Here is a 117,148-nt window from a genome sequence, read left to right as displayed (position 1 = left end):
TGATGCCTTCAGTGAGAATCTACCAATGTAAATGGTCATGAAAATAAAGAAAACACATTGAATGAGAAGGTGTCCAAACCTTTGGCATGTACTGTATAGTATAAATGATGAACCATAACATAATAGGCATCCCAAGCAACTACACACACACACACACACACACACACACACACACACACACACACACACACACACACACACACACACACACTCCCCCAGGTAAAGGCCCTGCTACTCACTGCTGCGCCTTCTTCACCTCTTTCCCACGCGGGTTCTGCAGCGGGTTGAAGGTCCGGATGGAGAAGCTCTTCAACAGACCGTCCTCCGCGGGTTCCTCCAACTTCAGGTGCGGTATAAGGTGCCCGAACGCCATGGATGCGCGGTCGGCTTCAGAGCGGCGTCAGTTCCTTGTCCGCCACGGCTTTGGAGCGGGGATGGCGGGGTGTCAGGTTCCCCGGCTGCTCGGCTCCCTGCTAGCTCGGTTCCCGGCTTGCTCGGTTCCCTGCTTGCTCGGTTCCCCGGCTGCTCGGTTCCCCGGCTGCTCGGTTCCCGGCTTGCTCGGTTCCCCTGCTGCTCGGTTCCCGGCTTGCTCGGTTCCCGGCTGCTCGGTTCCCGGCTGCTCGGTTCCCCGGCTGCTCGGTTCCCGGCTTGCTCGGTTCCCGGCTTGCTCGGTTCCCTGCTTGCTCGGTTCCCCGGCTGCTCGGTTCCCGGCTGCTCGGTTCCCCGGCTGCTCGGTTCCCGGCTTGCTCGGTTCCCGGCTTGCTCGGTTCCCTGCTTGCTCGGTTCCCCGGCTGCTCGGTTCCCCGCCGGTGCGCAGCAGAGCGCGTTGGTGCAGCTGCGGATTTTGGGGGGTGGGTTTTTGCATACGACAGTTTTATCGTGTCGCCTTTGCTGAACACCTTATCACAGCTCATTAAAATGGGCGCATACACTAAAATATTCACATTGATTCATGAATCAAATGGAATGAAAAAAAAAGAAAGATGCGCAAATACATTGGATGAGATCCCTCATGCTACCACATGTACTCTGTACAGTGTGGAAGCCTGCATCAAGGAAAGTGAACAGTATTTTGTATTTTATTCAAAATCCTTTTTTCTAAAGTGAAGTGATTGTTATTGTAATTCACTTGAGCACAGCACACAGGACGAACTAAATGTGTCCTCTGCTTTTAACCATCACCCTTTGGTGAGCAGTGGGCAGCCATGACAGGCGCCCGGGGAGCAGTGTGTGGGGACGGTGCTTTGCTCAGTGGCACATTTACATTTACATTTACGGCATTCGGCAGACGCCCTTATCCAGAGCGACTTCCAACGTGCTTTCAAGTTACCTCAGTGGCACCTTGGCGGATCGGGATTCGAACCTTCTGATTACGGGGCCGCTTCCTTAAACACTAGGCGACCACAGGCCTATATTTCCATTATCTTTCATTTAAAAAAGTCACAAGTTTCTTTTTGGCACCAACTGCTTCTGTGTTTTCAGTCTTATGTCACTATGTGGTTTATTTTTCATTGTTTTGAAAGAACAAACTTTCATCTGATATGAATAATTTATCCCCAAAATGTCATTCATGTCCATATTGTTCTCACCACTTGATATGTACCCCTTTTTGCTGATTTTTTCTTCACTTTGTTAATGATTGCTTATACACCCTCCAGTTAAGAGGCCTCAAATCATCTTCATATTTGCACGAGATATGACAAGCAGGGGCAACTCGCAGCAACCGTCGCAGCGTAATGAAGAGGAATGGCCTTGCGTACGGTTCTCTCAGCCTGAATAAGTCTCGCACCACCGAATCTTCACCAAGAGATATAATGTCGCAGGGACTCTTCTTGTGTACATTTAAAGGGGTTAATTCCAGGCACCTGTTATAAATAGCACCCTATTAACCTCTCGGTTTGACTTTATAGTGGCTTTATAATTAGTGTGATCGGCAGACAGTGAAATGCACTTTTAAATGTGGGTCGCAGCACGGCTCTCCCCCGAGAACACTGGAAATAGCTGGAAAGGTTGGAGACTAGAGCGATTATTCTAGGGGGAGCCTTGTTCATCCGTGTAAGCTATTTAGAGTTCTTCTGGTAATGTTCCGACTCCACCGTGGAGAGAAATGTTGACAGAATTCATAATGAACTGCTACTGCGCAGCTCAACCCGATATTTTCAAAAGGTCTCAGAAGTTTCCTTACCTGCTCCCCCGAACGCCTGGACCGCATACTGACAAACGAGAGGCAGGCGTGAGTCCTGCAGGCCTGCCAAACGCTGTGAAGTGAAACTGTGAAGGTGACGATTTTCCTTTTTTTTTAATTTCTGGAAAACATTTGTGGTGGTGAGACAAAAACCTAAGCCAACCAGGAACCAAATGGATGTTTTGCAGTGTTCTTGCTCTGGGTGATTATTAATGGGGGGCTTTTTTATTGCTGTCAGTTTTTGAGTGTATAATTTTTTTTTTTATTTTCTATATCTTATTCACTCACTTATTCACTCACTTTACAGCTTTACATAATGACCTATTTCTCATTAGGATCATGGGCTGGGAATCACCCACAAACTTGGAGGCCATGTGGGAGCCTAGTTTTTTAATCATCTTTTTAAAATCTACACAGGACATGGATTTAAATGAAGTTAGCGTCATGTGATTAGATTAGTGATCTTATTGAGATGTCGTTTGCAGGAGCTATGGGCAACATAAAAACATATCGTTCCAGGATGAAAAGAGGTTAAATGCGAGATAGCAGACACCTTTCGGATAATTTTCATTTTTTCCCCAGTCCTAGCTTTAAGAAACACTAGGGGGCACAATTTTACCACTGCAGTTCATAGAACAAGAACAGCGACTCAGCTGATAAAATTAGTTTCAGATGAATTGAATATTAAAATGGAAGAAAAAAAACACACAAGCAAGGCCAGTAAAATGCTTTAAAAAGGCTCGTATAATGTTGTCTTTATTCCAAACAATATAGATTTCACTTGGGCAGCCCATAGTGCTGCGCAGTGAAACTAACTGTATATAAGACTGTCTCACTTCAATCCTTGTGCTTCTACACTCGAGCAGATTTAATTTGATTTACCCCCGACCCCCCTCCTGCTCTGTCAGTTTATCGCTCATTTTCCTATGTATTATAATATTGCATTATGATTCATTTATGGACACTTTTTTGATGAGTAGCTTTAATTTTCTCTGATATTGGCTGTGGATGAAATGCTTACACTTTTTTTACACTTCAACAGCATCGCTATGCCTACAGTAATAATCTATAAAGTGCAGCCAGGCTGATAAACTGTATCTCGCATTAAACTCCTACCAGTTAACTGATTATATAGCTTATTTTGAAAAGTGGCTAATAAACATGTTTGATGAGATCAGCATTTGATGAGAAAATAAAACAGGAAATAATTTCATATAACTTGTCATTGTATATTTTATTTGCAAATGACGTAGTAATAACTCAGAATCCGTAAAAATATACATTTTTTTTTTACTGTGAATGATATATTTACATGGATGGATTTTCTTTTCAAACAAACATACTGTGTTACAAAATCAAAACGGGAAGCTTGGTGACAAAAGGTACATTTTTCCCTTGATGCTTTTGTCCTAAGCATTCATCTTTACAGAATACAGGGGAAAAAAAGCATGAACTGAAAACATGGAATCAGATAAAGAATAAAAGGAGAAAAAAATGCTTTAATAGCTTCCCATAATGTATTTACATTTATAGGGTTTTTATCCTAGCAGAATACATTTATAAACACTAAAGCAAAGCATTCCCAATATCTGCTCAGTCACCATATACATGCAGCAACCACTGCGCCGCTGGAACTGCGCTCCGGTTCCCGGAGGCGCTTGCGGAATTTTCCCAGCGGTGCGCATTCTGAGCCGGAGCCTCGTCTTAAAGAGTTTTTCCAGGGTACAAGCTGCCATTTATGCTTCAAATGGATATTGATCCCCAATAGGTCACTAAACTTTATTAGTCTCAGGTGTCCAATGGAAATAAGAGAACCTAATAAGTATAAATCCCTAAATCTGGGATATTCTGATCATTTATCATTTGCCTCTATTTATCATACTCTATTTGCATCTATTTGAGTCCAGAGTGGATTTTCTAACGTGAATCAAATTCTGTCAATGTGAAATAAACTAGCTAGGAGAACTGAAAATTTGGCCTGGATGTAGATTAAAGGTAAAAGAAACCATCTCTTAACAAAGCTAAATGTGCATAAAAGCATTTAGCTGAGTATCTCTTTGGTGGTGCAACAGGACAGAATCCACTTCCCCAAAGCAAAGATGGCATCCCCATCCCCGGCCAAACTCTGTGAGGCTCCGGACCCTGCACTTGTTAATCGTGCCAAACAGGAATGCATATTGAGAGGATTTCCTAAAGACCATGGTGGTAAAGCTACATGATTGCTTTTCGAACCCAATGTAGATTTAGCAGAAGAAATTTCAGCCGCTCAACCCGTACTGAAACAAAGACATCTCTTAAAAAAAAACTAGCGCCCCTCCAACACCCGTATTGCCAGCAGTAAAGAGAAGGTAGACCAAGGTTGAAAAATACCGCTTTAAATCTCGCCCGCGCCCAGTCGGAAACCCCTAAAAATTAATAGTGTGAAAATGGTTGCAGTTAGCCTGCAGCAGACGGGGAGGGGGACACTATTGAGAGCTCATAAAAGGGGGAATGTGCCACATGAGACCACTGTTTAGATCGACAAGCTGCAGGAACGAAAACTCCAAAAGACAATCCGTCTTTTCATCCGTCCAGACCGAGGCGGCTCAGTTGAATCGCTGCTCAGAGTTAAGGGCTGTCATTTGTCCTGTCCCTCTATCCTGTCCTGCCTACGCTCCGGTGCTTGGACCGGCGGCTGTCTCCAGGGTTCTGTTCAGGACAGAGCCTCTTTTGAGTTTTGCCCCACTGGAGGACAGAGGCCATCACTCACCCCTAAAACCCGAGTGACACCCGATCTGTCACATTTACTCAGCAGTAGAAGGGCTGGTGTGGAGGGGGTTCTGAGTACACATTCATGTTCGGAGTGAGTGTTTATGTGTCAGAATGTTACTACATTACTGCAGGATGCTGCACTGTCAGACCCAAATTCTGGACACCACTCCCCTACACACGCCACTTAAAACATGAAACAGTGCTGTTGGGGTGGTCAGCTTAATTGCAAAAAGCCATAAGAACTAAAACAATGAACGTGATGGAATGAGAAACACCCTTAAGTCCTAAGTGTTGGATTAAAATTCGCACCATCTTCTCTTTTTCTCTTTACACGTGTGTTTATATGTGGGTAATAGGTGGGCAGATGTGAAGGTGTCACTACAAAATACGTTGAGGACAAAACTCCCAGGTCAGAGGGCATGTCGACCCCTCGTTTTGCTGCATTGGCAGCCATGTTGAAATGTCAAAGTTTTCCCTCTGCCACAGCCTCCCTTAAATTAAAGGACATCCTGTGCGTATATCTATATGTATGTACACTATGAAACAGCCTTATGGATACAGAATGTACACTAGTCATGTGGCTTAGGTGACGGTGTCATTGCGAGGAGCTCCCCCCAGTCACACCCTGGCTCTTTCAGCTCAGTGTTATGGTGTATAGGCAGAAAGAATGTAATATACTGAAAAAGCAAAGGCACACAAACTTAGAGGACTTTCTTTGTTGAAGTTTGACAGGGACAGTCAGAGGGTGACCAAAAGAAAAGTGAACCAGAAGAAGGGAGTCATCTGTGCAATGAGACCATCACCCATGGCTAACCCCATATTTTCATGGGTCCTAAGAGAGTACCTTGGTGCACACACATATACTGTTCTGTACATAGTTCCCTGTTTCCTCCACACGCATTCGTTATTGTGAGATTAATATTCAATGTCGTTTGTGGCTTAATGCTACCAGGAAATAACCACTACATAAGTTTTTTAAAAGAAAAAAATATATGTCCATCTTAGTTACACACATTCATAGCAGTCCTGTCAGATTTTGGTTGAAGTACCATTGAACATGAAATAAAAAAATAAAGCTAAAGAAAGTACCATCTTATCAATCTGGGCAGTTCCTCTCTCATTGAGTCAACTCAGAACATCCTCTGAGTAAAAACAATGAAAGAAAAAGACGCACACACATGCCATGCTTTTAATCACGTCTACAGTCCAATGTCTTCATTATGTTCTAATCTCTAAAATCTAAATATGCGTCACTGTGGAGTCCCACACAGTGCTGAGTATGGAATGTGTACAATAACGGCGTGGTCCGTGACTTCAGTCTTCATATCCAGCGTCTCTGCGGCCTTAAAGCCACAAAGCATCACCTGCAGACCATAAGATGGTCTTCAGTAAAGTACCATAATGGAGCAAAGCAGTTCCTTCTGTTCCTTATAACTGAAGGAGGAAATCTTCAAAAAGGTCAGAACATCGAGTAACATTGAGCTTCTGTGTGCTGATGGGTGGTTTCTTTAACATTTTTTTCTTTTCCCCTCTGTCCTATGTAATTTCCATTCTGTAATTTCCAGCCATGTCTAGCACGCTACTCCTGCTCTGTACTTCAGCACCCTATGATTCGATAAATAAATAAACTCCATTTGGGAGATTCTTTCTGCTTCACCACGTTCACTGCTTCCCATTTTTTTTAAGTAAAAAAAAAAAAAAAGCCAAAACTCTTGCAAAAAGAAAAGAGCATCAGCAGCTGACATGAGGGCGAGAGATGCAGATGGAAATGATTCATTTTTCAAGTGTTTTTGTTTTCTTTCCATAATTCATAAAGGGGGCAAGCACTTTGTATTTTTCCCTTTAAGTATGCATTCATTTTAACTTTTGTTTTATATTATGTATTTGTTTAACTTACATCCTTTTTTCAGTAATTGCATTTATTCATTATTTTTCCAGAAATGTCTGTGTCTTTCCCCGAATGGGGGGGAGCTACACTGATACCCCGGCTGTGGGGGTTAGGGCTCTCCCCACCCTACACAGTCTGAAAGGCCTTGCTCTGAGCCGGAACCATGACTCCTGCTGGGGTGGCCAATCCCCCGGTCACATTTCTGAACTTGGGGGTGCCCGGTGGTTCGGGGGTCTTGGCCACTACCTGAGTGTAGGCCGGGGGCGACTGTGAAAAGCCGGGGGGCTGTCCGTTCTCCTTGAGGGTGGCGACGGCCGGTGGGCGTGGGCGGTGGACTCGGGGGGCAGTGCTGTGCACCATGGACTGGGTGGAGGATGTGCCGGAGCGAGAGCTGCCTGAGCGGGAGGAGGACAAGGAGTTTGGCTTTACCAGCTTCGCCTTAGGAGCCTCAGCATCTTCCCTGAGTTAAAAAAAGAGAACAAAAAAACATTCAAACATTGAATACAAAATGTGTTTTAAAAGGGTTTTTATTAGTATTACTTCTACTAATAGTCTATAGTGTTGTGGTGCAGAGTTTGCAGAACAAACACAACATTTAAACATTGAAAAGGGTTCTAATAATTGCACACGAATGGGAAATCAGGAACATAGACAATGAACATGAAATTCCAGCCCGGAATGTAGAATGGGAGCATTCAGAAAAAAGTCAGGATTTGACATATTATTGTAATGTGCTGTGTGGCTTTGACAATGAAATCTGCATTTTTACGTTTTAGGTAAAGTGATTGTCATTGTGAAACGCTGCAGCACAGCACACAGTGACACAATGAAATGTGTCCTCTGCATTTAACCATCACCATTATTGAGCAGTGGGCAGCCACACAGGTGCCCTTTATGTGATGGGTGTTTTCTCAGTGGCACCATTCAGGATTTGAACCCACAACTATCCGATTGCGAATACGCTTCCTTGACCACTAGGCCACCACTGCCCGGTTTTACATTACAAAGATGAATAAAACAACCCCTTATACTGGAGAATCCAGGTGTCCCCCACTCTCTGGAACCCCACAAGACACAGAACGTAAACAGAAAACATGGCGTATACAGCCATCCTGATCCCGGCCTGGCCTGCACCTCTGCATAATTCAAACGCAGTCATCCCTACCAAGCTGTATTATTCAGACAGACACTAAACTGTGACAAGAAACAAGGGCGCAGCAGCACTCTGCAGGAAATGGCCTCTAAATTCATTATGGAGCTCTGAACATGTTGGCCTGGAGACCCAAGGCCGCTCCACTCACCCCTGCCAGGGAGGGGGGGTGTTCTCAGGAAGCAATCAGCGCCTCTGACCTTGTGGTGGCCGTTTCACGCGAGAGTGCGTAGACGTATCCCCACACACAGCACAGGTACCGTAAGTGTTAGTTTTAAGTGCTCTTGTAGGTCATTCCAGACGAGAAGGATTGATTCTGCGGAGAATCGCTGGGAAGGAGAGGAGCGGAGCTCTGACCTGATCTCGTTGGGGGTTTCTTCCTCCTCATACTTCTTTTTCTCCTTCTTGCGGAAGACCAGCCATATGATGAGGATGATGAGGACAACTCCGAAGGACACGCCCACCATGGCACCTGCCACCACGCCCATGCCGCGGACATCTGCACATAAGGCAGAAGAAAAAAATCATTCAGAGTCCAAATGAACAGATTTCAACCATTTCACTTCACACTCACGCTGCCTCATGGTGAAATTCTCTTAATAATATTATAATATTTTTTTTCATGTACTGTCTGTATTGCACTTGTTTTTATTACAAAACCATAAAAGCATATTAAAGCACACATAAAGTATGGACTACAATAACCTCTTAATGCCATCAACGTCCCAGGGTAATCCCAGTGCTGACCAAAAGAGGCTGGGTTTCCCTTGCTGACCCTTGGTTCCTCTTCCTTTTATATAAAGTAAGTAAGTATAAAGTAAAGTGAAGTGATTGTGAGCAGTGGGCAGCCATGACAGGCGCCCGGGGAGCAGTGTGTGGGGACGGTGCTTTGCTCAGTGGCACCTCAGTGGCATCTTGCCGCTTCGGGATTCGAACCGGCAACCTTCTAATTACGGGGCTGCTTCCTTAAATGCAAGGCCACCCACTGCCCACTTGCCACTGTCATCTCTGGCTTGCTCACAAGGGGCCTTGAGCATCATTCTAATGTGAAATGCTTTGTGCCAATGTATAAATAAAATATAGATTGATTGATTTATTGATGAGTTCAAAACAACTCTAAATGCAGTTAAAATAAGCCAAGAACATTCGCATCCATTTACCCATCCACCCAAAGTAATGTTGCATGTCTTTTTTTTTAAGCCAGGTGAACAACCACGTATATTGGTCATAATAATAAGCACAGCAATAAAAAAAAAATACTAATACAGCAGTGGTGGCAGTGGTGGCCATCTACCCAAGTGGGTAAGGAAACAGACCCATAATTGGAAGGTTGTGGGTTCAAATCCCAACCCACTGAGGGGCCACTGAGCAAAGCACCGTCCCCACACAATGCTCCCCAGGCGCCAAGGGTGATGGGTTAAATGCAGAGGACACATTTGTATGTGCACCTTTCACTGTTGGATGGAAGAACCCATCCAGTGGTGCTCACCACAGTACTATTAATTAATTGCAGCCTGAGGACTGACTGCTGTCACAAGAACATATTGCTTTAAAAAAATTAGGAGAATTAGGAGAAATCACAATTACAAATATTAAGCTAACATTCTTGCTCTGGTTTTCAGTTTGTTAGTTATCTAGTTGTACTGTGCTCTTGTCAAATGCATTACTAAACCATAATTCAGAAAACTCCAAAAGACTCCATGGTTTCGATAAAAGTGCTGTGCTGCAGTGCGATTTTGTGCCGCACTTCACTGCCACTACAACTACTAATAATAATACCAGTGTAGATGCAGGTAAGTCAGTTGGTGCACTATTCACCTGGAAGCAATCGCAACAGCCGCTGCTGGTGTCGACAAATCACACGTATGACGGTCTGCGGTGTGCGCAATTCTCTGCATTCTTCCCACAGCGAACATTAAGTTCTTCTACCTCTCCCAAAACCCATTACCCTGAGACATTGAGAGATGGCTATTTGAGTGAAACCAATGACCAATGGCCACCCTGTGAACGGACTCAGTCCCTGGAGTTTGGTTACTCAGGTCGTGAGGGAGAGCAGAGAAAATTAGATTTTTTGCTGCTCGGTGGAAACTGCATTCATCCATCACGCTGTCTGAGCAGCTCCAGTTGCCCCTAAGTGCTCTGAAACAATGATCTAAGATCAGGTTCTCTCTTCCCTTCGCAGCAGCATAACCGGCTTCAGGTACAGTGTTGGCCCTCAGCGTCACCGCCCTCCACCCCAGACTCACATTGCATGGTGACCTCGATGATGCAGTTCTCCTCGCCAACGTCATTGCTGGCTGTGCACCGGTACACACCGGAGCTGTCGTGGGTCAGGTTCCTCAAGGTCACGATTTCTGGGTTCTTCAGATCTGTCAAGAGATAAAAGTCTGGTGACCAATGTCTCTTTTCCATGACCACCAGCGAATAGTTATGCTGATGTAGGACGTAAAAAAAGCTACGTCTATTTTGGAACTGTGACACTTCAGTTGCGGCCATGGACAGATTTTGCAACCGGTTTGTTAGAATTATAACAACCCAGTTGTGGCATCAAGCAGGGATTGTAAGATATCTTTTATGCATTAAATCCATTTTCTAAATCCACACATCCAGGTCATGGCCAGAGGAATGGTGGAGTCCCAGGGCCTGCATGTCTGTGGAAGGAAACTGGAGCACATGGAAAACATTCTCCGACAGAACTGTACACAACTATATTTGCCTTCTTGAAGTGGGCTTTTCTAGAGGACCACAGAATTAAATCATTGTACTTCTTAGATAATTTGGCCAGTTTGGTGGTCTAGCTCAGTGGTTCCCAACCTGGGGCAGTAAAGTAAACGAGCGCGGGGTAAATGAACGTGGGTGGTAGTAGCCTAGTGGGTAACACACTCGCCTATGAACCAGAAGACCCAGGTTCAAATCCCACTTACTACCATTGTGTCCCTGAGCAAGACACTTAACCCTAAGTTGCTCCAAAGGGGGACTGTCCCTGTAACTACTGATTGTAAGTCACTCTGGATAAGGGCGTCTGATAAACGCTGTAAATGTAATGTAAATGCTCAACAAATAAGAACTTTGGGTCTATAGTTCCTTTTTGTCTAATTTTCTTCTTGTAAATTTGTTTTGGTGATTAGTTTTATTAAACGTTAGTTTTTTTAATTAAATATTTATTTTATTTGAAACTCTTGGCCACCAACGTCAGGTGATTCTTTTTACTTATCGCAATACATGCTGAGGAGTTGAAAAGGATGCAAGCATCTGGCGATTACATTTTAAACTTGCACATTTCCTTTCCCTCTTAGTCTAGCGCTTGAGGCCAGTACATCGCAAGAGCTCACAGGGTCATGGCTTTATGGAAATGCCGCAGTAAAAACACTGACTGTGTGACCATCATTTATTTAAATGCGCCACAGAACATAACAGTCGAGACGGGTCAGGTCTAACTACTGGTTAACATAGACTTTAAATATATATGCTGTAAATGTAAAATCTATATACCCTTCAGAGTAAAACAGTGTATGCGGCAAGGAAAGGGGAATGTCCTGACTTATCTTGGGCTTGAAGGGAAAAAGGTCGAGAACCACGGGTCTAGCTGTTTGAGTGAAAATGGTTTTATTCAATTGTCAGCTGTTCTAATCAGTGATTTACATTTACATTCATGGCAGTTATCAGACGCCCTTATTTAGAGCCTTACAACCAGTAGTTAAAGGGACAGTCACCCTGAAGACACTCAGGGTTAAGTATCTTGCTCAGGGACACAATGGTAGTCAGTGGGGTTTGAACCTGGGACTTTGAGGTTTTCTGGGTCTATAGAGAAGGGTGTTACCCACTAGGCTACCATCACCCCAGTGATGGAGGCGCATCTGTACAGAGTGAAGCAGCCAGCTCCAGATTCAGGTCCATTAACCTGAGACGATTCGGTGAGTGTGTGTCACCCTGACGCATGGTTCTAGCGGGACCAGGAGCATGAGAGACGAAGTGAAAATGTTTTCCTCGCGTCTATGCGAGACGCCCTGTCTGGCGAACACCATGGTGATTGAGGAGTGGCGAGAGATCTCCGAGTGGCCCGGGACTCGGGGGCGTTTGTCTGGAAGAGTGATGCGGCTCAGCGATCCGCCGGGTCATTTACTCAGCGGACAGAAAGAGCCACGTAACACTGCACTCCGCCGGCCCTCCCCCACACACTCCCACACGTCACAGGGTAATAAATGATGATGGACAGCAGCGTGCTCTAGAACCCAACGGAAACTGATTAAACCAAACAGGTGTTTTTCTGCGGTGGTCAATAATTTCAAGGCTACGGACGAGGCACGTTCCATTACTTATCTCTACAGTAAAGAGCTGCTAAGAACGTGAATGCGGTGGAGATGCGCAGTGGGTCTCAGGCCGACAAGATGATGGGGAATTTCTGCACCTCCAGCGCACAATGAGAGCACTTTATTATAATTACACAAGGACAAAGCTGTTCCTGGTGGCGCTCATGCCCACCGTAGAGAAATAAACCGAAGACACAAGCAGAAAAATCTGAAAATATCCAGAATCCAAACATGTGAAATGGGATGTAGTACTTTCACAGCGGCGGCATGAACAGGACAGAGCAGGAAGGACACATTCGCACGATGTTAACTGGACAGAGGATTTACTTATGGTAATATTTACTTATAATAATACAAGACACAACAGAAACATTCACATACAAATGATCCGAAAGGACTACTCTTATACACATACTAACCAGTGCACACGATTTAGGCTGGAATCTGGAAGACAACACTGACAGCATGAAACACCGCACTGAAATGTGGAACCAGGGCTCTCCTTCCCCCAGAGTCACATCCTGACAATTACAGTTTAATGGCTCCAGAATGGCATAGTCTTACATCAGGAGATATGATTGTATATGAAACCAACATTCTTTCTAATGCATGTCTTACTCAGCCTATTTAAAGTTTTCAGTATAGCTGCAAAATTAGTTTTACCTTAATTACCAAAAATAACAGTTTCGCTTCAAAATTGTACAATACAAAATCATAATGGCCAAATGGCAGCCTCTAGTGGCTGGGACTTGGATGTGGGAAATTAGCATGAATTTTTTTGCAGTTAATTTAGCATTCCTAGTAATCATTAGCAGTATACAGAGTGTTCTTTGCATCGTTTATCAGTCATCAAATTTGCCAAAAGACTATTGCTGACAATAAATTATATTAGAAAGCTGGGTAGAAGGTTGTCCACTGCCAAGAAATATTAGAATTGTATGCTAACCAACAACATTTCTTATAAAATTGCCTTTATTTTTTTCATCATGGAACAATATGGTATTTAGGGTACACTGTATTGGATTGAGAGGTGTGAGAGGGGTCTCACCTACGAGGGCCAGGGGGGGCAATTTCCCTGCACTCTTGCCTTTGTCCAGCATCCTCTCCCACTTGTAGTGCATGGGGTCAGAGCCGTCGGATGACTTGCAGCTGAGCTTCACGTCGCTGCCCTGCAGCAGACGACCCTCCATCCAGCAGCGGGGCTTGGATGGCTTCACTGCGGGAAGGGAACCACGGCAACGTCAAATCTCAACACAAGTTCTCAAATAAGGAAACCGATATGCAAAAAAAGTCTATTGAAAAAAAACATTTGATGCAAGAAATATCGTGCAAGCCCCGAGCATGTGTGTGTGAGAAATCAAACTGTGCTACAAGGACACTTACCAATCAAAGCACAAAAAGTCTGCAATGCCAGAGGTTCTTATTTGTTTTTAAACCCCGCTGGATGCTGGGATGTCAGAGAAATTAGCATGAATTTATTGCAGTTTGAATTTTGCATTCTTAGTGATCATTAGCAGTATACAGACTGTATATCCTGACTTGCATCGCGACCCTGAATCACAAGTCGCCAGGCCAGCAGGACCCAGCTCCCACAACAAAGCTGCAGTTTGTCCAGGAGTTTGTCTTTAAACTTTGTGAGAGTTAAGTTTGAATGTACGAGTATTGCTCAAGCCTGGTCCAGCCCGAGCTGCTGCTCTGTTCCACAGTTTACTTTGCCACGGTAGAAGTAGGGAACCCCTGTGGACTCCGATCTGAGACCGGGGAGCTGGCAGGCGTCAGAAGGACGTCCAGATGTTCGAACCCTGGAGCATTCACGCTCGAATGATTCACTCTGGGATGGGGCTGTGTTCCCAACAAATCATATGAGATGTTTATAATGAGTGCCTGAAAATGCCTGAACGTGTCACACGATCTCTTGCTGGACTCACTTCCTGTGTATGCTGTGTTATGTTGTGACTCTCCTTAATTGTTATACACAGCCTGAAGGCCTAATGTTCTTTTTTATTGCATTAAGGAATGGAATACTTTTCTCCACGCTTTGCACTTGCGTCTGCTAAGCTGAGAGTTGTGTTGAAGGCTGAGATTTCTTGATTGGTTCCGTCCATGGCTAAAGATTCTGAATGTAACTGAAGAGCAACTGAGTCAATTATGTCACATGTCTTCATGTCAACTGTGCATCAACTATGCTGCCCTGCAAGCTGATAGGTGTTTTACAGTAATTTTTGGGTGTTGATTTAAGTAGGTCACATTTAGTGACAAAATATCTAAATTTGTGACTGACTTAAAGAGTGAGTGAGAGGTGACACTACCAATATTGACCCAACAATATTGAGGCAAACTCAGCTAAAAATTGAGAGGATGAGAAGAAAGTGTTAAAATGACCTAGAAGTTCTAGAATGTACTAGAATTTGTGATTCAAATTTGTGTTTCAAAATTTCATTTATCCCATTTACAGACTACATCATATTCTGTAATAAATATGATTTATAAACATCTGTAAATGTAGGTATATTGTAGAAAGTGTTGAAATTCAATAAAATTTCTATATAGTTATATTGTATTTTTCAATGAAACAGCAAACAGAGCAGAGACAAAGAATGTTAAGAACCACATCTTGGTTGGTACATTCATATTTAACATAATAATTTTAATGGATGTAACAATCGTTTGCTGTTAATTGAGCATTTCACAACGTATGCAAATAATGCTAATCAATTCTAAAATTATGCAAGTTGATTATTTTATCTACACACTGTCTATTGGCAAGCCCTACAGCTGGACACACAGACACACCCCCACACACACACAGTTGTAATGCTGGGCTCTAGCAGTCCATCTCACACCTCTGTCAGAGGCAGTAAGGCATCTCAGCAGTAGGCCTAAGCCAGAAACACTCTGCAGTGCAGTACACACACACACACACACACACACACACACACACAGCCAGTAAGTACTGGGCTACTGCCAGCCCATTATCTTAGCAGAGTGAGAGAAAAAATGCAAATGCTTGTCCCTCAGAATCGAGAGTGTCACCATGAAGCTGTGGGCAATTTGTGGAAAATCTCAGCGCTAACCCTCCGAAATGTCTTCATGGGCGGAAGGACGTAGTGAATTGGGGCTTATGGCGTTCCGTAAAGGACCGGTACCCAGCGGGGGGAGCTAATCTCCCATGATGTGCTAATAAATGATTCCCTTTCCTCCTCGAAAAGTGGATTTTGAGGGTCAATCCCACGTCTGCCGACTGACTTCCACACAGCTTTTTCACTCGTCCTTCAAACTCATTTGTCTTTTATTGACAAGTTTTAAAAGTAACAGAAACACAAAGCCAGTTTTAATAAATCCAGCTAAGCCCGGCATGTGGTGGAAAGGAAAAAACTAAAGCCTCAGACAGCTCCTTCTTTCCATCTGCACTGGGAAAACTGGTATTAAATAATTGAACCCTGATTGTCCAAATATTTTAAGTCATTGTAAGAGGCTTGTCTGCCTTTCAGTTAGGAATGACACTAAACCAGAGCCGAGCTTCACTGTCTCCAACAGAATTAACTGTAAATGCTGCTTTATCGGCTTAATAAAAGTTTGGTTAAATCTGTCAATAAAGAGAAAACAAATGACAGGAAGGTCAGGGCAAAAAAAACTAAACGCAGCAGCGGAACAGAATTGAATCAGAGGGGCAGGAATCAAATCATTCAGGCCCCAGAGCCAAAGGAAATGTGTGCAGCTAATGGTGCGGTGATGGGCGCAGCGGGCCGTGGGAGCCGGACTCACCCAGCACGACCAGGTCGACCTGGCTCCAGTGGTACTTGCCCCCAGTCTTCACTTTGCAGTGGTACTCCCCAGAGTCGGTGAGCTGGAGGTCGCTGATGAGCAACGAGGCATCGCCATTCAGGTAGTCGCCGGCGAATGACAGTCGGCTCGCCTCGTTGTCATTGGTGTAAACCTGGTTCCCAAAGAAGGTGATGATCTGTGAGAGACAGGAAAAAATTTTTTTTAACTGGAACTGAGGACTGGGAGTTACGCCTGGGTTGGGCGCAAGAATCAGTGTTGCCAGATTGGGCTGGTCTGAATTCCAATTTTTTTTTGTTGAGAGGCATTTGAGGAACCGATTGCACATTTAATTATGTTAAAGTAAGTTAAGTAATTGTGTTTTGATGCATTTTTAAATGAAAAAATAAATTCAAGGAACTTACAATACTATAGAAAATTTAAAAAATATATATTTGCCTAATATTAACCCTACACTTAATCTTCATGTTAAACCAATCACAGAGATGCATGCACTCGCAAACACACACACACACACACACACACACACACACACACACACACACACACACACACACACACACACACACATATAACACTCCTGTGGGGACCTGGTGGCCTCTCTCAAAGTGTTGTGCATGTGGTATCCACTATTTATATTTACATTTATGGCCTTTTCCAGAGTGATTAACAATCGGCAGTTACAGGGACATTTGTGGTTAAGTGTCTTGTTCAGGGACACAATGTAAGTTTGAGTTTGAGTTTGACTTGTGTCTTCTCGTTCATAGGCGAGTGTGTTACCCAGTAGGTTCTATTCTACCCATTCTGTTCTATTCTATTCTATTCTATTCTATTCTATTCTATTCTATTCTAACTGAGTGGATGATATCAATGGCATTGCTGAGGTCCCAGGCGTGTGCAACCTTTAACCTCACCCGGGTGACCAGGTCTCTCTGCTGCAGCCGTGTCAGAGTTCCTGACACATGTAGTCAACAGTCTCCATTGCGAAGGCGCAATGTTGACAAGCCTCTCCCTTCCACCTCAGCTGTGCCTTGCAGCGCAACAACGGCATGACTTATTCATTCCGCCACGGCATGCACTCGTCCCTAATCTCATTTTCAGACGTTTGATTTTAATTACTGGCGCCTTCGATGTTATCTCGCCCTTAAATATTTAACGCGATGCACCAGCCCCATCAGAAGTATCAAAGCCTTCGACCTCCACCCCTCTCAATTTTTTCCTTTCAGAACAAAATCTGGAAATGGTAATCAACCAATCTTCTGCCTAACAAAGACGACTTCCAAGGAGCTTTCTTCTGGCGTGGGCTGTGGGAGTGTTATTATGATCGCAGATTACATTTCATTTGCAGGCCGTGCGCCGCGGCACAATCCAACCTTCAGATCGCTTGCCACTCTTTGAGTGGCATAACAAGGCAGAAAATCAGGGCTACTGTACAGATTAGGAAGCATCTGAAGATGTGAGCCGTAAATCGGGGGGCCTGATCAAAATTCCTCGCCACCGCGGATGCCGTTTAATCAGCCGCAGAGCGCGTAAAGCCTTCTGCGCTGTTTACATGCTCGGAGCGATACGATTGTGCTGAATGGCGCTGCAGGTGGGCAATTCTCCGGCTCCGCCGGTGACACCGCGTCCCCGGCAGCCAGGAGTGGATCGGGCGGAAACAGATAAACAAGCAGAGACCCATGGATGTGATGGGATTATAAGGAGGAGGCTGTGGAAGCAGCTCACAGCGCAGCGGCGGGGTGAGTTGGGTTGCTCCAGCTCTGCTCTACACGGCAGAATTGGGAAGATCTGCACGGAGCAGCCCTGTTCCTGGAAAAACCCCCTGCAGAAGAGTTTTCATTCCAGCCCCTGCTCAATTAGGATCTGGGGATCGTTCACCAGCTAATGACGCATGTGATTTACTTGGAGAACAGGCTGCAGGAATGAAGGCAGATGGGCCTCCAAGAACCATGTCAAAAAACATAATTTCTACATGGCTAACTAAGTTTAATCAATAGTTATTTTTATTTCAAGTCTATTATCATATAATTAATAACATTCACTGCATTTCTCATTAATTATTGTTTTTTTCCAATATTTCCAATATTATGGAGCTGCAAGAAGTGTTCAAATATAAAAAGTGACAGTAAATTATCCAAAGAGTGTGTGTGTGTGTGTGTGTGGGGGGGTGGGGGTGGGGGGAGTTAAATTACCACACGCTGCTTGAAGTTTGGCTTCTGAAGAATCCACTCAATGTCCAGAGACTGACCGTTGGACTGCCAGAACTGGTGGTGGCAGGGCAAGGTGGCGTTGTCCCCAACAACCTGCTTCATTTGCGTCTGCGCGCTAGCACTGAGCACGCTCACCAACACTGCAGAGACACAGAGAGAGAAATTTACGACAGTGAGATTATGTCCCCACAGAAATTAGCACACAGGACATTTTTCATGCTAATTAATGAGGTAAAAAATTTAATATACAACAAACAAAAACCTATACAAAATGTGCTTACACCTTCACACAGGACTTCCAGTGTACAAAGCGTCAAAAGTAATTATGGTCAAAGCCAAACTATATGTCATTTCACATTAAATTATATTATGCACATTATAATAATGTATAATAATTGCATTAATTTTATTATAATAAAAATAATGCAAATGTAATGATTGAAACTGTCTTGCTCAGGGACACAATGGTAGTAAGTGAGATTTGAACCTGGGTCTTCTGGTTCATAGGCAAGTGTGTTACCCACTAGGCTACTACCACCCTTAATAAACAATGAATAAAACCATAAATAAATAATGAAACAATCATAAATAATGGCCATATTTATGATTGGCCAGACAATCTTGACAACTTGCCATTTTCTCTGTTCTTTTTTCAATACAATGGCTCATCAATATTAATGGTCTTAGCTCCCTGATAACTGGGGGTGGGCAGGAAGTGAGGTGTATTTTACACAATACACATAATATTAAAAAGTAAAACACACTGCGCTAAATATCGGACATTCCAGATAACTCATTTATCTACATATACCTTTATATATGTTGTTTTTGTAACAACAGACACACAAAAACACACAACAATTTCACTCCTATGCACAGTACTGTGACAACTTTTTAATGTAGGTAAGCCATGTAGGACGGTAACATGTAGGAGAAATTATTTCTAAACTAACACATTTGGGGAAAAATATCAGCAATATATTTACTGAAGGACGGGTTTAAAGTGTAGTGCCTGCCAGTACGGACAAGGGTGTCTGATAAATGTCACAAATGTAAAGAAAAGGCATGGCGAGGGGAGTTGTTTGTAATATCGACAGCCTCGATAATCTGCAAAACTTTGGGTTATGTTGAAAACTCGCTCATCTTCATGATATCAGGGGTCACGTCCAGCGTCCTACATAGACATTTTCTCCATTTTTGGCCACGCGTCATCATAACCTCGAGACTGAAACCCAGCTATAGATAGCCTAGTGGGTAAAACACTTTCCTATGAAACAGGTGACCACAAAGTCACAGGTTCAATCCCCCAACCCTCCAGGGGGACTGTCCATGCAACCGGTTGTAAAAGCTGTAAATGTAAATTTGAGTCAGGGACTACGGGACAAACAAGCTAACAAAACAAAAAATCTTATTATCCCCGGACTACCGGATCCTCATGAGATGTTCAATAGATTCCTGATTGGTTTTTTATTTAAAGGTCTGCTTACACGCCGGGTGTTGGGGGAGCAGAGTCAGTTGCTGGGCTCGTTTACAGGAGGATGTCGGGCTATCGGCGTCAGCTGGACGGGAATTAAAGTTGGGCGTCAGGGGGATTTGCAGCCAGTTGGGCTCTCTGGGGAAAGGGCCAGAGAGGTGGCATTCGGCCCACCTGTCAGGCTGAGCGCAGTACCGGCAGTACCGCTGGGGTGTGCCGCTGCTCCGGGCTTACGCGCGTAAATGCAGCAGATATTTCTGGAACTCTGGCTAATCTGCTGCAGCTGCAGAGCGTGGCGCTTCGGAGACGGAGACGCCGACCCAAAATAACATCACATTTACATACATGCCACTGCTGTAAATATTACGACGTCTCCTCCGCAGCGCCGCCCGATGAGACTCTGGATGGGGTTAGGAAGGTTTGGTCTGAAACCTCTGTCAGCGCTTCAAATTAGACAGACAAGATCGATGTTTTAACGGCCCCAAGACACTTGTGGTAAGTGTGTTTTGTCTACACAGAGTGGAATAACAGTCACTGATAAGGAATGAACGCATCGCTTCTGAACTCACGTGTGTGAAGACCCATTGGCATTAAATACCACATGTTTGAGACGTTTGGTTTCACGTTGGGCAGGGCCGGACTGTGGCATAGGCCATATAGGCAAATGCGAAGGGTGCAAATTGCCTAGGGTGCAAATATGTTAGGGCCTCAGCAGATTGATCAGCTAAGACAGATCAGAGCTGCACCCCAGTGTGCAGCTTACGGCATAGGGTAGTTAAATTGACCCTCCTTTTTTATGTAAAAAGAAACCAAAAAAAATTACATCATTTATGTTGTGAGCAGGGGTGGAAGAAGTAAATGGATACAGCAACATACTTCCGCCAGTGAAGCATTTTTGATAATGCTGGTATTAAGTTTAACACAGTATTAACACATCAGTCATACTAAATACATTGATATGGCACATTTTTTTCTCCATTGTTTAAATATGAGATAATGAGATAATTCCAATTTTTTACATTTTGAACTTGTATGGTTGATTTTTATTTATTTTCCACATACTAAGATATCTTTATTGTATTGTAGAGCCAATCTGTCTTCGTAGAGAACTGTCCAGAATCATACAATCAACAGTATTGTGAAGGCATTGTTTTCAACATCTCAATATGTTATTGATTTGTGAGATTGTATGTGAATGAAGAATAAAGTCAAAATTGCAAAAATGGGTCAGATTGACCTGCAAACACTGGGATGGCGTAAACTAAGACTTGCGTGATGCTCAGATTTTGCAGCATTTGGGAAAAAAAGTGGGTGAAAGCATGCTGAGCTTTTTTTCTTTCATCAGAACAAAAGTGGTGAAAGAATGATGAAATTTGGACTAATGAGGAGTGGGGGGTGTTGCATCGCCGTGCCAGCTCCCGTTAGCACCTGGCAAAGCCAGAGGAATGTTGTCGATGGCCCTACCTGCTGATGGGTGGCATTACAAGGAGCCTGCGGCGATGTCAAGCTAAAAGCCTGAGTCAGCAGCAAAAAAATAAAAAATAAATTGAAAAAAATATCCGCCCCGGCGAGCCAAAGATCTCTCCCCACAGCCATCCATGCTCATGACTTTTTAATGCAGCATTTGCACACTCATTTATCTTGTGTGCTTTCCACCAACACTAGTTTGAACAGAGTTGTGGCAGGGTGGGGTCTGGCTTTAGAAACAAACTCTATGCAGAGGCTTTAAACACTTAAGGAATAAGAAAAGGGAAGGAAAAGGAGCAGAGGATGGGGTTGGGACAACGTGGGACGCTTCAGGTCACATGGATCACTCGTGTATGGACCCAACCCCATGTGTAGCCCCTGATGATGCCTAACCACCCTCACACACCAGACCTCTGTGTACCAGAGAGAATTACACTTAAAAAGGTTGCAACTCTGTGTTTAATACACACACTCGTCATCTATTTGCGGACATTTAACATCCAGAATCCTTCAGTGTTTTTTTGACAGAGCGGCTAAATGGCTAAATCTGTTAATACCTTCCATATGCGATCAAACATGCATCACTCGTGAAGCGGAGACGATTTTTGGACGTCAGCAGAGATGGCACGGTGGTCTGAAACCACTTGTCCAATGTTATTCTGGCTTTCATTGGGGGGGGGTTTAGTTTACTTTCAGATTTGAATTGGCCGTGCTCAAAATGTGCACAGCTGGGCCGGATGGAAACCAAACCACACTCGTTTCTCAGAATGTTGAATTATGCACATTTCTGAAAGTCACCTTTGACAGCCTTCAACGTAATAACATCCCATTTGCAAAATGAACCACAAATGCAATTGCAATACAAATATGGATCTTCAAATGTGAAAGGTATCTGGGATTGTAGGATTATGTAAACATATGTATACCTGGAATATGTTCAAACTTGACCTAAGCCTGTCAAGCCATAAAAACGCTAGCCATAAAATACTAATGTAATTACAAATCAGACAAACACATTCAATCCCTTTTTTGTAAAGTCCCAACAAAAACTGAGTCAATTGGTACATTCACATAAAGTTTAAAGCTTAACTGGACATTACACACTGTGCCACGGTGGAGGTAAAAACCGCAACAATGCAGACAGAAAAATAAGACTCCTTATAGCTGTAGAGCAAAGAGCGTTCTATGCAAAGAAAGACAAAAAGAAAACAAAAAGTGTTTGAAAGTAAATGAAACAATGAATTCAGGACGTATATCATTTTACAGGGGAATGGAAGGGTAGCAGTGCAGGACTGCACACTTTCAACCAGACAACGATCCAAATCTCACGAGTAAACAAAAAAAAATGTGGGATTCATGTTTTGGAATGGCCCAGTCCTGACCTTAAACCCACCGAGCTGCAATAATTAAGTTTGCAGCAAATGTATTTTAAAAGCTGCATATTTGCATTACATTGTGGTTTATTATGCTAACACAAGCATAATAATTCATTTTTTTTGTATTATGATTACATTATTACAGTACGAGGGAATTTAATACATTTTGAATTATTTCATGCTCCCTAGATATTTTCACCTTTTGTTGGAACACAGAGCTGTGAACTGAGGGTCTTTGGAGACAAGAAAGACAACAGACTTCAGCTATACTAACAACCACCAGCTCCAGCAGGACCCTCGGAATTCTCCTCTCCAGGCAGAGCCTCAGACCTGCTCTGGCCCAGAACGAGGGAGAAAGGCAGAACGCTTTAATGTTAATAAAAGGATGGTTGCAGACATCAAAAGGAGGGAGAGAAAACAAAGAGACTCAGAGAGGGAGAGAGCTGCAATGAGTGCGGGAACCAATTTCTGTGAAAATGCCCTAGGGGGAGTTGTGCTCCAGTAAATCCGCCTCCCCACAGGATCTTGGAATCTTATTATAGCGGCCCGCTGGGATTCAACAGCAGTGGTGGCGCAAAGGCCGGTCTGCCACCCTTCCCCTGGACCGGCGTATCGACCCCACCAACCCCACCCTGCACCCAACCTTCTTTACACAGTCAAACCCCCACGGCTCCCACCAGCATAACAGCAGGGCTGCTGCTGCCTCAGCGGGTCCCCGCTTTAGCCGCGAGTCGGGTAGGAAAGGCGCGAACCTTCATCCCTTAATGCAGCTTTGCTCGATGCCGGGCTTTTATCCTGCAGCAGTCTAGCTGTGCCCGGCAGATCCGGGGAACAGTGCAAGGCCAGCGGCTGGATAATTGGCTGAGATGAGGGCAGGGCGGAAGGATGCCGACGGCATGCAACCAGTGGCCCGTTGGGCTTAGCAGACGTGCACTAATCACATTCATTTGGGGCTTGGAAAAAAACTCCATGCATGTGCCAGTGAAAAAGGTGGCTCCTCCCCCTGTATTTCTTTAGGAAGCAATCTGGTTATCTGGGGTTATTTTGTATGATGTGCAGAGATCAGGCTTTCCGTGTTTGCTGAGCAAGTGCCTGGAAGAACATGTGTTTGCATGTCAATATGTTAACCTTCGCCTGTATTTGCATAATGAAAAGCCAAGGCCTGTCCTTGACCTGGCAGTAAATCACCGCCATCGTGCTGGGATGTGGGAACTACATCAGGGTGGGACCGTTGCTGCCGGATTCGGAAGCGGTAACTGGAGACAGATGCATATAGAAATACTGGCTTAAGCATGAATATCATGCATGAGTTGAAACCCGAATGAAACCCGAATATATGGAATGAAGTCTGAATAAATGGAATGAAGTCTGAATATATGGAATGAAACCCGAATATAACAGGGAGGAATTACAGGACAAACTAACTTCAGCATTTTAAAATCCGATATACCAGCGCTGCCTGATCCCAGCGCGCCATGCAACGTTTAGATTCAGGCTGCACATACAGAGTTTATTCTATTGTATTTTATACATGAATGTAATCTGAACTTTTTAAAGTTAGCAGAACCTTTGTGTCTTAAATTAAACACGCTAAACCGCGCTGTAATTTGTATAAAACCGTCCCTGTGACTGATTGTGCTCTATAGTGAGTTGAGTTTATGATGAACCCGGTGTAGCTGGTACAGATTTTACACGTTAAAACGGCACAGGCAGCGCTGGTATATCGGATTTAAAATGCTGAAGTTAGTTTGCCCTGTAATTCCTCCCTGTTTACTTACCTCCGTTTCCGTATTAATGGACGAAGGTTTATGTAGGAATGGTGGTGGGAAGCTCGCCTGATGTGGAAATATTGAAAAATCTCTTCACCAGTAGACCTGGTGAATTGGTGTTGGTAGAATTATTAGCGGTGTTACTGCATGACGTCAGATTTCATTCCATATATTCGGGTTTCATTCCATATATTCAAGTTTCATTCCATATATTCAAGTTTCATTCCATATATTCATACTTTCATTCCATATATTCATACTTTCATTCCATATATTCGGGTTTCATTCCATATATTCGGGTTTCATTCCATGTCAATATATATATTGTTTATTTCCTGTTTGGCTTGCCATAAAAAAAAAAAAAAAAAAAAAAAAAAAAAAAAAAATATATATATATATATATATATATATATATATATGTGTGTGTGTGTGTGTGTGTGTGTGTGTGTGTGTGTGTATACACACACCTCCCAAACATTTCCAATTTGTTCTCATAATAAAATTCTATAGTATAATATTATATATGAATAATATAATTTCATTGAATTTCAGCTATGCTAAACTAGGCTGTTTTATTTTGTATTATGTTCTTAAAAAAACAATTCATGTAAAACACTGGACTAAACCTGTGCTTTTCAAGATTGGCAATATCTGGCAATAACTGTAACATTCAGAGAAGGAAACTTAAACGACCCACAGGGGTGTGTCAAATCGACAGGATCTGAAACAACTCAAGCATAAGGTCAGTCCCAGGTATCACGTTAATGCAGCAAGTTGTGTTCTGCTGCCATTTCCTTCCCATTTCCGTCCCCACACACTGCTCCCCGGGCGCCTGTCATGGCTGCCCACTGCTCACCAAGGGTGATGGTTAAAAGCACAGGACACATTTCATTGTGTCACCGTGTGCTGTGCTGCAATGTTTCACAATGACAATCACTTCAATTTCACTCTGGAGGACCCGGACCCCTTCCAGCTGGCCCCACCTGCCGCCATGGGGACTCCATGCCACCTCCAGGGCTGACCCAGGCCCTCCATGTAAGCTACCAGGTGGTCCAGCCCCGTCGCTTTCCCACCAAACCCCACCGCAGAAGAAGCCCCCAACCCATACTGTGCCCTGAAGATGGCTATGGGGCGGAGAGCTGGTACCGGTGGCTGCCTGGGAGAACGGGCACTTGATGCAGCAGGCGTGGGTGCAGGTGCCATGCTGCCACCCTGCTGGGGAACGTCTGGGCACAATCGTTTTGTGGTGCACATCCCCCCCACACACACACACACACACTAACTGGAGGCTGCACTTTGATGGGATAAAAGTCCCATAATCCCTCTGCCGTTCCCCAAGACTCAGACTGCTGACAAAGAGCTTCTCTCTGCCCCATGCTAATGGGAGTAATGCTAATGTATGACAGCCACCTCAGGCATTAAATAATAGGCTGGACAGAACTTTAAAGTAAATGTTTGCGTTTGTGGGCCCGCCGCAGGTGTGAGTGCGCGCATTTCTGTGTGTTTGGTGGAACCGCCGTGTCTGCTTGTGGGAGAGGGAATGGGAGCTCTTCCAAGATAATCCCTTGGCCATGGTGGAGCAGAGCATGGGGGGCCTTGGGGAAATAAAAATGGGAAGGAACCAGCGGTGTTGTGTGAATAATTGAGGACTGTTGCGCCAAACGTGCCTTCGTCGCCGAGTCTTTCAAAGCCCCGTCAGTTCTGGTGACTCCTTCTCCACTCCTCTCCGTTCCCCGACAGCAATCCCAAGTACAAATGCCAAATTGCTCTTCAAAGCTTTTCAGATTCCCCAAATGAATGCATTGCTTGCCTTTTGAAAAGTACAAATGAGGAATATATATGATTATGCCCTAACAGACAAGCCAGAGATGCATCCTCAGCTGAAAAGCTGGAAAGGAAAACAGCAAATATGGTTTCTTGTGTTTTAGACCACAAAATGGCTCCAGTCTTGGGAGACCAAAAAATGGCTGTAAGTTCCAATTGTGTAAAAAAAATTATATTGATATTGTGAGATATTCTTAGAGGTCGTGTTATTTCAGGCATTCTGGAAGGTGACAGCGACCTGCCGATGCCACCCCTCCATCTCGTCACCTTGAAGTAATAACTTTACCACGGTCTGAATGAAAAAGAAACATATGGCTTAATAGTGCTCAAACTCACGCACACCACTGTGCAGACGGTGTCTTTTAAATAAAGACTGATTCGTAATTAGGAATGAACGCTCAACATTTCATTTTTTTATACGAAGCAATGCATCTTACAGAGCCCTGACACAGTTAGAAGATTATCTTCCAAAGAATAGATATGTAGGGTCCCAAAACAAAGGGGTCTGAGCTGCATCCCGACACACAATGCGGCGAAAGCTGTCTCAGGACATTCGGCCCGCTCCTTGAAAATCCACAATCACCAAATGTCAAATGGTCTTGCAAGCCGGAGATAAAGCGCTTTTGTTAAAGACCAGCCTCGCTTATGGTGTCGCAGGACATTCTGTACCTTCCCTTAGTCGCCAGACGGCAAAGAGAAAACGAAATAGCGTGGGTACGCTTTCTCCCTTTCCCTCCCTCTGTAACGCTCCCAAAACCACTCGTGCATGTGCTGCCCTCAGCAAAGCCACTGCAAGCTGGTGCCAGAAAAAGTCCACAGACACATAAAAAAACGAACCTGAGCCCCACCGCTATACACATTTCTACAGAAGCTTTCGGGTCTGAAAGCTACACTAACACAACATCCGTATGGGAACTGCGTGGTTCTAGACATCATTTTCCATGCCAGACACTACAAACACATTGGGATTGTAGTGTGCAGCATGCATTTCAAGAACTCAATTTAACCGGTAGGTCTTTGACTGACACATGGAAACCGACTGGCCTGCAGGAATTCTGCAGTGTTTAATAAAATCACAACCCTTAGCAATAAAGCCTGCGTCGTGGACATACCACGATTATCCCACGTAGGCTGCACTAGACAGATACCAAGGCCATTGCTGCACGTGACATGTACCCAGGCATTCTAGAATAATCACCGGCACGAGATGTACCAGAGCATCACCACAGCCATAACTGCTGAAGCCAGAGGGGTCTTCAAATGGACCAGTGGCATCATCATGGACATAATGTTGGTCTGGTTGAAACCTACTCTGCACTGTCCAGTACCTTCAGACATGGACAGATCCTTTCGCCAAAGCACAGTTAGACAGTTTCATTGTTTTTCTTTACCAAGGTTTCTCTCGTCTGTTTCTCAATGAGATCTTTCTTAGAGGAGGATCAAAGTGTGGGGGGTGTCAGCAGTAGTTATTTGTTTTATTCTGACCATTTCCTATTTGAATGTGTGTATATGAGTACACCCTTTTGTCAAATTCCGGACCTCTTACCTTGTAGTCGTACAGTGTGTATACACAATTAAGAGCTGACCAGTTTCATCTGAACACCTCACGTGTATTCGTGGACATTGTAAAGGTCACACCACCCCTAAAGCATCTTTGTGTGCCCAGCCCACCCTGCCATTTACAGTGGGGTTGATGATGGGGAAAGCCGCTCCAATTTGTGAAGGCTAGTGTGTGAGCTCTGCACGTGAGGGTTTAATGCTGCAAGGGAATGAATGAGCTGGAGCTCATGGCGTCCACATATTAAAAGAAAACAGGCTCAAATATCACCTTCGCTTTCAGGTATCTGCTTCATTTCCCCACTGAAAACAGAGGCTCTCAGCTTTCTCACAATGTCTGCAATTCCTGCATTTACATGGCTGTAAGTGGACGTCTCAGTTATTTACTTTGGCTCATGTGTGCAAAGGCTAAACATGCCTTGTAATAGATTAAGAGCTGCTGATCAGAACTATACATGTCCAACAATAAGTATTTTTGCTCTTACATGAAGTTGGGCAATTTCTGTATAAACTTTCACACACACACACACACACACACACACACACACACACATGCATGCATGGGCACACTTTTAGTTCAGGTTGTGTCTGACCCCACAACCCAAACAGATGGTGCAGCCACAGCAGGGGCCGGAGTACACACTCGCACTGCCTTACCTTGATAAAAAAAAAAACACTGGCCACACCCACCATTCTGGTACAGAGATCCAGTTAGAAGGGCTTGTTCGAGTATTGTTTTGTCGAAATGTCCCAACACACACTGCAAAAGAATAACTTTCACACACTCCTAAAAATCTCATGCCGGCTGTAGCCAATGAAATTAGATTGGTGTGGGGTACAATAAAGGTGTTTGGAACCATGGGAGATGCATGTGTTTACTGAGTTTAGCAACGACAACAGCATGTCCCACACTTTGAGGTGTGATGAGTATAATATCCAAGCATCTGAGAGTAAAAAAAAAAAATTAGCCATGCACTTTCCAATAGTGTTCCAACCAAGAAGCTAAAGGTTTAGAACCACAGAGCCCTGCAAGCACCCTTCATCGCATTTTTCTGATTTGGGCGCCAGCAACTCCGTCTTATTTATGCAGCCTACTCCCCATTTGCAGTCGGCTGCTCATCGTAGCCCCTTGTACGCCGTAGGGCTTGGATTTGAGCGCTGACCTCAGAAGACACTTAATAAGCTATTGTGAGGCTGGGCCCATTCTGCTGAAATCTGCAATATTTTTTTATGTCCGTTAGGTGGAAAATACAGCTGACTTTAGGTGTATGCATTGAGAACGTGGGATATATCTTCGCCTTGCAGTGACGTGTTGATGGATGCCCCAGAGGTGCAGATGGCCAACGTGAAATGTGAAATACTGTCCCGTTTGCCCGGCATTGTGCAGCTGCCTGTTATTAAAAGTAATTTAATACTCTAGTAGATTTGTAAAAAAACACACCTTTTGACTCCTCCATTGTAGCTTCAAGCGATGCAATAAAAAATAAGCGGACTGGACAAAGGTGCATAAAATATGACTAATTGGTAATAAACCGATTTGTTAAATGGAAATATTACTTTAAGGTTTGAAGTATAATTGATGGTAAATTAACTTTAAGGAAATTTTAATGGTCTGATTGGGAGACTGAGATGTTGCCTCATCAATTTACTATTCTGTTACCAAAGCATTAATTACCACAGTGCAACATATGAAAACTCTGCTGAATGCTGCAGGTACTGTGAAGCCGTCCACGATTGTGGTGAGGCGGAGAGGAGACATCTACAGACATTTAAACTGTCGGGTCAAGCAAGGTCCCTCTGCAACTCAGAAGATAAGGAGTTATCATCTGTCCCAAATGCCTCGCAAGGTCACAGTGACATTTCGAAAATTCGTAGATCTAACATTCCCAAACTCCATGCAGCACAAACCTTATGCCCACTACAGTGCCCTACAATGACAAAACCATCCAGTGACCTTTTCAGAACAAAAATGCCACATTTTAATGCCTTCTTCCAAATTAAGAGCACATCTTTGAGTAATGATGTAGGTACTTATAGTCAGAACCTTGATTTAAAAAACTGAGACCCTGGAAACAGACAATGCTCAATAAATAGTAAAAGTATTGCTCTGTTGCCATGTTGTTATTTTGTGCTTTTATGCATGTTAATTATATAATGATATGATTAAAAATACACATGATCATTGTCAGCTGGAAAATCACAGACACAATCAATATGATTGAAAAGAACAGATTTGCTGAAGTGTAAAATGTGCAAGCTCAAGGAAAGTTTCACTACGTTGGGCTCAATAATGAAACAAACTCTGCAGACATCGATTCAGACAGAGGCAGTCATTCATTAGCTCGGTAATTTCTGCTGCATGTCCCTCATGCCGAGCTAACGTGCTCAGGTTTGTTCGCAACAGAAAGGACATTTTTTTCGTCCCGCTCTCGCCAGGACCCGTGGCTGCGGGGACATGGGGCGCACCCTCCTCCCGCCCGCGATGCCGCCATCTCTTACACGGGCACTGAACCGTCCACACATAAACCCTCCAGAGACCCAGGCCTCTTCTGGTATCTGCCCTTTGGGTCGCAGGGCGCGCCCGGCCTCTCTCACTCTCCCTGTTTGTATAAGGAATGCCCGGCCGGCCACGTCCGTGAGGGGAATGAGCCACGGAGACGAGATTGAAACCAGATGAATGAGTCTGTGCAGCGGAGGGCGCGGCCGGACCATATTTCTCTCCCTGAAGCCTGATTAGGAGGCCGTCCCTCCACCTCAAACGGCGTCTTGTGAAAACCCACAACGGGCTCCGACCGCCTTCCCACAGTATCCCTCCTCTAATCAGGCAGCAGTGAGGCACGAGCATGACGCAAAAACCCCGGCGAAGGAGAGGGAGGGTTCAGATCAGTCTGTCACCTTGCGTCATACTTTTTAGGAAAAAATGACAGAGCAGAAGCGGAAAACTAGGCCACGGGGTGGATCTAACGTGTGGCAATGCAGAGGAAAAAACAACCAAAAAAAAAACAATTTTTGGGAGCGAGCTGGAAAAGCAGCAACATCTGACATTGATAACACAAAGTAGAAGGGAAAATAAATCTGAAACGTCAGTGTATTAGATATTTAATACGTTACAGGGGCGCATTAATTTAAGAGAAATCACTTAATGTGCGGTATTTTTGTCGACTTCCTCACTTCCAGGGCAGCTTTTTTGTTTTTCGCAGACTGTAGCTCCAGGATGTGTTTTTTCGCAGCCGTACAGTATGAGGTTCATCACAGTCATCAACTTGGGGCAAGAGGAGCGAGCGAGTTGAGCAACTTGGACACTTTCAGAATGCGCTTGGGGGAGTCTGGAGGAAAGAAAAGAGAGGGAAAGGAGGCTCTTTACCCTCCCCGCGCAGTCGCCACGTGTCCCGTGGAAAAAAAAAAAAAAAAAAGGCCCTGCCCTTTTGGAAGTGGAACCGCTTTTTTGTTTTTCGTGACCGGCGGTCCAGAGACCCTCCTTCGGAGCGCAGTGGCTGCGTTTTCGGAGACGTATTCCCGCGACATTGCAGCAATGTCATCGCGATGCTGCAGCTGCACTCCTTTCTGCCGCCTTGGTCTCCCTCCGACACGCACCTGGACTACTTTCCTGGTGGCGCGGCGGGGCCAGTGTTCCTTTCACCGAAACGCCCACCAATAAAGAACCTCGCCTGCCGAGCCACACAGTCCGGCAGCAATTTAGCGTGTTTAAATGCACACCATAAAAGAGTAAGTAAACGAGAGGGCGAGGGGTAGGTAGAAGGCAACGGCCGCACATGGTTTTCATAATGGTGGTAGTAGCCTAGTGGGTAACACACTCGCCTATGAACCAGAAGACCCGGGTTCGAATCCCACTTACTACCATTGTGTCCCTGAGCAAGACACTTAACCCTAAGTTGCTCCAGGGAGACTGTCCCTGTAATACTGATTGTAAGTCGCTCTGGATAAGGGCGTCTGATAAATGCTGTAAATGTAAATGTAAATGTAATGGCGTGAAATGCGGCAAGACTCCTGGAGTTTACCTGCTGTGACGGGGGGAAGCAGTGAGTTCGGTTCTGCACCACATGCTCCTCAGAATCATGTCTCCGACAGCTAAAGAAGCATCGGACGACATTACAGTCCCCCATTTGGCAGATGCTTTTATCCAAATACCTTTTATCTCCAGCTTCAGGGAGGCGACGGGAGACACGAACGGGCCACTCGGTTCATAGCGCAGCAGATTCATCATCAGCGTAGTGTTTGGTGGCCAGGACTGGGATTATGCAAGGTGACATTTCAAGAAAGACTGCAGTGATCTTTGTGCCTGAGGTCAAAGAATTTGCCAGCAAGCAACGGGAGCAAAATGTGTATAAAATGCAAACAGAAAGGGGTCCTTAGGGTACCCTTGCAAAGAAATGAATTGCCTTTATGAATTAGCATTGATAAAGTCGTCATACGATCGCTTCATTTTCAACACAAACATTTCTCGCAGCACAGCACGAGGGCATGCTTTAGGGGAACACGAGAGCACAACTTTAAAAGCTCACTCTCGCTCGGCCTTTGCCCCGAGTTCTACCTCCATCCCCCGTGGTGCATCATGCAAAATTCCTTCCCCCCCAGCCCTTCATCCGAGTATGGCAGCCGAGCCAGGGCCAAGCACTCCAGGCAGTGTGGGAGCAGAGCACTAATCAGCAACGGGCCCATTTTAACCATGAAAAAGCATGCCCCAGAGGCCAAAATAAATGGGGTTTATTTTTGGCAACAGAATGTAGAATCTTATTCAAGGCTAGACATGCTAAGTGCTTTGTCTCTTATGCATCAACCTTGGGGGCAATACTTTTGCTCTTAATTAAAAAAAGGGAGCAAGGTGTGGTGGCTCACGGCGGGGCTGGTGCCATGCGGGAAAGCGGATGAAGAGGAGCGTTCGGTCACGTTTCCCATATCGGCTTTGCCGGAGACTCTGGTTCTGCTGATGCAAGGGCTTTGTCTCAAGATTAATGACGGGCATTTGGCTCTCTGAGTCCAACACAGAGGTTAAAAAACAACCTCCGCCCAGACAGGCTTTACACTGTGCAGTACATGCTCTGTGCACCAGAAAAGCCCATTTTCCCTCCTCCTCGCTGACAAACAAATAAAAAATCCGGGTCTTGGCTCGGGAGAGAATACCTTCGCTTCCTCCAGCCCAAATCAGATTTGAGACGCATCAAAGACGACCAAGACCGACGGTGAAAGAACACGTTAGACAATGCCAGTGCTTCCATATCATCGTGGATATCAGCAGCGGGTGGTGCTGATCGCGCATTGCGTACGAAAGCGGTGCGACGGGGCGCTGCCATTTGGTGACACTCGAACTGATTTATTTCCTGGCCGGCCGAGAGCACCGTCGCGTATGCATCCACCCCCCACCCAGGGCTCCATGTTCATAAATAACACACTGCGACTGTGATACGTGTCGAGAAAGAGATGCTCCCCCTGACCTCCCCCAAACCGCGCTCTCTGTGGGCCCTTTACCACGGAACATTGACTAAGAGAGCACGCAGGTGACGACTTTTGATCCTGACCCTGTCAAAAGCAGAGCAGCCTCCTACAGACAGAGAGATGGAGAGATGGAGACTCCGCCGCTTGGTTATCGCTCATCTCAGATTAACATCACAAACTGAGCAACGGTGGCCTGTCCCGAGTCAAACAGAATGGTGGTATTCTGAATGGTGTATTCTAAAAAAGTGGCATAAAGATACTCTGATATCCATTATATACGTATATAAAGATATCTACAGCATACCTTGTCACATCCGGAGAAAACGTCTGGAGGTCATGAATAAATTGTTCAGTTATAATCGCTAATTGCATAGCCATGTTAAGTGTATTGCATATTGCAATGCCACAGTGCACCTGTTCCTTCTGAATACTGCCGGGTCAAATGGCATTACTGGACAAATATCGTGGTTTGAACTGATTCAATGCATATTGAATCAGGGTGCTAATGGAGGACGGTGGGCGGAAACTGGATGCCTTTCTCAGGCCCCGCCCCTTTGCCCTGGCTGACTCCCAGTGCATGAGCGCAGCAGCGGAGGCGACGTAGCTGCGCCCTGCTCAGTCAAGAAGAATAATGCATGTGTCGTGCCTGGGTGGAGCCACGCCAGGCTTGCGACAACACTCTCCCCGGGATTTGAATAACGGGGCCTGATTAAATCATCTTCGGTTCGGTCCCAGATGCCCATGGTCCGCTGCAGCTGCAGCCTGAGCGGATCAGAGGCCAGCCAGGGCTGGCGGCACCGGATCTGTTTCAGCCAGGCCACTGGCTCCCAGCTTATTAATCACACGCGCCCCAGACGCAATTTTGATTCCCTATTCTCCTGCGGATTAGGCTGGTTTAATCTGCTCAGCTGCAGAAACATCTTTTCCGTATTAATATTTCTATTACACCAGGCCGGCGCGCGTCTGATGCGCCGTGACAGAAGTCGCTTAATGCAAAAAGAGTCCTTCAAGAGCAGAAGGTGACGGCAGAAGGCAGTGAGGGAGGTACTAGTCCTCCCGGGTCGTTCATTCAGGCTCATCTAGGTGGGCGCATCGTTTGAGCTCTGGAGTGCTGAGATTAGCTTGTCTTCTTCTGTGCGGATGGGGAAAAATAAGGGTCACGATTTAATGAACAGCACTCTCTCACACACACACACACACACACACACACACACACACACACACACACACACACACACACACACACACACACACACATTCTCAAATGAAGCCAGGATGGCACTTCTGGGTACAGAGCTAGGCTCAATAGAATGACCTTCAAGCCTAAATGTCTTCTCTATCCCATATCCTTCACAAGCCTGTCTCTTGTCAGTTAAAGACAAAGGGGGGTTATGCTAATGAGCTACAGTAAGAAGGGGCAAAATGGCGGAACTGCCTGGCCTTTTGAAATTCAACTGGATTAAAAGTATTCGCAGTCACTAAAAACACATCTATGACGAAGCGCAGGCTATTAGCCACAATGTCAATCTGGAGAATTTTCTCAAGGGCTCTCGTGCATCCCTGTGCGCAGGATGTTTAATTTTAGGGCGCCGTGGCGCCCCTGGCGACGAGGTGTCAGTGCTTTCAGCAAAGCGATCAACTGCATAATGTCACTAGGTTTTTATTGCAGATTAATTTTAATGTCATTCCAACTCCAGCGCTTGAATGTCACTGAATGTTTATTGGACGGTAGAAATGGCAGCTTTGATTTTGACCCGGAGCTACTGCTTCATGAAAGTTACAGTAAATTGTCATTGTTTTCATAATGTCTCTTATTTTTGCACGCCATAAACAATGCTCACTGGCCAATTTATTAGAGACAGCATGTAGCAATGTCACTGCTACATGCTTCGGTACATGCTTCGATAAGAAACTGACCATTCTATAGAAAAAAAATGCACAAATCAAAATAAATGCAATGCATCTGCATTTCTCTGGCATGCAAGTGCTGACTGGTCAATATGGACACAGTGTCCCACTGGAGCAGAGGCACTCTGACCGAGAACAAAAGGCAAAAGGTCAGCACAGTCACGCGTGACCCTGAGCCCTTATGTGGCCCTTAGGACCCAGGGGACCATGGAGCTGCAGCGCTGAATGATGCTCCGTCTGAGCTGAATGACATGGCAGCACTGCGCTTAACATCCAATTTAGGATCAGCGACCTCAACTTATTTTGCCACTCTAAGCTGTTTTTTTGGTCATGAAGAGTAGCGAGTAGAGAGAAAATGTCATTACCGTGGGTTGACGCGACGCCTCTCTCTGCAGCCTCCTCCCTAAAAGGATGCTATGGAGCAGCAATAACTACAATTTTTTTTTCACTGGCTAATCTGAGTTTTTGTGTATGAGTGAGGTTGACTGAAATCTGACCTGGCCTCGAATTCCCTTAGGCAAAACCAGAATGATTTTGTCTCAACTAAATAATATAAAAATGGGACAAGGTCAGTAGAGCTAGGCCAAAAAAAACTATTTAAATACCCCACACCAGTGTCTGGAAATATTACAGATATGACTTGCACCATTCTCACAGGCCTAATCTATAATCTCCTTTATAGCAGAAATGCTGACAGACCCGCCTGGATGATGATTTTTTTTTTCCTGCAAAGTGCTTCAGGATTCTCAATGATGGGTCACCCATGGCGGTCTGGAAAGTCAGGATGCAAAAGTAAACACTCAAGCTCCACTCCACTCCAAGGCCCCCGCACAAGCATTAAAGCCAGGAAACTGCATGACGGTTTTGAAATGTGTCAGGAATTTGGAAAAAAGAACCCAACAGGGAATCACTTCCATCCTTCCAAATAATCTTCCATCCAGCCCCTGTCCTGTTCGTGACAATAAAAAAACATAACCGTACCAGTGCCTATGTACAACAGCAACCTTATCTACTTCAGCATGGAAGAAACATGACAAGAGAGCAGGACTCACTTGCAGGGTCACTTTAGGAATCTTACTAAAAATGGGCATTAGGTGAGATCAAAGCGTTCTGTTCCAAGATTTTAATATTAGCACATCATGTACTTTTCAAGCTGACACACACACACACACACACACACACACACACATTGTTCTAAAGTTGAGGATGACAAATAAAGTGAAAGCTCGTTATCTGAGCACCAGCAAGAATATTGATTTTATCTGTGAAATGAAGCATTCCAAACGCATTAATTTCCTCCCTAATTTCCTGCATATCCATTTTTATTAATGGTATTATACTTCATTAATGTATATATAAACTGTAATACTGATATGTAATACCTATAAAAATTGTCCCAGGATAGGCTCCGGAACCCACAAACGTGCTGTGGATTGAAGTTCAGTGAGTGAGCGGGAGAGCATTATCTACAGTCCATTGCATCTAAAATATACAAATATGGACTGGTTTTCAACGCTTCATTTACTGGCCGTTTAATTAAAAATTCACGGCCTGCGACATTGGCACAGCTTTACACACAAAAACTTTCACTTTCTCTCTTGCATCACCATCCCCATATACACACACACACACACACACACACACACACACACACAAACCTGGCCCTTAACCTTGTGCCTTAGCAAACAGAGCGAGCACATTCCAGTGCTAACACAGGCTGCCTGTTGTTTGGATTAGCTGAGGGAGAGCAGGGCCCGCGGGGGGACTGGTCCCTGTGAACGGCACACGCTCTGCCGGCACACCAGCCCCGTGTCACGGACAGCTCCCCCACTCCGGCCCTTATACAGGCATGGTGGCCAAACCGCGCCTTTCATGGGAGAGCTAGATCCCTTCCCCTCGGCTCTGCCACGGCAGAGAGGAAGACATGGGATGACGAGTGCCTTCCCCGTGTTTACCTTAGCGCCTCTCCGTCAGACTCTCCAGTTGCTTTCAGTCCTGTCTGTTTTTACCATAGTGACCAGGACACCTGAGCAGTCATACATGGCCTCAGTGAAAGTACACCACACCATACCATTACCATATATATTTATAAAGCAATTTAACACAAAAATAGTAATTAAATGATAAACAGGACGAAAAGTTAATTAAAGACAAATAATAAAAACCAAATAAAATAAGAGAGCACATGAAGCAATTTGAATTAAACAAGGGGTCCAATAAAACAGAAAACATTTGAGACAATATAGTAAAAGAGTTAAGAAAGGACTGCCACATAAGAAACCACATAAAACACTGCATAAAAACACCATATAAGAACCACATCACACTGGGTTAAAAGCCAGGGTGTAAAAGTGAGTTTTTAAACAAGATTTAAATGCAGTGATTGACGCCGCCTGTCTGACACCGATTGGTAGGTCATTCCGTAGATGTGGGGCGGCCACGGCAAAGGCCCTGTCACCTCTGTGCTTGTAATGTGACCTAGGAACAGACAATAGTCTCTGGTCTGAAGACCTGAGAGAACGGGGTGGAGTGTAGGAACGGAGAAGGTCTGACAAATAGGCTGGAGCCGAGCCATTCAGTGATGTAAAAAAAATGTAAAAGATTTTTAAAACAGACTCTGAAACAGACAAGGAGTCAGCATAGTGAGAATAAGATCGGGGTTATGTGATCTTGCCTGTTTGTACTAGTGAGAAAACGTGCAGTTGCATTTTGTACTAATTGTAGGCGAGCTAGAGATGTCTGGCTGAAACAAGCACGATTTTACAATATTGTTCAGAGTTGAGTCCTTTTTAACACCTAGGTTTGTAATCAATGGTTTTTCACAAGGGGCTAGGGAAGCGAGGTCAATACGGGGGTCACCACTGCCAAAAAGCATACATTCTGTCTTACTCTCACTTTGGTCCAGGAAATTTAAGGCCATCCACCTCTTGACATCATTCATACAGTCAAGATGAGGCTTGCTGGACTGAATAAATGGTACCTGATTATCTGACCACCTCAGATGGGTTAGATATAACCCAACAGACAGAGGTGTGCCAGTTCTCACTAATGATAAAAAATGAAGTAATTCCTGTTGATAATATATTTTTTCCAGTTCACAGTTCTTCAAACATTAATTCATTTAGCTCACTATTCATTTTGTGTAGGTCTACATAAGCTTCAGCATTTGTACCACTAGCGCCAGTCATGCTGGGGGTCGGTACATGGTCCATGTTGTCTGCAGTTTGGATGTTGAAATAACATGGTGCAAAGAGGGGACATATCGGGTACTGAAAGCACACGTGTCTATGAAGGTTCTGTGAGTGGCGATCACTCGTGTTCATGCACTGCCAACAGCTTTGGTTTAAGATGCAAAAAATAGTTCCCTCACCAACTAAATAAATCTCATTTTGTGATCTTTTTTTTTCTTCAAAACTCTCTATTTGGTAAAAAGCTGGGCTTAATTATGCTGTGCTTTTTTGACAAATTGCCTTGAAGATTCACCCCATTGCTGCCAGAGTCCATGATTAGCTTGCTGTGAATGAATAATGAACAGTTGAAACAAGTGCATTTTAAAGAGCCCATGGACAGTGAGGTTATCAGTAAGATTGATTTAGATGCACGTCAAGTACTCGGCAGCACTGCATTGGTAATAGGTGAACATGCAACGTAATCAGTAAAACAGTGAAAATTATGTTCTCTCAGTCCTTGAGGTGGTTAATGAAGGCAGAGATGGGAAGGACGTGACCAAGGAACAAGGCCAAGACGGCAGAAGAGAAGCCGAGTTAAGGGGCTCTCAGGGTGGATGAGTCATTTTCTCCAGCGCTCTCTGTGCTGAAGCCATACCATCACTGTCCAAACCAGGCCCAAGGGGCGTGGAAAGAGGGCAGGGCTGCACACCATGACTTTTAAAAAAGGGAGTGATCTCAAACTGCTTCTGGCCAAAATAGCGGTACGCCCAAAATAAATGGAAGCAGGGTGTGACAACAACGCAGTGCTGGTGTGAGTCCAACAGGGCATCATGTACCAGATCTATACACCATGGTACTGCCAAGCAGATTTAGTGCGGCTCTTTGCTTTATGGCTCCAGTGGTCCTGGATATTGAAGTCAATTAACCATATGGCCATATCGGTTTCAAGGAGGGATAAATGGGTCGTATCATGGGTATATCATGGGCCTCTCAGGAAAAAAAAAACTATTGCAATTAATCAGAAAAATAACATCATCAACCAACAAAGTTGCTAAGAAGGAGTTAGGACATACAGACTATTAATAATGAGCTACTGCAACACCCACCTTGATCATACCCCAAAAAATTGTAGTCCTGTGATCTATAGTGCGCGACTGGAGGAGAAATTACGATGGGGATGCAGCAAAAGGAAAAAAAAAAACCTTGGTGATGGTTTGACTCTGTCCTGAAACTAATGACATTCATAAAACAGTACGAAGGAGTAAATGTACATGCCAAAATGGCAAAGTGATACTGTCACGATTGGGTGCAGCCGGAGAGGCGCCTGGCACCAATCTGCTTGACATCAGGGCTCCAGCCATGGAACAGGTGTAGTAAATTAGGTAGACATGGCTGGAGCCTTATTACAAGGACTTCTGAGCAGTCGATCGAAGCACACACATACATATATACATATATATATTGTAATATTGAATTAGGAGAGTTTGTTGAAGAATAGAAAATAACAGAATACAAAACTAAATTAAATCAAAGTTAAGGTTTAGATAGTTCTGAAGTGGCAGTATTTTTTATTTCAGATGAAATGTATGCAGATAAATATGCATAAATATATTTTTTTTCTGTATTGGTATTACTGCCACTTCAGAACTATCTACATTTAAACTTTGATTAGTTCATTTTGTATTGTATTCTATTATATTCTATTCTTCAATAAACTCTCCTAATTCTATGCAAAATCCATACATGTTCCACACTCAATAAATTCAAATCTAAGTTTAAGGTCGAAGTGTCTGATATCGCCTGCAGCCGGTTGGGTAAACGTGGCCAATCTGCAAGGCGGTACACTCTGCTCCAGCCAGAGCACCAGGAGCGTGCAGCACGTATCCATCTGTCATCCCACGGTGCTGCCCAGCACCTCCTTCCCCAGCATCTGAAGCCATCAATCACGGCGACTGCGGCCTGGAGGCGCTGTCTGAGCGAAACACTTGAACAAGTAGCACAGTCTCTCCTGGTAAGTGCAGAGAGAGAAAGAAAGAGGCGGAGCGAGGGAGATGTGGCCTCAGAAGCCAGAAACAGAAGTTTTGAAGAACAGGAGGCTACTTCTCTCATCGTTCTTCTTGCAACTTTTGCAACAAAAAGTTCAGAGATGAGCTGGGCATGCTGTGGTGTACCCAGGCCCTACAAATCCTTTCGCTGCTTCATTCTGGAATCTGCCGCTGCTGGAAAGCCTCTCATCATCACCCCGATCCCTCTGCATCCCATTATCCTCTCTCTTCGGCGGACAAGTGCAGCTGCGTTCCTCTGAGACACCCCGACAAAAGCCGGAGTGTTGCCTGACGCCGTGACCTTCCCTTCACAGCTTGTCCCCTATCAGTGACAGGCCTTCATCCCCCACACCTCCAGCGTTCTGGTGCAGAACGGTGCAGTTCACGCGATAAGCGCGGTTCCTGGCCCCGCGTGACAATGGAACGCCGCTAGCGATGCCTCCAGAGGCGCGGGCTGACATTGTTTCATCACACCAAACCCCCCCATCCAGCCAGTCAGCACAGGAAAAGAAGGGCTTGAGGTTGTGTGGCTGTGGGGGGAGGACTGCTGCCTCCTGACGGGGGTCACGTCCTTGTACACTGGTAATAAATACGACGCGCCTCACCTTGCTTTTTAATCAGGTGTTAGGACGGATGGATGCTCTCCGTCACGTTAACGGGGATCGTTCATCATCGCAGCGGAGCGCCTCGCACATCTGTCTACGAGGTGGAAAGGGAAGACTCTGGCTGACCTCACTGAGTTACAGTGCCTCCAGCGCTGCCATACAGGCCAACCCGCGTGCCCAAGGCCTTCCAACCCAATATCCTTGGACTAGGAAATAGATCACAGATGCGGAAGTAAATCAGAGCTTCGTTACGGTCTCTCTGAAGACTATTAGCTGGACCACGTTACTACCGGTGAGGAGAAGGCCTTTAAAGGGATACATGGTGGCATTATCTTTGAGATAAAGATCAGAAACATGGCCCAGACCTGCACTCTGACAACATAATGGAGGAAGTGATACATGTTGGGATGCTACATGTCACTTGCATTGTCCCATACGCATGGCTTCAAATAAATCAGAAAAACTGAGTTATATGCCAAAGAAATGATTTATTATGGTTTAAATTGGGAATATGTAATTGCATACCTGTATTGATGAATGCATATACAGTAATGTTCTTTTTTTGAAACTGTGAAAACTTGTATTAATTCCACACCAAAATCGTTTTAAATTTAATACCAAAATGTAAGTGACCTAGTTGCAGATGTAAATTCAGTTTTTTTCGTCATTTGCTATCTAGAACATCGAATATGTTCTAGAACCCTAAACCTAACCCTAGGATACCTACTTCATATGACTCTGGAACTAATTGTTAGTGGCAATAAAATACGTCTTCATGGTGGTAGCTTTTCTTGGCACGGATGATGTACATGTCCTATTTCCATATTTTATAGATTCAAGGATAAACAAAAAAGGATCACTGGATCAGTCTAAAAATTCCTGTGACCATTCTTCCAAGAAAGGGTCTCTTGTTCTGGTAGAAACCTTTTTTTTTCGTACACCCTCCACCCTTACATCAACACACATCTGGTGTCCACACCGAAGCATGAAACCAGACCCCAAGTTTCCATCGAGTCACCCGATTGGACGAGGGAGACGTGCGCTTGCTTGCTCTGCCAAAAGCGACGCAGAATGGTGCAGTGGGGGCCACGCTGGCGGCAGGGCTGGTATTTTCTATGGCAGAAACATGCAGCGGTCACATTTACGGGCCCTGTGGAGCGATGAAATAGAGTCTCGCTGGATCGACGTTATTTGAGAAGGAAGGTGCAGAGCTTCAGCCAAAATACCGTATATGTGAAAAATATGACTCGCGGCTACAGTTTCATAATTACTATCAGATGCTTTTGGGCTTTCGGGAATGGTCACTCTGTAAATTAAAGTGAGAAAATAAATTGGGGAAAAAAAAGAATGCAGGCTGAACTGAGGTTCTGTCACATTGTTCCTCCTCGTTTTGATCAGCAAATTAGAATGGTGCTAATGAACCACTGCAGAGGTGTAATCATAATTGCTCTGAAATGGCAAACAGTCTGCCACTGCTGAACGTCTGCCTCACATCGCCATGTGCACGCAGGCTGATCTGACTCTCACACAGCTTCCATTCTCTACTAGCAATTCTACCAATACTAGTCCACCAGATGAACGATGACCAAGTAGGGTGGTCGTAGCCTAGTGGGTAACACACTCGCCTATGAACCCGAAGACCCAGGTTCAAATCCCACTTACTACCATTGTGTCCCTGAGCAAGACACTTAACCCTAAATTGCTCCATTTGGGGACTGTCCCTGTAACTACTGATTGTAAGTCGCTCTGGATAAGGGCATGTGATAAATGCCGTAAATGATGTAATGTAAATGACATCTTGAAATGGGAGTGGCTCTTTAGAGAGAACTGTAATGCACAGAGGGGCATCACCAATCCTAAAAACAGGCTGAGATAAACCTGAGATAAATCGGGTCTGTTAGCTGATCTGTGCTTTTGTGATATTATGACTGGCCTGAAACTCTACAAAGACAAATGGATAAAGCAGAATTTGGTTTGCATATGATCAGTCTGTTGGTGTGTAATTAAACCCATCTCCAAAAACCCATCTCACACCTAGATACATCATTTCCTGTGAAACTTCTTCACAACAATTAGTCTCTAGGATTTTGAAAGACTTCTTGCTGGGGAACCTGGGCTTTATAATATACTTTCATGGTTAAATCCTTCCAGTGGAGGCTCCTTCTAATCTCTTGATCGCCGAATTATATCCTTATCCGCCGTTTCAATGACTGTCTTCCGTTCGGCGGTACTGCTGGTTTGTCTCTGCCTGTGGTAGTTCTTTGCGATGGGCGGTGTGGGGAGTGTCCCTCGTCTTCGTATTGGTAAACAGAGCCGGAGCAAATGGACTTTGATTGATTGGGGTGCAGGTGAAGTAAGAGACCACAGATGTACACATTTAGGGCAGATTAAAGCTCGTTTTTCGGGGTCAATCTGAAGAAAGGGTCAGCTCCATTCCCAGATTCACAACAGTATGCTGTATGCTAAGAGTCTATATGATTAGACTAATTATTCTATATTTCTATAAAAAGTACTGTGCACTAGTAAAGAAAACCTGTTCAGAAAAACTATTGATATCTACAGATTTTAGGGATTGGAATGTGACGATAATGAATCTCCTACAAAAGTCTACAGATGGAGAACAATATTGTGTTGCTGGTCAGAGATACATTAGGATAATTCTCTATTCACACATTATGTCATTGTTTCAGGAAATTAATTCTGCTAATAATTGGTTTAGGTGAAATCAATATTTGACCAATGTTTCACAAAGAAAATTGCTTGGATAAACAGCGTTTTTTTTTTGGTTTGCTGGTTTGTATTGCCGCACAGTACAGGCATATATGTTGTATTGGATCAAGGCAACGGTCTTTACCAAAGCACCTGCTTCCATCCAGTTCCATCCTTCAACCACATTTCCTATTAAAGGTTTCACATCCGCTTGCTGCATGTGCAGAACATGTATTTTCTGATCCTGCCGTGATGCTTCATCATGGGGCGGTTGCACCAGTGCATTTTAAATTAGCAACGCCAAGAATAAGAATGCCACCGCGGCAACTACAAGCGTTACATGAATTATGAAGTAAAAAAACGAACCCATGAATAAATAAAAACAGGCCCGAGATCACACTTTATTTCACAGTTTCTTTCATCCGCGGCTAATCCTAACAAAAAGGGAGGGGAGGGTGAAAAGGGAGGGATCATACGGTAGACTAAATATGCGGCGAAATCTGCAGGACTTCGGTGTGTCCCACTGTCTTCCTAAATGAACAGCTAAAGCCCCGTCGGTTAATAAAAGGACGTCTGGTAGAGAAAGCGCATCACAGGGAATATGAATGAGACGCGCCGACGGAAGCACAAAGGAGGTCATCCCGGCTGCTTCAGGATGAATTAGCATACCCACTAATCGCGGAAAAACGCGGCCAAGGAGGGCGCTGCGAACAACAGCTAAACCATTACCAGGCCGCTGAACGGCGGCGCAGGCCCACGCCACACCGCCCTGTGTGACCCGAAAGGGCCCCAAGCTGCCAGCTGCCAAGGGAAACGCGTGATAAGATCACTTTCCCACCGAGGGCCATACAGGCTCCCAGGCAGCTCTCCTCAACACAATAAACCAAGGAAGTAGCGAATAATTAAAGCCTTTGCCCCGCATTCTTTATTTGTAGCAAGCAGCCGAGATGTAATTAAGATGGAGGCACACCGGATTTACCCACAAATCAACGGGGCGATATAATGACAGACTGGAATCCTTTGACTGTGTTTAATGGGAGGACCATTTTCAGAAGATGGGCCCGATTCTCAGAATGTCTGAGGTGGGCCGGGGCGGGAGTCAGCTGAAGTTCAGGGTCTCAGGTTTGTTTGGATGTGTTCCTCAGCGGGTTTTTTTGAATGGATGAAAACCCAAACTCTGGACGGGTGGGAAACACGAAGAGATCTTCAAAGCGTGCTATTTGCAGACCCTCCTGAGACAGGCAAACTAACACAAAGCCACACTGAGGAGGATATGTGATTCCCAACATCCGAGCACGAGAAAAGGGGGAAGAAAGGTTAGGGGTGGAGGAGGTCATGGAGCTGCAAAGTATGCCATGTGAGGGTTGTGCAGATAATCAGCTTTATACATGATAGAGATATTTTTGCCATATCCACGTTTCATAATATTGATTTACTTTTTTTTGATTGATCATCCAAATTTGGAAACTGTTGAGGTATCTTTAACCTATTTCACCAAAAACTCACTGTCCTAACGCAAACGAATGATAAATTACAATTTTGTGTCATCAGGAGTAAAAGGCCACACTACCAGACTAAACATACTGAACAAGATGTTTAAAATAATTTTTTTATGAATAACTCAGTATAATAGAAAGCAAACAGTATTTCCCCAATATTTCCAATTATATACATCCAATGACATTATTCATTAATATGTAAAATGTCGTTTTTCTGTTCACAGGTGCATGGAAATGGATTCACTCTGAGGGATATTTAAGTGAAGGTACGGGTGCTACCATCATGAAGAGATTGCGGAGCAGGCCCTCTAAAACAGCCATTTGCTCGGTTCAGTGACGCTCTTACAGTCGCTCCGTTTGTTCAGAGGAGGCTGAAGCCCCGTCATGGCGTTTATGGAATTATTCTAATAGGCGGTTGGCGACGCCAGGTGCTTTTATCCGTTTATTATGACTGACTGACCGATGTGATGCTACCATCTTAACAAGTCCAAACATCTGCGCCGCGTGTGGAGTATCACTATCTGCCCTCACACACAATCAAGCAGACAAAGGAAGTGATTAAGATGAGTGAGAGCGCGCGCACACACACACACACACACACACACACACACACACACACACACACACACACCGCTGAATGAGTAAACATAAACAAAGGTGGAGTGATTGGGGGGCTGGATTGCAGGTTAGGAGCATCTGGTTCCTCTCTCTGCATTGCGATTAGTAAAAGGCCCCTTTCTGCACAGGGGGCATCTGGTAATGAGGTGTGTGTGTGAATGTGTGTGTGTGTACAGCGCACACTGGTCCACACTCTGATCCACAAAGCTGCAGCACACACACACACACACACACACACACACACATAAATAACACATCATCCAGACGGCTGTTTACTGGCCAAAAGAGGTATGGCTGGAACTTACACAGAATAAAAAGACACTGTGGTGCATGGACTTGGACAGGTTCGCCACAGACTGGGTAAGTTTTTTACTTTTTAACACTTCATCCCCCTGGTAAAAATATTTTAAAGCCAAGTGGATTAAAACAATCATCTGTCCCCCTATAAATGACCTTCACATTGCAGCACATTAGAGCTTAGTGATGACATATGCAACACCGTCAATAAATAAAAAAAAAGAATATATTGCGTTATATTGCTGTCCCACTATAGCTTCCCTCCAAACACTGCAACATAACGCAGTACAAACCCAATTTATTCCTCTTTCTCCCTCTCTTTGTGACTGTAAAGCAAGCTTTTTTTCTGAAAACACACTGGGTCTGCAAAGCTGGACTGAGCTGAAAAAACGGCCCACGTTTCATTTAGTGCCGTGTAATTGATTATGGCTGGGAGACCGTTGAAGACTTTATGTTCTTTCTGAGCACCACCGATACAGATGGAGCTTATGTTATTGATTCCGGCCTGAGAAGGAAGCCTTTTGAAGTTATTCCCATCATGAACAAAACACAGCCCTGGTATGGAATTCAGATAGGTCGTGATATATTATGAATGTGTGTGTGTCTGTGTGGTTACTGACTTTAGGATCATGGGGAAAGTGACTACACACTGATACTTTTGCATCTAAATGAAAGCAAACTTTTCCCCCCAATATTTTCATTTAAAAACGTATGGTTTATTCATATAGTTCAATCATTATGGGTGAATATCCAGTATTCTCTTAGATTACAATATATAAGCCAAAAATGATTCACAATATAGCAATGCCCAAATACTCTGAGTTGATTTATACAGTCATTACCTGTTTGGGGCTGAGGGGGCAAGGATTTACTATCCTGAATAAATATTCTTTTTTTATTTTTTGAGGTGCACTAGTAATACACATGTTATTATCCCAGGTCCTCACAAAGATATAAAACATGATAAAGATCTGACTGAGACCAACCCACACACCTACACACTCACCTAGACACACACACACACACACACACACGCACACACACACTCACACACACACACATATATGTATATATATATATATATACTGCTTTTTTCAACTACTTTAATTTCACTAATTAGTTCTGCTGCCTGGGTGATAAATTAAGCTAATTACTAAAACTAGGCATTTGGAACGGAATTCTGCGGTGGCTGTCTTGCTTCCAAAGGAGGAGGGGCCAGAAGGAAGGTTGAGGTCAGATGTGACCAAAAGGTCATTTAGCAAGTAGCCGTAATAAAATCGTTGAAGCGTGTGACGGATGGCCACTGATCTCTGGTGACACGTCACCAATCAATAGCCTCACACAAGCGCGTCCCCGCAGTTGTGGGGGTAAAATGATCGGCTCGGGGAAAAGTGGATGAAAAGAAGAAGACAAAACGCGCTGACTCAGGTCAGCGAAGGACATACGAACGCTGTCTTTCTCCCTCTGCGTCACGTTGACGGCCAGCGTCCTCTACCTTTCACAACATATGAACGCGGGCGTCAACCTGCCCGGCTGCAGCAGTCAGGCCCGGACAGTCCGCTGACAGGGTGGACGGGAACAGGCCGGTGTGGAGCGGAGGGTTTTATTGCGCCTGACGTGGTGCGGCGAGGAATTTAGAGTGAGATTGATACGCGCCCTGCATCCCCCTCTCCTCTCCTCACGAGCATCAAGATGCAGAACTTCATCCCGTACATGACAGATTACATATAGATGATTAATACGGAGAACGGCGCTCGTTTCGGTTTGACTTTAGTGCCATATGGCACGCTGAATAATGCAGCAGAGCCCGGTGCGCTCTCCTATTGGTCAGCGGAGGAGCAGGAGTGGCGTTACCGAACGTCTGGTGAGGCTTCGCCACCTCCGCAGTGGGCCCGAGGGGGCTGTGCAGCGACAGCGGTGTGCACTAGGCCTGTGCACGCTCACCTCCTCCTTTCACACTCGCGCTCGCTGCCAAGTCCGGAGGGACCGTATTGCGCATTCATAACCTCGGAGGCTTTCCGACCTTGACGCCCATCACTCCTGCCAGCTGCTGATGGGCGGCGTTCGTGCCACGCACCTTCGCATGCGGCGATAAGGAGAACGCAGTTATATGTGGCCGGCCATGCACGTGCGCTGCTCGGCGGATGAGCGGGGCGAGGCTGGCAGTGCCACTGAGTCACGCTCACATTGTCTCCTCGGAGGCGCCTGTAAACAGATTGATCGCTTCCCTCCTGCAGGCTCACGCGTTACATTAGGAGGGGGGCGGGGTAACGTGGCCCATCCCCGCCTCCCTCCCCTGGGCCGGCCAGCCCAAGGTTATCAGGGCCGTAAAGAGGCGAGGCGCCTGAGCCCATCTCTGATGATCAGTCTCTGCTGCTGGACGCTGCACACTGAACGCGCCAGTCGAGGTGGCGAGAGAGAGAGCGGGACATGACGGGGTTGCAATGGCTTGTGGTACTTGTCTGGAATACTGCAGCGAGACAACACTGCGAGAGGAAAAAGCACAGGGCTGGATTGACAGCACGACTCAACTCCACGCTCTTCTCCGTTTGGGGGGAGTAGGTCACTGTCTTGGGATAAGTGAGGCTGATGGATGAGACACAGAACCTCTCGTACACACGCACACACTCCTCCTCATGGGATCAATGGGAAAAAAAATCCCAGTCATATCTCCAAGTCTTTTTCTCTTCCGCCCTCTCGAAACGTCACATATATACAGTACATATTATGAAAAATGCCCTGTGGAGATTTAATAAGCTGCTATATCGGCCTTCATCATTGCTCTGTCGAGATGATCTTAAGCCCAGCACATTCAGGCTCAACCATGACGGATGAACACACAATATGCTCCCAACTCAAGTCCCTGCCAACCCTACAATAAGCCCCCATAGCATTTATTCAACCATGCAATATTTATACAGTTACTAAACGTGTAGTTGCTGGTTATTCCCATGTGCATTATTTATGCTCTCTCCATAAAGAAGGGTGCAGGTGGGTTAATGGCCGAGTTCAGAGTGCGTTTCAGTAGGACGGGTTCCGGAAATTGTCACTTGTGTGCAAACAAGCCAGAGTATAAAAAGAAAACGGTTTGCTCTGACACACCGGCGAACTCCCAAGTCATCAAGCGCCTGCTAAAACGCGACAGCTGCTAATGAGGCACCAAGGTAAAGCCGGGCAATTTAGGAACATGTCATAAACAGCGCCGCAATGCCATTTGACTCATGGCCCTTTCTTCTATTTCTCTTTCTTTTCAGAAAGCATAACAGAGAAGAACAATATAACCTAGCATGCAGCATACAGCATAGCCTAGCATGAAATACAGTTCATAGGTGCTGCAAGTTAATGTTAATTTAATGTTAAAGCTATATTTTGCTCCAAATAGAAGCCTCTTTAGCAGATCCCTCAGATCTCAGCATACGGGGGAAGTCCATTTTCGCACCGGATAATGGTCCCATCATCATGTCCTTTGCCACTGACGTCTGTAACAATGTTCTCGTTTTGTCTTTGTTCTGTATTCTGAATGAGCCGTACATCAAATCTACACAGACCACTTCCATATGGTCCTCCAGACAACATTTTATAGGGACAACCTATAGGGATAATAAGCTTTTTGATGGACATATAGAGTACATACTATTTCATTTGATTTGCAGCATTTATCAGACGCCCTTATCAAGAGCGACTTCTTACAATCAGTAGTTACAGGGACAGTCCCCCCCTGGAGCATCTTAGGGTTAAGTGTCTTGCTCAGGGACACAATGGTAGTAAGTGGGATTTCATAGGCGAGTGTGTTACCCACTAGGCTACTACCACCCTACTACATACCGCAGATAGTAGCTATGCTAAATTAGAAAAGCTGCAGTTCGCCAAGCCAGCATGACTAATTTTACAGATTTCAGTGTATCTTCATATTTGTTTATGGAGGACAAATACAATGTTGGAAGCAGATGGACAAGCTGCCAAGTGTTTGACCAGCAAAAAACTCACAGAGAGCATGTGTACATGAAGGCAGCATTGTATTTGCATGTAGTTTGGTTTGTGGAAAGATGAGAAAAACGGAGGTGATGGATGGCTGCTGAGATTACTTGTATCGAAAACAGGCAGAAAAAAAAAAAAGGAAAAGGCGGAGGCTTTGAAAAGCCATGTACATTTGCCACAGGCCCGTGCCGCTGATGCATTCAAATGATAATGTACCGTGTGATAAATCAAAACATGCATCTGCCAGACGGGATGGGTTAAATGCTTTCTCTCGCCCGCACAAATGTTCTGTGAAATCTATAATGGGAGGTGATTAACCAGACAGCAGAAAGATTGTCAGGGGAGGCAATTGCAAATAAGAAATACGATTCGAGCTGGAGGTAACTGGGTCACAGGGACACCATTTACGAAGACGAGACTTTGTTCACCTCTGCAAACAATGCTGTGCTCTCAACAGCGGAATTGAATTCCTCTGTTGACGGCAATGACCATGCTGTGAAAGACAGAAACAAACTATGCTGAGGAACGTTGCAACAACCTGTTGCACTTCTACACACCAAAGCGTGGCTGATATTGACATGGCTTCGGGGAGCAGAGTAGATGGTGATCCATCTTCACAAGCACTGCTCTATCTTCTAAATGGCCAAATGGTGGCTGCTCGTTAGTGGACTCGAAGGCATTGCACAACCATAAGCACAGTGCATGTAATGTCTGACATCATTACGGGCTGACATTGGCTGAACACTCAATATATTTCGCCTAACAAGGGAACCGAGTCCCACTCAGCCATGTTATGTGGCTTGAATATTGAATAAAGGCTCATTTTGAAGTCCAATGTCTGTAGTTAAGTCTCCAAAGTAGTGGATGGCTAATGTCTGTGTGCTGAGAATTTAGCCTGTTGTGCTCTCCGTCACCCCCGACACTACATCTAAGCTCATTCCTGTGCCACATTGAACGATATCACAGTGATGCCCTGTCACACTTTGGGCTTCATGTGAGAGTAATGAACATCAGTAGCAATCAGTTAGCAAGAAGCATTAGCAGTTAGCATCTTATAAACAGGGCTGTTTATAAATTCACCAGGCTAAAGGTGGAATTATTACAATGATAAGCCTTTTTGTACCCATTTCAGGAGCCCCTTTAACTGCATAAGAGTCAAAAACATGACCGTTCCCCTTCGAATAAAGAAGAAAAGTCACCTATCATGCAGAAAGCTATTTCTCACAAGGCCAAAGAGGACCTTGAGCCTTCCTGGGCATCGATTGGACGTAAGAAGTGAGGTCTTGCAGCATGTTACACATTAAGGGCACGTTTTTTTAAATGGCTAGTATGTTGGGATCCTTTACAGGTGTGGAATCAAGCCAAGATAAATGGTATTGATCTTTTTGTAATATGGATTCAATTACAGTAACTGTTTTTGCATTGATCTCAGCAAGCACACGCAAGCACACGCCCAGAAACATGGTCTTGTCCTCCAACACACACGCACACAACATATGGTTTGCCTATCACTCCTCATGAGAGATGCATGAGATGCGGCGCATGAATCGGGACCCGTGACAGACAGGCAGCATTTCGGGCAGCTGATCTTCCGCCCGTCTCCCATCTCGCTCACGACACACCTGCGAGCCGCTAATGAGGCTCCGTTCCCACTCCGCTCGGCGTGAAACCTCCTCTTTCATGCCCCGCCGTCGAGGCGCGCCGGCCAGAATCTGCGTTTGCAGACAGACAGCTATGTGGCATAATCCCCATTTTGAGCAGCCGTAAGCCTGTCGTTATCGCCTTTCACTCTCATTTTAATTGTGCTTCCCTTAAACACATTAGCTCGACACATTAATGCTCCTCGTACGCACATGACAGTGTGAGGCCGTCGCGTGGCTACCCTGTGAAGGCATGGTAATCGGCGTCACTCTAATTTAATTGCGGCAGACAAGGTGTGTTGTATTCAAGAAATTCGGCTCATCGGTGCAACGTAAACTGTTGAGCTTTACACAGACGGAGGACAAGGCCTCCGCTGCCGAGCAGACAGGCTTTCTACATGCACCTTGCATTCGATAAAAAAGAAGGGAAGAAAAGAAGGTGAGATGCGGCGTGCTTCCTTGGTGACACAGAGCATGAATGTGGAAATCGCACGGCTGTAATCTGTAATGGTGCAGTGCAGAGGGATGTGCCACCTACCTGAGGGCTTTCTCTGTCATTCTGCTCTCCTGCTCTTTACCGTGATTTCAGATCAAGATGATTTTGAGCCCAGACCAACCCTTGCACTGGCAATTAATTACAGTACAATTAATTATTTTCACAAAACTCTGGCATTTCCTCTCAACAGCACTGACTCTGACGTCAGACAGCAAATCACACCAAAACCTGCAGACTCTGCCTTTCCAATCGACAGATTAAAATTATATCAATTTTTTTTTTATTATATACATAAACGGCCTGACAGGCAGATCAGACAAGCTCTGTCCTTGTATGTCTCTCCTTTCTCCGATGCACTGCAGCTGATGTGCACACAAAGGCAAGCAACACACTCCGAATAAACACTGAGGTGGAGGACTTTCAGCTCCCATTAAGGGATTAAAAGAGAAAATACACCCACCATTCTCCAGTTGAAAGTGAAAGGATTGTCAGTGGTTGTCATTGTGAAACACTGCAGCACAGCACATGGTGAACACAACTAAATGTGTCCTCTGCTTTTAACCCATAACCTTGCTGAGCAGTGGGCAGCCATGGCAGGCACCCGGGGGGAGCAGTGTGTGGGGACGGTGCTTTGCTCAGTGGCACCTCAGTGGCACCTTGACGGCTCGGGATTCGAACCGCCAACCTTCTAGGCCACCACTGACCCAGTGGTACAGGAACATCACTCTTACTTTCTAATGAATGCAATTATGTTACATTGTTACAAGTCTATTGCATTAAACTAAAACAAATCAAAGAAGAGGAAACTAATGGGAAAAACATAATTTAACGTTATTCACATATTATTATATTTTAACTCTTTTGCTAATTTTGAGTCACAAAATCAGCCACAAGTCAAAAGGCCCTTCAACATGAAGCCTATTGTTGCAATTCCAATTCCACTCAAACATATTGCATCAGAAACCCAGCAACAGTGCCAATACAAAGACGCATGCGATAGTGATGTGATGTTGCAGCATTCTTCTCTGTTCCCAGAATCGTGTTGCAAGCATCTGATTAAAAAAAGTTTTTTTTTTGCACAATTGTGCAATTGTGTATCTGACCTCCAAAACAAAACTGGACGCCCTCATGTACAAGAATGACACTGGTTGATTCTTGAGGATGCCAATGTGCGTGAGGCTCTTTATTAACCACGGTGCATTGCAGCCATGTGGGCATATGCGTAATACAACTGGAACTCTAATTCACTAATGATCTGTATAATTAGTTACAGGTTAGCTTCTGTAGACTCGTGCATCAGATGAGGCGAAAGAGCAGCCAGACAAACAGAAGCAGACAGGGACCGGGCCTGTCTAAGTGTGCGGAACGACCCAGGCCAGCAGAATACCGTCTGGCACCAGGAAGTCCTTCTCGCGCATTCATTGGTCATTCAGCAGGCGTCAGGCCTGAATGTTTGCTGAGACAGCAGAGAACGCTCCTCTTATGGTCCTTCTGCACCATGGCAAGGATGGATTTAATTGCCTCATTAGCAAAGGGACCAGAGAGGAGCTGGACTCGCCACAACGCTCAGTGTCAAGAGTGCATCCGAGAGGAAAGGGTGAAGGAATAAAGGACTGTCCACGGCGCATCGTGAAAATGCATTCATTGCCCATCGCTTCGCCTCAGATGTTGCTGCAAAGCAAAGAGCGACTTGTAGGGTTAATTTTTCTCTGTAATTCCGCTCTCCTGTGATTCCGGTCAGGATGATTCTGAGCCCTGACCAGCCCTTGCACTGGCTTTTAATTACAGTGAAAGCTCCATTTCGCAAACACCGCCGTTTCCACTCGGCAACAAATCACGTCAAACCCTCCAGATCTGCCAGCGGGTGCGGCGGTAAAAAAGCAAGGCATGCTTGAAATATTACAGAAAGAAGCTTGAATTTGTTTTTGCTACGTAGCAGACGTCACGGCTTCACTTTAATTTTTTTGTCTGGAAATGCGTTTATAACTCGATCCTACAAAAATAGATCCGTTTTTGACGTGTAAATGGTTTGACAGGCGGATCAAACGCGCTCTGGCCTCGTGTGTCTCTTTTTGTCTTCGACGCACTGAACAATGGAGGGTTTGTAGAAGCTGTATGTGCAATATGGCCGCGGGCCTCGGCGTGGGACGTTAATGCTATTAATTAGCTCGTCCACGGGGTGACCTGGGTCTCGGGAACGATTGATGAAAGGCAGGCAGCGACATCTATATCCTCCTGAGGTAATAAATAGCCACGTCGCACTGCTTTTCCATAGCATGCAGGAGCGCGGGCGATCCACATCTGCACGCGCAGTACAGCGGAAAGTCTCCATTTCGTCAACAAGTCAAGTCTAACGACTCGTAAAAAACCAAGGTGGTGGTGCCATCTGTTGTGGGACGGAAAAGCGCCCATTCAGCAGGATGCCCCCGCCGCGGCGTTCTCCTCGGTCCACACACCTCAATAAGCGCCTTCATCTCGTACGCAAACATGGGCAGATCGCGCCTCGCGTCCATCCCATTTAAAGCTGCACTGGCCGCTTAGTTGCCGGCGGTTGAGCAACATATCGCGGATGGTATGGGTGGTACGACCGGCTTTTGTGACTCATAATTAAACCGCCCATCGCTGGTGCCGCTCACCCAGAGATAAAACCGCAAGAACCTAATGTGATACCTAAATATCACATTAGGCCATTATTACGTTATCACCAGTAATTATGTTGCACACATAATTGCACAAGATTAATGGAAAATCCAGAGCCTCTCTACTCATCTCTCATTGCGCATGCCACAGTGTAACTGCAGCGATCGAATGTGGACTGAATGTGAACCAGGTGAATGTGGGGGGGGGCCATACCCATGGTTTATTCTGGTCCAATGAAAATGCAGTTTGGCCTTCAAGAGCTCGGGGTGAAAAAAAGGGGAAAAAAAGCCCTCATCCATCTTCAGATCTTTTCAGGCTTCATGAAAACGGCCATAGGAGGTGGAGGTGAGCATGTGATGAACACCGGGTCCCGTCGTATGCTTGCGTGAACACTCAGGGGGGGAGGTTTCGGTGGAAAGGGGGGGGGGGGGAAATGGAGTGAGACAATGGAGCACACAGGTTCAAAACACTTAATGGAGTGGCCCGCTAGCAAGGCTAATAGACTGTTTCAAATTGAAAGGAACAGCAGGCGTCTAAATAGAGCGATGTGGAACATTTCCTCCCATTCAGTCTCCTCTCAGAAGAACAACAGCCAAGAAAAAAAAAAAAAACTAAATCGACAGGTCGGCTACGGTATTGCGCAACATGCTGCCACAGAACAGGGAATATTTATTTGTCTGCAATCAATTCCAGAAATTCATTCAGTCAGCCATTCAAAGAGACCAATTTGAACCCTAACGAACTACTAATGTCCTAAAGACAGAAAAAAAAAAAAAAAAAAATCATATGAGGTTTCCTGACAGGTTGGTGTAGTTTGCACCTCCAACAATGAGATGGGAAACAATTTATATATTTGGACCGAATATATATATTTGCTTTACAAAACGATTTATGTACGTGCCTGCGAGTGTTTGTCCGAGCGCCAGGCGTCACCCCAGGCGTGGCCGTCTGTAGAGCGAAGGAGCAATTATAACGGTGATGCCTCATCTCGGGGTGACAGGCCAATAACCTCTCTGAGGGCTAATGGGCGGTCCAGGTGACATCTCCTTGCATCATTTCCTCACTTCGTACCCGCTGTCAGACCTCCAGCTTCCAATGACCATGTTGCTCTGAAGGCTGGGGATCTAGAAATGCATTATCATTATCGAACTCTTCTACTTAATTAATGTCAAAATAGGTAACGGTGGCACAAATCCTGATAATGATAAAAAAACATAATTAATGTTTGTCTTATTGGTGTCAGAAAAAAATACATGTCAATATAAGGGGCAGGGCTGGTAGTTAGTGTATCTTCTCCATGATACAGATAACTAGCAAGCAGTCCCTGTTCTTGGAATACGCATTATAGCACCATGAAAATCTGGCTCATAAACTCATTGGAAAAGAAGTTCTGGTCCCAGAAATGGTTTTGTGACCCCCCCAAAACCGTTTGCGCTACTTTGTGTGTCTTGTATGTTGTACTGTATGAATGTTCTTGACACACAATGAGGGATTAAATTAAGGATTCGAAAAAGCACTCTGATAAGTACTTTAGAGCCACCTGAGAAAGTAATACATAATGTGGCACTAATTTATTTCTGGATATAGATTATTTGTTATTGATGTATTGCAAAGCATGCCACTTCACATATGTATTTATGGACTCATAGTAATGCAATAATTTTAATTGTGTATTTTTATTAAATTAACTAGTATGTGAAAAAAAACAGTCTTAACTGTGGTAGTGGTGGCCTAGCAGGTACCAAAGTTGGGTTGTGGGTTCAAGTCCTGATCAAGGTATCTGCTCCTTTATTGCTGCCCACTTCTCACTAGTGGTGAACGGTTAAATGCAAGGGACACAGTTCATTGTGTCACCATGTGCTGTGCCTGCAGTGTCTCACGATGACTAAAACAACCGATTTCTTTCACTTTTTTTCACTTAAAACTGTTCCGTGCCTACCAAGAACAGGCAATCTACCTGTTCTCAAAAGCGAAAACTCGAATCAAAAGCCAGTTCCGCTCGGAACAGACAAGCGCTGCTGCCGTGTTCCGGCCTGCCAGTTTTAGCTGTGGCAGTGCACGCCTGAGAGGAGGGAAACCGAGCTGGAGGCTTCGCGATGAGAACATCACCCCAGCAAACACTGACGATGATGAAATCAAATCACTCGGGGTGATACGGCGCGCGGCCTCCGATTTGGGCTCCTCAGCGCGTGCAGCGTGAACGCCGCCCGGCCGCTCGTCTCGCTGTTTATTCTTCCCGAGCCTTCGGTGTCCTCCATGAAGACCCCCATCAAAACGTTTATGCTCACCGAAGGGAAAGTGCACAAGGGTTCAAGGGAGAGGAGAAGAAGAAGAAAAAAAAATTAATTGCTTACACTTCATTGACTTTCACGGTTATTTGCGGTAGCAAAAAAATGCTGCTTCTGCTCGCGAGGACGTCTGGTCACGGCGATCGGGAAATCCCCGCTGGGCACGCCAGCACCGCGCTTCACTTTATAAAACTGAAACACTAGGTGGGGACGAGGGGGCGGGTGGGACCCATGCGACGCATGTGGCACAGATTACGACTGGGCCTGGACCGTCGGAGAACATCTGTCAAAGGTTTGCCGTAAAGGAAAATAGGCTCTTCCTGTTCGCGTGTTCCCAGCCGATCTGGAAGTAATTAAGCCAGACGGGCCTGAAAGAAGCCAAAGATTTACGAGTCAGACAGCGCGTGGAACGCTGCCTTGTGTTTATCACTGGACCCTTCATTACTTCTCAGTTCCTGCACCGTATCGCGCCACATCGCTCCAACTGCACAAACTAATGAAGCCCTAATAGGCAGCTTTAATCTAAAAATGACACCGTTTTCGGCGGGAAACGCCGAGCACCCTCTCTCTCCTCCCTAGAACCGCCTTCGATGGTAGGTCCGAGTTCATTTGTGTCAAAAAATCCACTTCCTACTGTGTTTACATTTACATTTACATTTACAGCATTTATCAGACGCCCTTATCCAGAGCGACTTACAAGCAGTAGTTACAGGGACAGTCCCCCCCAGAGCAATTTAGGGTTAAGTGTCTTGATCAGGGACACGATGGTAGTAATCTGGATTTGAACCTGGGACTTCTGGTTACCCACTAGGCTACTACTGTTTGTTCCAGCAGAGAATGTGGGCAGGTAAAAATCCAGCCCTGCTCATTCATGCACATTCTGCATGAAACATGAGAACCGAGGAGGAACGGCACATGCTCAGGAAGGCTGCTGGAACTCGAACGGCACATCTGGAAAGCTCTTGACGCGGAGCGACAGTGGCGGCGGACGGGCCGGCTCCGAGACTGGACACCGTCGTAAATCGGCTCCGCCCGGGCCCTTTAGGGGCGAAGCCTGCTGCTAATGAAGCCTGCTGCTGGACCACTGCAGCTCAGTAATAAAGCCTAGCGACAGGAGATCATCTCTTCTGCAGAGACGTGAACAAAGTTCTCCATGCAAGGTCAGAAGCAGGGGTGGAGAGGAATTCCGCTGTCCTCACGGGAAACCACTGGAACGTCCCGGTCATGGTGGTGTGCTTTGCAATTCAGGCCTCAGTCTCCGGCATCTCAGCCAATGAGAATCCAGACAAACAGCCAAGAATCCACATTCACTCAATTTGAGTTTACCACTCTATTTACACGTATGCTATTTTGAGGTATTTTTGTGTCACGTGGCTCTGCCAAAAATTTAAATTAGGTGACCACAGTAATATTTTCTTTTTCACTCAGTTCTTGTGAAATGTGCACATTTCCAAATAAAATCTCACGCATGTCTCGCCGAACTGGTGACAATAACCTTAAACTAAGCAATATATGTTACAACAATCAAAACAGAATAAAGTGTGAGAGAAATACAACGTCGACAGCCGAGATCATTCAGTAGTTCATAATGTTGAAAAATCCATCATAATTCTCACGGAATGGCAGCCGCAGAAACAAAAATGTAGGGACGTGAAGTGGTATCTTCATTTTTTCATTTTTATGATTGTTATAATATTGATCCTTTCAGTGGCTGCAAAGCACACTGGGTATTTTTGTACTTGGCAAAGTAGCAAATATTTCATCGGCCAGCCTGGCAAAACGTGACCTTTTAAAAGCCAGCGGCTCGTCAGCATCTCCATTGTGAGAAGCGGCGGCGACGTATTTGTCAGCAGAGATGAGGCGAATTCACAAGTCAGTCGCCCCGGAATCGGCGAGGCTAAATAACAGAGCAGAATGGCAATAATGGTTCCTTCAGACGGTGATTTCGCGGTGTGGAATCCGGCGCCACACGCCCGCCCGGCGTCTGTGTGTGTGTGTGTGTTTGTTCCAGCAATTCAGGGACAAACGCATTGGGATGTCACTTCGTAACCTCTGGGTCTAGTGCGCCCTGTCATCTCCACATTTCAGAGATCGCTCGTCTGCCCCTGGAGATAATCTAAATATAGAATGGGGACAGAAACTGTGTATTTTTTTTTTTTTTTTTCGAACCCAGCGAATGTTTTTACCAGACAGAAAAGATTGACGTTTTCAGATTGAAGATGGATATTTCCCATCTGCGGATGGTGTGTTCAGACCGTCCTGGTCCCAACAGTAGTTTTGCTTCACATCAGCCACAAGGTGACCGAAGTCACGTGACTTTGTTGAAGTGCAACTAATTATGGTCTGTTATTTCTTCTCCTGTGAACCCACTCAGTCACCCACTGTACTCTGAACGAATCCACCCTTATGTTCCTTGTCATGTAATGTAATGTAAATCTGTGCAATTGCTTAATTATGATATTAAAAACATTACACCACATCCAAATATTTAATAGAACAAAAGAAGGAAAGAGCTGGATCTTGACATCTTTGGGATTGTAAATGATTTATTCGCAAGAAGAAATTAAGAAATAAAGAAGTGACCCCTATTAATGAGCACTGAAAGATGGGCCATAAGGGAGACCGCCTCGGGCCTGTTTTCTCTAGAACAAAACTGCAAGCAAAATGACAAACCCGTCCTGTGGCGAAAAATACGCATGTACCTTTATTCCATGTGGTAAATTACACTCACAGAGACACACTCGCAGACAATGCACCGAGAGGTAATTCATTTGTGTTTTGCTGTTTCAGAACATTTGCTGCAGCGCAGTTCACGTTACACTAATTCGATTGCATACATTTGATTAGCCAAATGGCTTTCCCATTGAATTAAAATCAAGACAATATTGTGTCTGGGAAATTTCTCCATTAATAACGGTGAGACGACACAAAATGAAAAGAAAGAAGAATACGATGGAGATGCATTTAGCCGATTTGCAGAACTAAGACTAATGCAGATGTGTATCGCAGACAGAATTCGCTCAATTCTATCATAATTACACATATTAGAAAAATGTCCTGAAAAGATGCTGGTATGATTACACGTCACTGGGGTCTTTTGGTTTAGGTATTTGGCCTCAGAAAGCACCAACAAACCTAAATGGCACAATTTTGTTCCTCCGCAGGTATGCACTAGAAGAATGGTTCTCGATGACCAACATCTATGCTTCCTTATAAATAGATTCATTTACAGGAGCCCAGCAGAACACATCCATTTCGGGTAAAAAAATCCAGCATATTTTTCCTTTTCAGGCAAGTAACACTCAGCTTGCTCCAGAAATGGAACCCTGCGCCTCCAGAGACATCTGACTGATGTCCCTCCGAGGACCCAGGCCACTTAAATACAGAAATATGGCTTGGGAAGGGGACCGCAGAACAGGTAGGCTATTTGCTCTGTGCTGTTGTTCTATTTTGTTGCGGGGGGAATAACAGAACAAAAGCAAAAAATGGTGCAGGAGTAATTTATGACAAATTCAAACGTGAAAAAAGCGCTTTTCTTTGCCACACACCCCCCCCCCCCCCAAAAACATGGCTCTTCAGTGTGGCACCAATAATCAAAGCGCTAATATTTTTGTTTCATTATTTTCAATTAGCACTTTTTTATTTGTAATTTAGTTGGCAACTTACTTCTCATATCCACTCGAGGCCATTTCCTTTTCATTTTTGGAAACGAGCCCACAACATTTACTGGCCGCCTTACGCACGCCAACAACCAAGAGCCCAATTCGCGTACAATGAGCGGACCTGGCCACCCGGGCACGGTGGCCCCGCATGCCAGCCTTGCCCTGCGACGTCCCCGCGACCGCCTCCCGGGGTCACCGGCCGATCGCCGCCGCCGTGACGTGGGCGTCCATTCCCGATCCGACTTCTGCAAGTCGCGGTACTGTATGGCACCACGTCCCTTTGTTCCGGACCGGAGGGGAGCGACACTGACGCCAGGAGCTGCTTTTTTTTTTTTTTTTTGGTTTGTTTGTTTCACGGGCCGCGGGTGCTGCGTGGAAAACAATGCGCGCGTGATTATTCCACATGGCGCAAAGCGACGCCCTGCGCGTCCCCAGTGCGCGCACGGCAACATCTGTTATCAATTCGTCGGGGAGGGCGGGAGGCTCTATTAAACAATCCTGGGAGGGTCTATTAAAAAAACAACTATTTAGCCTCTTAAATGAATATTAATAATAAGAGCATATCAAAAGTCCACCCGCGAAACCGCTGAAACGCGCGACCCGACAGACAAAGCCCGAGCGCCTTAACCAAAATCCGCTTAGAAAGTGCGTCGGATAATTAGCAGAAAGTGTCACCGGACCGTCTGTAATATCGCTTTTCTGTCCCCCCGGGGGGTGGCCGCGGGTACGAACGAAGCCACCTTCGGCGCGTCAAGGAGAGGGAGAAGTGAGCGCCGAAGTGCGCCGCAGGATCGTGGGACTCGACTCACCGAGGAACAAAGCCCGGGTCGTCGCAGGCATCGCGGCTGCTGGGGGTCCTGGGCGCCGATGGCGGGGACGCGTACAGATTCTCTCGGGTCGCCCTTAGGTGTTCAGTCGCGACAGGGACCGGGCGAAGGAACGCGGTGCGCAGCCACGCCGGACCGTGCTCAAGGACAGCATGTCTGGAACATAGTGAGAGCCCGAGCCCCCCGTTCGCGACCACGTCCGTCCAGAATAAAGAATCAGTCGAAAGTTCCTTCTGTCGGTTCTCCCGCCCGACTGCGCGACAGCAAACCGCCACCTCCTCCTCCTCCGTCCGATGCACGGGAACGCGTGGAGTGCGGTGTGAGGTGGATGGAGAAGGATGGAGACCTCTACAGTCGGAAGCAGGAGGGACGAGGGGACTGAAGGAGGAGACCCAGCACGTTTAGGATCGTGACGTACTGTGTAGTCCAAAAAAAAAAAAAAAAAAAACCTCAGTCAACTTCACAATCTTTATATTTGGCCCAAAGATCGAAGTAAAGGGTGAAAAATAATATGCAAATATATCATAAATCATAACTATCACGATGTGTGGACAAGTCTAGCTGGCACATGAATTTGATCATATTTAAAATGATATTTATTTAATGTGAATGTGACATAGCATGTGATGAGCTATATCTATACACATATCTGAATATGTTAGACTAATTTTCTTTTTTTTTCTGTAAACGTGCCAGAACACTTTTGTCCTTAAACAAATTAATAAATGCAAAAGCATTGTGGAGCATTCAAGTGCACAGCGTTGCATAAAGCAGCAGCAGAATCCTCCTTTTTACGATTTTTTTTCTGGAATGGTTGCTGGGGGGCAGACGGATGAAAATAGGTACTTTAAAAGGGATAAAAAGAAGAGCGCATCCCCTTCGAGGCCTTGCGTGGCCGCAATTTATTTATTCCATTTGTTGCTGAATCCAAAAAAGTAAGAGCCAGACGAGAGCATTCAGTGCATTAAATAAACAACCCCCCAAAAAAAAGAGCTGTTCTAGGCCCTCTGGACACATAAATGCCTCTTTCAGGACAGTCTGGAGGAAAAAATGGGAATCTGGGCCCAGCCGCCCAACAACGATCCATGCCGTGCATCAGAACGCTTCACAATGCAGGCTGACTTGACAATCAACGAGAATGTTCCAAAGCCTGTTGGTCTTGGGTTCATATGGGCTCCTTTCATGGTAAAATAATCGAAAGAATATAAATGTTGGGCATCTGAAATGATATGTCGGTGTTTTTTCTTGTGGGGGGGCTTGGTTGTTGAATTGGATCGGCTGCATTTTGGCTCTTGTTTGTGCAGAAGATGAAAACCGGTGAGCGCGAAAATATTGCAGTCTGTCGAAACATGATGGATGTCAGCCCAGCCCTTCGCAATGCAATCTCCAGCCTGCGATGCCACGGCGAGGTTGCAAACAATCGCTTCTCTGGGGGGGGGTACGCCGCAGGAAGGGAGCTCTCTTTACTAAATCATGCGCCGTCGGGAGTGCAATTCGCGAAACGCGAGAAGCCAGGACACGTGTTTGCACACGTTAACCAGCAAGCGGAGAAAAACGGGCCGGGCGGAGCGGGTCAGGTCAGCCGGCGCCAAGCTGACGTGACGGCAGACAGGCCCGCGCGTGGTGGCCTGGCCGTGGCGAGTGACGCCGCGCCCCGACGCTTAATGCAGATGGTCTAGCAGATGGCTGATAGTTATACCATGGGCCCTGGAAAGTCACTTGCGTGGAAAGAGGTCCGGATCTTGTCAAAAACGCGCCGTGACTCGGCACGGCACTCCGTCGCCCCTGTCCGACCGGAGGGAGCTTGCCACGGTGACCGTCCGCGAAGGAACAACGACGTCGCCGCTCGGGGACCGCTTAATGCACGCCAACGCGATGGTCCTAAGTGCAAGCGGCATGATTTTTTTAAAAGGCCTCAGACGCGACACGGTTTTTATTTTAGACAAGCTCTTCAGACTTATGTTGTACAAGTGGATTTGCAATGCTAATTTCCAAGGGAACAAGAGCAGGGGGGCGAGGAGCGGTCCCCGGCGGTCCCTTTGTCACTGGAAAGGTCCCGGACGTTCCGATTCCACCCCGCGTGCACACCCGTGCTTTGACCTCTGGGACGGAGACGACGTCGAAAGGCTTCTTGAGTAACAGCGTGGACAGGAAAGTCTCTTTTGTCCAAAGCTATTTTTATGCACCGCTGGGACCCTTCGCTGTTAGAGTTTCACGGCTCACGGATCTTTTATAATTTAATGAGGGAAGGGGACGGCCCTCAGAGATTTACGGCCGGCAAACGAAGGCGGCGGCGGCCATGCGCCTTATTGATCCGCGTTGGATGTTTGTTTATGGGTCAGTAAAATGCATCCCCTTGGTTTTTTTTAATTCAGCCTGGGCCGAGCCCGCCCAGTTGCCAACGGGCACCGTTTAATTTAATAAAAGCGTCTCCTAATCAAATGATTCTTGCCTCTTGTGGTGGCCAGGCGTGTGACGCGCGGAAATTGACGTCTGTTGGCGTACGGCTGTTGCAAATATGTGCCGATCTCTGAGCCTGGGGGTCTCATCTCACCTGTCAAAAAGCCATTTGTTTCAAAAGTCCACATTGTTCTTCCCCCGTCTTTAATTCACGAAGCTTTCATAGCAGGTAAAGAGATGACGGGACGTGGAGAGATCGGAGCGGAACGGAGAAGAAGAACGCCTGCCGGAGCCGTGACGCGACACAATTACACCAACATTGATTACTATATCATGTATCTGTGCGATCGGTGAATTTCGCAGAAGGAGTTCATCCATCGTGGGCAGGAAGTGGACGGGAGTGGGAGAGATTCGCGCGGCATTCCAGACGCATGTCGTTAGGAGCTGAAGGTCAGTGCCTACTGCAGACAAGGTGAACTGATCGATGCGCCTCAAACAACATCTTGTCCACGGCATTTTGTTGCTCCTTGCGGCCGCCGGAGCACATTCCCCAGTGATACCAGATAAAGTTAAATGCCAGAAATGAACAAACTTTTTTTTTTATGCCTTTTTCAGGACAAAAATTGTCCTAGATCTTTAGTGTTTCTTCGACCCATACCTGGTGGAGAGCTTTATTTATTTTTTTCTCACACTGCAATCCATGTTGCGGAACAGATTGTTCCAGTTCCAGAGACAGGGACACTAATGAGAAGAGATCGGCTCCGATAGAGTCTAAATTGGATTGCGGCATTAGCACGCAGTCTGAATAGAGTACAAGACACCAACTGGACCTCATTGGTTCCTACCCGGCTTAGGACGCACGCTCTTCTCCCGAGAGCGCTCTCATGATTATTTTGGCTGCTGGCTGTTTTGCGTGGCCGTCCTACCGGGACTGGCCCTGACAGCAGGGAGTTTATCCCGAAGAGAAACAGTCGCAGTCAGCGGTACCGATTGCCAGCCACTCCCATATGCCGCCACAAATGTGGCTAATGGGACAATGGGAAACGGTCTTTATATACCAGTTCGGATCTACGAGAAGGCACGGTGTCCGACGCGGAGCTTAGGATAGTTTATTGAACCAAATGAATTAGCTGATTAGCCTTGGATTTAAGTGCAAATTGAATGCCTTCCCTGGCATTGATTCCTTTGCGGGTCTGTTGACTCTGTGGCTGAGAAGTTAGACAAACAGATAGCTGGTGAGCTAGACAGGAGGGCGTTTGAGTCTTTTCATCTTCTTCAGTGTTACCAGATGTACGATAATTATTGTATTTGTACCATAATTTTACCCTCTGTACAATGTAAGATCAATAAATCCAAAAATCCCATAATGTATGATCATTTTAGCCCCTTCTTTTCAAGTTATTTCATTTGCATGACTCTGTTTTCATCCGGCTGTGCAGACAAACCTGGCTTGTTCATGTGCACTTACAGCTGATCAATGCGCGAAGTAGCACGTGGTGATGCACAAAGCAAACAATGATGAGAGGCGTCAGCGCGGATTTGCATGGCGGAGCTGCAGTTACGGAAGACGCAAAGAGAAAACATACCTAAGTATGTTTTACGGGGTGGTTGAAGCCTGTAGCTAGCAGTAAAGCTTCAGTGTAGGGATTCATGCTGGACTCCACACAAGTAGAGGCGCTGTTCTGCCCAGAGGTGGCTTTTACAAACATTCTGTAGGTAAAAGTTGCGATATACACCATAATATGCACAGTCTATAATATGTGTTATTGAAGCAGAGTTTCTGAGCAACATCAGGATGAAAATTGCATGTCTACAATTTTTTTTTTTCAAAATACAATAATTTTAGGCTGCTGGTTCTTCAACATTTAGGATTTGGCAACACCGATCTTTATTCTTACCATGCTTGGGAAGCTCCCTTTCTTTCCTGCAGCAGATGTGTTTAATGGTGGCATGCTATGGTATCTGGAGAATGCTGCCTTAGGTATGCGTGCGCCATGCATTGGGAGACACGAAGACCCTGTGTTTATCAGTCAGTCCAAAGGGCACAGTGCTCCATGGTCCATCCATCCATCCATCACGTTGCTAACTGAACTTGTGCAGGCAACAGCATTGCATTGGTCATATTTATGTAATATTATCTCCAGTCCAAATAAAACATGAACCTGGGCCTGTAAAGTTCAGAAACAACATCAGTGTTACAGTGGTATGACCAGGACACTATTTACTTAAATACATTTACCCCCTTCAATTAATTTTTACCCTCTTTCTTCATAAGGAACAATAGACAGATTGCATTTATTGCAGGTGGTGGGGCTGCTTTTTGCCATCACCCACAACAATAGTAGCAGCAATGGAGGAAAACATAACATGGTAAACCATTGCTGAAAACTCAGTCACCATCCATCCTGCTCTGGTAGTCTCAGATTCCATCCTGTCCTTAGGCTACGACGTGGCTATCAGGGTTGGTGAGAACAAGGCTGAGATTGCAATTTTTTTAAAGGATCTCTCCAGTGGCTTCCAGGCATGTAAAGCACAGGGCACAGGGGATTTGCTTCAATTGGTGGGGGGAACTGGGAAGATTAGCAGATTGGCGGTGGGTCCATGTGTCATTTTGATTCAGAAAGCAGGGAATTTGATGACAAAAAAAGGCATTCACCTAAAAAAAGTATAAATTTAAAAAGTATTAATCAAGCATTTGTATGACATTCAAAGCGGTTTTGTAGACTTTGGCACCATAATATCTCCCAATTATTTTGAACAGGATCCGGATTCGTTTGCCTGCAGCTGTTCCATTTTCCATCAGCCCATTTTCCATTATGACCAAGCATGCAGGAACAGCAGCCACGGAATCCAGCCAAGCAAGATGTTGTCCTTGATAAGCAGCGCAAGCTCTGAAATGGCAGCGCGTGAACAGTTCAGCAGGTTCGCAATGATATTGTCAATGTTTGCAACACACTCTCAGACCAAGCCCCAGTTTCAACCGAAAACTGTGTACAGCTCCTGAATGCACCAGCGAGGTGAGCTCATAACCGTAAAATATCAGCTCGGCTCTAAAAATAGATTTTTCTCTCATCCCGGGGTTCAGGGTGACATGGATTCCAGAGTGCTGTCGACATTTTCTCACCAAATGAACGACTGGACAATTATAAAAGATTGGGTTGTTGGAAAATGCTGAAGGTTCTCACTTGTTGCGAGGGAGGCTTGAAGGTTCTTAATGGCTTTCTATAAATCAGGCTGTGTGTGCAGAGAAGGTTCAGTCCATGCAGCACTCAAAGAAACCCCTCCATTCCACTCAAATGCCCTGTTTTCCCGACAATAAAGATCATAATGCAAAACGGTCAGCCTGAAATATAATTCTGAGATTGTATTTGGTAGAGAGAGTTGGGCCCAAGGTTGGCTATCACACTCTGAGACTCCCCGTGGACAAAGGGTATAAGGGATTGTACAGAATGGACAGAAAAAAAATTAGGAAAAGGGTATGTGAGAGCCATCAATGGCATGTGGGGCTCCTCCTCTCCAAAAATAAGCTAGACCTTTTTTGTTTCTTTCCTTTACATTTCATTTTGTTTCCTCATGTCTTATTTAGCTCCAGGAAGACAGCAACATGAAAGGCCATCTCGGTGCATGAAGACATTGTTGACAGGAAATTCTGAACCAATAAGCGTCACGGAAGTAGTCATTTTATGATAATGGCTTAGAATCATGGTCTAATCAATAACGCTAATTTTCTGTGCAATGGACCATTAAAGCAGTGGACAAGTACTAATCAGCACGAGCCTGACCGGGACAACCTGCATGTCTGTAAAAACTTCAGATCATCACTGTTTCCATTTACAGTCTCTGGTTTCAGCCACAAATATCCTTCCAGCCAAGGCGCGACCTTTGGGCCCAGCACACGTTTCATTTATCACCACCGTAAAAAACTGAAATCTCTATAGATTTTCTCGCCCTCCGATCAAATCAGGACATTTGGAAGTGATGGCTCCGACGGTGCGCTGAATGGACGAGTAAATCAAATCCTCGCCGTCCAAGGCCATCGAGATGCCAGTACTGTTTCAATTCTGAACCTGGTTTGTGATCCAGAGAAACTTCTATATTCTATATACAGTAGAGGATGAGAGGAAATAAGGAAATCTCAGTGTGTCACAGGATGAAACAGATAGTGGATCTGTCAAGTCTACATTCCAGTCACACAGGTAATGAATATTATAATAACGCCTCGGACTATCTGTGAGCCGAGCTGAGATGGACAACATTGCTGTGGGACAGGTGGAATAAATTGGAAAGCAGACCTCTGAGATGTCAGTTTTAGATCCAGGCGTGCGACTTGAAAAGCAGAACTTATTTCAGTAATACCTTCCTGAAGGGATCTGAGGGTGCACATTACGAATATGCGTGCCTGGGTGTTCAAGAGGGCTTTCAAATTTGAAAGAAAATAAAAGAAAATGGCAAAATCACAGACATTCTTTGTATTCCTGGCCTTGATAAGAAAAAAAAAATGTTACACAGCATAAATATAAGACAGCAAAGAAAGAATAGTACTTTTTGGAAAGTTTTCTGCAGCATGCTGTCCATCAAAGGCCTGAGGGACATGTCTTCACTCTTCAGCTGTCCGGCCGGGTGATAACTCTCAGGACTATTTTGTGTCAAAGGTTGTCCAGCACAACAGACAGGGTGAAATATCAGGCAATAAAAGTGACCCTTCATGACCCAGGAATATGACAAAAATCGAATGGAGATAATGCCTGACTGTGCAGGGAACACACATGTATTATGAGGCAATATTTATTTTGAGATATATTCAGCAAACTCAAATATTGAAATGAAATGAATTAAGATGAATGTCATTACAACCCAAATAATGGTTTTATTTTATAAAACACAACATAAAACAATTACAATTAGCAACTAGCAAGAACATTCTTGTAATGCAACAGTAATATTGGTAATATTATTTTTATAGAAATGCATCCAGGTTCATGGCATATTGTCATATATTCTCTCACCGAAGATTTAACATTAATGACAGGTAGTCACAGCTCAACATATGATGTAATGTCACTAGGTTTCTGGATTTAAATGCATAAATAGAAAGAAAGGATTGCTCGCGCCCTGTTTCTTTGTATTTATTAATAAATCATTGCTTCCCTTATGTCCCGTCAGCACGCCGACGTGACAGCTTGCTAATTCACTGTATCTTGGTGAAAAGGAACTACACACCAGCCTTTTTTCTTGATGTGCAATTATTAATACCAGATGACCTGTAGTCTTAAATGTGAGGAGCTAATGTCCAGGACTGGAGTTCTCAGCATCCGACTACATATATCTCGATTTTGGGAGTTGGCGACCACTCGCCCACGCTCTACCTCTTATTTCATGAAAATATCCTCCTATGCTAAACAAAACACAAAGGTTCAGGAAACACTTATCCACCAGAAAATTTGAAAGATATAAAAAGAAACCGCCGCATCTGCATTTCGTTCTGTCCGGGAATGGGCCTGTGGATGTGCAAAATGTTCTTTGCCAGTCTTGGCACGGACCTCGCTGGGATTTTGATTAAATTAACAACAGTGACTGAGCTGTGCGCTTTTCCTCTAGGTGGGATAATGTAGATGACTTGCTTACCCAGGCAGTGACGAGCTCCATAACTGGAGAACATTGCCTGCCGCCTGTATTTCAGCACAGATGCGGGACACACGCTGATTTGTGGGCCCGCCAGGCAGGTGCTGGACGCGCGCCAGCGTTGCAGTCCCCCTCCGGCCATTCTTCAGAAGGAACATCCTTCGCCTCGGTCTGCCCTAATCACTGACTGTCACTCCGCAGGACGCCGACCGGGGCCCATCCTTGGCAAAGGTAACACAGGAGAGCGGCGGGTAATTATTTTGATTAGTTTGGCAATGGTGCAGTGATGACCGCGGAGAGGGCCTTGGTTAGCACCAAGACCCAAACCACGGATATCCAAGGCAAATAAGATCCAGGCCATCTCAAAATGAGAACAGGAACATTCTGTGTTCTGCCAAAGACTTGCATTCTGCATGCTGTATCCTTGACAACACAATTCATTTTAGAGCGGTACACAGTTAATAAATTGAACCAAGTTGCCGCTAAAGAAGCAGAAAAAAGGAATCGCTAGTATAATTACGCCTGTCATATTTAGTGCTAAAAATAGCAGACTCTGAGTGCAACAATCACACCCAAGTTGGCCACAGTTCAGACGCTTGTTTAATTGCCTGGATGAGCGCTGGAGTCGTGGGATTGCTCTTCCGTTCGATGGCCCTGGGAAGTTTATGCAGCAAGGTCTGCTGCCAGGCACCCCACTACTCTGCGAGGCATTGTTCCTTCATTTCAAACTCCCGCCGGTGCACTGCCGGACAGATTGCATTTCATATTCGAAGTTCAATGGGCTAATGACCCAAGATCAATGCTTCAGCAGACCAGAGGGCGGTAAAAAGAACAAAATGAGCTTTTTTGAGTCGACTGTATGCTGTATTGATCGACCTTGATGAAAGCATGAGTTACTGATTAATGTGACATTATTAATTTATTGGCTATTGGCTGGATATCAAAGATTAGGAATCCTATAGCAGCATTGCTAATGTCAGGTCAGGTACGTCCTCAGGATTTGCTTCCAAATCCAATATCAGAACAGGAAGACAAATTACCAGGACTTATTATATTAAATCCAATATCTGAATTTCACAATTTTTAATATCATGCACAATTAAAAGTAAATAAGATGTATAGGAAGCACTCTGTAACAGAATTGGAGACTGCATACATAAACATCTTGCCTGCTTGTGGACTATTCATGTAGTTAGAAGTTGTGTAACATTCATCTTATTTGCATTTAATGGGAAATACTCAGAACGTTTACCTCTATAAAACCGTGGCATGCAATCTCATAAACAAAGGGCCAGCATGCAGGTTTTGCTGATAACTTTTATGTCATCTGTTCAAAAGAATGTGAGCGGACTCTCCAGCAAATCTGTCTGCTAATTAGTAATCTAATTAAAGGCTTGCAGTGAAACATGGACTTTCTGAATAAGATTGGACACCCTTTGTCAAAGACAAGAATAGATAGAGATATTATAGTACATATATAGAACTGTTGTTCACTGTAGATTCTGTTATTTTATTTCATGATTATTTTCTATATAATTACTTGCAATTGTATTACTTGTTATTGGGATATATGTAGCAGATTAGTGATATTGTTATGCTTATTATTAACATTAAATTATGATTTAACATTCCAGTGGAATTCTGAGCAGCACCCTACAAAAATCCTAAAATAATGACATCGGTAGAGTCGCCTGTGATGTTCCTTAAATCGCAGATCCCTACTGAGGAAACATGAGGAAAAGCACGACAGAGAGAGCTCAAATGCTTCAAAACAAAGGCTTAAATTACAAAGCAATAAGGTAGACAGAGGCTGCATATCATGCATCCTAATCCCATGAACGCTCTTTTGAATTTGTATTTAAGCGCGGTGCAAAGCAGTGAAAAGAGGAAGAAGGTCTACATCATAATCCGGCATGCAGCTGTGTTAGGAGCTAATTCTTATTTATTCATCATAATGAGCTGAGTCTCATTTCAGCTGAGCGCAACGTTTTAGCGCATCGCAGATGGGCCGAAGGTGCTCCAGAGGTGGAGAGAGTCTGGCCAGACAGTGAGAGCGGAGAGGCTCACTGGGCTGGCAAGCCACACTCTGCACGTGTGAGGGAGGAGGGCGAGTTCCCTGCATTAACACTGCAATGTCAATGAGGACTATATATCACTGACGGTATGAATGGATTTCTGCGTACCATGCACAAGATGCTAACGGCATTCATTTGCAGAGCGAGTCTCCGCCAAGCTGAAGCCCATAAAACAAGGCCCTTAAAATAGCTCAGTGCACGAAGCAGTGATGCTCAGAGCTTCTGCATTATTTATTAATATATATATATTTTTATATAGAAAACTGTCCTCTGGCCAGAGCTGTCACCTCCTCTTATGAAGGAGAGGGAGTGGTGACCTGTCAGATGGAGCAGGAATCTTGCACCTAACGATTTAGCATCAAATCGCACATGGCCGTGAGAGTAAGATCGGACAGACTGTGGTCTCTGGCATTGCCCAGCCGACATGCGGCAGCACAGGGCAGGGGCAGCTGCATGGGTGCACTCCACTTGGGGCATGGAAAAGCCCAAGGATGGATGGTTTGTAAAAATAGCTTTCCAGAGTACAGACCTATGCATGCCTTATGGCAAAACTGAAAAAAAAAAAAACATATGAGCATCACCCATGAGGAGTGAAGAGGAGAAAAGTGCTTCAGCTAGATATATATAACATTTTTTAAATAGAAGACACTATAAAAATAGTACAGACATTGGAAGCATGACTGAGCCAGACTAACCATATGGTGGTGCATATGGGCCATTGTGATCTTAGATTTCTTCCTAATACCATTTATGTCTTATCGGCAACACACCATTTTTTTCTGTATTGTATTTTTTTTAGCTGTGATGGTGAAGTTCAAGTTCTTTGCATAAATTATGCATTCTAAGGGCACATGCAATATAAGAACTTGTTTAATTGCTGTTTTCTCCTTAAATCTGGGCCCAAATCATCTCAAACAAGTCTGATACGCATTGCGGTGACAGGTAGCAATTATTTGAGATTATAATCATATTACTATGTATTACAATGTATTATTACTAATATAAGTATTATCCTTTCCACACGTGTTCCATGACCCGTCTGTGACTGAGCTGGTGTAGGTGTAGGTCATAAGAGTCTCCTGCAGTAGGCTATAAACTATGGTGATAAATGTAATGGCAGCTGCGGGAAATCTGGCAGCACTTGACCTTGGGGACATCACTTGACAATTCCTTTGTTTGAAGCTTCCAGAAGGCTGTAAGATATCTATTAACCCTTCACCACCACCCCCAACTTGTTTACTTATCGGACTCTAAAGAAAACCCATCCATTCGTGCAGTTGGATTGTGACATCTCACAGAAGGAAATTATTATGAACTGAATTATTATGAGCAACATTGCGTTGTCAAGGTGATCCAGGAGCATGCATGTGAGTGACTGATGGACGTGTGTGCTCAGGTGCAGGCATGGATAATTGTTAAGAGGAGCACATTTCGATTCTGTAAATTGCTCCCGCAGCATTAGACTTGCAAATATGGACTTTGCAAGTCAACCCCCCCTCCACACACACACACACACGCACACACACACACACAACGTTCTGTATCTGGCTCTGATTCCGGACTGTGCTGTCACAGGGAGTTTGTGATCAGTGGATTCAGAAAACTGTCCCAGTCTGGCTCCTGAAGCGAGATGAAAATATCGGAAAGCTGAGGGGAGGGGGGGGTCTTTTCACGCGGCAGAGAATGCACGCTCAGTGTAGCGCAAGTGGGTTTATGTGCGTCTCCTCCAAGGCACATCATTTAAAGTTTCGAGAAAAACAAATATCACAATCCTGTCAGAGCTGCACCTTCATATTTTGAGCGCGACTCAATAATACTCATGAATAAATTATTCAAATTCTAAAAATAAAAACCCACCTAAACACAGACAGTCGCTGCAAATGCAGCCCCTAATTTGTTTTGTTTCTAAGCAATAAAAGTGCAATGCATCCCCCTGAGGTAGCCAGTCTGGGGATGTTTAAATCGAACTCACCGGTGAGCGCTGTAACTCAGAGTAACTACCCGGCAATAAAACAGCCGGCCAGACTTAAAAAATGGTTTTCTTTTTTAAACCTGTGGAAATATTTTCCCTAAGCAATGATCACCTCATTGTTGCATTAAAAAAATCGAAGGATGAATAATCGCTTCAGCCTAACTCTATCCTCACACTGCACATGAAGGAATTTATGTCCTCGTCCACCTTGTCTCTGACTGACCTCTGTCTTTAGGGGAAGCGTAAAAATGAGTAAGACCCCAACATCTCAAGCCACTCGGCTTTCAGGAAGATAAGATGCCTCCAAATTGGAATGTCGAGGGGAAATATACAGTTTGTTAATAAAAAAACAAGTCAAGAACAGGAGGTATGTGCTCCATGATCATACCAATCCCTATCTGTAGTGCCTGTGACAGATGGTTGATGTTCTGGTAGGGACTCAAATAGCTCTGAGATAGGCAGTGAGCAAACATATGACGACTAAACATGGATTCAATAATGTGTGTGAGTACCAAAATGTACATATGGTATGGTCTGGCACTGTGCCGTGATCAGTACTCCAGCAACCAGAAGCGTCAACGTTGAGGGATACCACATTAAGATCAGGTATAGGGTGTTATTGGCTTGCTGTGACCACATTTTATTTAATGTTTCAAATTCCTAAATGTCTGGTTTACTGTTCTTAAGTTTGATACAGACATTCAACCAATTGTAATGAAGAAAGCATTAATATAAAGAGAATGCTACTACTGGGAAAAATGACACGCATATTTGACAAATTAATTGAGAATAATTTGCGGTTACAAAATACCATGTAGGTTTTCCGTTGGGTTGAAATCTGACTGAAGGGCCCATCACATGTTTTCATACTTTTTCCTCCCAAATAGTTACCAAATCCATATTACCTGGATAATTTATCATTAATGACAAACATAGGCAGGAATGGAAGCGTTTATATCTTGCACTCGGCATCCGAATGAGGGCAGAACAGAACACTGCGGCTGACAGGACTCTTACAGGACTGCTCATGTGCAACACAGTCGCCCTGAAAACATCTCGCTCCATTTTACCTGCAGTAAGAATGCTGTCCATAAAATTTACACTGCAGCGGGATACAAATGTTCGCCCAGCAGGCAACAATGGCTATTAAATGAAGCTCTGCATTGCTTTGTGGCTCACACACATGGCTGAAAGGGGTGGAAGCTTTAAAAATAACGCAAGCTTGACCTTCTTTTTTCACTTCTGCGTGGGGTCGACACAGATCAGTAGTGCACTTCCACCAGACTGTCTGTCCCTTTGCTCTTTCTGCATGTCTGTACCACTTGGGGGGGTGTCTTCCCTACTTCTGTAATGCTTCCAGTGTTTTCATCTCATGTCTTCCTTACAAAGCTGTATGGATTGGGTCCATCATTAATTGTTTTGGCCAAGGTTTTACTGCCAGATGCCTGTTCTGCCTCAACCCCTCTCAATTTATCCGCATTTGGGACCGGCACCAAGTTGGGCTGGTTTGCCCCCTTTGGTGGCCAGATTAAAAATAACACCTCTTGACCCAAATCTACAAAAATAGCTTCCTTATGGCAAATCCACAGTGCCACATGGCCGCAGCAGCCATGATCATGTTTCTATACCTCCCGCTGATAAATTCTGATCCCGGTAGCCTAATTCATGTATTTATTTTGACATTTTTAGCTTAATGTTAGGGCGGGTCACATAGCCTATTTATGAGGTCAAAAACAACCATCCTCTTTTAGGTTTTTAAGGACCGGCAAGCTTGAGCGGGTCGTGCAGAATCTGGGCATCGTCCAGCGCAGCACCATCAACGCTCAGTTGCCATGACAGCTTATTCACTGTGGGCATTTTTCCCTTAATTAGGGAATGAACCTCGACCAGAGAGCAGAGCGAGAACCTTTTCCTTTATACATATTTCAGACGCATCAATAAAAGATGGCCGAGGGACCATGCGATTATGCCCTAAGCGTTTTTTTTAATTGCACAAAGCTCTATATTCAGTTTAATGACTAAGAAACAAACAAACAAGTCTTGAGGTTACAGCTTCAGTGGGTTTTTTGCTTGATTTTCTCCACTCTGAGTATAAATAGTTCTCCCTTCTCTGTATAAATAGTCCTTTTTTAGTGTTTCTTTGGAGGGAAAGCAAGTGTGAGAGGAGGTGCTGAAGGCCATTTACGGTAATCAGGTTGGTTCGTACGCACTAATGAAGCCTGGGTTTGATCCCTCCTCTGATGCAGGGCAGAGATGCCTCCACAGAGCCACATTGTAAACCCTTAAAGCTCCTTACCTGTAAATAAATTATTTGGCATCCACTGCATAGTTACATAAAGAGTATCAGTCAAATTTATGTGACGGGAGAGCAGAAAGCTTCGGGTAGAGGCTGTGCCAAGAGAGGTGGCCAGGAGCGGAGCAATTGTCTTTACCCAGGAACAGAAAGCATATTCATTAAAGCAAATCCTGCCAGGGATTTAAATTCATCTATTTTGAAGTTTAATTATTTTCAATTGACTCTATGGTAGATCTGTTGGAATTAGTTATAGCCATAGAGTTTAATCTGCAGGTACCTTAAAATCCCAAGGAAGGCTTTGATGTTTCTTACCACCGAATCTCAAGTCTCACCCCATAAAACCTTTCAAACTTTTCACAAGATCTGAAATGGAAGCTTTTTATTGATCAGAATTCTTGTCGTGACTTCAGGAAGCTCTAGCAGCAATCGGACATCGGGTGGATAATCTCGCAGGTTGGAGCGGCACTGCCCGGCCCTTCCAGACAGCTTTCTTTAAGGAGAGGAGGGATGACCTACATAATAAATTTCCATCCTCCCTGGTGAGCGCTGTCAGGGGCAATAAGGGCACCTCAGTGGCTCTGCCGAGGAAGACTGATGAAAGTTTTCCCACCCCTCCAGTATTGTGCTTATAGCACCACACGACCCAAATCTCCTCTCTACACACCTCCCCTAATATCTTCACCCCTTATGCCACTCATATCTCCTCCTCCATCGTTCGCTTCTAACCCAATACCCTCCCTCCCTGCCTCCCTTGCTTCTTCTGTTTTTTTTCCCCATGCCTTCCCTCCCTCTCCGTAGGCAGTAGCTGCACTCCGCTGGGCCTGTGTCATTTCTCCTACACTACTTGCCAGGTAGAGTTGGCCCCCTTTTTCCCTTCCTGTTGTTTGACTTCTAAAAATAAAGTCCCTGTAGTCAAGCTGCCATGAAGCACGAATCAGAGGCTCCGTGGGCTTAAAACTTTGCTTCCTGTTCATGGGGAGAGACTACTGAGTACTCCTTCCCCGCCAAGGCCAGCCATCAAATATCTGCTCTTTTATCGTGTAATACGCTTCCTCTTTATTCCACACAGATGCAGTCTTACAACATGTGTACATTATTCCAAAATCACCATGACTAAGTAACTAAAAATGCAACTTGCATGTTTCTCTTGAACATACCCTAGTAATAATATAGATTGCCAAAGTTCCTTGTAAAAAACTCTTATTAAATGAATAAGGGGTGAAAGTTAAGAAAAATGTATCAATAGCAAATACAAAAAAAGAGATGAAGAATATGTGAATATGTTTTAAAGTTTTATGGCTGTTTGATCTGGAATGTTTAATGTCATGTCCTCATCTCAGCTCATGAAAGCCAGCATTAGAAATAGCAGAAACAGGCCGATAATAACCCCTGAGCCAGAGAAGCCTGTACTAGAGACTCGATTTTGCCGAGTAGGAGCCAGAATATGCTTCAGATGGATGTGATTGGTCCGAGTATGAGCATAATTGCTTAAGATGCTTCGACTCCGAGCTTCTCAATTGCTACACTCCGAGTGGGTGGCTTTTTCAATAATACATTGATGTACTCTCTAGCTTACCTCTCAATAAAAACAATCCAGCATGTCTTGCCTCAGCAGCACTTACAAAAAAAATTATGCACCAGAGAAACAACCTTGTGTAAAGGTGAACTGGTCAAATCAATAATAATTTTAAAGAATCATAAAAAGTGTGCTTCTGACACTAATACAGGTCTAATACAGAGCAGAAAGATGCTTATATGAGCAACAATGAACTAATTAATGCTTGCCGCATGGATGTTTGCATGCTCTCTCCATGTAAGCATGGGTTTCCTCCTGCCACCGAGACGCATGCACGCTAGGTTAATTGGTGACTCTAAATTGATTTTTGGTGTGTGTATGCGGGCTGACATCCCGCCCTGGGTGAGTCCCCAGGTTCCCAGGATGGGCTCTGGCAGCCATGACCTTGAATAATACAACTTAAGTGAGAGAGTGAGTGAGAGGATGAGGGATGAGTCTAATATTCTTGATATGCAGTACTGAACTTGTTGGGTTAGTAGTTGTTTGAGTGGTTCAAACCACAACTGGTTTGCATTTTCTTTTATCATGTTACATTAGTTGCGCTGTAAGAATATTTCAAGTTTTCTGACATTAGTTGTGAGGGCAACTCACAAGGTTTAGGCTAGGTTTTGCTCCATCTGCTATTGATTTAGCCCATTTCAGTATACAGATTTCACTGACACAACACTGACCTTTTTTCAGCCAGTAGTAGATGCAGCCGACACAGTCATTTTTCTTTGTGGATTTGTAGAGTACATAGTTCAATTTGCCGTCACTCAGCCAATAATGTGCACTCATCCAATAATTTGCAGGCTGAGCAATTCAAAGTTTTAGAAACATTATCAGTTTAGAGACTGCTGCCATTTTCAGGAGACTTGTAAACAGTTGGTACACGCATACATACGCCTATGTGTGTGCTTGTAAAGTGATAGTATTATCAAAACCATTGCCTAATGTGAACTGCATTCAAGCTTGCAATGTATTTTGGCAGAAACCTGACACTGTTTTATATGCTTCGCCTCAATCCAGCCCTGCACTACAGCATTTTTACCTCGGGCAATAAGCTCCCATGTGGAACATTTCATTTAAGGAAGAGATCTTAAAGTCTGTCCATTTATATTTCAAACTACAATTACCATAGAGCGATGCGATTTGTAACACTGTAACGTGATACCTCATGCCTTTGTTATAGAAGCCTGTGGGTTCTGGTGATGCTCCAACAACAACACAGATACACGATTTCACTTTTTTTTTTTTGTTTCTCATTTTCCTGCTGTTAACTACACATTGCATCATGCAAAAAGCTGTATCTATGGCAACCTACACATACACAATCATGATCTGTTTAGCTTCTGGCACAAATATGAGCTCAAGCAGAGTATTGTTCCATATACACTAATCAGCCATAAAATTATGACAGGGTGAAGTGAACATCTTGTCACAGTGGCACCTGCCATTGGGTGGTATTTATTAGGCAGCCATTAAGTATTCTTTATTTGGATCTAAAGCGGACAAGTGGAGGGTGGTTTATATCATCTCCACAACTGCAGCTCTTGTGACCAGCACTTTGACCTTCCCAAAGTGGTTCAGTGAAGGAAGACAGGTAAATCGGCAACACGGTAGGATAATGCACCCTACCACACAGCAGAAATGGTTCAAGAATGGACTAATGAACACAATAATGATTTTGAGGTGTTGACGTGGCTTCCAAATTTTCTAGAGGGCAATGCAATTGTGGATCTGTGGGATGCTTTAGAAAAACCATGGAGTCCGATCCATGGAGGCACCACCTCACAATTGACACGACCTGCTACTGTTAGCATGGTGTCATATAACACAGCATACCTCAGAGTGTCAGGGTTGTTTTGGGGACTTATTCAATTATGGAAGGCCATACCGTTATGGGTGATTGGTGTATATGTACAACACACATTATGTATGTTGTGGAGAGGCAGTCTGAAAATAGCACACAAGAAAGGATTGCACTGATGCTCAAACTCATAATCTCACCACAGCCTCCATCAGAGCTTTAATTTTGCCTGCTTGATCTAAATGGTCTTTTAAGGTCAAGTGGGCAACTCACAATAAGTGAACCACATTGCTTTTCATCTCCTGGGCCTGGAGCTGTGATTACCACCACAATGTTCATTACACAGGCATGGCCCTCTCCAAGCTCAATTTTAGCCCAGAATGGCCACTTGAACCGGCCCGTGGTCCGGATGGCAAAATTCGGTAATGTGGTTGCGGGATCAAAAAATGAATCAAATCCTTCTCCTGTCCCCTGGGCAATAAGACGCACTGTGAGGGCAAAATGTCCAAGTAAAAAAAGTACAGCAGTCTCCTTGGTTTCGACAATGCTGTAGGACACAGGTGATGCTTAAAATAGCCAGGAGGAGATTAGCAGACAAAGAATCGGATTGACTGACGGTCAGCTGTTGTTGTTGCAACTGCTCCCTTTGTCTCTTTGTCTTTCTCTTATTGATCCCCCCTGGACACCCGAGACCCGCTAGCGCTCCCCTGCCGACCAGATCCAGTCAGCATTTCCTGTTTCCTTACTGTATGTGTGGCTTCCAAGCAGCAGCAAAGAGGAATTGATTTCCGTTTTCCTTTCCCCCCGTGAAGGACAAAGAAGGTCCACCCGACGAGATCTGGTTACGCGAGGGCAGAAGGAGCATCTCGTCTGCCTCGCTGTCAGCTGTCAGTCAAGCTGGGGAAAAAAAAAAAAAAAAAACACAATGCGTTTGACTCTTCAGGGTCACGGGGAGTCTATTGTGAGGAGGAGAGAATTAGCGGTAATTAGCGTCGGCACGCAAGTGGCTAACAAGCTTAGGGACACGCGGTTTGTTTACCGTTTCCTCTGACTATAATTTCTCAGCCCCAAAAAAAACTGTTTACCTGGTAAACACAATTAATAGACATGCATGAGCGTCCCTCAGGCAATGTCGTTTGGAACAGGTGAAAAGGGGGAAAAAAGAGGCGAAAGCTAACAACTAGCGCTCAAAGCTACGCGGAACACCAAAAATAAACTCAATGTCATACCCACTTCATATGATTCAGTCGTACAAAGGGCTCATAATTAAATGAGCATGGGCTCATGACTTGGCTTAAGTTATGCCATAAATCAAATTCCTTAATGACCCCCTGTGAATGTTGCATGCACACAGATAAAAAAATAAAAAAATGTAAATCTCGACGGCGTTGTTCCGTAATTAGCCTGAACAGCACGTTAAGTGGTGAGAGCTTTATTTCTCTATGGAAGAAGTGAAGGGAGTGGAGGGAAAGCTAATGAAAATCACTTAACCGACCGTTTACTGCGGCGCTGCTCTGACATTCACCGAGTGGCGAAACACACCGAAGTTAATGTCAGCATTAGCCAGACGAGCATGAGCTTCACGTTCGTCAGTGACACTCGGACCAGGGTGAGCTGGGTTTCCGCGTTTCATGCAGAAATGGACGCCTACCATGTGGGGACCTTGCCACAAGTGGCAATAATTTCGTGCTGTCTCAAGCTACACTGGGGCAAGAGGTAGAAGTAGAGAAAGAAAATAACAGATTACCCACTGAGAGGTAAATATGGAGGTAAAATATGTAAAGATTCACTACAATAAACGTGCAGTGGAAAAGGCACAAATTAGATGACGTGTTTCCCCCTTGTTCGCTCCATCCCTCCGTGCTCTGTTTTTGCGCAGATCCCATCTCGCCCCCCCCCCCAGTTAAACAAATGAGCTGGTGTCCAGTTTCAGAGCCAATTTATGATCACCGATTCACCCCTCCAGACCAGGTCAAATTTTTGGCCCTCGTGAGGAGCCTGTCGTGAGGTTTTGCGCAAACACAGAACTGCGGTTCAAGTAGCAGCACATGGAATCTCCGCTCGTTCAGCTGTGGCAGACACAAGCAAACCTTTTTAACGTGTTTTTGCCTACTTATCGTGACTGGAACAACAGGGAGAAAAGTGGTTTGTAGTGGTAAATCAAATGCTTCGTTTAACATCACTACTAATGCGGGTTATTCTTCTTCCTCTGCTTCCAAAGTGTTCCAGTATTGCTCGTGTGAGCAGTCAGATCGCATCCGAGCAAGAAACATACAGTATGCACACATAAATTGTGAGCTTTTTTCTCACCCGCGATTTCTTCATACAGTTTGAGACTGGTGTTAACCCCATGACAGGAAACTATCAGGTAAAATCGCACAGTGTATGCACAGCTTAAGGAGGGAATGAAAAAACAGCAAATCTCTTCAAAATCTTAGCAACTAGCGAGAGCTAAAAAAATACACATATGTCTGTACAGTCAGTGGGAAGCTAGTCCATAGCTCATCTCACAGTTTCATTCTTGTAGAGAAGTGTTTTCTTGCTTGATCCCACAAGCACAACTGACAACCCGTCTGTGGCGTAGAGCCTTAATGTAAAGTAAAGCTTGTTCACTTTCCACCCCAGCAGCTCAGAAAAGTAAAGTTAATGCTGTGAGATGCATCCTTTTTTCTACTATGCCAACCCTTTTTAGTTTTGTTAGTATTGGCAATTGTGAGTGTTTAGTGTTTTTTGAAATGATGACGCCCGATTAGCATGTCCTGATGGCTCTCATCTTATTCCTGTGGAGCATGAGCCATCAGGACCTGTTAAAAGCAGAAGGCTGCCACCAGACAAGGCAGCTGCATTAATGTGTTAACCCTGTCCTTAACTTCTGTTAAGTGTTGTGTAGGGTGGATTTCAGTTCCTGTATTGTTTTACTTTGTTCTGGCCCACGTGCCTGTTTTTGTTTCCTTTTATTAAAAAAATGTTCAGCAATATATCCTGCTCCAGCACTTCCTTCCCCATTCAGCCCTCGGTCGTGACAGATATAGGCCATCCAGTTAAGTTAATGTTATGATTTTAGTTATAATCTGATGAGGAATATTTAGTTTTATTTTTTTAGTTTTCCCTCTGATTCCTTGCCACCTTATTTTATTAAGGGGGTGTAGGGGGTTATGTGCTTCAGGGACCCTAAGCTCAGCCTTCAGGTGGGACACCCAAGTTGCACAGGTCTTTGGGTAGAGGCCTGCAATCCAATTACATGACAAAAAGCCATGAAAGGCTCCTGGGCAGCAGTTTTTGGGGACGGTGCTTTGCTCAGTGTCACCTTGGCTGCTCGGTATTTCGAACCGGCAACCTTCTGATTACAGGGCCACTTCCTAAACCGCTAGGTCATAACTGCCCCGTAATCCATTGTACAGGCACAATTTAATTGTCACATAAGGGACATTTTAAGAGACGTGTGGCAAACCTACAGGCGAGAGCTGTAGAAATTCAGTTTATCTGATGGGACAACATGATAGAATCCTGGCCAGACGCCTCAGACACCCTAATAATAGATTGACAGGGGGGTCATCTGCTGGACTCTGGTTCTGTCATACTGAGGTGGGGCTGGGGGTGCAAAAGGGATGGGGCTGACACATGACTACCTCTATTATGGGCGAGGGGCTTGATATGCAAGGACCACACCATGTTCTGATGGCAGGCATGCTCCTGTTTTCTTGTTTTTTTAGCTTCGTGCCAGGAAGATTTATGGGAATCACCTTGATGTTGGCACCCCCTTACTATGGATACCCAGGAGCAAAGTCACTCCGCCCTGGTCCTGGCTGACAATCAGTCCACCATCACTAATCTGGGATAAAAACTGGCACATTTACACAGTTTGAAGGGAGAAGGAAAGGAAACAGCAGACACCACACACGCACACACACACACACACACACTAAATGCTGCCAAGATCAATAAGTCCTGCAAAATTGATAGACAATTATGTTGCTGTGAAAGAATTTATTTACAGGTTTGCGCACAAGATAATCATTTGAAAATGGAAGCAAATGTGACAAAGATTAATGGGACAAAGTTTTGGAACAGTGAGTCTGAGATTATTTTACAGCAGCCACCCATTCCTCTGATATAGACACATGCTGTTAACATGGGCAGATGAGCAGTCAGCGCAGGTCAGTGTCACTTTTCTTTAGCTGTTTTTCAGAACATGCTAGAACCTAGTGTTTATTTTTCTATTAATTTTAGCATTGCAGGAATTTGTATTTAATGCTATTCCTGTGAGCACAGTATAATGCACTAATGCAGTTTTTTTTACGTACACTTACTGTATGTCTAATAGGGTGTCTGTGAACAAGTCAAATGTGCAGACAAGAGGTTCAGCCAAAGCTCAAAATAGGCATGATGTGTGATTTAAAGGGCCTTGGTCAGTGAAATGATTGCAGGTGACAGACGTGGTCGTTACAAACATCTCTGACTGCTGACCTTCTGGGCTGTTCACTTGGTATAGACTCCAATTTACTGAAAACGGTGCAAGAGGGAGGAAGCTCTGGGGATGAGAAAAATAAGATAAAATAAGATAAGATCCTTTATTAGTCCCACCAGTGGGAAATTTACAAGTTGAAAACCAGTTGTTGATGAGACAACAGTGATGGAATTGTTCACACTGACAAATAAAAATTACTAATGAGGATCATCAATTCAGTAGAAATCATGTGATAGTTTAGGATAACTATGAAACATTTCTAGCACCTTGATATACAGTAATCCTTGCCATACTTGGAATGCACACAGAACATGGCTTTAGAATTTTTCAAATTAAAGCAGAATTAGTTTTAGACATTGTTAAATTGTTTCTCTTTTATTCATGTATTTATTTCTATTTCCTCAATTTTTTAGTTTTATTTACCATATTTGATTGGGTTCACTCTAAATGTATGCTCACATGTACTGTATAAATGTGTGTGCGTGTGTGGGTGGGTGGGGTTTCTTCTCACCTGCAATGCTGAAATACTGTCACAACCCCATGTGCTAGTCACACCAACCTGGCCACTTCTAAAAATATCTGACATTTAGAGGTAAAAACTCCACTCCAGCCTGTGCTTTTTATCATTATTATTATTATTATTTTATCAGCAGCTCTCCCAAGACAGAAGCAGGTGAGGGAGGAAGGGGTGGTGGGAGGTGGGATCTGGGGTGCCTGATATTTATTTCTCTCAGACCCTTAGCTGGGGTGATAATTGCAGGTCGTGCTAGGGACGTGAGAAGCATGAGGACCCACATTGAGCCAGACAACAACATGGCCCAATGCTTGTGCTTGGTGTGCCACAACACAGGCTGTGGCCCTTAAAGGCAAGTGCTGCATGTGCAGGAGTGCTGTGTCATGTGTAAAAGAGAGGATATGTTGTTGAATAGACGGAGCGACTGAACTCGTTATTGCTCCAAACTGACTGAAATTTAGTGACTGAGATATAATAAAAATAAATAAACAAATAAAATAATGATGATGAACAGATTCCTGTATCATGAATAAACGTGGTGCTTTTTAACGCCACTAATTGACACAATAAAGACCTAATTTGACCCTTTGAACCAATATGTAGAGAAACTATATATGTGCTTTTTGGCTTTTATTTGTTTTTATTAGTGCTGCAGTCACTTTCAATATTGATAAAGTCTTCATGTTTAAGCTAGCATGATAATGGAATGATTATTCAGAAATACTGTAGAAATTACTGTAGAAATGTAGTAAACTATGTAAACAAAATCATTCTAGGAAATGCAAACCAGAAAAAAAAATTATCTTTCAGTTCTTTGAACTGATGTCTACCAGCAGTGCGTTATTTTTTGTTTTTGTCAGCTTTTCTTCCTCTCGTATGATATGCAGTCTGAAGGAGCGTGTGGCTCTCGGATACTGAGCCGGATGACAGTGTCTCCTGTTTACACTTTGGTGTCATCCTAGTCCTGCTAAGCAGTCACCACGGGCTTAGATGCCGTCTATGGCGTTGGATTCCTGGCCTCTCTTTTAGACATGGGAGCTCTGGTGTATTTCACCGTAAATGGAGCGTACTGGAGCATCTGTTTGGCTGTTCGTGTCATTTAGCTTCCTGCCTGTACACTATAGGTGTAAAGACGTGTACCTGACACACAGACTCGGCTGTGCCGGCTGCTCTCCGGTATTAAACAGCCCCACTGGCCAAAGGCCAAAGAGCCAGTGTCAGGTTTTTCCCCTCCCTCACCTTCCCCAAATAACGTCTCCCATATTTTCCTCTGCAGCCAAGCCCACGACGTCCATGTCTCGCAATGCGCAAGTGCTATCATCTCTCAGCAGCCACGCGGCAAGACTAACCATGTTATGTACGGAAACTGACAGATGAATAATTCACTGCAGGGCTCTGCGTTTAGAATACTTTTTTTTTTTTTTAACAAACCTCGTTGCTCACATTGCTGCATTCGTTCTGGTGTAGTGAAGCTACATAACTCCACACTGGTCCTGCAACCATCTAGCTAATTGAGACTCGTTTTCTGAGTCTGAAGCCAATTAGGGAGTGTTTGCGTCCTTTTGACTGTCTTCAGAAACGTGGCATTGCAAGAAGTGAAGCGCCAGCATGTAGGATTGGCCATTCTTCAAAGCCTTCTACATCTGGCCAAAAAACAATCAAAAATGTGTATGAAATTAGTGAGAATCGTTACTGGCTGGTTTTAATACTGATGTCAGCATTTTAAATGAATGCAAACCTCAGCAATACGTATTTTCATCATGCTGATCATTACTTTTCTCCAGAAGCCACCAAGATCCATCTTCTTACCAATCTGACAGCCTGGTGTTCAGTGCATGTCTGATGCACATGTACAGAAGTCAGCCTTGCATGGAAATCTATGTATTATTTTTTCGTCTGTGATTGATGTCCTTAGGTGAGAATTGCAATTGCGCAGCATGAAGATGTCCATGCACTGTGTAGTGAAGCAGGATGCTGCGTGATCTCTGCGAGAGAGAGAGAACGAGAGATGCAGCATAAATAAATGCAGACGTCAGAGAGGTGCCTTGGCGAGCCCCACCCACCGAGAAAGCTGGCGTGTGGATCACAGCACGACGTGCTGCACCTCTGATGGGGATATCATCAAGTGAGTCATGCTGACTTGCAGATTCGGCAGCAGCCCGCCGGTTTCTTGGCCCGATCTCAAGTGCAGCGGGAGATGGCGGGGGACCGGGGTGGACGAGAGGCGCAGTCACAAATCGTTTAACTCTACGCCGCAGGACAACAGGCCATTATATACATACTGAGGGCTCATTGCCAATCAGGCAGCTTGTTTGGAGATTTTGGAGAATTAATTCACAGTTACATTACAAGTTGAAGTTACTCAACTACATACCTACATGCCCACAACGAAATGTGTCCTCTGCTTTTAACCATCACCCATGTTGAGCAGTGGGCAGCCATGACAGGCAGCCAGGCAGCAGTGTGTGGGGACGGTGCTTTGCTCAGTGGCATTGGGTTGATACATCAGCTGATTGCTATGTCTTCGTCCATTGGCTCTAACTTGTTCATTTTTTGGCCGCATTTTAGATAAATATAAATATGTATGTAGGAGATGTTGAAGGAGTATGGTGGAGATAAGAATGCTAAGCATTCTTATTTGTTGCTGTAGAGCAATATGAAAATTGTAAACAGCCAACCAATCAAAGTTGCTCATCTTGTACACAATGTGTCAAATGCTATATTACCTTCACTTTTTCACATGGAGTGTTCTTCAGTGTGCAGAGTTGGTTAAATATTGTTTTTCAACATGCTCAACTTCTGGTAAGAACCAACCCACCGTAGCCTGAGGGTATTAGGAGAGCAGAGATTAAAGGGTGACTAGATGGGAGAGGATCAGTAGTATGTCTGTGTGTGACAAATTTCTATTGTGACCTCTATTTTTTTCCCCACTAGTTAACCATAATCGATACAGCCATGGTGACTGTAATCCTTGTTATATTCCCACTAACACCTATCCGCTGGGCCACACTGTATTGAAAGAATGTGTTATTGTCTTTGTGGACATCATATTGTTGTCTGATTCTATCTTCTCTGCAAATATTCCTCATAATCAAAGTTAAAGAACATCTTGTGCTGCAAGTTCCAAATGTATGCTTGCAAAAGGGACATAAAATGATGGCATAATACCGTAAATTTAGAATACCACTGTATATGTTGCACACAGTTGTACTTCAGTTTACCAGGATGGAGATCTGGACAGACTGACTGACAGTCATCTCAGCTTCATCACTGCTCTCTTCTCAGGAAACAGCCTGATGTGACCCATGCAGGACACTGATCAAGTTTAATAGATAATGCTTTATCTATGAGTTTGTCCTGGGTATAAGAACTAGTCACTTCATTCAACCTCATAGGCACAATCCATCAGTCTTACACACAATGAACCTTGTGCATATGTCTGGGAGGAACCAACATTTTCTGATACAAAAGTAAAAAAAAATCCTCAAGGTAACATTTCATTCATAAGGCCTTCAACTCAAACCCCCAAATCCCTGACTAATCCACATCTCCAGAAAACTCAATCTCGGCCTTGAAGTGCTAACCCGAAGCGAATGCTGTCTCACTATCATGTCCTCTCGGATGCTTTCTGCCCGATTACCCTTCACTAGCATGGCTGTTATTTACTTAGTGATGTTCCCATGTGCGAGAGTGGGGAGAGGTGGAGCTGCTAAAAGCTGCCAGGCAAGTCCTCTGTGAGTTATGAACCAACCCCAGTCACCCATCCTCCACCTGTGTGAAAAGAGCGATGGCCACCACAGAAAAAGTGGAAGGGGCCTATGGGACCACAAGTTCACACATATTGAGAAGGTGTCATGGCGTCAGCAGCAGAGAGGGGGTATCTGATATGAAGGATCCCCGGGCCGATATTTTGATTGCATCTGACTACTGGGCCAGCGGGACCAAACCCTTTGTAATAACCCCACTTTGTTCCAGGTATACTTGAGCTGAGGACAAAACACTGGGAAAATTGCCTTTCCTCTTCCTGACACACGAAAAGAGGAATCTGGGAACTGACAACCTGTCTTTCTGTGTTTGGGTGTCCTTGAATTATTTATAGCCACTGGTGTCTTTGGAGCTGAGCCATAACCACACTGGTCTTCTCTTGAGACAGTGGACAAAAAAAAAGTACATATATATATTTCTCGGCCATATATATATATATATGTAGTTTTTAATGAGCATAGTAATATCAATAGTAAAAAATAACCCATTTTCATCAATTCTGTCATGTGTCTTTCACGTGATGTCTTTGATGTCTGAACAAAGCAGTTTGGAGATGTTTCTTTTTTTACTCCAGTGTTGCTTGGCAGGGATATGTTGGGGAATCCTGCCCTAGCACTTATTACTTAAAGTCAGACTTCCTCTGCTGCAGCTTTCCTAGTGCTCAAGTGTCTAATTGTCATTCACTCTGCTATTGAAGACAGACAGGAGGAAGAGAACCATTTGGAACTCAAGTGATAAGATGCAGCCAAAGCCTGACAGCCTGATGGAAACAGGCACAGATTTGTGCACTTGCTTTAGTTCAGTGTAAGAATGCAATGCTGCACCCAGATAATATCTCAATACTCAGCCGACATGGTGTAAAGTACTGTAGGGTACAATACTCTACATCACTGGTATGCAATGTCCTGAATTGGTTTGTATGATAAACTCCTCCCATTTCCAATAATGAGCCAAGTAGTGCATTAAATGGGTTAATTGGGTGGCAGTAATTAGAGGGTAGTGGGATCATCAACAAGGATGCCATGAAACATGTATCTAGGGGTATGTTAGTAACCAGAACCTACACCAAACATCAATTGGGATTTTCCTGTTCTAAATTTATATATAATCTATAATTTCAAAGTTTTGTACGGTATTATTTTTTAATGAAATCCACCCATTTGCAGTCCAGAACCAGGACCAACACAGCTCATATTAAAAAGTTGAACTTTAGTTGAACTTTTCACATCGACTGGTAGATCTGCCTTACAAAAATTATTTTGCTTTACTGCCCCAGTAAATTCGACTTAGCCAAATTGCTCGCTGCATGTCTGGAACTAGTGTAATTGTTAGCTTGGGAAAATTACATAGCCCAGTCATGATCTTCACATGCATCTGTGGAAGAATTTGCCTTTATAGGAAGGCCTTATCTGAGATAAACAATGGCCAGGGGCAATGGTGACCTAGCGGTTAAGGAAGCGGCCCTGTAATCAGAAGGTTGCCGGTTCGAATCCCGATCCGCCAAGGTGCCACTGAGGTGCCACTGAGCAAAAGCACTGTCCCTGGCGCCTGTCATGGCTGCTCACCAAGGGTGATGGTTAAAAGCAGAGGACACATTTAATTGTGTCACTGTGTGCTGTGGTGTGTATTACAATCACTTCACTTTCAGAAGTGAGCAGGCCTCATGGTTCGGTCTCTGCTTTTTGTTCCCTGGACAGTGGCATTTCTTGGGGGTTGTCTGGAAGCTCTCTTAACATAACGCTACTGTGTGATTCACACAGCGGACCGATGACACATGAGCTGAAATGTCACTTACCCTTTAACTGTTCAGTTATAGAGATCCATGGCGGTTCTGCTATCTATTTTGGTGCCAGATATAGCGAAATAAACATCAGTGTCCCTTCTCCCCTTCTATCTTGTGTCTCTTTCACACCGTCCTTTGCCGCTTGTTTCTAAATTTAAGACATTTCTGCCATTCTTTGAACCCAAACAACAAACGTCTCAATCTGTCATTTGGACTGAGTCATCTTTTTCGGCCCCTCATCCCTTCTCCTCTTGCAGATGCACTCCCAGAATTGCAGTTTTATTTCAGGTGCATCAATCATGCTTACGTTCAATAATGCAATCAAAACGTTAAAGGCGGCCCGTGCTCTAGTGCTGAGGCTTTATATGTACGGGGAGAGTTTTTATTAGCGGCCATGCAAGGAGTGCATATGTAAATGTGTGCGTTAGGGTAATGAAGGGACCCCCCACCCCCATCCCGCCGTTTCCATATTGATCAGATGGGGGGCGCTGGACTCAGGCCTGCTGGCGTGACAGGTGTCCTTGGTCACTGGCTGCCACATTGGGGACTCAAGCGAGCAGGACTGGGCTCCCAAGGAGATACTTGGCAGATGTAATTGCTGATATGGACCGTGCCCGAAATGGCAGAGCCAAACAAGAGGGAGGCGACAGCTCTTTTGCCTTCCTGTCAAGATATCACACACACACACACCTGAAATCAGGCCCAATCTTCACCACTCTGTTAGCTCGGCGATCACACCATCCAGCGGGGAACAGCGTGGCGTCCCTCAGATTCTGGAGGAGTGGTTGAGTGGTCAGGCACTGTGCCAGAGGAGAGGCAATTACGATGCACACCACGACACTCTTTAATATAGAGATATGTCGCAATGATGCAGAAAACACTCTTGCATGAAATTGAAGAATTGACATCACATGTTGACTTCTGACAAGCAGATGTGCCGGAAAGCAGCGGTTAATGCCGTTTGGCGGATTCATACATACTGACACAGGGCTGCTCCTTCTTTAATTCTTTCTGACCTTGAGATGCCAGGGCTGACTTGTTGAAGAAAGGCTCTTCTGGTCTGTGTTTTTAGAACATCTCCATCCCTCCCTTGAAGCGTAGGGAATATACCCAGGAAACCGAGAGAGACAGAGTTTCAGGAAGGACTGTCACGAAAAATAAACAGCACTGGAGGTGAGACAGAGCAGCCCAGCGCTGAACCGCAAGTTCCACGGCGTCCCTCGAGTCTGGCCATTATCGGCGTAGACAGGTTCACAAAATGCCCTTCAACGTGACATTATCTCTGGAATAATGTTTGCACATGAACCAACCTGAGGGGGATTGGGCGGACATGAGGCTTATGTAAAATGTGACAGCGATGCTGCTCGTGTCCCTCTGGTTTAACACGAACTGCCCCTGCAAAACTACATCCAGCACTGCAATGCTGCACTGGAGAATCGTTACAGCCACATTCTAACATCTCATTGGTCGAAGAAGTACGTATATTACTTGATAGCCTGTGACTGGGCATCATGTGCACTTTATTATTGTTATGGTTAATTATTCCTGGGCGATATTTTAATAAAATATAGACTTGTTTACTTATTACTGTTATACATTTTGTGATGGAATTTTTAACAGAACTGTGCATATCAGAACTGTCCTTCATCTTCTGCATTATTATAAATGGATGCAAACAAAATGGATGCTCCTGGGGATCTAGTTCATTCTTTTGGGGCTCATTTTCTTCCCGCAAAAGATCCATAAAATATAATGGATAATAGAGATTTATTTTTGTGTCGATCATGTTTAATGGGCCGGTTACTCCGCGAATGGTGCCGTGGCCTTGCACTCTCAGGGTTGCGGGTTCAAATGTGGCATTTGCTTGTCCTCCAAGATCTCCAATGTCCTCCTGTCGCATGTCGGGTGGATTGGCTGCTGCCTCGTCCTGCTTTAATCCCTGCCCTTTGGTCCCTGTCATACAGTGTAACAACACAGCTTGCATGGCTGCCTCCACAATTGAAAAAAAAGCCACCAAAATATTACAACTGCTGCCAAGAAAAGACAATGATTCAGCCGTGTAGGAGAGACGTTCAAGGCTTCTGAGAGTTCAAAGCTGCAAACCTGCAGCAGCGTACGACCTCGCTAATCAAAGTGACAATTATAATGAGCACGAAGAGACAATCCGCAGAAGCCGCCATGCGGTGGTGACCTTCATGTCAAATTTCAGCACATTAATGAGCATGTGACACATCTCGCCGAACGCCGGCTGACGGCGCTCGGCGTCCCCGTCCCCATCGCTCGCGGCATTTCTGTGCTGAAGAGCATTCAGGTGTTTCTGACTCCCTCGCCCACAGCTAAAAACAAAGTGTGAGTGATACCTCTCCTCTCCCCATTTCGTCCCGCAGCGGTTTCCTGTGGCTGGCGCCACTGTGGCGCTTCGCTAGTTTCCTTCTTGACGTGTCCCTGCACGCTCTCTCTCTCTCTCTCTCTCTCTCTCTCTCTCTCCCTTGATCCGTTTTCTCTTTCTTCCTTCAATTTGCACGTCCCCATCAGGCCCGTGTTCCTTTCAGACATTCGCCTGACCAGAACTCAGTCTTTTTGTTCTCCCCTGCTTGTCAGTTCCTTTGTATCCTGGCCTATTTTTTTTTTTTTTTTTACTTCCATTAAGCTAGATGGCCTCAAGGTTGTCAGAATGTATTTTCCTCTTGATGTTTCGTCTCTACAGCTGAAATGATTATCGTTTGAGTATTTGGTAAGTTTGCAGCGGGAGTTGAGGCTCTTCTGAACACCAGTTTTCTCTACATGCTACGCCGACCATCATTTGACAGCAGCGCCGTCGGAAATCCCAACTCATTAGCGATGACACTTCTTACGCTCAAAGTCCCGTGCTGTAAATGTAAGGAGCTCCCCGTGGACGGCAGCCAGCGAACGGCGCTTCACGCCGGCCCGGCAGCCTCGGCGTGGAGCTCCATGGGCCGGAGACGGGGGTGGGGGTGGAGACAATGTTCATTCACAGAGCTGGAGGTCGGTGAGTGGCAGCATGAAATATGAAAAAGGGGGCTGCGTGCTGCTCCTGCCGACCGTCTGCGCGTGCGAGATGCGATGTGACAGCTGAGCTGAGCTGGGAAGCCAGAGATGAGTTCACAAATGGTAGCCCCAGGGACGAGTGGGTCTGGGCTGGAAAGGGCGGGGCTGGGTGGGTGGAGGGGGTGGGGTGCAAGTGGGAACAAATTTATTAATTTTTTCACCCCCCTCAGGTGCAGAGAGAAAAGTCAGAGGAGAAGGGTGGCTATTAGCTAACCTTGAATGAACAAGGCATTTCGGCTTGAAGGGTGCAGACACTTTCATAACTCTTCAGTAACTCCAATCACCAAACTTTTAGAAATAAAAACAGAGAGAAGACTGACTTGGACCAAAAGTGAAGTTCATAAATATGTGAGGACCAAATCTTGTCACTAGCTGCATTCTCACTCCTTGTGGCAAGTCATTCTAAGAATCATGATGATGGATGGTCGGAACACTCCATTTTGGCAGGTTTATTTCTATTGCAGTAGAAATAAAGACAAGCTTCTTATCGTGGTGTGGCCAGGTAGGGACTTCTGGGAGGTTATGAAATCTTTTATTTCAGAGAATGTAGAGTTTTAGGATGATTCCATAGGGTTTTTTTTTTTTTAATCATCTGAATATTCCAACTAGTGCGATTGTTTTTATTTGCACTATTAGAAGTTTTAATGTAGCTACTGTAAGAGTAAAATGGTTAACATGCTGTCGGTCTGATGCTGTAGGATCAACCCTGCAAACGTGAGTCTGACTTAAAGAAATTACATTACGCTCATTCAGTCATCTGAGACTCTTTTTCAGACTGATTACTTTTCACTAAGTACAGATTCAGTCCCCCTGGAGCAACACCCTCATGGGTCAGCTACTTGACAACTGGGTTAGTTGAATATTACAACCCACAATGCGTTGGAGGAAAATACCTGGCGGTCTGGTCCCAGAGAGTGTGAATCCCCCACTCTGTCTGGCCAAAAAATTGGGGCAGCTCGCAGTCATCAGGGCGGCATCCTCTTCAGTCGCACGGCTCTTGTCCCATGCGGCTGAAGCTTCACTGAAGCCATGAGGTGACTGTGAAGCCATGCCATCACATCCGGCCAAACCTTCACTGGATAATTACACGTGCACGTCACACTCTGTAAAAAAACGTCCTATTTTCTGACGGAGAATCATACAGATGTAACAACTGACAACAACATGACCCTGTGAGGAATAAACACTTTTAGCTGTAAATCTTAATCATTCACTGTGTTAATTAATGCTCAGAAAGTTTGGCAACACACTAGAAAAACTGATTCGTCTTTTATCCAGCTGCTCATGTTGTTGCCAAGCAACGTCATTCTATCGGCAGGCCAGCAGGTAGCAGATGCTTGTCACTTAGCGTTGTGACCGGCACAACAAGGTAAATCAGGCAGAATTATGTTTAAAGCGGTGCCGACAGAGCGCTGATGTTGGGAATGTCTCTCGGCCAATCACAACGCAAGATCACACCTGGAATATTACACACATTGACAATGACATATTTTAGCATCACATAACTTACAATTACGTTCAAATTGTCACCCACATAATTAGATTCCACCTAGGCAGCAAATTAGATTGTACCGGGGTACCAAATTAGTGGGTGTATTGGGAATTTTTTTTACTAAGCCCATTTCTCTATTACTTTTATTGGACGATTTCCAAACATAGACACTGTTTTTTAATTAAAACATTACTCTCTCTCCATGGATTAATTTTCCATCTATGTTGTACATTTGACTTTGTAGTGAGCAAAATGTGAAGAATCCACTGGAAAAAACATATTTAGTATTTTTGCCATCACAGTAAAAGCTCCCTGCTTTGGAGAGACGCAAGAGTTCAACTTTTTTGGTTTATTACATAAACTTAAAACCTACAACCATGCATAGTCTATATTATATTGTGTAAATTAAAAAAAAGATAATTGTATTTGATGATGTTTCATTAATTTCATTAGAATTTCTACATCGGAGTCTGGAGACAACATACATAGATGTTAAATACTCAAGCCTATCAAATGCAAAATGTGTGAAAAAGAAAATGTTGAAATATTAATATGCAGCTGTATGCATTTGAAACATTGCATTTATGAAATTTAGAGCTTCTTGAATTCTGCCTGGAAGTCTGCACATTGCCACACGGCCGAAGGGACCGCCTGAAATCAATTTCCAACTGCCTTGGCAAGTGATGCTGCTGTATCCCAGGGATTCCCTTGTATTAAATATGTCAGCGGTTTTATTTCAGCGAACCTCAGCGATACAACTTTAAGCCGCATGGCAGTCTTGACACCAGATCTCAGAGGAAAACCTGGTCCCAGCCCAAAAACCGGGGCCTCCATCTTTACCCCAGGTTTGCTTATTAATATTGCTGTCTCTTGTCCCAGCAGGAACAAAAAAAAAAAAAACGCCGCAACCCACATTTGCGTGGATAAAAATACACACTGCCTTTCACTGCAGGGATGAACCCACCAGCTGGCGGTTGCACCCGAGCGCAGAGGACAAACTCCCGCTCCAGTTTCCAGCCCCAGACCAACTCGTTCGTGTGCTGTGGACATCATGGTGTAAACAGCACCCCAGCACCACAACCTCGAACAATGAATTCCACTTGTTCATGGAGATGGTGCAACCATGGTGCAACCATTTAAGAAGTTGCTAATGCATGCAATGTCAATCAACTGTACTTTTCCAACTATGAAGTGTTGCTGAGGGAATGCAACACATTAGCAGGAACATCGTAGCTGCCTCGGGCACCCCGTTTGTAGCTGTGATAATTCTCTTCCAAGAAACAAGCCGATTCCGTTCCTGGAGACGCTTCCAGGGATGAGGCTGAGAGATGCACAGCTGGGAATAGCTGTAGTGCAGGAGAGTCTGCATCTCTCAGCGCAGTGCACTTACGTTCATTACAGGATGGAACTATGCTGAAAACCTCACGCTTGTTCCCGGCTTGTTCCAGTGAAATTCATGTAAAGACACTTAATCTGGCCACAGACTTTGTAATAATTGGGTGAGTGGGCTGAAGGAGTGGATCATCTTGGTTCTTGTTGACGCCCAGGGATCCCAGACCGCCCGGAGAAAACCTATTGAACTGCTAGGAGGTTTCGGCTGATCGCGTGCAGCCCCTGCCATGTCTCTGCTGGATGCTCCAGGTCTCCTCCCAACCTGCAGGGCCATGCATTTAGGCGATGTGCAGCCTTGCTCTTGCATGCTGTGGGTCTGGGGGCTTCACCGGACCCCACCCCTGCCTACCCCCCTTCCGTTTGAGCATAGCGCCCCTCAAAATAAAAAACTATGGGGGAGTGCCCCCCGCTGGCTTGACTCCGGGGCCTCCTGTGGCCAAGCCACCACACCTTGAACTGGTGTATGCGAGTCAGTAACCTCCTCCTAGGGGTTCTGCTTGGCGCTGGCAGCGATAAAAGAGGGGATCGTCAGGGTCCATGCTCTCCGGGACTTCCTTCGGAGGCGGGGTCAGGAGAGTGCGAGACGGGACCCCTGTTTCCACTCTCATCAGCAACACCGGGGGGCTGATTCTTGGTGCTGGGACAGGTGCTCGATGGCTGGCAGTGGGCTGGGTGCATCGCTGAAGATGGTGGTGGGCGTGTGGTGGGTGTTTGCAACCACTGATGACTCCTCTAGCACGCACACAGATGCCGGAGGGCATGTGCAGGGCACTGTACCGGTGGCTGCCGGGGGGGGGGTCAGCGGGGGGGCTGCCGCCCCGCTGGGGAACGTCCGGGCAGAGGGATGACATGTCCATGACCGGACGTGGATAGGCAGGTTTCCCGCAAGGCAGGCCCGGCAGCGCAGTTGCTGGTAGACGTCCCCCTTTTCCCCTTCCTCTTACCCCTGCGTAGCCATCTTCCTCATCCTCGCTGTCAGCCTGTCACTCTCCTTCAAGCACCCACTCAGTGTCGTCATCGCTGATGTCATCAGCAGCATCTTCACAGTCCATGTGGGCGTTGTTGAGGATAGCGCAGAATCTCTTGCTCTCTGAGGTGGAAGAGGAACGTTGTCAGATTTACATTTACATTTACAGCATTTATCAGACGGCCTTATCAGGGACAGTCCCCCCTGGAGCAACTCAAGGTTAGGTGTCTTGCTCAGGGACACAATGGTAGTAAGTGGGATTCGAACCCGGGTCTTCTGGTTCATAGGCGAGTGTGTTACCCACCAGGCTACTACCACCCTGCAATTTGGCTTTGTGGGCAGATGCACCATCTGGGACCAGGCATGCACTGATGATTAGGTTCAGCTGGGATGGACCAGGACTCCATAATCCCCTGTACCTGCTGTGATCGCCCCCATGGACATAATGAGGTTGCTATATACTCCAGCAGTGAGAGGAATGATGGCATATTGCTAATGTTTGACGATTAGGGACAACTTAATTTAATAACGGAGAAGTCCTTCTGTCTACTAGAGATTGTTTCGATTTTCCCTGAAGAGGATGTGAATGGTTAAACTGTGCTCTACAATATATTGTATATTGTGTTATACATGTCTATGTTAACATACTTGACCAATAAACGCATCTCTGATTCTGAATTCTCGGCTTAGCCTCGGAAACCACGGTGGCGTTTCACGACATGGCCTCACAGTTGTGAGTTCAAGTCCCGGCTCAGACATTGTGGGTGCAGTGTTTGCATGCTCTCCCAATTGTTGGCACCGGTTTCCTCCTGGTTCTCCATTTTCCTTCTGGTGTAAAAAGGCATGACCAGTACATGACCATAGGTGTGAGTTTGTGTGTGAGTCCCACCCTGTGCCCAGTGTTCTGAATAACAGCTTGGTGAGTGTGTGATAGAGCAAATGTAAAGGATAATCAGAGTCATAAAAGAAAGCACTACAAGATGGAGCTGTTCTTTTGGATGTTTTTTTTTTTTTGCACAAAAACATGCAAATTATTATATTAGATACTTTTTAATTGCGCTCATGCCCCAAATATACTTACATCTGCAATTATTTTATCATCCCTTATTTTGGTCTCATAGGAATTGCTGAATTTTTTAAAGCCATATCTTCTGCTTAACTGTTTAATATGCAAACATGAAACTTGCCACAGCAATTCATCTTTTTGATTCCTACTCATCTTTTTTTTATTCAACTATCCTCCCATTCACCCTCATTCATTCCGTAGCCAGCTACTACAGCAGATAAAGCCAAGTTATTCAGCAACAGCATTAATCAATGTGTTGATGGCACAAAGCACCCATACCAATCTATCACACTTTGCATGTTCTTTAGGAAATGCTCTCATCTAGTTGCTACACACAAATCCCTGAATTCTTATAATGATGTCTTTTGAATATTAAGAGTATGAATTTACTTTTGAAAGGCCATTTTTCATCAACCTAAGGAGAGCGATTTGTTCCTGAGACTTGGACTCAAGGCACACAAGACATTGGCACGTATTCAAGGGACACTGTGTAAAGCTGGGAATGGCCAGTGGTCTATTGGGAACATTTATGCTCCTATAAATGACATTCTACAGCAAGATACCGTGTTCACGTCCCCCTTCCGTCTGTCAAACCGTTTCAGTTCACGGCAATCCACTTGCGTCACCTAACCACCTTCCCCTGGTATCCCCTGTTGACCTTTCCCAGGAGACCACTCACGAAGAGAACTTTCCGTGGTGTCAGACTTCCTAATGCAACAGAGGCAAGCACTTCACTCAGGCCGTACGCAGCTAGGTGAACATGAGGTGAACGAGGCTTTAAAAATGCATTTACAAAGTGCTTTTAACTGATTTCAGCACAGCGGCGGCCTGGTACAGATGGCCTTAACATATCAGAGTCTGCTACACTGGCAATCACAGCAACAATGCTCCAGAGAACATGCTCTTATTCATTTAAGAACATTTTACAGGTAGAGTGCCATGTTCCTTTTCCAGCTTAAAAAAACGTAAAAAAAGGCTGAAGGTCTTTCTTAGGTGCTCAATTACATTTTTTCAGGCCACAATGTGACAAATGAGAGAATTGCATTTTTTATATTCTTTAATAGGGTTCCACGAGAAAGCATCAACAAAAGCACCTGTCTTGGTCTATTATCATCCTTTCATTCGGAGAAAGAGTCCTGTGACAGTTCCATGCTGCTGCAAACGGATGCGTAGGAAATGACACAGACAACCTGGGGCTGTGGCTTCTGACAGAACAGTAATTACTTTACTGAGTGGCCCGGCGATACCATCAGTAAGTTGGCGCCCAAGGCGTTCGCCACGCTCAAGAGCCGCCGAAGGTTCCTCACACGATCGGCCAGCACAGATAACGGGGGTGGGAAATTGATTCAATTCCACCTCATTTCGAACCTGTGCCTGGCGCTGGGTTTTTTTGGGGCCCGGACCCTGTTTAGATTTTTACACGCTGTCTTGCAACAGCGTGGGTCCCGCTGCCCTCTCATTCCAGCACGATTAGCATACACTAATAGCTCCGGAGGTGTAGCAGCACCGTGGATTAATTATACTATCTACTGACAAATGGGTGTTAGTGGTGGGTGTGCAATGAGTTGCCCATTCGAAATGAGCTGTTAAAAGTTTGCGGAGTGAGGAGAACAAGCGGCGAATACTTAAGTGGCAGGAATTAGAGGCCGTGAAAAATTGCCTTAGCCACAGAGATGCATTTACCCCGGGTGCCTAGCTTTTCGGGGGAGGGATAGGCGCCCATCATATTGCGATCATTGTGTCAATGTCATTGTTTTTCACAGGACTCCAGATGGTCCATTAGGTAAAGGAAGATGATTTGATAACACCCAATGATTAAGTCAACCGGCAGTTGTGTGACTGGAATATTAACAGCTGTGCGGTCTCCACGCGGCCACGATGGTTCGAAATCCTTTGAGTGTGATATTAGGGCAATTTAAAATTAAATGGAGGAAAAAAACTCCATTAACATTTAAACAAACAGCATAGCACAAATAACCGCACCTCTGGGCTCTAAGAATGAAATAAATAACATTTCTCATTAGTGCAGTGCAAATTATGAAAATTTGTGATCTTGGAACACAGAGTCTTCAGTGGGGGGTGTTAATGTCTTGGGGGAATCTGATAGGACTGATATGATGATTAAAATCAATTGCAAACCTAAGGAGTCAGAAAAATTCTTTATGAATTGTTTTATTTTGACAGCTCAGTGCCTTCGCTTGTGTTCAGGCATTTCTGTAAAAATTAGAAGCATGCAATGTATTAAAAACTCATTTGATGTTACCTGTACATACAGCGGCCTGGCACAATAGAAGTTATCAGAATGAACAATTTCTAATTAATGAGCACAGGTAGATTACTGTCACAGTTACATGTAAACATTGCATGTAAAAATGGTACCAATGTTGCAGAAAAACCTGAAATAAAAGGAATGAGAAAGAGGGTGTCAAGCTCCAGGGTGTCAAGCTCAGTGGTGGCCTAGCGGTTAAGGAAGCGGCCCTGTAATCAGAAGGTTGCCGGTTCGAATCCCGATCCGCCAAGGTGCCACTGAGGTGCCACTGAGCAAAGCACCGTCCCCACACACTGCTCCCCGGGCGCCGGTCATGGCTGCCCACTGCTCACTCAGGGTGATGGGTTAAATGCAGAGGACAAATTTCACTGTGTGCACTGTGTGCTGTGCTGCTGTGTATCACATGGGACAATCACTTCACTTCAGAGACAGAGCTTCAGCCTGCATAAATAGGGAGTCAGAAAGGCCAAGAAAGCTGAGGGAGAATAGCCCTCGATGGAGGAGGAAAAGAAGAGACAGCAGCCCACAAGAAAAAACTCTTTTATGCTTGGCATTTGATTCCCAAAAATGCAGCCACAGACCAATCAAGATTGTCCTTTGATGTCTCTGTCTTGACCCAAACAGATTCCAGAAGACAGTGGTTATCCTCCTCTGACAAGACTTTCTCGTCATGACACCTCAAGCCATTTGCTGGCTTTTGACACCTGTTGTTTGGGGGAGGTCACAGTTTGATAAAAAATACAAGCGGTGAGTTTTCACCAGAGACAAAAGCACAAAATGTCATGGACCTGGAATTTCCCATCTTACAGTTCCAAATGTAGTAAATAGAGAAAAAGATTTGGATTCTCCAGGTAAGTACTGTACTCTGCGCACATGATCTAAAAGAAAACATGATTTATCATTTTCAGGCACCTTCTTCCAGGGGGCTTAGTTCTGTCTCTGTGGGCACATTGTTTGCACGTATGGTGGTGGACATGGGTCAGCATGGACATTCTGACTGATAACAAGGATGGGAAGGTTTTCAACTATTTCTGCAGCAGCAATCCTGTGGGAACATGACTGAACCATGGAGCCATGGCACATGATTCCTTGGTTCAGCATCTGTCCTGGCTTGCACATGGATCAAAACAAACTGACATTTGCTACATTTATACACCTAACATCAGGTGCACACATCCAGTGTATCAGGAACACACACAGTCAATACCAAACTCTGGACCGGAACACAGACCTGGAGCACCTCACAAAGTCAGGATCATGACAAAAGGATAAAGTAGTAGATGTGAAGAGGCAGTAAGAATTCTAAACACTGCAGGTCTGTCTCACATTTCCACAGTAATGAATGAAGGTCTCCTCACATTTTTATGTTTTCCCATTCTGTTGCCTGATGACAATATGTTATCTGCTTTAGCTCCTTTAAAGACTTTTTTTTCTATTCACATATTTTCCAGGCAGCTTATGCTTTGTCCGAGCATCTAGCAAAACAAGGCAGTCAACACAGTAAATCTGGACAGCCCTCCCCATCGCTCAGTACAGCATCATCTCCATTTTACAGTCCCGAGCTCCTGAAAGTATCACCGTAAACTGCAGCTCTGTGTGCAATACTATTAGATCCACATGCTACACCACTCCACCCGCAGCCAGTGATTTATGGAAACGCTCCCATCATTCCCCCCTGCTCCTTCCACACCCAGGGTTATAATTATATTCAATTGCACTGCTTTTGCGGTCCTTTACGCATAGCTTGATGTACATAATTTATTTCCTTTGTTGGCAGTTTTTTAAATAAGATGCACCAAACCACAGAATAACCATGGTGTATTTCCCAGCTGGTTGCACTGCTGTCACTTTGGATATCCGTGAGAAGGGATCCATGCAAATCTAGACAACTTTAGTAATGGCAGCGGCAATGACAGTCGTTTTCTGTAGCACAGACAACAAGAAAGGAAGCTATTATATGCCCTTTGCAAAGCACCTTTATTTTGATCTTTATGGAACAGACTGTTGGTGCAGTGCTTTCAAAACACTGGGTTAAGGAGTAATTATAAAGGTGGCAAAACCATGCACTGCTTCATCATGACAACCTGACCTGAAAACCCTCAAAAGAGGGTTTTCTCTCTGGAGACCCTCTACTCCAGCACCATCTGTATTCATTCCCTCTGCTTTTTACAGGGAAGGAATCCTTGGCTCTCCACTGGTGGGCCCAATATTGATAAGTGCTCCGCTGTTCTGTTTTCCGGCTGCATTATGTGCAGGGTTAATGAACTCAATTGATATTTTTCAAATGCCACCGGGCTCATTTTTGCCTTCCACATTCAGAACCAATGGCCAGAGAACATAAAAAAATCATATTTCACACGGCACCAGCGTCCATCAGACAAATAAGGGTAGACGTTCCATCAATAAATGGCTAAAGAATTGATGAAATATGATGGCCCAAGGCTGAGCGTGAATGCCAGTATGTGTGGGTGTTCGTACAGAGGCTATTTTGGGATGATTCCTAGTTTTACCCTCCGAGCTGGTTGGGTGAGTGTGTGCTTTTGTAAATGAAAAGCAACAGCCATGATGTCAGGGCAGCCAGCGCCTGTGTGTGCTTCAGTATGAAAGTCCTGGCCAGGCAGCAGGTACACCTATCATACCCCAAAACACAAATTTTTCTAATACATGCACTTCACTTTTTTATTAAAAGGTTAATAGGTAAGGAACTCCACTGCCATGGCTCCAGGAACATGAACAGACAATAGACGGTGAGCAATGAACAAACTTTCCCTGTGTAGCATATAAATCACATGTAAGTAGAGCAGCAGTAGTGAATGACCTTGAACACACTGAACTGAATTATTTACTTGTGTTCAGTAACTTCATGTCGAGGCAAACTGCTGAACAAACATTAAAAGAATAAAAGGACTCTTGACAAACATGTTTCCAGTACTTAGAATAGAACAGAATAGAATAGAATAGAAACATTCATAAAATAACAGTTGTTCTCGTTAAGCAATAATCATTAATATTAACAACAAAAGTAACAGTAATAATATTTCCAATCTTAACAAGTAACAGTAGCAATGGCAATAATATAATGAGATTGATAAAATAACTTATTGTAATCATTCATGTAACTATTATTGTTTTGTGGTATTATTACTTTGTATTATTATAACATTGTATTAAACAGTACATTTAGAAAAAATACACCAATAAAAAAAAACATATATAGGCCCCATACACACGGAAACTTTCACACTAAAATGATAACATTTCTGTCCTATCTGTCCGCCCAAAAGACGCCGTTTCAGGGGACCCAGAACAGTTATTTTCTGAAAGGGGTTCCAGAGTGAATTTCTCTTTTCCGTGTGGGTTCCCTGGGTTTTGAATTTTTCCATGGAAGCCCTGATGTATTAGTGTATAACTAATCTGGGGATGCCCTGGGAAGGTGTAAGCAGGTGATTCCCACATTATTAAACCAGCACCGGACGAAGATTTGGTGCTCATTCATTAAGTTCACATCAACACTGACACAGTTCGACCCAGTTCAGACCGAACTGGATTCAGACCGAACGTGGCATGCACTGCGCTTGGCGCAAAACAGGAAAAAGCTTTTTCAGAGTCTCCGTGTGGGCGACAACATTTCAGATAACCCTCCGTTTACACACGGGTTCTTTAGACTCCGAAGACCCGTTTTGGAAAAAAATCATTTTCGTGTGGACAGGGCCTTAAAAACATCAAGGACCATTACAAGCATCTTACCCTGTCTGTGAGGAGATCTCTTTAAATCTACCCCTCTGCAGCCCTGTGTTTAATGCGATGTACAGTGGAGAAGGTTTTTTTTAGGGCTTCACTGAACAGTAAACCTCAGATCAAAACAAATCGCATGAACGGTAACGCGCCAGAAGATAGATTCTGACATTGACAGATTAGAGCCCTGGCTGTGTGAGGTGTTGATTTGATACAGATCTGACCAGACCAACCTGCCTAATCTCATCTCAGGTTGAATACTGATCTGAAACAGTCATTAGCATGCATATTTTCACGAGGTGCTAGCAAGGAAAACAAACAGTCGTCTCCAGAGTGCTCACGGCTCATTTGAATTTTAGCGCCGCTCTCTGTTGCCAGCACAAGTCTGCTAGTCAATTCAATTACGCTATAAAGCTTCCACCAACAATTAATTTGGGAGACGAGCGTTACTGAGAAGATAGTGGATTCTCTGACCTTCCTTTGCACTCTGTGAAATGCTCAGCTATACAAATAACCGCCGCTATTCAATTACGTGCCTAAGCGCAGCCTTCTTTCAATTGTGCTACGGCACCACGGTGCAGCTCGAGGCAAAGTCAAGCTTCATTAAGGTTCAGTCCTCAAATGTGTGGAATTCAAAAGTCTTCAAATCTTACAGTGCTGATAAATGGAGTAGACACTAGAAACAATTAATTTATTTTCATGCATCGAATACCATATAATGTTCACAATAATCACCCATATGAATCTTGTTTGGACATGTTAAACATGTATAAACAAACGGATGAGTCCTTTATAGTGTCGTTTCAGCTGTGAAGGCCTATCAGTATTCAGTGTCATATAAGGAAGCTCCACTAGATGGAGCTGAAAGGTTGTGGACAAATGCCTCCTTGTGGTTTTCTCAAGATTCAAGATTGGTTTATTGTCAGTACAACAGTATAAACAATATACTGTGTATTGAAATAATGTTTCACACAGGCCCCACATAGTGCAGTCATAAAAGAAAAATATATATGTATATAGACACTAAACTAAACTATACTAACTAAAACTGAAGCTTAAATACTGTTCAGGTTCTCTCTATAAGAGAAAAGTAAAGCTTTTTGTACAATGAACAGGTCGAACAGGACATAACTGGACAACATCATGAAGGACGCTTGTAAACGGATATGTCGGATATTTCAAACAGGACACACAAGACAAGACAAACATGTGCAGGAATGTGCAAAAAGAGCAGAGATGTGCCAAATGAGTTGAGAAGTGCAAAGATCAGGTGCATAAGGCTTGAAGTGTATTTTTGTGTTCTGGTGATTACAGTGCATTGAGGGTTCTGACTGCCATTTTCTATGTATTGCACCCATAGGCATCAGACTTCTGTCAGTATTTTATAACAGCCCTTCATGTTATCCAGATGTTCCATGTGATTCTTGAAAATGTTCCTCTACCTCATGTCATTAAGCTATGGGCACACTGTTTGAGTCTTCCTGGTAATTAGTCTCTTGTGCTGCTTTCAGGAATATTTGCATATTTTTTCAACTGCTGTGAATTTATGGCCAGTCGTACACGAACAGACTGTCTTTACCCTGCCAAAACACTTTTTTTTGGTTGAAGGCCCTGACATTGACTAAACCATTTATTCCCGCTTTTCCATTATTCAGTAGATTTAGAGCAATGTTTGGGAGCATTTTTGTGGTTTTTGGCTGATGGACAGTACTGGGTGAACTCCCTTTAAATATGACAGTGTTGGTTTGAACACTTCATTCGGAGGTGCAAGGAGTCCAGACAAATATTCTGAAAAGTATCTCATAAATAACTCAAAGAACCTACTGTGCTTAACTGTGAGAATAATGTGAGTTTAACTTCACGTCTGCTTTGGGCCCTTCCACCAACACTGTAAGCATTTTTTCCCAACCTGCTCTAACAAGATTCTTGCTTGACTTTTGTTGTATGGCGTATTCAACTATGAAAACTGACCACCACGGTCCCCGAGACACATGTCTCACAAATCTTTGCAAAATTTTCAATGTTTTTAGATTGGGGGCTGATAAGAACATGTCAAAACATTCTATGTGCATCCCTTGAGGTTTAACATGTATACTGTAAGATTGGGCTTCGCAGGACCATGCTTTTGTTTTGCATAGCGGCCGTCTGCAAGAAGAAATGTGACATTCCTGTGCCAATTGTTGTGCATGAAGATTTAACACCTCTGTTTTACATGCCTTTTGTCGGACGGCCTTTTCAGATGGGAGGCACCGGGGGGCGTGACATCAGAAACAACAGGTTCTGATTGGTCTGTGACAACTTCCTGTAGGCCAGTGACAACTTCCTGTAGGCCAGGGGTATCACATGTGGGGGAAGGGACTTTACTTTTCTTTTCCAGCTGTCTTTCCATCGAAACCGGATTTTCTCTTTCTGCCAGGTAACATCAAGTTGGAGTGGTTTGAATACAGTGCTTTTGTGTGGAGGGAGAAGGAGTTTTCTACACTCTGCTCTCTCACCCCACCACACGGTCTTATTACAATACTTTTCATAATTAAATTTGGATCAATTTATTGTTGTAGGACACACCCACTTTTTGGCAGATAGTGTGATGCATTGCTGGAATTTCTTTGAATCCATTCTTTACCAATTGAATGTTCCCTGTGCTGCCACCTGCAACACAATCCAAAAGGATAACCAATCCATCCCCATGCTTAAAAGCTGGAGAGCTGTTCATTTCTGCTGAAATTCTGCACATTGTGGCCAAAAAGCTCCATCCACTTTATCAGTCCACAGGAGTTGTTCCTAAATTGCATCATGCTTGTTTAAGATGTTCGTTTGCAATTGCATGAGATGTTTTTTTTTTTTTTGCTGACTTGACCATATTTTTCAGGTGCCACTGCACAATAGAACAGCGAGTTTTATTTGTCTTTCTAGCAGTCCAGTGAGCAGTTCTTTTTTTGATCGTCCTGACCTCAACTTGGCCTCCATCATTCCTGTTAATGGCCATGTCTTGACAATATTAGGAACTATTGAAACCACTCCCTGAAAACATTTTTTTTTCTTATTGCTGCCCCCTTCTGCTTTGTAAGCATCAGCTGCTTTAGTTTTTTCAGAATGCTAGAGAGTTTGAGGAGCCAGCTAATATTCAATCATTTCCTGGCCTCTCCTTGGCTCGGTAAGCTGAGCAACACTAAGGAACATTGAAACATGAAGTGAGAAATTTTTGCAATGGTATTCCTCTTTTCACCCTCCACTCACTTATCTGTTTAAAGTAAGAGACATTTTAAGGAAGGGTGCTCACATTTTTGCAGCCCAGGCATATACAGCATCCATCATGGATATTCCGGATTTGCAGATCCAACATGTCAAATAAAGTCATGTGGTTAGGAAACAAATACTTAAATTCTGGACTCCATTTAATTAGATTAAATAAAGCATCTCAAGCTCCCATCCTGCAGGGGAACAACTGAGGTCGTGTGAAATTTAAGTGAGTCTGACATAAAGCCTGATTAAAATAAAAAGTATAACATCAGAATTCTCAAGGACATCTGAGCCATATAGCGTTTTATTGATTCTCAATTCCAGCCAGTTCCAGACTAATGGTATCATGAAGGCTTGCTGAAGCATAGGAAAACAAATGAAGTTTAATAGGTAATGACACTTTGAGTCAGATTCATTTTAATCACAGAAGATTAAAGCCGCTAATGCAGTGAAAGAGTCTGGTTTCAGCTGTTTTGATATTTGATATTTGATATACGCACACTGGCCACTTCATTAGAAACACTTCTTGTGCTCTTTATTACATGCGTATATTGTAAAGAGGTGAAAGGTATATAGACTGCTTAATACACAAAGTGTGCTGGGTGAGTTTTCAGTTTATGACCTGAATACTTCAACACATGCATTCTTAATGATGTTATAGTCTTGGGGGTTATAGCATACACAGCACCTGAACCGATCCACTAGCGCGAGTGGAAGTGAATAGGCATGTAGGCATGATGTGACGATTATTTAGTTAGCTCAAAACCACAGAAAATTCGAAAAGATCCGGCCAGACTCAATTTCCAGGTCTCAAAAAGAGGACATGTCCAGGGAAAAGAGGACATCTGCTCACCCTTAATTTATTCAAAATTACCGCATTTGGGATGACACGTCTGGTCCCCATGACAAACAAGTTTGAGAAACGCTGCATTAGCACATACATAGTGCAACATATGAAAAATCTAAAATAGGGGCAAAAAAAAAATGCCTCCAACAAAAGAAAGATGAATCTCAAAAGAACAATTCATTAGGATAAATGGTGCTAAAAGTGGGTAGTTTATGAAGAACCACCCAAAAACAGTTAAACAAAACCAATTCACAGTGTTAGACTGTGCCAGCCTTTTAAACCCCCACACCACCTCCCCACCCGCTGGCACTTAATGATTAAACTTCGCAGAGGTAATTAAATCCTTCTTGAGAGCCATGACATAGACCTGCACCACAGGAAATGGTAGTGTAATGCTAATTGTTGTCTCTGTCGTTGCCCCGCCGATGCCGAACACTGGCCGCTTTTCATCACTGTGTGTGTGTGTGTGTGTGTGTGTTTGTGTGTGTGTGTGTGTGTGTGGGGGGGGGGGGGGGTCCAGCATAAAGATTCTTCACACATTTCACTGTACCTATTTATATCTGCCCATCTCTGCCATGAATTTATAAATAGCGAGACATCCGTTCTATTAAACTTTTCAGGGCTATTTGCATTAAGCCTGATTGATCTGCGGTGCATGGAGGGAATCTTCAGCCCTTTAAAAAAAACCTCTGGACAGTGAACCTGGAGCGAGAGGATAAGCGCCGAGCGGCTCCCATAAAAGTACAGACCATTAAGCTCATGCCAAGCTCAGCCAACGGGGAGCCACTCAGCAGCCATCAGCCACGGGGGAACGGACGTCTTAATTAAAGTTTCATCCCACAAATATTCATGTGCATTTAATGATCCCGAATCGCTTCATTCCGCATGAATTATGAATATGACTGAATGAACAACGGAATACATTTGGGCCAGAGGGGATGAGAAGGGGCGGGCAGAAGCGGGCCGCAGAGTCGCCACCAGCGGCATGTTGTGGCTGGGTGTCCGTTCTTCTGAGAGGTTAACTAGGAAGATGCGAGTGAGAGAGCGAGCGAGGGAGGCTGGTGCCCTAGTTTCGGGGTCCTGCTTGGCCTTTTGCTTGTCTGAAAGCTCATTCCCGTCCATTGCCCCAAAGCGACACTGGTTATGCTAGATGTTCGACCCCTTGGCATTAGCTGGGGAGGGATTCAATCAGAATAATGCCGCGCCCTGATGCAAGCTCCAACATCCGCGTCGGCCATGTTGGTCTAAGTGCATGTGTTAATCACGCTGAGTGTAATGCCAGACACTCGGAGCGGAACTGCATTGCGTGCGCGTGCCAATCTTGTATTCAATACACTTAAGTGTCTCCGTAATGATTGGTGGAAGGGTGAGTGGCACATTCCTGGCTCAGCCACCACTGGCGAATTAGAAACCAATGCAACACCATTCATTCTGGACGGATTAGTCTGGAAAGCGTGTGAAATTGGGTGCATTGACACAAGCAATGATAAAGACTGAAAGCACATGCTAATTAGACAAAGCTCAGATGGTTTTCATTTTATTTTATTCACCAACAGTAAACCAAGAAAAAAAAATACTGTTACATGGCAGCCACCAACTTTGCTATGTTTGCAACAGAGCTGAAATGTTTCCTGCAACTTATTTTTTTTCAATCTCAAGACTCTCCTTCAATATTTTAAAAGCCATAGAGACCCTCAGGGCAGAAAAGAAAAAAAAAAGATTAATCCATTAACATTTGCTTCTTTCTCCTCTTCTCCTTACTTCTCAACAGCTCAAAAGCTCCTTGGTCCTGTGGTGAGATAATAGCTTTTTTTTGTATAGGTTGTACTTGGACCTTAGAGGCATCAGAACTTCTGAGGATCAACACTGCCACCTGCTGAACGTATGATGGATTGTCAGCTATGAAAAAAAAACTGTGAATTGCAAAACATTTAGATTTCATCATATTTACCAATGTTGCTGCACAATTAAACAGGGAGTGTTAATGTGAGAAAATGTTTAATTATTTAAAAAAAAGGAAATAAGGCTGATTGCCAAATAAACAGTTGTATACAAGGTCAAGAGGTCAACTAATAAAAGAGAAGAGAACTGATCCGTATCTATTATATCCTTTTAATCATTTCAAATATTTTTTTTTAAAACACAAACACAAAGTGTTTGGAAAATATGTAGATTACATAAATGCTTTATGAATGTAACGTAAAAATATACATACCCTATATTAGCTTACACAGATTGCAGGAAATAAAGGGAAGGGGCAACAGAGCTAGAAAGAGGGCACTCAAAGAAAGAGAATTTGGTGATTCATTACAAGAATCACCAAACATCCCTCCGTCTCTGTGCATAGGTCAGCCTGTGACAGCAGAAGGTCACTCTCTCGGCTTGTCATATCATGCTTACTTGAACACTGGCATAAAACAAGAGCAGAATGTCCTTATGTCTCCCAAGCGTGGCTGAAAAATCGTTACACTTTTAATGAATCCAAGGCACCGCCTCATTGTGAGGGCAGTCGGGCTCTCTGGAGGTGTGTTTGGCACTGACGCTCAAAGGGATTGTCCTGGCCCACACCTTGTGGATCTGCAATCGGATCTTGGCAGATATTTCTGAAGGAATTTCTGTGCTGCAGCCTTTAATAAAAGAATGAACATGGATACAAACTGCAGGCACTGACTGTCAATTACTATTAGATATTAATTTAATGCTCTGTAAGATGCCACAATGGGTCTACAATGTGAACAGGATTCCAGCAAAATTCCAGGAGTGACCGAGGTGTTTTTAAAAATTTGAATGAAATAAAATACTCTTTGAACATTCTCCTTTTCGTTTGTACGTGAAATTGTATTTTTTTTATTGGGGGGCTAGCTTGGAACAGCGTTGCCAGATTGCAAGAAAAATACGCAGCAAGGTCTGCTCCAAGCCCCAAAGTGTTACTAAGCGTTACCAGTCTTATCAAAGCCATTCGAGGGTTTCGTAAATGTTTTCGGAGAGGGGACGTATAAGGTCGGGAAGCAGGCAGAATCATAAAGTGGTACTCTGAGATAGCGACCAAAATTAAAAAAGGCCGCTTAAAAAGACGCCTACTTGGCAACAAAGATCGCGACGGTCCGCGTCAGACTACGGCAGCGAACCTATTTACGGCAGTTCACAGGCCCGTTCCGCGAATGGATTTTTGTGTCGCGTTTGGACAGGTTTGTCTGGTTTAAACGATAAAAAAAAGAAAAACACGATGGGGATAGCCGACGAAGCAGACCGGACGCTCTTCGTCGGGAACTTGGACTTCAAGGTTACGGAAGAGTTGCTGTTCGAGTTGTTTTTACAGGTGAGACCGAGCCAGGCTAGGCGGCTAACGTCGACGCGGCTCAGGAGAACGTCTTAACCAAAAAGCCCGTTTGTGGTGAATGGAGAGATTACGAGGAACCAGGACGCTTTCGGCGTGCTCGGCAGAACGTTTTGTGTCTGACGTCTGTTTAGGTCGCGTTCTGGTCAATTCTGAACTCGCTTTCGTCTCTGCAGCAGGCAGAAGCGCATCTGGACTAATGCGTCCAAACAAACTTTATTTTCCTTTTGCAATGACTATAAACCATTTTTTTTAGTATTTCTCAATTTTAAGTTGGTTTCAGTCGTATTTGAAATTTTATTTGTTGCCAGTTATGACAAAAGCGACGGAAATGGCTTGTTCCTGATTTCTGTTCCCTTCATCTCAAACTTGTCGTGTGGCATTTACCCAGAGCGACGTACAATCGATAGTGACAGGGACAGGAATCCCCCCCACATTTGGAGCAAGTGGGGTTTGAACCTGGGACTCTTTACTGATCAATATAATGTATACTTGAAACAAGTAGCGATTATTTTCTTGGAAGAAATATACGTGGAAACGCCCTGATTTATTTTACTGTGCACAAAAAAATTTCCCTCTTCACTCCATTCAAGGTTGGATTTACGCCCCTTTTTATGATACCAAGTTCTGTTTTGGTTTTTAAATTTGCAGGCTGGACCCCTGATAAAAGTCAAAATACCCAAGGACGCCGATGGGAAGTCGAAACTCTTCGGGTTTGTCAACTTCAAACACGAAGTGTCCGTGCCGTACGGCATGAGCCTGCTCAATGGGACGAGGTTATTTGGAAGGCCACTTAAAATCCAGTTCAGAGCAGGTAAGCGAAACTCGTCCAGGCAGGGTTTTTATTTTTTTTTTCTTCAGCTCCGTGTGTGACCGTGATGTTAAACTTTTTTAATTCTCTGTCTTGTAGGCAGCAGTCATGTAAGCCAAGAGGGAAACAGCCCAGGAAACGCTCATAATATCAGTCCAGCGCACACCCCCACTTACAGAGGTGGCAGGTAATGAGCGTTCGCCCTCCTGGGTTTGCATGGGAGTTAACGTTCACCCGTCACAAATCTTTCTTATCTTGTCATGACTAGGTATGACCGGGGAGACCAGATGGGCTCCCCACCCTTCCCCAACCCACCAAACCATATGAGGCCTGGGTCTTCGCCAGAGACTCTTCAGAGACAAGCAGTAGTGAGTCTGAATTCTAGGGCTTTATTGTCATTGCACAATCATACGATGTTGAGATCCTGCCAGCCACCCCCAGTGCAAAATGCCCAACTCAAGAATTACATGTTACACACACACACACACACACACACACCTGACCCTACTTAAAAACTCTAGAAGAGAGAAAAAAGAAAGGAAGAAACCATGGGAAGGAGTGATACAAAGAGGGACGCCCTTCCGGGGTAGAGTGAGCCTGCAGTTGGTGTCAGTGCAGGGTTTGTGAAGGTTTTTCCAAGAAGACAAAAAGTCCAAAGTGTAGTATAGAGCATGTTTGCAGAGTAGGTTTTAGTCCAGTGTCATGGTGTACATTGGTGTACATATAATGATACTGGTCAATTTGAAGAACCCTGGTCTGGTACTTCAGCTGTTACGGTGGTGGCGGCTGTGGTGACCCTCTGGTTCGTTTTATGATAACTCGTCTCATTAGCAGTTCATTGCTCAGGACCAGGATTCATCTGGTCTCTTCACTGGAGTCTGCCGGTGGTCTGTGCACTTGATTCCGTGTCCCGGAGAGACAGTGGCGGTTGTACAACTGGTACTGAAATATATGGTCATGGTGGTATATTAAATGTACAACATTTACCAGATGCCCTTATCCAGAGCGACTTACAATCAGTAGTTAAAGGGACAGTCCCCTCCTGGAGACACTCAGGGTTAAGTGTCTTGCTCAGGGACACAATGGTAGTAAGGTCTGTCATTTGATCCTGGGTCTTCTGGTTCATAGGCGAGTGTGTTACCCACTAGGCCACTGTTGTATATTAGTGCAACAGTGGCCCGGTACCCTGACTAGGACAGCCTAACTAAGGTGATCTAAGGTGTCTGTTCTTGACTAGGTGATAGTGTAATAAAGTGGACTTAATAATGACACTGTTTTAACAGAAGGCCAGAATGAACAGATGTGTTTTCAGTTTAGATTTAAGCACTTAAGACCTGAACACTGACCCACAAGCCGTTCCACAACTGCAGAGCTCTAAAGTAGTGAAAATAAAATAGTGAAGTGACTGTCATTGTTATACACAGCAGCAGTGAAATGTGTCCCCTGCTTTTAACCATCACCCTTGGTGAGCAGTGTGCAGCCATGATAGGCGCCCAGGGAGCAGTGTGTGGGGACGGTGCGTTGCTCAGTGGCACCTCAGTGGATCGGGATTCGAACCGGCAACCTTCTGATTACGGGGCCGCTTCCTTAACCGCTAGGCCACCACCAAGATTAAAGGTAGCAACATAGAAAAAAGATGCACTTAACGTGAAATAAATACATAATAATTTAAAATCTGTACAGGATTATTGAGGTAGCGAACGGGTGTGAGTTGTGAGTTGTAGCGGCAGAGCAGAATGCAGCGTGTGTGTTTGAGTTGATGAGGGATGTTGCCTGGCTGTAAAAAGTGTCCTGCATTCTATTTGTTCTTGACCTCAGCACTGTTACGTATGTAGATAAACGGGCCCACACAAAGCGCTTCTGGTCATTTGGGTCGTGATTTCTTTCTTGTCTTCTGGTCACATTACTTTTGTTCACACCACTTGCCACTTGTCCCAAACATTTTGAGGCCATTTTATTGTGCCGGGTGCGATGCTGCGCGCCTCCTTGAAACAGGTGAGGTCCTTCAGGGAAGGGATTTTTCACTGTGGTGCTGATGACCTTCTATAGTGACTTCCTGCTTTCATCGTGCAACATGTCCACCGCACTCTCGTCAAACTCATCAGAGGCGTGGCCAGCGGGGACAGCTCCGGGTCAGGATGGTTCCTGTGGGTACAGGCACCGGTTTGGATGGTGAAGAAAAGCAGAGGAAGCGTGGGGCCACCTGGGTTCAAGATTGCGCGGGGTTGCCGCTCCCTTTTTTCGTACATGCACCGATTTAATTGGCAGAAGGACGGTCGCTGTGTTCAAGCGCAACAGTCTGTGCTGCACTTTAACTTTGTCTTGTACAATCCAGTAAAGTTTTGTTTGATCAGTTGCCATAAAGTTTACATGAAGACCTTGGGTTGTCAGACCTGTTCTGTTAACTCTCCTGAACAAACTGCCAGGATCAAGGGTGCCATTGTCACGGTTAGATTTTAGGTTCTTGTCCCAACTGTGTTTCATGTAGGAATAGTTTGTAGAGAATAAATTCATATTTTAACTGTCCTCCTTGCACCACAGATGAACAACATGTGGCAGATGACGTTCCAGCAGATGAACGGATCCTTCCAGACGCCCCAGCAGCATCAGTCAATACCCTCGAGAGCTGGCCGTGCTGGAGGAGAAGGTAGCCCCTGGCAACAGGACACCTCATCTCAGAGAGGGTACCGCCACCACGACGGCATGGGCCACCACGGCCGAGACCAGCGCTACAACGGCGGCGGGCCAGAGCGCCACCGGCGCGATCACAGCCAGCGCAGCGATTTCTATCACCACGACAACCGCAGCAGGGACTACCCCGAGAGGAGGAGGGACGGGTCACGGGACGGACGGTGGAAACGCTGCTGAGAGACCTTTAAACTTATTTCAGTTTTTATATCATTTTTTTAAACATTTTATTTTAAATCGGTTGTTTATCTGAAATCATTCTTCTGATGTCGCCTTTCTAAGAAAATGTTAATACTTCCTTAACTCGCATTATTAATTTGATACCTTGTTAATAGTAACTATTTGAAAATCTAGAAGTTATGTTTTAAAGGATTTTTTTTTTTTTTTGTCTAGTCCCAAGAAAGAGAAAAAAAAAAAAAAGTAACTTGTAAATAAGATTTCAAGAATGAAAATTACTAAAAAAAAAAGTTTGTATAAAATGTGAATGATTTGATATGGCCTTTAGCTTTTAATGGTTTTAATTTAAATTTTAATTTTCTACTGAACACAAGGGTATAATTTTTGTTTCTTTTGCCCTCTTCTTTTTCAAGGAGAATAAAACGTTTTTAATAGACTTGTGTGTGTGTGTGTGTGTGTGTGTGTATATTAATTTCAGAATGAAGAATACACATCCTGTATGGAGTTCTCATTTTTTAACAACCATCATCCCTTTTTATGATGCGTCTGAAGCCTTTGCACATGATGTAATAATTAGAAGTCACGGATCCATATCTGCAGGTCCCGCTGAGCTCTGTTTTAATGGGGTGACGCATTGTCAGGCCACAGGTCGCAGCTACGTTGGGAGGAGAAGAAGAATAGCTGAAGCTTTAAATAGATAAAGTGGGTCCAGAGAGCTTAAGAATGGCTTTATTGTAATCTGCAGGTGGCGCCACATATTCCAGTAGTCGACTCCACGAAGGAAAAAGGAGGATGAGCGCGTAATTCTGATCTGAATTTAGTTGAGCGCAACTGTTTTGTAGACTGGGTCATGTGACGTTTGAAACCCGAGTCGCGGAAGAGTCCACGAGGACCTCCGGTATCAAAGCTCAACAAACTCGAAAGCCGAATGGTTTCTCCCACACAGATGCCTGCTGGGCACTGGTCAGCACGGGCCCTCTGACCTCTGACCCTGCACCCGGTTCACCTGCATGCCTTCCTTGGACCACGTTTGACCACTATAGACCAGGGACATTCCACAATAACTGCAGTTTTGGATGTGCTGTTTATATATTAAATCACTGCCAATACATCAACTTTGAGGAAAACACGTTCACTTGCTGACTAATAAACTCCAGTTCGTGTTTTTCCTCCACTTGCCAGGCGCTTATGGACGATCTCTGAACACAATATGGTAAAATAAACCTGCATAATAAAAGTAAAGTGTGGAGCTGACGGAGCCTCCGACTGAAAGATATCTGTTGGGAAACTGCACGGGGACGGTGGAGGCCTGAGTGTGTAAAGAAAGGGGACAGTGGGTTCAAACCCCTCGATCAAGGCTTCAGTAAGGGTGAGGGGTTAAACGCAGAGGGCACGTTTCGTCACAATGACACCCTCACTTGAACTTTCACTTATCACTTTCAGGGTGACGTGAAACTCGCACCACCGAGTTCGCATGTTCTCCCCGTGTTGTGCTGGTTTGCGCGCCAGGTGAACTGAAGGTGTGAGTGTCCCAAGATTCTCAATCATTCCTGTATTCATAGCAACACTTAGGCAAATGGGAACGATCATGGTGGCCTAGCGAGTAAAGTAAGTGGCCCCGTAATCAGAAGGTGGCCGGTCCGATCCACCAAGGTGCCACCGAGCAAGGTACCGTCCCCACACACTGCTCCCCGGCGCCTGTCATGGCTGCCCTCTGCTCACCAAGGGTGATGGTTAAAAGCAGAGGACACAGTTCGTTGTGTCACCGTGTGCTGCGCCGCAGTGTATCGCAATGACAATCACGTCACTTTCACTTCATTCTTCACTTGGTGTATCAGACTGTGGATCCCTGCAGAACCCTCTTAATTCAACATTCTGCAACATTACAAATGTCCCCGAGACCTAAAAGTAAGACCGAAGGGACCCACAGTCACCTGCTGCGTTCAGGCCTCGGTCCTCCTGTTACAGTCTCGCCACTGTCGCCGCTGAACAACAAAGCGCGATCCTTTAATGTCACCCCGAGGTCACGACCCACCCTTCCGAAAGCGCTCAGGCCGCTAATGGCGTCGGCTCCCGCATCCCCCCGCAAAGCTCCCAGCTCCAGAAGGACGAAGCCTCTCGCCTCTCCACTAATCTGGCGAGTGTCGGATTCCACGGACACGCCTGCGAGCCCTCGCTAATGAAGAGGATCCTCCGATCCGAGGTTTTAATTGATTGA

General features: G+C 44.7%; 2 protein-coding genes across 3 annotated transcripts; one reads left to right on the top strand and one right to left on the bottom strand.

Annotated features, from left to right (window-relative positions):
* Positions 1 to 3,400: 3,400 nt before the first annotated feature.
* Positions 3,401 to 61,936, bottom strand: clmpb (CXADR like membrane protein b). Of its 2 annotated transcripts, XM_029001743.1 has the most exons (8): positions 61,563 to 61,936; positions 18,260 to 18,417; positions 16,050 to 16,245; positions 13,333 to 13,500; positions 10,221 to 10,343; positions 8,332 to 8,473; positions 7,071 to 7,284; positions 3,401 to 6,300 (listed from the first exon to the last, which is right to left on the bottom strand). In XM_029001743.1, the coding sequence occupies exons 1-8, from the start codon at positions 61,591 to 61,593 to the stop codon at positions 6,187 to 6,189; spliced, it is 1,146 nt and encodes a 381-aa protein (XP_028857576.1). In that variant the 5' UTR covers positions 61,594 to 61,936; the 3' UTR covers positions 3,401 to 6,186. The 2 variants fall into 2 exon arrangements, with proteins under 2 accessions (XP_028857576.1, XP_028857575.1); XM_029001742.1 differs by having other exon boundaries at positions 3,401 to 7,284.
* Positions 61,937 to 111,043: 49,107 nt separating this feature from the next.
* rbm7 (RNA binding motif protein 7) lies at positions 111,044 to 115,366 on the top strand. Its single transcript, XM_029001200.1, has 5 exons — positions 111,044 to 111,236; positions 111,906 to 112,068; positions 112,165 to 112,252; positions 112,334 to 112,433; positions 114,607 to 115,366. The coding sequence occupies exons 1-5, from the start codon at positions 111,144 to 111,146 to the stop codon at positions 114,931 to 114,933; spliced, it is 771 nt and encodes a 256-aa protein (XP_028857033.1). The 5' UTR covers positions 111,044 to 111,143; the 3' UTR covers positions 114,934 to 115,366.
* The last annotated feature ends 1,782 nt before the right edge of the window (positions 115,367 to 117,148 follow it).

The sequence above is a fragment of the Denticeps clupeoides genome, chromosome 13 (genome assembly GCF_900700375.1).
Source record: "Denticeps clupeoides chromosome 13, fDenClu1.1, whole genome shotgun sequence".
Classification (NCBI taxonomy): domain Eukaryota; kingdom Metazoa; phylum Chordata; class Actinopteri; order Clupeiformes; family Denticipitidae; genus Denticeps; species Denticeps clupeoides.
This window is presented reverse-complemented; position numbering and strand designations above follow the sequence as displayed.

Coding starts and splice junctions, on each gene's coding strand:
- clmpb (XM_029001742.1), bottom strand. CDS start 61,593: ATGCCTGCGACGACCCGGGCTTTGTTCCTCG. Junction 13,501..16,049: donor GGTCGACCTGGTCGTGCTGG/GTGAGTCCGGCT, acceptor CCCTTCCCGCAG/TGAAGCCATCCAAGCCCCGC. Junction 8,474..10,220: donor CATCGAGGTCACCATGCAAT/GTGAGTCTGGGG, acceptor CCTTATGTGCAG/ATGTCCGCGGCATGGGCGTG.
- rbm7 (XM_029001200.1), top strand. CDS start 111,144: ATGGGGATAGCCGACGAAGCAGACCGGACGCTCTTCGTCGGGAACTTG. Junction 111,237..111,905: donor TGTTCGAGTTGTTTTTACAG/GTGAGACCGAGC, acceptor TTAAATTTGCAG/GCTGGACCCCTGATAAAAGT. Junction 112,253..112,333: donor CCCACTTACAGAGGTGGCAG/GTAATGAGCGTT, acceptor TGTCATGACTAG/GTATGACCGGGGAGACCAGA.